Below are 144,179 nucleotides of genomic sequence, written 5' to 3' on the forward strand. Positions count from 1 at the left end.
GCTAGGAAAGGAACATGCTACTCAACTTTCTATGAATTCTAGTAACTCCATATTTACTACATATGTTTTACTTTCAAATTTAAATCATGCTGCTCCACATTCGGACTCTGGAACTCAACCCAGGGAGGAGGACCCCTCTCAACAACTTTAATTGTCACAATGTGTAAATTTTGTTGGTTATTAAGCCTCTTATGCTGATTTTATTAGTATAACAATGTTAAAATAGATAGCCTTTGTATAAGTCACATGCTCAATATTGAGATCGAGAAGATGGTGGATATTATTAACCTAATATTAGCAATTTTTTTCTTTTTTAATATAATATTGCATTTTTGAGTGCAATTTTTTAATACAAAATATTTCTTATTTTGATTATATATATATATATCTTTTTTAATATTCAATTGTTTCAAATTTAAATAATTTTACATTATTATTATTATTTTAAATAATAAAATATGTGGTAATATCTATATTATATTGAAATAATATTTAATTAATTCGAGTTTAAAATAAATTTATATTAATTATTTTAATTTTTTATCATTCATATATATATATATATATATATGAATGTAAAATAATATAGTAGAGATATCATAGAGAGAAATTGTAGCTATCCTTCCCCCCTCATGAGTTTTACTAGTGATTTAAAGATCAAGTTATTACTAACGTATTATGTTTTGATGGTGTATCTACATAAAACCCAAGGGTGGTAGGTGTGGGGGCGTGATTTATTGCCTAAGAGAAATAATATACACAACCTTCTCTTATATTCTCGGGCATGCCTCCAAAAACCAAACACAGGCCTATACTTTTCTCCCTTAAATCTCTATAAAAGTCTAACTTCATACAGGCAATTCAATTATAATAAGGGATGAAAAAAACACCATAAGGCAACTACATTATGGCATTTTTCCTCGCAACCCTCAACTGCAATCAATATTTTAACGTATAATATTATGATTGGAATCCCTCCTAGAGGAAAGTTATTTTCATGTTCTCTGCTCAACCAAATGAATTAATTGTCTAAGTACTAGGGTACCCCACCAAAACCTTGTGAATCAACTTTCCTTGATGACCAATTGGCAGTCCACCTAGCAACCACGACTCCAACTCCAGTGCACTAAGGATAGACTTGGTTTCCTTTAATGTGGTCAAATTTGCATGTACATCAAAATTTGCCTCATTTTCAGGATGTTTTACAAATGTATACAATATCATTTTATTGGTTTGATATAATTAAATATAGTTATAAAATAAATGGTTTGTATCTAAACCATGATGATTTTTTTGCCTAAAATTAATGTAACAACACTAAATTAATCTTTGTATAACTTTATTGTACTTCCATACATAAATTAAAATAATAATAATAATAATAATAATTTACCAGTTATTATATATATATATATATACTCCAAACATCGGCACCTCCCCTCCCTAACTCACTCACTCAAAAACCTGAGCGCTGAGGGTTTGCTGCGAGGGGTGCTACGATGAGGCTTCACCAGAGCCGAACGAGGGCTTCGAATCCGTGAGTTACAAAACACAGTTAGGCGATGAAAACCTTGTGTGAGCGAAGCGGGAGGAGCGTGAGCGCTGAGGGTTTGCTGCGAGGGGAGCTGCAGCGAGGGGTGCTATGGTGAGGCCTCACCAGAGCCGAACGAGGGCTTCTCCATAGGCGGCGAGGGCTTCACAAAAGTTTGGGTTTCTCCAGAGGCGAGCGGCGTGAGGCTTCACAAGAGGCGAGCGAGGGCTTCTCCACAGGCAATGAGGGCTTCACCAGAGGCGAGCGGCGAACGGCGTGAGGTGCGGGCTCTCTTGAGTCGAGCGGTGAGAGGCAAGCAGAGAGGGTTTCGTCTTGCAGGCTCGTTTCATCTTCTGGTCTTTTAGTTTTCTCTGAGCGGGGGCGAGGTGGCTTCCCTTGCCGCCTCTGCCCCCGGTGACGCCTCTGCTCCGGTGGGTCTTCTCCTTCTCGGCGGCAGTTTGGATTGTTCTGGCCGCGGCATATCCTTTGGAGCGTTGAGGGAACTGCGGCGCTCTGCTCTGTTTCGTGCCGCTTCTATGGATGTTTCCGCTGGTCTTTTTCTGCAGGCAGATGTGGATGATTGAGGCAGTGTTTCTTCCTCTGTTTCTCGTCTGATTCGGGTGGAGAGTTTGAGGGGGTGGGGAAGGAGTGGCTACTTTTGCTGCTCTCTTCCTCTTTTCGTGCCTCTCCTTTCGTATTGGGCGGACAGATCTAGCGCTGGTTGCTCTCATTTTCTATCCACAGATGCTTGTCTGCTTGGTGCATTGGTGCCACTTCTGCACCTTATTGATGGGTTGCCTTGTTTTTTCTGGGGCGCTATTGGCCTTTTGGGGCTTTATTTGGGATCTGTTAAGCAGATTTTCTGGGGTTTATTCCTTTATCTGCTGCCCTGTCTGAGGGCTTTTCTGGATACTTCTTTTGGAGTATTTTTGTAAGTGGCTCGGTCCACGTTTCTACATATGCTTCTTGCATTTGCAATATGTAATCTTCTTTTATGAATATATCATGCTTTTTCTTCCTGAATATATATATATATATATATATATATATATATATATATATATATATATATATAACCAATTTAAATATTCATCGAGAGAATCTTTCCAGTAAATCACATCACAATTATTTTTGAGGACATGTTTCGAAAGACATCCACATAAATAATTACAATGTGATTTAAGATACTCTCTATAAACATTATGAATCACAAAAATTTACATTTTGAAATTAATTTAAATAGTTTTATAAATTAAAAATTAAAAACCTCAAAAATTAATAACTTAAAGATTTCAATTCCTTGTTATAAAAGCTTTCATTAAATTTTAACCGGTTATATATTTACATATAAAAAAAAATGATTATTAATAATTAATAATTAATAATTGATAACTTAAAGATAACAATTATGTATTGTAAAAATATTAGTTATTAGTGATTTTGAATTTAATTCATTTTAAAATATTTGAATTTATTTCCAACAACAAAGGTAACGATGAAACCATGTGATTTGTTTAGTTACTAGCAATTGCCCCAAAATGTGCAAAGATAGGCTGATAAGATTGTTAAATTGGAATTGTTGAATTGGAAAAGTTGTACTTTGTTTTGAAATAATAATTTTTGTATTAGATTTAGGTTGTTTAGTGTATTTGTGTTAAGTTGGTAATACACAATTAAAATAATAATTAAAATATTGAGATGATGAAAGTTGACTGAGATATAATTTATCACTTATTTTACCAATGAAAGATTTAAAACCATTATGAAGAAATATTGATTTTTTAGAATGGACAATTTCTACTAAGAGGAAACCATAGGTACATATTACTTTTGCCTCATTTTAAGTTATTAAATTTTTTTTGGTGGTGTCTGATATGGTGGCATTCAAAATGTATGTTTTATTCTTATTCTCATTTGTATTCCCTATTATTGATGATTATCTCATTTAGGAAATTATCTATAATTGTTGTAAATCAAGACAATGTATTATTACTCTGCATCAAGTTGAACTCGGCCCAAAGGATGACAAATTAGAAGAATCTTACTATTGTTGTATATTGGTTGCTTCAATAGTAGGTTTTGGATGGCATTGTTTGATTAAAGAGATCTATGCTTAATGTACCATAACCAATTTCCATAAGTTATATCATAGTGCATAGTAATCTACACATGCAATTGTGGAGTAACTCAGAAATAATAAAGTGCCCCATCTCCATGGGGTCCCATAGTTTTTCTATACATATCAAACAATGGTTGTGCCATATGCCCACTTTTCTTAGCAATGAGAAATGATATCTTCTTGTCACCTACAATATAAGATGTGGCAATTATTCAAAGGATGGTTCTTATATTACCAGCAATGGAAACTTTTATAATTCTATATCATCTAATGGACCCGCATATGCATGGAGCTTTAGTATGAACTCTCTAGTATGGTATTCACTGAATGTTTTACATTACCAACAAAATAATTTTCCACTTAAAAGGTAAGTTGAACAAATTTCCACTCATAAACATAGACAACCTTATTGTTTACAATTATAAATAGGCAACACCGATGGACATCATTTGGAAATCATCTACCTAGGTTTGATCTTTTCATCATTTTTTAATAGTAAACAAAAAAGCATAACCTATGACTCAAAAAATATAAATCAAATTAAATATTTTTATGATTCAACCAAAATAATCTAGCCCATAACCCATTTATTTTTAATCCAAATTAAATACTTTTGAAAGATCCTTACCACAAATCAAAGAGTGTTTTTTATTGGAGTTGGGATTTGAAAAACATTTGATTTATTAGAAATATAATAATATTTTTTACCATTTGTAAAAACAGAGTATCTCATTACAAACATTTTTCCTTCCAATTTTTAGGCAATAAAATAAAATATTAAGCGATAGAAAAAAATTATATTCTACCATAAAAACATGTGAGTAAACCCGTGTTGCTCCATGTGAATTGCAAGATTTCACCAATGTTAGTGCCCCCCATTAAACGAACAATACGAGTACCCTCATCATCCTTCATGTTCACTTACCCACTCTCACATCATAAGCCATGGATGGCTTGGTCCTCTTGTGGCTTGTCCTTCACCTTCGCTTCCCCACTCTTACATCCCTCTATAGATCTTGCCCTCTTATGGCTTGTCCTTCCCCACTCTGACATCCCTCTACAGAGCTCGCAGGTCTAGTAGTGTGCCGACTATCCATGGACAGAAAGCTTTTGATTTTCCCCCCTTTTTCAATCTGATTCTGAAATTGCATAATGAGGTTACTTAACTCGAGAACGCATATCTTGAATTTACACTATTTTATATTGTTGGCTTATGAACCTTTAGGTGCATATCAGATACGGGTTTAAATTGGATATGTGTTAGGTTAGGATATAACTTTGGGATCACAAAAACCCCAAGTATAATAAAAAAGGATTAAGAGAAAACGCTCGTAAAAACTGAAAATTGCACAAATTGGGGATCTGAACCTAAAACAAGGTTATTGAAATTGTAAACTAATCATTACATAATACTTACCGGCATAGAAAGGCGCATGTGATTTGCATCCTGTATCCACAACTCTAAAGGGCCTTCCAGCTGAAAGGGAGCTAAAACTGGTCTAATTTGCCGACGACGTTCAACAACAGTGATCTCAGACCCCTTTGTTTCTTGTTGATCCTCATTAACAAAAATGTCTTCCATAAAATGCCAAGAAGTCACGTCCTCAAAGAGTCTGAGAGGAAGAATGGAATTACGAATTTGAAGATCGAATTCATAAAGTGTCGCATGGCCAACCATGGGGTCAATCAAATTAATATTCGAAACCTTGACTTCCTCAGGTTTCCATCCCATCTTTTGGACAATGGAGTCTTTCAAATCCTAGAGAAAAGAAACAATGAATCTTCCATTACAAACGCTAATATAGAGATAATTGAAGACATATCCGTCCAATCAGAAAAATAAAACACTTACAGAGATAACTTTGATGGTGTTCGGTTCTGTTGAAACACCTAATCCACCGATAACCATGAAAAGAAACACCATAAATCGAAACAACCAGAATCTCCATAGTTGTGGCAACACCATAGATCATTCCATGTGCTTTCAAGGCAATACCCAAAGTTGTCACAAAGATACACATGCCAAGTTTGAAGGACAATGCGAAATTTTTTATAATACATGCATTATGAATCAAACATTAACAATTAGCAAACTAACATTAATGATTAGCAAACTAATACTAGCATTACTCCATTGGGGAATAGTGTAAATTAAATACGTGTGTAAACCCTTAAGTCTTAAGGAATATGTCAAAAATAGAGACGAATGCCTCAAGAAGAGGCCAAATGAGACAATCAAATTTTCTATTGGTTAAAATAATGGTTGTAACTCTATGATAGGTTCAGAAAAAATACCTTTTGAAACAACAAATAAAAACTTTACATAAAAGGATTTACGAACTAATGTAAAGTAAGGGACTAATAAGTAATGCAAAGCATTATTTAATTATTTTTATTTTTGGAGTTTTTAATTAGAATTTGGTAAAATATTTTTGATAAAATATTATAATTTATTTACTTAAAATGAGTTATTAAATATATAAATAAATTTCATATCATGAAAAAACTGAAGCCCTTGAATTTTTTTGAAGTTATTAGATTAAATTTAGTTTGTGATTCTAACAATAGGATTTTATTATTTTTTTGAAAAATCTTGTAACAACCACACTATGGCAAGCAAGGTCTAATTTATGAAAGACATGTAATTCGCTAGAAATATGTATTTATATTGAATATGTTAAATTTATTTAACTAGCTAAATCATATTTTTATTTATTTATATTTTATATTTTATTTTTAAATATATAAATAAATTTAACTTTGAATTAGACAAAATTCACAGATGTGGGTTCAACCATCCCCTCATCCCAAGTAAACTCTCTAAGCAAAACCTTTCTATATTGTGGAATTATGAGAAGCCATCGAAATTAATGCATGCACAAATCATTATTATCTTCATAGAAGGTAGGTCATGTTTGCCACATGTATTGCCTATAATGTGATGCTCCACCACCTCTATATCTTCATTAAACACCCCATCGGGATACTAAATAATAACATTAAACACTACAGAAGAGAAACCATAAATACATATTTTAATGCTATTTCTTCATTAAACACTTCATCGGGATACTAAATAATAACAATAAACATTATAAAAGAGATGCAATAAATACATATTTTAATTTAAGTGTTATTAAATTATATAAAAAAAATAAAAATCTAATTAATCCCAACTTTATACACCAATTATGCCGTTAAACTGCTTCTGCTTGGCTAAGAGCTCGTCTTCCTCGGACGTAAGGAAACAGGTTAACGGCCCAAGACCCAGAGGCATCTGGCAGGAGTGAAAGCCTGCTCCCTTACGGACCACCAGCGGGTTATTACAGGTGGCGTGGTTTTCCTTGATAACAGTGATGAGTCAAATCGACATTCGCGGATAGCAGCCAGAGATGGCTGTCCTCACTGTTGGTTTGACACCTGAGTTTGATAAGTTTTGCCACCTTCGGAAAAAAAACTTTATACACCAATTCTTTTAATTTAAGTGTTATTGAAATAAATAAATAAAATAATCTAATTTAACCCCAACTTTATACACCAATTATAATTGTAATTATTGTTGAATAATTAATTCAAAATTGAAAATGGTTTTTTTAAGAGATTATGAGTTAAAGTTTTGTATATATAAATATCGCACTGATCACACTGACACGGAAGGTAACATTATTATATCACTAAATTCATCAATGGCGGTGGTTAGTTTAAGGAGAACTTGCTATTTTTGGTGAAAAGCAACAAGTTGCTATTTTTTGTAAAAAGGTAAGGAGAACTTGCTATTTTTTGTAAAAAGCTACAAACGTACGGCGGAAATAGGATTGGAATAAATGGCATTGTATTGGACCGACCAGATGAACTTGTATACAAAAGCAAAAAGCACAAACTGACGGTAGATATTTGGCAGAAATATCGTTTTTATCAATATCAAAATTGGCTTGCGTTCGTGGCACAGACAGGAAGCAAGTCGGTCGTCGAGGTCTGCATTAACGGTTCAGAATCTTGATGAATATTTATCTAAACAAAAATGATTCAATTTCATTTCAGACATGGAGCTGGCTTTGGAGTATTACTGTAGCAGTTGTGCCAACTCTGGAATGTTGAAACTTAATGCAGCTAACATTACAATTGGTTCACAGGATGATGAGTTGAGGACAGAGGGGATTACAGAGGACGAGGAGACTGCAAAAGAGGGCACGAACTAACATGGGCTCTGATTCCACTTCTGAAGGCTCTACAGCTGGAGCATGTGTAATCAACATCTATGCTTATTTAGGGTATAAATTAATTAGCAATTTCCTTTCCACAATCCTTTGCTACGAAGCCAATGTCATGTTTTCTTTCCATAACATCTGGATTTTCTATTTTGTGTCCTGGCACTTGTCAAGAAGGCAAACATTGCAGAGGCAATTTTCACAGAATGAAAACAATATTGAAGAGGTTATAAATTGCACTATGAGGCAATTCATGTAGGATATTAAAAAAAGATATAGACCCAGAGGGACATCGTCAGGTCTATTACCATTTCAACATATTCTCTATCCACATTGGCGTTGGACGCATTCATGACTTTTAACACCGGGAATATTTGATCTGTCAAAGGTGCAGAAAATGTGGTTACAATCGCTTTGTTCCTACGGGGTAGACCTACTGGCTAAAACTTTCTCCAGGTCTCGCAACAGGGTAAACGATTCTGCTCAACCGTCTCTGTTACACATGTCATTGCTCTGTATTTCTTTCCTGTTATGTTAAAATATTATAGCTATTATTTCTCTTTATTTCGTACTCTATTCAAGATGAGACTCAAATAATCTTTAGTTTGTTGAAACAATTATTATCGGTAAATGATGATTTCCCTTATGTTGATCAGGTAAATAATTGGTTTCCTGGAAGTGCTAGTCGTAGCAGGGAGGGTTTGTTCAACTGAGGAAGATAATTGGTTTGAAATACACATGCTAATAAATGGGTAAGTATGCTAATACCATCCCCATTCCCTTTCTATCCATAGTTGCAGAGTGTAGAGAGTCTGAACAGTTATAAACAGAAAACAGAGTATATACACATAAAAACAGAAAACAGAGTATACAAATAGAAAAGGTCTTCGGTCTCTGAAAATTTTTAGACAACATGGGATATAAATGGGAAAAATATTTCAGCATTTGGTATTTATTAGATTTTCTTAGTATTTCCATGTTTTTGATTGAAATTTTGAAAGCTCCTTACCCGAGGAAATGAGAAATTTAGAAATAGATAAGTAGGTAGTATTATTCACGGCCTTGGAACTAGCGTTGCAGAACTGGCTGATCTTCTCTGACCAACGACTTTCCTGATTATTGTCCTTATCCTCGTCCACCTCTTGGGATTCTATCCCAGGTTGCAAGAGAGCTTGAAAATATTACTAATTAAGAATATTATGCTGAACAGGTACACTTACTGAGATAATATAAATCAGAAAAAGGTCTTAAACATTTTTGTATTGATTATATATCTTTTTCTTCTATTCTTGTTAGTGAATTAAAATTCAATAAGTGTTAGGCTATTTCTATGTTTTGATTAAATTATAGCATTCTGCTCATTTCAGGAAACAAAAATCCCCATATTCTTGTTTATTTTAGGAAATGAAAATCCCCAAACTCAAAGGAGAGATGGGAGAGATGTGTTGGAGTGGTTGTAATATCTATTGAGAGCCTTTTAATAAAGGAAGTAACATTCCAGAACTGCCTAACCTAGACCCCAACAAATTTCACGAGAAGCCTCTTCCCATCTCCCAGGCCACGAAAGAACTTCCTCATCAGAGGGCACAAAATTATCCTCTTCCAAGACGATTTGATGGTGATTATAGATTGAATCTCTCTCCTTCCAATCTCCTTTTTCAATTTTCCATAATTGGTAGTGTTCAGATGTGGCTCCACCCCTTCATCATGTTCTTCGAGGATAGCAGGATATTCTCTTTGCTTCCTTAGTCCAAACTACATATATATTGTCTAATACTCTTCCAAGGAATATGGCATCAGGTTGGTGCCAAAATTGACCTGGCAAAAGTTGCCATTACATTAACATATTAATTTTGCATTACATTAACACATTAATTGCACAAATATGAATGATTGCAAATGTTACTAATGTTATATGTTTTAATAGCAACGTTTTGTTTACGGCAATGAGCATCTTTGAGATATAATGCTATCTAATGAAGCATTTATTTAATCATATATTTGAGGGGATGAGGAACACAAAACTTTCATTTGACAATGCTGTAATCTTTTTAAGTTATTTAAAATTGTGTTTAGTTTTGTTTGTTGGCCTCTACTAGAGCCTAGAAGTGAGAGAGTGAGAGTTATAAACTTTTTAAGTTATTTAAAATTGTGTTTAGTTTTGTTTGTTGACCATCTTATTTCTACTAGAGCCTAGAAGTGAGAGAGTGAGAGATACGCCATCCCACTACTTTAACCCTTCCAATAGAGAAAGGCCTCAGACTTTCTAAATGCCTAGAAGATAGTTATGTGACATGGCATTACATTAATAGGGTAAGAAATGACCTGGTTTATCGTGGTAGGTTGTTTCGACTCTTCTTTTCATCTAGAGATTAATACATAATATTGCTTTTCATGAGGAGCATACATCTGTTGTCTACTTTCATAGCATTTATGACTTAAAAGTTAATTTCAATTAATAGCATATATGACTTATTTGGGATAAATGAAGAAGATTTGGGTACTTTTAAATTTCAATCAATAGCATATGTTATTTGGCATAAATGAAGAAGATTTTGGGTACTTAATATCTGTATCGGTTTGGTACTTTGATACATTGAAATTTCAATTAGAGGTGACCACCCTTCAATTCACAATGAGACATTTGGCCATTGTAATAAGGCTACAAGAGTCGTCTCATCATTGTGATAAGGCTAAAGGGTAGACGATGCCCACCTGAGTGGGAGCCCCTCATTGTGATAAGGCCAAAGGGTAGATGATGCCCACCCGAGTGGGATCCCCTCATTGTGATAAGGCTAAAGGGTAGATGATGCCCACCCGAGTGGGAGCCCCTCATTTGGGCATCTCAACCCTAGTTAAGTCAAATATTATTGGTGTATTTGGCTTGTCATAAGTTAGTGGTATATTTGGCTTGTGGGTTGTTGGATATACTCTTGGGTTATATAGGCAGCTAGTTGCTAAAGGGTAGATGATGCCCACCCGAGTGGGAGCCCCTCACTCAGGCATCTCAACCCCAATTAAGTCATAAGTTATTGGTATATTTGGCTTGTGGGCTGCTGGATATACTCTTAGGCAGCGAGTTGGTTTGATCTTGGGCCGAGACCCTCTGACAAAGTAATTTCAATAAAAGGACTTATATAGGTCTTTCCAAAATTTCAATAAGAGGACTTATATAGGTCTTTCCAACGTGAAGTTTGACTAGCATACTTGTTTATTGGAAGCTTTGAGATCATTTCAAAGCAACCGATATCAATTTCCCATAGAATTTAAAGACAAAAATGCCTTCAAAATTATCATCCTACCACAATCACTTTATCATCATTCTCATCAAAACACTTTTCATTCTCTTTCGAAATACCATCTTCTAATAGACTAACTATTCACTACTTTCAAAAGACCAAGTTGGAGTATGCTACCATTATTACTTGTATTCTTTCTTTGGATCCTTCTATACTTCTATAGCTCTCCGTTATTTCTTCTTAAATTTTTCTAAACAATTTTTAGGTTCTCTCTCTTTCTATGCTATGGGAATTGTTAAGATTATACTTGTATATAGATTTGTCAAGTATCCTACCTTGAAATTCTTGTTCTAGGATTGGTCTTCCTTACTTGAAAAGGCATTCACTATAGAGAATGCTAGTGTGCAAAATCAACCCCTAATGTAGATTTTGGAGTATGATCCATCAAATGACATGCCTACAAAATAATCCATGTAGGGAAAGAGTTACAACCTTCTTAAATATTTAATCATGGTTAACATTCTTTATATTCATTGTTATTGCATAATTTTCAGTGCTAAAATGTGGCTCCACCCCACTATTACTAGACTCGGCTCGAGGAAAAACTCGCCAAAGAAGAAGAGTTGAGATTTTGACTTGGCTCAAGAAAATCTTGGCGAAGTACAAAAATATAAGCGTGCACAATAGTTTCTAGGAATTTATATGAAAATTTGTGGTTGTTTATAGTCAGGTGGACAAGTCTCATGTTGATTGGGTTTAACTCACAATTTAAAGGAAGTTCATTTACTTAGAGAAAAGAAAGAAAGTGACCACCGTTTTTGAATTCATTATCAATGGCTCCCTTCCTGCCCTTATTCTTTAAAATGAAATCGTTGAACTCTAGAAATTCCCATTTTGTTTTGTTCTCTTATGTAGTCTTTTAATCCCCACTTTTATATGTGCATTCACTTCGGTGGAAGACGATTGCTGACTCTTCCCTTTATTTCATGAGAACTACACAGCCAAGATTGATAATGTATTAACTTGTATCATTTCTTTAGATGATTGGGAGATGTTATAGCTAGCCAAGAGTGGGTGGATGGGCTTGGCAATAGTGAAGTTGCCTGACCTATCATAGTTGCATAAACCAAGCAGATTATGGAAATATTACCTTTCGACCCCCTACGTACTTTCCATCCTTAAATGTAGTGAAGCTACCTAACCTATCATAGTTGCATAAACCAAGCAAATTATGAAAATATTATCTTTTGATGCCTACCTACTTTCCATCCTTAGATGTAGGGCCTCGGTGCAACGTAGCATTGCATTTGGGTGCGGATTATCCTTAACCAATTGTAAGGATTGGTTGGCCTCATAAGGAATTGTGTGAAAGATATGCCCAATCTATCTCTTTTCTTGATCCTTCCTATATCAATTGAGAAAACCCTAGCACAGTGCACAAAGAGTCAATATTGGCATCCCTCCACCCTCCTATCATTGGAAGGAGTTCCCAAGGAAAGAAAGACACAGGCATGACAAAAAATGTGGGATAGAGAGAAATTCTACTTATACAAGTACCTTAGAGGCTAGGGTTCAATACCCAAGAAATAATTTGCAGTATGACTAAGCCAAGTGCCTACTTGGTTCTATTCATATCATTGATATATTTCCATCAACTTGGTTCTGTTCATATCATTGATATATTTCCGTCCCCTTGATTAGTCCCAAGCTTGAAGGTGATAGTGAAGGATGTCTAACCATCACGAAATCTCACTTAATCTTGGACAGAGGTATGCCCATACCTCTATTAATGGTTGTTGTAAGGATTAATGCAAAGGAAGTGGGACAATACGAAGTGAGATCATCAAATATTCTATTGTTGAATGCTCACTAATCCTTGGTAAGGCCCAAGGAAGGTTCTAAACGAGCAAACCTCTTTTATGGGAATATATTAGAGGGCAGGTCATGCAATGCCAGCACCATCCATCCATAATAAGGAATGCTGTAAGGACTAATGCAAAGGAAGTGGGACAATACGAAGTGAGATCGTCAAATATTCTATTGTTGAATGCTCACTAATCCTTGGTAAGGCCCAAGGAAGGTTCTAAACAAGCAAACCTCTTTTATGGGCATATATTAGAGGGTAGGTCATGGAATGCCAGCACCATCCATCCATAATAAGGAACAACTCTTGGTAACTAAATTAAATTTTGATGGGGTAGGTTAGCTACTAGTTATGGACCAAAAGGTAGGCTTAATCATAACTTACCCTACTTGCCAAAGCTGAGAGTTAGGTTGCATTTCTTCCCCTCCGTATCCTTGTCATCCTCGACTATTGGTCATTTCCCCTAGCAAGCAAGGCTTCAACCTCCTAGCATTAGTGTATTGTAAAGAAGTGTTTTGATTCCTTTACACAGTTGTATTTCCTTATCAAATTGATGTTGCTAGTGTGGTTGGGACAAAAGGAACATTGAAATAAATTTTGGCTTCCTTCCTAATAAGGTGTGGCTAACTCACTAGCTAGTTGGTATAATTTCCATTATTGATTGGAGGATCCTATGGGGTTTGATTTCATGGGATTGTGAAACCATGAAGGAAGGAAAGCAAGGTCAAGAAGCCTTATTGATTTGATTGGGGATTCGTTAAGCTTAGGTTTGGTTTGAGTCTTTCCATCTACTGGATTTGTTGGGCACTCGCTTTACCCAATGTCTTGTTGGTGAGAAACACACTTCGCTTCTCTCTTTATGTCATGTCAACTCGCTCTCTCACTAAATATAGGTATTGCACTGATACATATGCCATCATCAACCAACCGTGGAAAATAAAGGTTGCCAATCCAAATAAGGATTCCATGTAGGGGGGACCTTACTATTGTTTAAGGTACTACTAGAAGTAATTCGGGAAGGATATGCCCACTATGCTCTATGTTACACAAATATGGCATTCTTCTCCCTCCCTCCATTATCTCCTCCTATTATAGCATTTTATCTTCTTTCCCTAAAGAATAAAGAGAAGCATCTCTTATGCATGTTGTTCTAATCAATTAGTATTAGAGATTTTCTTTCTCATTCATTCCAATATTGGAGAAATAGAGTGTTAGTGAGCCCTAATTAATATAATGAGGAAGTCATCCATCCATGTATACAAGGAAGGTGCATGCCAACAATACCTTAATTTGTGGCTACCATCTTTCCCATCATTCATAATAGTATTGTTATGCGAGATGTGGAGAGGGAGGGCATAGTGGCAACTATATATACCTTTATGAATAATAATACCAATAAAGAAGCTAAGGGTGGAATAATTGTATCCTCAATTGTCTTCATTGAGTCCATATATATCAAGGCAACATGCAATCCATCTACCCCTCCATTAATAAGGCATTTGTGACATGACTTCATTCTATTGATGGAGATGGGCTGGTTTTACTTTTGAATGTGATTGATTAAGGAGGAAAGGTGGAGTACCTTATTGGAATAATAGAGGGATGATTAGTTGATTACCACTCCCTACTCCCATGTATAAGGTTATGCATGAATGAAAAAGAAAGTAATTGTTGAAAAGCATGACTCTAATTGGAAAACTTAGTAATCAAAAAACTTTTCTTCCTTAAGGAAGGCCCCATGAGCAAGATAAAGGAAGCAACTTAGTGGCTTGGGCTATCATGAATTAAGGGAAAGTAAAGAGTGAGTTATATAGGGAGTAGGAACTCCTATAGAGTAGGACTTCCATATGATCAATGGAAAATGACTTTAGTTTATCTACTTAAAAGGAAGGCCGGGAATAGGACTTCCATATGATCAATGGAAAATGACTCTAGTTTGTCTACCTAAAAGGAAGGTTGGGAGCAGGGTAGCTAATAAAGGAGATAGATATTATACTTCACTTCTCCCCAAATAAGGAAGTCCATGAGCAGGGTAGCTAATAAACGGGATAGATATTATACTTCACTTCTCCCCAAATAAGGAAGTCCATGGTCTACCTAGACCATGGAGCAGGGAGGGCACTTGATGCTAATAGGTAAAGGGTGCTCTACTAGGAAGATATAGTGAGTGGGTATCATTAGTAAGACAAGGGGTTTGAAAGTAAGTAGTTGAAATGTCGTCTTGGGCTGGAAGAATGATTGACATCATGAATGACAATGAAAGGGAAGAATGATTGACATCATGAGAGCCAATGAAAGGGAAGAATGATTGACATCATGAGAGCCCATGAAAGGGAAGAATGATTGCAAGCAATATATCAGAACCAAACTGGTTGACCCCTTGAACAAAGAATTGGTCTAGAAAAGGAAAAAAATCCGTAACATATTCAAATTTTAAAGAAAAACATATATATTGATGTGTAACTATATGAATCCAAACCATTTACACACAAATATGCAAAAGTTCTCATTTATATCGCAAGTAAGAGTGCATATAACCAAAATAACACTAAGTGCAATACGTCTCTAAACCAAAAATACATCAACGAAGAGGCTCTGGTGTCCAAGAAAAACCAACATTATCATCAAGATAGTTGCCTATATTGGGATCCTCATCATCAATATTGCCCCCTAAGCATTCAAATAAGATAGAAAAATCTCAACACGTCAAATCCAGATTTTGTTTGAGTGATGGGTACATTTTTACTAAGGTCATGATAGAGGAGTTCAAAAATCAATGTCATTGACATCAAGGTATGCAGAGGGTCAGTCATAATGCTAGCTTCACCTCAAGAGTATCTAATAGGGTCCCAGAACACATCCAAACCATGCAAAGCCCTTGGATGCTGCAAACTAGGCAAATTTGGCAATTTCTGACAACAAAACAAAGTCTATAACAGCAACCATAATCAGCCACTCAAAGTGTGTCAAAATTATATACAATGAAATCTAATTTAATGAGCAATCTAGGGACCAAAACTCAACAATTTTCCACAGTCAGATTAGCATATAATATCAAAGTAAAGGTGACGTCAGCCCTAAAATATGGATGGATGAAGAACCATCATAATGCCTCTCTAATGCACTTTTAATTGTTTTCAATCCTAAGGGTATACATGAACAAGCTTAAATATGCTAACTAAACCAGACTATATTGAATTTTATCCCCAATACCTCATGTAATAATAAATTTTACAAGGTTTTATAATTCAAAGGAAAAAGGGAATTGGATGGCACTCTTGACAAGGACTAACTCCTTCGTAATCTAGGGTATAGGGGGTCTAGGATACAAACCCCTTATGGGTTCTTTTAGGTTTATTCCTAGCTTAAACAAAACTAGCACATGTAATCTAACAAAATGATTTCTACAATCCTATATATGAGAAAGCCCCTACAATCTTATTTTTGAGAAAGCCCAAACTAACGTTTTTTTCTTTCATTAGTTCTTGTTATTTCTTTTGATTCTACCAATATCTCTATCATTTTTTTAGATTAATTGTATATTTAATATCAATGATGGGAGACATACATAATCTATGGTGTAGGAACATGCATATCAGGCATTTGTGGCCACCCACCATATCAAATTGCTTCATTTCCACTTCTTTATATCTTGGCCTAGAGTGACCAAGCAGAAGGTGCTGTCCTTAGTAGTGCCACTGGAAACTACCACCCTTTCAATAGGTGCCTCTCCCCTTTCAATGGTGCCTCTTTGAGCATTAGTGAAATTAAAAGAAGTGGGTTCCACACAAAATAAAGATAGAAAAAGTGGACTTTGGGCAGGTAGAGTGGTACTAAAGAGGATTGTTCCAGCAAAATCATGCACCTTAGCACAACGCCTCTCTAGGCAAGAAAAATGCACAAGCCACAAGAGTGTTACCTTTGTCACCTCAACAACAACTCCTCTTCTATTTTAGTGATGGATACCCTCCACCTCAAGGGAGGCTTCTGCGTAGGGCTAGGGGATCCAATAACCCTAGAGACTAAAGCTATATCCCCCCCAAATGATACAATCAACGCCCACCAAGCCTAGGCTTGTAAAGGCTAGGGTTTAAGATGGAGAAGGGGTAAAACACAAGCAAGTGGTTCATGGTAGATATGGGACAATTCTATTTCTAGGTTCACTTCAATAGTCTCTAGTAAGGTCTCATAACACACCCAAACCATGCAAATCCCTTGGCTACTACAAACTAGGGCAAGTTCTTCAATTTAAGACAGCAAAACAAAGTTTATAACAACATCAATAATCAGCCACACAAAGTGTGCAAAAAGTTACATACAATGGAAGACAATGCAATGTGCAACTTAGGGACTAAAAATGGATGATTTCCCATGGTCATATTAGCATTAAATACCAAATTGAAGGTGGATGCAACCCTAGAATATGGCTATAAATTGCATGAAGAACCACCCCCTAGGTGGAAGACAATGTTTGACCCTTCCCTTTATTTCATGAGAACTAGACACCCAAGGTCTATAATGTATGAACTTGTATAATTTCCTTAGATGATTGTCAGTTGCTATGACTAGCCAAGAGTGGGTGGAGGGGCTTGGGAAGAAGTGGCATGACCTATCATAGTTGCACAAGCCAAGTAGATTATAAGAAGATTACCTTTGGACCCCCTCAATGCCACTAATATCAAGCTGCATATGGAGTCTAGGATACAAACCCCCTAGGTGGAAGACAATGTTTGACCCTTCCCTTTATTTCATGAGAACTAGACACCCAAGTTCTATAATGTATTGACTTGTATCATTTCTTTAGATGATTGGGAGATGTTGTGGCTAGCCAAGAGTGGGTTGAGGGGCTTGGGAATAGTGAAGTTGCCTAAACTATCATAGTCGCATAAACTAAGCAGATTATTAAAAGATTACCTTTGGACCTCCTCAATGCCACTAACATCATTGTACACAAAGGGATTGTGCTTTTGATTAAATGCTAGTTTCATACCCTCATATAGAAAAAAAATCCAATGGAAACGCTGCAATCTACCAAATCCTAAAATCCTTAAAAATGCTAAGTTTGGTGGATTTTGAGTTAGATAAAAAATTATGTTTTCTCCCTATGAAATCCACTAAGGTTGGAACTTTGAACCACTTTAAAAACCTTGAAAAATTAATGATAGTGTTAAAAATTTAAATAAAAGAATGAGAATTTAACCGATTCGCATTTAATTTTATCACTAAAAATGAGAATTTAATTTCATAATTCTATTTTTATCACCGAGGGCTTTCCATGCTTTGGCTGTGTTCTGGGATCCTATTAGAGAATCTTGAGGTGAACCTAGCCTTAGTATTGACCGATAGCAACCATGAACCCCTTTCTTTGTTTTACCCCTTCTCCACCTTAAACCCTAGCCTTTACAAGCCTAGGTCTTGGTGGTTGTTGATTGTATGTCACTTTGGGGGGCATTTAGCTTTAGCCTCTAGGGTTACTTGATCCCGATGCCCTAACAAGACGCCTCCCTTGTGGTGGAGGGTATCCATCACTAATATAGAAGAGGAGTTGTTCCCAATTTTATAATGGTAACACTCGTGTGTTGTGCATTTGTCTTGCCTCGTGAGGCTTTGCACTAAGGTGCAAGATTTTGTTGGAACAATCCTCTTTAGTATCACTCTACCTACGTATTTACAGAAAAATCTTGCAGCTTAGTGCAAAGGCTCACTAGGCAAGACAAATGCACAACACAAAAGTGCGTTACCATTGTCACCTCAACAACAAATATTCTATTTTGGTGATGAATACCCTGCACAACAAGGGAGGATTCTTGTTAGGGCTTGGGGATCAAGTAACCCGAAATACTAAAGCTAAATGCCTGCCAAGTGACATACAATCAACACCCACCAAGGCCCTAGCTTTTAAAGGATAAGGTTTAAGGTGGAGAATGGGTAAAACAAAGTAAAGGGTTCATGGTAGCTATGGGTCAATCTTAAAGTTAGGTTCACCTCAAGAGTCTCTAATAAGGTGCTAGAGCACATCCAAACCATGCAAAGCCCTATTTTGCAGTGAACTAGGGCAAATTTTGCAATTTATGACAGCAAAACAAAGTTTATAGCAGCAGCAATAATCAACACTCAAAGTGTGCAAAAGTTACATACAATGATAGTTAATTTAATGACCAACTTAGGACTCAAAATCAATAATTTCTCATAGTCAGATTAGCACATAATAGCTAATTAAAGGTGACATCAGCCCTAGAATATGGCTGTAAAATGCATGAAAAACCATCAAAATGCTTCTCTAATGCACTTTAAATTGTTTCCAAGAATCCAATCCTTAGCACATATGTCAACAAGCTAAAATATGCTAACAAAACAATATTTTGTTGAATTTTATCCCCAATATTGCATGCAATATTTAAAGAAAATGTTTTATTTTTTTAGGATTTAATAATTCAATGAAGAAAGGGAATTTGATGTCACACTTGACAAGGATTAGTTCCTTCTCAATCTAGGGCATATTGATTCTAGGTTACAAACCCCTTACAGTTTCTTATAGGGGTAATGGTAGCTCAAACAAAGCTAGGGAAAATAGACAAAGCGTAAGGAAAATAGACTAACTTACCCTTTGGTTTGTGACGTTTCTTAATTTTCAAAGCAATTCAAAACAATTCCAGGGAGGGAATAAACTAATTCCACTCCTATAATATTTGGAGGATGGGTTTATCTCAACAAGAGAAGATGAAACACTATGTCCAAATAAGCCAACTTAACAATGAGAACATAATCCTATGAACATAATCCAAGCAAAGGGAATAACATTTAGGAGAAAGCCCAAACTAAAGATCTTTTCTTTCATTAGTTCTTGTAATTTCTTTTGATTCTACCACGATTTATATTGGTGTCTTTTAGATTAATTGGATATTTAATATTAATGATGATAGACATACATAATTGTTGTTGTAGGAATATCTATAATGGACATTTGCCCCATCCCCATACAATATCAAATTTCTTTATTTCCACTTATTTATATCTTATCTAGAGTGAACAAGGAGAAGGTGCTCTCCTAAATAGTCCCACTGACAGTTACCTGCCACCATTTCAATAGGTGCCTCTGTGAGTGTTAGCAAAATTGAAATAATTGGGTTACACACAAAATAAAGATAGAAACAATGGACTATTGGGCAGGTAGAGTGGTGCTAGAGAGGATTGTTGTAGTGAAATATGGCATCTTATTGCAAATCCTCACTAGGCAAGAGTCCAAGACAAAGTACCACTGTCATCCCAGCAACAACTCCTCTTTTATTTTAGTGATGGATACCCTCCACCACAAGGGAGGCTTCCTAGTAGAGCTTAGGGATCAAGTAACCTCAGAGGCTAAAGCTAAATGCCCTGCAAGTGGCATACAATCCACAACCACCAAGCCTAGGCTTGTAAAGGTTAGGGTTAAGGTGGAGAAAGGGTAAAATACAAGTAAAAATTTCACGGTAACTATGGGTCAATCATAAGGCTAGGTTCACCTCAAGTGTATCTAATAGGGTCCCAAAACACATCCAACATACAAGAGTAACCATGGAGGAGGTGCTCCCCTTAGTGGAATTTCTTAATTTCCACTTGTTTATATCTTGTATAGAGTGACCAAGGAGAAGGTGTTCTCCTAAATAGTGCCACTAGAAGTTACCTGCCACCATTTCAATAGGTGCCTCTGTGAGCATTAGCAAAATTGAAAGAATTGGGTTCCACACAAAATAGAGATAGAAACAATGGACTATTGGGCAGGTAGAGTGGTACTAGAGAGGATTGTTGCAGCGAAATCTTCCATCTTAGTGTAAAGCCTCACTAAGCAAGGAAAAACACCACTATCACCTCAACAACAACTCCTCTTCTATTTTAGTGTTGTTCCTCTTCTATTTTAGTGAACTAGAGAGGATTGTTGCAGCAGAATCTTGCATCGTAGTGCAAAGCCTCACTAGGCAAGGAAAAACACCACTGTCACCTCAGCAATAACTCCTCTTCTATTTTAGTGATGGATACGCTCCACCGCAAGGGAGGCTTCCTAGTAGAGATTAGGGGTTAAGTAACCATACGGGTTAAAGCTAAATGCCCCCAAGTGGCATACAATCAACACCCACCAAAGCCTAGCCTTGTAAAGGCTAGGGTTTAAGGTGGAGAAAGGGTAAAATACAAGTAAGAGGTTCATGGTAACTATAGGTCAATCATAAGGATAGGTTCACCTCAAAAGTATCTAATAGGGTCCCAAAAACATCCAAACCATGCAAAGCCCTTGGATGTTGCAAACTAGTGAAATTCGGCAATTTCTGACAGCAAAACAAAGTTTATAACAACAACAATGATCAATCACTCAAAGTGTGCCAAAATGACATACATTGATAGCTAATTTAATGAACAATCTAGTGACTAAAACTCAACAATTTTCCATGGTTAAATAAGGTTATAATAACAAATAAAAGGTGATGTCAGCCCTAGAATATGACTGTAAAATACATGGAAAACCCAAAAAATGCCTCTCTATTCCACTTTAAATTGTTTCCAATCCTAAATATATACATGAAGAGGCTAAAATATGCTAACTAAACAAGACTCTACTGAATTTTATCCCCAATATTTCATGCAATAATATGAAAAATGTTTATTTTTTTAGGATTTTATAATTGAAAGAAAAAAGAGAATTTGATGCCACTCTTGAAAAGGACCCTCCTAAATCTAGGGTAGACTCTAGGGTATATGAAGTCTATCTAGGGTATATGAAGTCTAGGATACAAACCCCTTGGGCTTCTTTTAGGGTTATCCTAGCTTAAACAAAACTAGCACACATAAACTAAGAAATGATTTATGAACACGTGATCTTATTTATAAGAAAGCCCAAACTAGAGGGAGAGGGCATCACCCATAAATAATGTTGACACCTAATCATCAGGATTGGGTGAATAAGTGTAACTGATGTAAATAAATAATGAAAAATATGAAGAGTCACCGGGAGATGAAATGAACAGTCTCTCCCTCATGTATATAATAAAGACCAACTTGAATGAATAGAACGAATTGATTTGAGGAGTTACTGCCTGGTCTGACATGGTATCAAAGCCAGCTCCCAAAATTAGCTTTTGTGTAACTCTTGGTGTCAGTTTCCTGCCTATTTTATAGAACTCACACCTCTGCCATGCTCCTGAGGCCTGCACCCACATTCCTGAACCATTGTCATATGCGTTTTTATGTTCTAGTGTCAGAAGTGGGGTATGAACACACACATCGACCTCGACCTCCTGGCTGGAAATGTAGTGGTATTCTTGGTGCTCAACAGTTCCACATTTTGAATTGTGCATCATTGGATATTCTTGTCATACTAGTCAGGTTGTAACATTCTTTGTAGCCCGCCATTGCTTGTGTAAAGAACCTGGTATACATTGTGGTTTTACATTGTTTTGAATCCGCATACCTCCACTTCGCCAATTCCACCTTGCACGTTGTAGCCAACACGCATACCATTTTCTAAATCAATTCCATACTGCTCGACAGTCATATGAATGCGCACTATGCTCTTCTATACATGTTACTCACGCCTTCCCCAAGATTTCGTGGTTTGTGGCTTTTGTTGTTGTAAGCCTGCTCCGGTTTCCGCTGTCTCTCCAGGAAGAGATTCCCATTCTCTTGTTTCCGCTCTCGTGAGCTCCGCTTCTTGGAGAGTTAAAGCTCCTGCAGAGAGATTCTGATGAATCTTTTGTTTTTAGTGAGCACGGCCAAACGTTGCCAGGTCTACGTTGGAAGACCGTAATGTGATGGATGGTATTGGCCAGAAGGATTCGTGGTGAAAGGGCCTAAGCTTCCGTTCTCTGAAATATGTGCGCCATTTAAGATCACCATTTTTTGATATATAATTGCCTCCTATGTACTTATTAGACTGCTACTTTGAATATGTATTGATTTGTTATGTGAGTTATGCAACTCTGATTTCTGGTTGCAGTACATTCTAAATGAACCAGCATATTGTGTATTTCCTTGGTGATGAAACTTCATATGGTGGATTTAAGACTGCTGGTTTTAATACACTGCTGTTTTAATTATCCCTCATTATTCTTTTTTCAAAGTTAAACAGAGTTTGCCACCAGAAGTACAATTTTTTTTTAACAGTATATTGCCAGAAGTATTTTTTTACAGCACACAGATTTTACAATGCATTCAATCATATCTATTGTGGGAATAGTTCTCACTAGCAAGGAGAACTATCCTGAGTGGTCCCAGATGATAAAACACACCCTCATTTTCAATGATTTGTGGAAAGGAGTGTGTTGGAGACGGAGAAAAAGAGTCAGAACAACCTACCTCAGACAAAGAGTTCGCCATTTGGGAAAATAAGAATAGCAAAGCCTATGCATTAATTGCAACATCTGTAAGTGAAGAGGTGAGTCGCCATATTTCGCCATTTTCAAATGCTTTCGAAGCCTTACAAACGCTGAAAGAACTCTATGTCTCACACTCTGCACTTGAAGTTGTTCAACTCATGATTAAACTCTTCACTCTTGAATTACAAAATAATGATCCTCTTGCTCTTGCATCCGAAGTAAAATCTATAATGTATGATATCAAAGCCACTAAGGTTGAATTGGATATTCCTCTTATCGCTTTTCTCAAGGCACTTTATCCTACTTACTCCAATTATCTTGAGTCATTGCAAGCAAATGGAAATCTCAAAGATATTACCTTTGACTCTCTTGTGAAAAAATTTGCTGAAAGAGAGAGCTTTTGGAAAGAAGACAACCCCTGAATCTTCTGAAGAGGTTGTGTGCCTTGCTCATAAAGAAAAGAATCTTGCCCAAGATTCTTCCAGAGGAAGAGGTGGTCGAAGAGGAAGAGGAAGATATTTCAGAGGCAGGGGGGCAGACACTCTCAAGGAGAAAAGTCAGATTTGCACTGCATATGCTGTAAAAGAAATGGATCACATGATGCCTCTACATGCAGGTTACCTTGGGACAAAATTGAGCAGCAAAGAAACCAACAGAAAGGTAAAACTAATGACACAGAAAAAGGTAAGGCACCTGAATCCGCTCATTATGTTGTGGCACAATGTAATATCGGAGTAAATGAAGATTTATTTAATGCAAATGATTGGTTGCTTGATTCAGGAGCAACTTGCCACATGACTCATAGATTTTTTTTTTTTGAAGAATTTACTGACAATGTTGATGGAGCAGTATACTTTGCAAACCAATCAAAAATCAAGCCATCAGGGCTTGGCACAATCAGGCTTAAATTGCCTGGTCTTCCAGACTTCCTTCTACATCATGTTCTATATCTCCCACAACTGAAGAGAAACTTGTTATCCTTGGTCCACATCCGCCAGCAAGGTCATTCCATTCATATGTTTGATGGCAAGCTTGATGTGAGAAAAGCATTTGACTACTCACTTGTCATGAGGGGGATAGAAGAAGGAAGGCTTCTCAAGCTGCAGGGTATCTCTGCTCGTGCACAACATTTCTCATACAATTTTCATTATGAAGAAGGTACACTTCCATCAAATTTATTATGGCATGCTAGATTTGGACATTTGAACTATGACAGCCTCCGCTTGTTGAAGAAAAATGGTGTTACTGGTTTGCCTACAATTCCTTGGAAACTTAAGCAATGTGATGCTTGCATTCTAGGAAAGCATAGCAAACATTCAAGAGCACATAGAAAACTTGAACTCATTCATTCAAATTTATGTGGTCCAATGCCCTTTCCTTCTGCAAATGGAAATAAATATATGATGACATTTATTGATGATTACACCAGAATGTGTTGGGTTTATTTATTGAAGAACAAATCTGATGCTTTTCAAACATTCAAGAACTTTCATACATGGATTGAAAATGATGCACAATCTCATATTGGCTCTATTCGCACTGATAATGGAAAAGAATATACTTCAAATGAATTTGAAAACTATCTTCGCCAACATGGGATCAAACATCAAACAACTGTGCCTTATAATCCCCAATAGAACGGTGTAGCTGAAAGAATGAATAGGACAATCTTAAATATGGTGCGCTCCATGATGTTTTTCAAAAATGTAAAATTGATGTTTTGGGCTGATGCAGTTCTATGTGCTGTATATATAAAGAATAGATGTCCATATAATGCTATCAGAAACAAGACTCCCTATGAAATGTGGTATGGGCACGTTCCTTCGGTAAAGCATCTCAAGGTCTTTGGTTCCACCTGTTATGCCTTGATACCAAAGATACATAGAAACAAACTTGGTGCAAGAAGTTGTAAGTGTATCTTCCTAGGGTATTCAAACACCTCCAAAGCATACCGTCTCTATGATGAAGTCAATAAAAAGTTTGTTGTATCTAGAGATGTAATCTTTCTTGAATCATCCAAAACTGACAATGTTGTTGAGCGGCAACTTGATCACTTGGATAGATTCGCAAATGCAAAATCATTTCAAGAATTTGATAATCAGATTCCACATCTTGAAGGGGGGATTCCTATACTAGATCAACCTGTGGAATCTTTTTCTGAAGAACTCTCTCCCCCGCATGAAACTCCAACAACGGATGATACTTTAAGTGATGTGATTGATAGAATTGGGAGACTCAATCTTGATTCAGTCCCAACTCAATCAACAGAGCAGCCTCGACCATCTGAGAAAGGTCCCCCAAAATGGCTGACAAAGACACTTGAAAGTGTTCATCCTGATGAGATTGGAAAGATAGGAACTAGAAATTCAAACCGGAAAAATGGAGATGATGTAGATGACTGTGATTCACCTGTTGATATGGATGTTTCTTATGATTGTAAATTGAATTTGTCTACAGATTTCGAACCAACTTCCTTCAAAGAAGCTGCTTCTCATGATGAATGGAAAGAAGCGATGCAAAAGGAGTATGATGCCTTGATAAAGAATGGCACTTGGAAGCTGGTTGATCCTCCATTAGGAACCAAACCAATTGGCTGCAAGTGGGTCTACAAGAACAAGTATAAAGCAGATGGCTCACTTGACAAGCACAAAGCCAGGCTTGTGGCAAAAGGTTTTGCACAGAAGGAAGGGGTTGATTATGAGGAGAATTTTGCCCCCACAACAAAATGGGCTACCATTCGCACACTCTTTGCCCTAGCAGCTCAGAACAGTTGGAAAGTCCATCAAATGGATGTAAGAATTGCTTTCTTAAATGGAGATCTAAAAGAGAATGTTTTTATGTCCTAGCGTGAAGGATTTGCTGTGAAAGGACATGAACATAAAGTATGAAAACTTGTGAAATCCTTGTATGGCCTCAAACAAGCACCGCAAGCCTGGTATGAAAAACTAACTGAGCATCTTCTGAAACTCAATTTCAAACATTATGATCTTGATGATGCAACTTTATTTGTCAAGAAAGTTGGCAAAACAGTTGTATATCTTGTAGTATATGTAGATGATCTTTTGATGACAGGGAACAATGAAAGCTACATTGCATTCATAAAGAAGGAATTGAGGAAAGGTTTTGAAATGACTGATTTGGGCTATGTTCATTACTATCTTGATATTGAAGTAACTCAACATCCGAAGTCCATATTTCTTTCTCAAAAGAAGTACATTGGAGATCTGTTGAACAGGTTTCGCATGACAGAATGCAATCCTCTTACTACTCCAATGAAACAAAACTTAAAGCTCACATCCATTGAAAGAAAATAATTTGAGGATGCAACAAAGTATAGACAGCTTGTAGGAAGTCTCAACTACCTAACTACTACCAGACCAGACATTTCTTTTGCTGTTGGAATCCTCTTCAGGTTTATGCAAAAGCCTTGTGAGGGACATTAGTTTGCTGCAAAAAGAGTTCTAAGGTACTTGAAGGGAACTCAAGACTTTGGAATCAAGTATACACAGGTGGATGACTTCAGCTTGATTGGATAGTCTGATTCAGACTTCGATGGAGACAAAGAAACTGGGGTATCTACTTCAGGTTATGCTATGAGTCTTGGATCAGGAGCTATCTCCTGGAGATCACGCAAACAATCAGTGCTAGCAGATTCCACAACAGAAGCAGAATATGTGGTAGCAGCTGAGGCAACAAAAGAAATTGTGTGGCTCAGGAAAATTCTTGAAGATTTGCAGGTAAAACAAGTACAATCGTGTTATGAAATCAGCTCACAAAAAGATAGAAAAGATAGATCAACGCCTTAGAATTCAGCCTCTTCGAGGGAACCTCCTTTACATTACATAAATGAACAATTCTTGGATGATTCAAATGACAAAACCTCCTTTCTATATATAGGAGTCTAAGGAGTACAATATAACCCAACCGACCTAACAATAATAATATAAAGCCACAAAAATAACAATAGAGGAATTCTATGGGGCACAGTAATAACAATATGGGGACAATAGGGGCACAACAATATTAATAAGGGATACAACTACAATAGTAATGGGGTAATCACTAGTATTATAGGGACCCAACAAATCGACTCCACTCATGATTGCCAATACCTCAGCAATAAAGTTGGCCAAGAACCCAAAGTTCCATGATCGAACGAAGCACATCAATACTAAATATCATCTGATTCGACATCATGTTGAGGCCAAAACAATCCATCTCCGCCATTGTTCCACTAATGAGGAAATTGCAGACATCTTCACCAAAGTGCTTGGAAGAGAAAACCTTGAAAGATTCAGAACGATGCTTGGACTCACCAACATCCCTTCAGATTAGGGGGGGAATGTTGACACCTAATCATTAGGATTGGGTGAATAAGTGTAATTAATGTAATTAAATAATGGAAAATATGAAGAGTCACCAGGAGATGAAATGAACAGTCTCTCCCTCATGTATATAATAAAGACCAACCTGAATGAATAGAACGAATTGATTTGAGGAGTTACTGCCTGGTCTGACAAATAAGAAAGCCCAAACTAGGGGGAGGGGGCATCACCCAATTTATGAGAAAGCCCAAACTAATGAGTTTTTCTTTTATTAGTTTTTGTCATTTGTTTTGATTCTACCATTATATCTTTTTCTTTTAGATTAATTGTATATTTAATGTCAATGATGGTAGGCATACATAATCTATGGTGCATAAATATGTATAATGGGAATTTACACCCACCCACGATATTAAATTGCTTTATTTCCACTTCTTTATATTTGGTCTAGAGTGACTAAGGAGAAGGTGCTCTCCTTACGTTGCAATGCCATTGGTGGCTACAACCTTTTCAATAGGTGCCTCTTTGAGCAAATGAAATTGAAAGAAGTGGGTTCCAAACGAAATAAAGATACAAACAATAGACTATTGGTTAGGTTGAGTGGTACTAAAGAGGATTGTTGTAACAAAATCATACACCTTAGCTCAAAGCCTCTCTAGGAAAGACAAATGCACAACACACAGGAGAATTAACATTGTCACTTAACATCAACTTCTTTTCTATTTTAGTGATGAATACCCTCCACCTCAAGGGAGGCTTCCCGGTAGGGGTAGGGCATCAAGTAATCCTAGAGGCTAAAGCTAAATGCCGCCAAATAATACAATCAACACCCACCAAGCCTAAGTAACCCTAGATACTAAAGTTAAATCCCTGTCAAGTGACATACAATCAACACCCACCCAAGGCACCGACTAGTAAAGGCTAGGGTTTAAGGTGGAGAAGGGGTAAACCATAAAACAAAGTAAAAAGTTCATGGTAGCTATGGGTCAATGTTAAGGTTAGGTTCACCTCAAGAGTCTCTAATAGTGATCCAGGTGGATAGTGGTGGCCACCCACCAATTCCACTTGGAACCCCACTATTGTATCTTTCAATTTTTTAGTTTCCTTAATTGTAGCACAATTTACTATTTTTAGCAGTTTTTCGGGTCCTAAACTCTTGGAGCCATTTTGAGGCCCTAAACGACATTTTTTTGGCAATCTACCGCCAACGACTTTTGTTAAGTCATTTTTTCATCATAGTACTCGGAGAGATATTTCCAACGAGATATCATGCACATCAAACGGAGATAATAGGACCAAGTCACGACTCCGGGAAGTTGGCTGCCCAACTAACCCCAACGGGGCCCATAAACTCTTGGTGTTACATCACCTCAGGTTAGGGTTTTGGTTGTTTAGGGTTTGATCTTATTGTTCAATAACAAAAAGGCCCTTGAGCCTCATTGTAACGCAGTTCAGAAACATGTAGCCACCACATCTCTTCTCAGAGATAAGCTACCATCGCCGAGCTAGTCTCATTTCCATACTGTTTGTAAGCATATTTCATTATTTGATATTAATCAAAGGAAGTGTTATTTTTGCTGCATCTCTGTATTTATGGTTATATCTGTAATTTGTTGCATTCCTGTTTAAATTCAAATCAAATAGGGTGTTGAAGCACATCCAAACCATGCAAAGCCCTAAACTAGACAATTTTTTGCAATTTATGATAGCAAAACAAAGTTTATAGCACCAGCAATAATCAACCACTCAAAGTGTGCAAAAATTACATACAATGATTGTGAATTTAATGACCAACTTAGGACTCAAAATCAATAATTTCCCATAGTCAGATTAGCACATAATAGCTAACTAAAGGTAACGCCATCCCATGAATATGGCTGTAAAATGCATGAAAAACCATCTAAATGCTTCTCTAATGCACTTTAGATTGTTTCCAATCCTTAGCTCATATGTCAACAAACTAAATTATGCTAACAAAACAATATTTTGTTGAATTTAATCCCCAATACTGCATGCAATATTAAAAGAAAACGTTTTAGTCTTTTAGGATTTAATAATTCAATGCAGAAACGAAATTTGATGCCACACTTGACAAGGACTAGTTCCAGAATTTGATGCCACACTTGACTAGGACTAGTTCCTTCTCAATCTAGGGTATATGGAGTCTAGGAGTCTAGGGTACAAACCTCTTACAATTTATTCTAGGGTTAGGGTATATGGAGTCTAGGAGTCTAGGGTACAAATCCCTTACAGTTTCTTCTAGGGTTAATGGTAGCTCAAAAAAAGCTAGGGAAAATAGACTAAGGGTAAGGAAAATAGACTAACTTACCCTTTGGTTTGAAACTACACTTCTTAATTTTCAAAGCAATTCACAATTCAAGGGTTAATGGTAGCTCAAACAAAGCTAGGGCAAATAGACTAAGGGTAAAGAAAATAGACTAACTTACCCTTTTGTTTGAAACTACGTTTCTTAATTTTCAAAGCAATTCAAGGGAGGGAATAAACTAATTCCACTCCTAAAATATTTGGAGGATGGGTTTATCTCAAAAAGGGGAGTTGAGACACTATGGCCAAATAAGCCGACTTAACAATGATAACATAATCCTGTGAACATAATCCAAGCAAACAGAATAACATTTAGGAGAAAGCCCAAACTAAATATCTTTTCTTTTTGTTAAACTCACATGCAATGTAAACAGTCATAAATGATAAAACATTGAGTTGCATCTATTATTCACAATGATACATATATATAGTACATTGGTGTGACCCTTGGATTCATATTCCAAGTGGTCTCTTGGACTCCGATGGTTGTTTACATTCCACACCGACCCATAGAGGATTAGGTATCCAACATTCCCCCGCTTATTTTGAAGGGGTATGTATAAGAAGAGAGTTGTAATACAAAATGTGCAAAAAATGCATGGCAGCACTACGCTGAATGTGCTCTCTGAAATGTTGGTATAAGGGGGTGGTTTAAGGATGACCACCAACACTGGAACGCTTAGTGCAATTTCCGGAACTCTTCCAACTCTGGCAAGAAGCTGAGGTCTTCTGCTAGAGGAAGTGCTCCTCATGTTTTGAAGAGGGAGACCTTCAACCTTGAAAGGGAGGTCTCACCCTGCATAGAAAGGGAGAACCTCAACCTGAAAAGGGAGGTCTCAACTTGTGATGGTTTAAGGATGACCACCAACTCTGGAATGCTTAATGCAATTCCTGGAACTCTTCCAAAACTGGCAAGAAGTTGAAGTCTTCTGCTAGAGGAAGTGTCCCCAATTCTTTGAAGAGATGTCTCAACCCTGCATAGATGGTTTAAGGTTGATCACCAACCGAAGGCATGCTCAGGGGCATATTTATCTCTGGCTACAACTCTGAATCTGGTATGGCAGGTTGTGGCTCAGGCTCGCTTGATGTGGCTTTGAAGCTTGTAGATGACCATCACTCCCCCTGGTCAGATACAAGGTGATATGTTGGAGAAAACTCAATTGCAAGATTGTTCAATACTCTAGAACAAGTTCTGACATATGACTGAAATATCTTCTTGGTTGTTGATGTCCATTGCCAAGAAGCGATCCATCCAAGATGAATCTTTGTTCTTGCATGAGGCTTATTTTTGAAGCATATGTTTGAAGAATGAGTGGTTTTATGATAGTGCTCACATGGATCAAGATCAAAACAGTGATCTTTCATATGGCCAACTCGGTCACAGTGTTGGCATTTAACAACTTTTGGTTGCGAATGTGGAGGAGTAGAATCTAGAACAGGTGAAGGTGAACTGTCACGAAGGAATCCATCACTCTGAAACTGGATGGGCTTTGAGTAATCTAGAATGTGAAATGAAATCTCCTTATCATATCCAAGATCTGTTCTATGCTTGTTATGGACAAACTCTTCCCAAGGTCTGATAATCGGCTTGAGAAGTGAAGACTTAATTTCTGCATCTACATGCAAATGTGCTTCTGAAATGAGCACTTGATCCGAATCAACATTATTGACTTGATGACTTGCTGGCTGCTGATAGGATCATGTTTCAAAGTCAGATAGGGGATTGTTCTGAACAAAAGCAATTTCAGAATGATGCCTTTTTTGTTGTAACTTGTCTTGCTGAAGTTGAGATTCAAGCTGCAAAAAATCAATATTTTCTTGTGCATTTTGCAAGCAGGTTCAAACGTCTGTGAGAGTGATTTTGCCAATTTCAATTGTATCATGAACATTGGAGTGCATTAAAGTATTTAGCAACTCTAATAACTCAGTGATTTTGACCATTTTTCAAGCTCAACTAATAAGTGCAAGTAAAAATTCTAGCCTCAAAGATGGAAAATGATACCAACACAGAGTTCTTAGGTGTATAATTCAACTCAACAAAGATAGGAGAGGGAGATATCACTGCCTTGTACAGGTCATGTGATTAGATATTGTTGCTAAGGAGGATTTTAGAAATAATATTGATAATAAAACTCACAACTAGCACTTCAAATTCCACCCTCTTACACCAACAGAAACTCAACCAATGTGGTCAAATTCAAACATCTCAAAATGAGGCACCACTTCAAAGGTTTTGAGCTTTCGTTGGTTTCCTTGGAGCAATTTGAGTTTCAGCATCCTTCCTTTCGAAACAATATCAACTCAATAAAATCAATTTAGTAAACCTGCCAGAAACTCAGTTAACTGTACGCAGATGTTCGTTGTTGGCAGTGGCACATATAAATGGCTTGACTTCAAAACTCAACGCACATGGATGCTTTGGCATTCAATACATCAACGAACATATAATTCAACCCATCTTATTGTAATTCAACACATCGAATTGAGGCACATATAAATCAACACAGAAATGAATCAACGTTGGAGCTTTGGCAACAAATACGATATACAAATAATGTTGACTGCAACATATAACTAGCAATTGTCCCAAAAGGTACAAATAGAGGCCGATAGGATTATTAAATTGGAATTGTTGAATTTTTTTAGAAGAGATATTGGTTCAATCAGCCTGGTTTCCTACACTGCCACAACTCTTCCCGGTAAACCCTGACAACGATTCTGCTTTTGTGAAAAATTAAAATTTGCACCAGTAAACGTCACACATATACCTATACAGCTGGATTGTTGATTGATATCTTTGGACGTTGAATAATTTAAGGTAAATCTATTCGCTATTACGCATTTGTGAAAAAATGAAAATTTGCACCAGTGAGCATCACAAATATATACAGTTGGATTGTTGATTCATACCTTTGGACATGCTCGATTAATGAATAATTTAGGGTATAATCTATTACGTAAACAAAGGATCAAAGGGGGAAGGGGTGGGGTTTGTGTACTGGATCAAGCCTTTGAGATTCATGGGAGAAACGAAGGAAGAATCCCCGCCCAAAACCTCCTCTGCAATCATCCACTGTACCCTCTCAGTTGGATGAAATTTGTCCCAGTAAACATATTCCTTGGGATCCTTGCAGATTGAGCACCCTGGTTCCAACCCACAGCCTACATGGCCATTGTATGGACCATCTCCACAGAAAACCTGTTGACCCACCCCGTACCTCCTAGTCTTCGTCATCCAAAATGAGGTCTAGTCTGCAGCACCCTAGGCCGATGGCCTAGGCTGCCCTGGTTCGAGTCCTCCTGCCGACAGAGCCCTCATCGCTCTCTTTTTCACATCCCCCCTCAAGTGAGAAAGGATTCATAACCCTATATAATCTTATTAATGAATATTATTATATATAATATTATATTAATATTAAGGTTTAATCCTATTCATATTACCAAAAATAATTTAAGAGAGTCATAAACTAAGCAATATGGGGATTAACAAAAAAAATTAATTAATTAATCTATAAATAAATAAAAATAATTTTTTAGGAAGAAAGCGCAGGAATCTAGCATCTGTTGATACTCCAGCCATCATCTCTATTTAAATTAACAAGTCTTTTTTTTTCAATTTCTAAGGCCTCTCTAAATTTACGATAATGAAAATGGTCAATCCTCGCAATGACTTTAGCCTCTTCAATGGAGATGTGATGATTGGTTTTTTCTGCATGCTCTACCAAAGCGGAGGAGCGAGACCTTCCATGCCTGATGTCGGCAGCATGTTCACAAATCCTTTGGTTAATGGATTGGCCGGTCTCACCAATATAAGGAGCTCGACAAGAACAGGGAATGATATAAACACCCTTCTAATCCTTGGGGTTAATCGGGTCCTTAACAAAATGAAGAGAACTTTATATAGTGTTAAGAGGTCTAAAAGAAGAATGAATCTCATGCTTCCTCAAGATCCTAGCAATTTTATCCGTGGTCCCTTGAATAAAGGGAAGATGAACACCGGAAGACCAATCCTTGGGGTCAATCTTACTCTTAGGACCCTTTTCAGCATTTTGAAAAGCCTTAAGACCTTGAGACCTACTATAACCATTCTTATTAAAAACTTCCAGGAGGTAAGTTTTCTCATCTTCAAGGTGATTTTCGTCATAAACTTGCAACGCCCGCCGAAGTAGCTAAGGTGTTGAGAACGCCTATCTTTTGAGCAGGGAAATGATGGGAGCTAGCATGGAATTAAATTGAATTTAATTATTTTAGAGAGATGTTACAATGTTTAACATTTTGACTTAGTCAAATTAAAATTAAAATATAAAATATAAAATTTTCCAACCCATGGTTTTTCCTTATCATATTTTTAATCTATGGTTTTTTCCCATGGTATTTTTCTCTAATGTGAGTTATTTAAAGGTTAATATTTAAACTAATCTAAATTCATTTTAACTCTACATCTACCAAATGCCAAAAAAATCAAATCTCTTTTCACTCTTAAAAAATCAAAGTGTCAAAAAAAATCCCTCTTAACACATAATAAACTTACAACTAAAAATAAATCTAAACTAATTTTTAAATTTAAAATTTAAAATTTATATTTCAATTAAATTATAAAAATAAATTAATAATACATTGCATTTAAAAATTAAAAATCCTCAAAAATCTTTGCTTTTCTGAGCTTTTTTCTTTCGATCTTTGATTTTTATGATCTTTTTCGTGCTTTCTTGATTTTTTTTGCATAGAATCTTTTTTGAGCTTTTGTGCTTTCTTGACTTTCCGTGCTTTCTTGATTTTCCATTGTTTTGTTTTCTGGTTCAGATCAACGGTTGAAAGTGTTTCATCTGATCTAACGGATCAAAGTAAAAGTGTTGACGAAAAGTTGATGCATAGGAAAGGCCTATCGGCCTAATTAACTAACACGCATATGTATTGAATCTCGAACCACAATCATTCAAATAACTCGAACATAATACATAATCAGCCTCAACCAAGATATATGAATCACCTGTCAGCATCTGAATTGAACCCACAACGCACATATATATAAATGTTTGAAGACATTAATTAAACAACTTTTGAACACCATTGCAACGCGCACACATAACTTACTGTTCAAAGCATGTAGTCCATGCTCACCGCACCATTTCTACGCACAGAATTCAGGACTCCATTCCAATGTAGATAACTAAGCCCATATGTCACAATCCCTCGCATAGGCATGAGCGCAGGGAGCAATATATTCAACGCTCCAGCAATGCATTCAATGTTGTATTCAAACTATGATATCATGGAACAAGAATTCCACCAAGAATTCAATAATTCTGTAATGATTCTAAGAAGAGGCCAAACAACGCCTCGCCCCTCCTAAACAACCTTATGAATCCCAATGTCAACATCTTTACTCTCGAGCAACGTATTTAACATGGAATTTGTCTTAACCTCCTCGATGTTTTATGTCTTTACTATCTGCTGCCATTTTGCTTGTCAGGTTTTGTTGCCGCTATAGGGTCAGTTTACCACAATTACTGCTCACCAAACACATTTTCATGGAATTGAATTGAAATCTCTGCGTACCAGAGTAGCTAATGCAATGACATTGGCAGAATTCCCCTCAACGCACATATATAAATTGGCCACGGTCAGGTTTCCACATACAACACATGCAATGTCTGGTCCGGTCCTCTAACTACGCACATCATAACCTTAGCATTCTCAGCACACCATTCACGACATTCAACACAGAGGGTTCAACGCACTTAAATCAATAGTCGACCAATGCACCATAATTTTCAGAGCGGCTCAAATCAATGCACCACGGGCTCTGGACTCTTCTCTCAACATCGTCCATCATAGAGAATATACAACCATTTTGACCCAATGCACAGTCTTTAAAAAAAGGGATTAACACAGAGGAAGTTACCAACGCACACCAGCATATGGCATTCAAATTTATGTAAGCACTAATCCAATGCTCAAATCATCCATATCACCACTGCACCATCTCCTTTCAACGCTGCTTCAATGTTGCTTCTTTGAATAGGATCTATGCAGAGGGACAAAGCAAAGGAATAATGGAAAAGTTCTGCAGCCAAGAGTTAAACACACATTCTAAGCTTCAATCAACGATTTTCAGTGAATTTGACATACCAACACATACCAAGACGACCATCGAGACCTTTCGATATCCCACAAGGAGGTGGTTTACAAGAGAACGGGCGTTACTACGCCATCAGTATATTCAGAAAGTGAGAATTTTATGTACATTGGTTTCCCACAAGGAGGTGGTTTACAAGAGAACGGGCGTTACTACGCCATCAGTATATTCAGAAAGTGAGAATTTTATGTACATTGGTTTGGTGAGAAAAAGAAACGCTTCTGCAAGAGTAGATAACATCTGACATGTAGGGAACATTTTCTATGACTGCAACAGAATTGATGGGTGAAGCAATAGTCAGATAGAAGAGTTATAAGCAGCCATGTATAAACTTAGCTCTGACAAGTTCAGGATGGCGGAAAGTTCAAGATAGCAGAATGAGAAATCCATTTCTGCAAGGGCAGATCTCCTCACAACAGAGGAATGATAGAGCTGATAAAGGTAATGGCCTCTATTCTAACGAATGCTCAGAAAGGCATAGAATCCATAGGGAGAAGAACGTTGGTTTACAAAGGACACAGAAATAGATAGCTCACACTTGAGAAGGGCAGGAGATTGCCTGCAACTCTGATACCATGTTAAACTCACATGGAATGTAAACAGTCATAAATGATAAAACATTGAGTTGCATCTTATTATTCACAATGATACATATATAGTACATTGGTGTGATCCTTGGATTCATATTCCAAGTGGTCTCTTGGACTCCGATGGCTGTTCACATTCCACACTAGCCCATAGAGAATTAGGTGTCCAACACTTTCATTAGTTCTCATCATTTCTTTTGATTCTACCACTTGATGTCTTTTAGATTAATTGGACATTTAATATTAATGATGATAGACATACATAATTGATGTAGGAATATCTTTATATTGATGTCTTTTAGATTAATTGGATATTTAATATTAATGATGATAGACATACATAATTGATGTAGAAATATCTATAATGGACATTTGCCCCACCCCCGCACAATATCAAATTTCTTTATTTCCTCTTCTTTGTTTCTTGTCTAGAGTGACCAAGGAGAAGGTGCTCTCCTAAATAGTGCCACTGACAGTTCCTGCCACCATTTCAATAAGAGCCTCTGTGAGTGTTAGCGAAATTGAAATAATTGGGTTACACACAAAATAAAGATAGAAACAATGGACTATTGGGCACGTAGAGTGGTGCTAGAGAGGATTGTTGTAGTGAAATCTGGCATCTTAGTGCAAAGCCTCATTAGGCAAGACAAAGCACCACTGGCATCTCAGCAACAACTCCTTTTCTACTTTATTTTACTGTTGGATACCCTCCACCACAAGGGAGGCTTCCAGGGAGGCTTCCCGGTAGAGCTCAGGGATCTAGTAACCTTAGAGGCTTCATAACATCTGGATTGTTTTCTTAACATCTGGATTGTCTATTTTGTGTCCTGGCAGTTGTCAAGAAGGCAAACATTGCAGAGGCAATTGTCACACAATGAAAACAATATTGAAGAGGTTATAAATTGCATTATGAGAGAATTCATGTAGGATATTAAAGAAAGATAGAACCGAGGGACATCGGCAGGTCTGTTATAATTTCAACATATTCTCTATCTACACTGGCGTTGAATGCATACGTGACATTTAACACCAGGAATATTTGATCTGTCAAAGGTTCAGAAAATGTGGTTACAATCACTTTGTTGCCACCGGGTGGACCTACTAGCTGAAACGATTCTGCGCAGACATCTCTGTTAAACATGTCATTGCTCTGTCTTTCTTTCCTGTTATGTTAAAATATTATAGCTTTTATATCTCTTTATTTCGTATTATATTCAAGATGAGACTCAATTAATCTTTAGTTTGTTGAAACAATTGTTATCGGTAAATGATGTTTCCCCTAATGTTGATCAGGTAAATAATCGGTTTCCCTAATGTTATCTGGTAAATATTGGTTTCCTTGAAGTGCTGCCGTAGCAGGGAGGGATTGTGCAACAGAGGAAGATAATTGGTTTTGAATACACATGCTAATAAATGGGTAAGTATGCTAATACCATCACCAATCCCTTTCTATCCGTAGTTGCCGAGTGTAGCGAGTCTGAACAGCTATAAACAGAAAACAGAGGATATAAATAGACAAGGTCTTCAGGATGTGAATAATTTTTAAAAAGATGGGATATATATAGATAAATATTTCAGCATTTGATATTTATTAGATTTTCTTGGTATTCCAATGTTTTTTATTGAAATTTTAAAGCTCCTTACCTCAGGAAATGAGAAATTTAGAAATAGATAAGTAGGGAGTATTATTCACGGCCTTATTATTTTTTTTTCTCTGGAAAAAAAATAAGGATTATTCACGGCCTTGGAACTAGCTATCCAGAATTGGCTGAACTTCTCCGACTAACCATTCCCTCATATTAATATTAACCCCCAAAAGTTAATCATTCGTGTGTATAAAACAGCTAAATATAACGGAATGGTAGGGCTTGATGGCCTCGCTTAACTTGTAAGGTAGCATGCGTTGACACTCTTGTGTATGGAGTATTATGGCACTCTTGTGTTTGGAGTATGATGTTATACAACGAATCATTTAATTAATCATATAATTTGGAGCCAATGGGGTTTTAGCTCCGTGGGCCACTTGGAGGAATGTAACCTTACATACGTTGACACTCTTGTGTTTGGAGTATGGTGTTATACAATGAATCATTTAATTAATCATATAATTTGGAGCTAAAGAGGTTTTAGCTACGTGGGCCGCTTGGAGGAATGTAATTTTTTCATTGGAATATTTTAAAAAATCCTTTGATTATGGTCTCAATATTGTTTCTATTCTTACTTTGGATCATTTCTATTTTAATTTTTTATAGCTCTCTCTGATTTCTTAGTGCATTTCTCCAAAAATATTTTTCAGGATATCTTTTTCTTTCCATTCTCTGGAAATCAGACAAATCATATTCATATTTAGATTTTTCACGCCATCTTTTTCTTTCCATTCTCTAGAAATCAGAGGAATCATATTCTTATTTAGATTTTTCAGGTCTCCTAACTTGACGCTATTGTTTTAGGACTCGTCTTCCCGACTAAAATGTTCTCCTAACTTGACACTATTGTTTTAGGACTCGTCTTCCCGACTAGAATGTTGTTTTAGGACTGGTCTTACCATCTTAAATGACAATACAAAACAACATACATCATACAGAATGTTCACTGTGCAAAATCAATTCTTAATGCAAACCTAGAATTATGATCCATTACTAGCATGCCTACTAAATATTCGTTATACGGAAATAGTTATGATCATCCCATCCTTTATGGACAGTGCCACATAAATTTGTTGGCACTCCATAATTGGCAGTGTTCAGATGTGGCTCCACCCCTTTGTCATGTTCTTCGAGGATAGTAGAATATTCTCTTTGGACTTCCTTAGTCCAAACTACATATATATGGCATCAACTTGGTACCAAAATTGCCCTGGCAAAAGTTGCCATCCAGATTCCCCTTTAATTCATTATAGAGACCAAATGAAAACCTAGATTTTTCAGATTTTTCCGGACATCTTTTTCTTTCAGAGTTTCTTTCCATTTTCTGGAAATCAGAGGAATCATATTCATATTTAGATTTTTCAGGTCTTCCTACCTTGACACTATTGTTTTAGGACTAGTCTTCCCGGACTTAAATGTGTCCCTGGTCTTCCCAACTTAAATGACAATACAAAACAACATCCATTATAGAGAATGTTAAGTGTGCAAAATCAATCCTTAATGCAGACCTAGATTTATGATCCATTACTAGCATGCCTACTAAATATTTGTTATAACTCATACGGAAATAGTTATGATCATACCATCCTTCCATAAGTGATCCTTTATGGAAAGTGCCACATAAATTTGTTCTCACGCCATAATTGGTAGTGTTCAGATGTGGCTCCACCCTTTTATCATGTTCTTCGAGCATACTAGAATATTCTCTTTGCTTTCTTAGTCCAAACTACATATATATTGTCTAATACTCTTCCAAGGAATATGGCATCACCTTGATGCCAAAATTGACCTGGCAAAAGTTGCCATTACATTTAACACATTAATTGCACAAATATGAATAAGTGCAAATGTTATTAATGTTAAATGTTTAATTAGCAATGTTTTGTTTACGACAATGAGCATCTTTGAAATATAATGCTATCTAATGAAGCATTTATTTAATCATATATTTGAGAGAAAGAGGAACACAAAACTTTCATTTGACAATGCTAAAAACTTTTAGTTATTTAAGATTGTGTGTTCAGTTTTGTTTGTTGGCCATCTTAGTTCTACTAGAGCCGAGAAGTGAAAGAGTGAGAGTCATTTGATATGTCATCCCACTAGTTTAACCCTTCCAATAGAGAAAGGCCTCAGACTTTCTAAATGCCTAGATTCTAGAAGATAGTTATGTGACATGGCATTACATTAATAGGGTAAGAAATGAGGGTTTATAGAGTCATTTGATACGTCATCCCACTAGTTTAACCCTTCCAATAGAGAAAGGCCTCAGACTTTCTAAATGCCTAGAAGATAGTTATGTGACATGGCATTACATTAATAGGGTAAGAAATGAGGGTTTATAGAGTCATTTGATATGTCATCCCACTAGTTTAACCCTTCCAATAGAGAAAGGCCTCATACTTTCTAAATGCCTAGAAGATAGTTATGTGGCATGGCATTACATTAATAGGGTAAGAAATGAGGGTTTATAGAGTCATTTGATACGTCATCCCACTAGTTTAACCCTTCCAATAAAAAAAGGCCTCATACTTTCTAAATGTTGGGTGTGGAGCATGATTATCATCCTAATTTAGAGGTCTTTGTTTCAGCGGGATGTATACCTCAGGAAGATTGTACACCCCTCCATGCGGGGGGGTGTGGGGATCCCCCCGGGTTGGGGGGTTTCAGGGGCAGCACCCCCAAAGCTAAAAATAGATGTAAAATTGCCTTGTAAAAGTATAGTAATTTCTAGTCAATCTGGGCCGTTCATTAGGCGGATGATCTGACAGTAGAACTTATGTTTAGTTTAGGGTTTGTTGCCCTAGAAGGAAACCCCTCTCTTTGTATGAGGGCATTGTATTGAGGCTGTGTAGTAGATGTGTATTCTTCGAGCGAGAAACAGAGAGGTGAGACTGTGAGAGAAAACAGAGAATATTACAGCGGATCTGCGGTAGGTTGTGTCTCTTCATTTTGCTAGATAATAGAAAGGAAGGACTGGCTGTTCGGGGTGGACGTAGCCCAAACTGGGTGAACCACGTATATCTGTGTCTCTCTGGTTTTATGTGTTGGTGTTTTTCCGCATATTATATGTCTTGCATTTCTCTGTCATATATATAATTTTTCTAACAACAAATGCCTAGAAGATAGTTATGTGACATGGCATTACATTAATAGGGTAAGAATGAGAGTTTATAGTGGTAGGTTGTTTCAACTCTTCTTTTCATCTAGATATTAATACAGAATATTGCTTTTCATGAGGGGCATACATGTGTTGTTTGATTTCATAGCATTTATGACTTAATTTCAATTAATAACATATATGACTTATTTGGTATGACATAAATGAAGAAGATAATTTCTAAATGCCTAGAAGATAGTTATGTGACATGGCATTACATTAATAGGGTAAGAAATGAGAGTTTATAGTGGTAGGTTGTTTCAAATCTTCTTTTCATCTAGAGATTAATACACAATATTGCTTTTCATGAGGGGCATACATGTGTTGTCTGATTTCATAGCACTTATGACTTAATTTCAATTAATAACATATATGACTTATTTGGCATGAAATAAATGAAGAATATTTTGGGCACTTGATATCCATATTAGTTTGGTACTTTAAAATTTCAATTAGAGGTCACCACCCAAGTTCATTTCACAATGAAACATTTGGCCCTTTGTGATAAGGCTATAAGAGTCGTCATTGTGATAAGGCTAAAGGGTACAAGAGTCATCATTATAATAAGTCTAAAGGGTAGACGATGCCCACCTGAGTGGGAGCTCCCCCACTCGGGCATCTTGACCCTAGTTAAGTCATAAGTTATTGGTATATTTGGCTTATGGGCTTCTAGATATACTCTTGGGTTATAGAGGAAGCTAGTTGGTTTGGTATTGGGCCTAGCCCAAATCACTCAAGGAAATTTCAATAAGTCAATAAGAGGACTTATATAGGCCTTTCCAATGTGAGGTTTGACTAGAATACTTGTTTATTGGAGGCAGTTGAGATCATTTCAAAGAAACCGATATCAATTTCCCATAGAATTTAAAGACAAAGATTCCTTCAAAACTATCATCCTACCATAATCAATTTCTCATCATTCACATCAAAACTCTTTTCATTCTCTTTAATCATTAATTTTCATTCATTGTCCTAACTATAATCTTTTTCAACTTATGTACTACTTAATTACTTTACTGGTTTCTTATTTTTCATTTATGTTTGGAATATTCTAATATATCCCCCCCCCTCCCCATGGCATTTTGACCACCCTTATTGTGGTGAAATTCATCAACTACTAATTCATGTACTTCATCCTATTGAGATTCATTAGTTTCTTTCACTAATTTTTTGATTTCTTAACTATTCACATCATCCTAATTGAATCATGTGGATTAGAAAATTCAACACATATATCGAGGCAAGATGCTACCATATCTATATAATACTTTCTAACAACACTTATCATGTGCCTTTTCACCATGGAAAGTCTAGTTGTGCATCTTCTAATAGACTAACTATTCACCACTTTGGAAAGACCAAGTTGGAGTATGCGACCATTATTACTTGTATTCTCTCTTTGGATCCTTTTCTACTTCTATAGCTCTCCGCTATTTCTTCTTAAAATTTTCTAAACCATTTTTAGGTTCTTTCTCTTTCTATGCTACGGGAATTGATAAGATTATACTCATATATAGATTTGTCAAGTATCCTACCTTGAAAATCCATGTTCTAGGATTGGTCTTCCTTACTTGAAAAAGGCATTCATTATAGAGAATGCTAGTGTGCAAAATCAATCCCTAATTTAGATTTCGGAGTATGATCCATCACTAAAAACAATAGGAAGACAACTCGAATTTAGAATAAAACCTGCTCCTCTCAGGTGAGGAGCACCTGAGTTTGCCACAATGCTGCATTCATTGATTAGAGCAATCACACATACACAAATATAATGGTTACATTCTGTTCGAGAGATCACAACAATCTCCTAGAAAATAGGATCTAAATCTAAACTTAGAAAACAATCAAAACAACCTTTCTCCATTATTTCTAAGTTTCCCCCTTAATGGAGAAAGGATTAACCTCCACACCTAAGATCTCCCTAAACAATTCAAATTTCATCTTCCCAAGGGGCTTTGTGAAAATATCAACAACATTTTCACAAGTATTACAATATTCAAGAAAAAATTCCTTAGACTGTATCTTCTCTCTAATAAAATGAAACTGAGCATCAACATGCTTTGTCCTTGCATGAAAAATTGGATTATTTTCCAACTTGATCGAGCTCTGGTTGTCACATTTGATAATTGTAGCCTTCTTTTGTTCTTCTCCAACATCTTGAAGAATTCTCCTCAACCAAACAATTTCACAAGTTGCTGCACACAAAGCTTTATATTATGCCTTAGTAGATGAAAAAGATACAGTTGGCTACTTCTTGCTACTCCATGAAACAATCCCAGATCCAATACTGAATGCATAACTTGTAGTAGATCTTCTATCATCCAGATTACCAACCCAATCTGAATCTGAGTAACTTGTCAGCTCAACATCAAATGAATCAATATACTTAAGACCAAAATCAATTGTTCCTTTAAGATACCTGAGTACTTATTTTGCTGCTCTGCAATGGCTTTCGAGATGTCTTGCCATAATTTGACTTAACACATTAACAGAGTATGCTAAATCAGGTCTGGTTGTAGTAAGATAATTCAAACTTCCCACTAGTTATATATATAATGTACCATCTACCTCTTTTAAGCCATCATCAAAATGAAGTTTCACATTCTGTTGCATTAGGACAAAAGCAACGTGACACTGATCCATTTTAAACCTTTTAAGTACTTCTCTGACATACTTACCCTGAGTAACAAAATTATGGCATGCATCTCTCCATACTTCAAGACCTAGACAGTAATGTAACTCGCCAAGATCCTTCATCTCAAATACTTGTGACATCTGCTCCTTAATTGCATCAATCAGTTTGACAGAATTTGTTATAATAATTAGGTCATAAACATACAAAGAAATCAGTGTTGCACGCCCCTCTTCATCAAACTTGGTATACAAATTTGGTTTTCTTTGACTCCTTATTTTTCTTTTCTGCAACACCGTTTTGCTGTGGAGTGTAGGGTACTGTAAATTTTTGCACTATTCCATGATCCTTGCAGTACTTGACGAAGTTCCCCAATTTGTATTCTCCCCCTTAATCTGAACGGGAGATTTTTATAAACTTCCCTGATGAAGTTCCCCAATCTGTATTCTCCCCCTTGATCTGAACGGAGGATCTTTATAAACTTCCATGTCTACTTCTCTGCCATGTTTTTTAATTCTTTGAAATACTAAAAAACATCACTCTTTTTCCTGAGGAAGTACACCCAAGTGTACCTTGTGCAATCATCAATAAACAACAAAAAATAATAGGCACCTCCTAAATATCTGGTCTGCATGGGTCCACAAACATCAGAATGCACAAGTTCTAATACATCTCTTCTTCTCCTATCAGAATTAGAGGGGAATTCATCTTTGTGAATTTTTCCTAATGCACAACCTTCACAAGCAACATATTCATTCTTTAACATAGGGAGTCCTTCAACCATACTTTGTTTCTGCAACAATAATAAATCATGATAATTGATATGACCATACCTCTGGTGCCAAAGACTTTCTGTCGACATTGTTGTAGAAGTCAATGCTTGATGAATTTTGCTAGTGACATCAAGCTTGTACAAGCCTCCAACTCTGACTCCTGAAGCAACATGTTTGCAATGATCCAACAAATCTTTCACTATGCAATGTGTTTTGAAGAATTCAACCTTCAGATTCTGATCTGTAATTGTAGACACAGAGATCAATTTTTTCTTGATCTCGAGCACATACATAACATTATGGATGCACCTGACACTACCATTTGGTAAAGTCACTGGAATATCTCCATATCCCATGATCTGATGTGCACGATCATCTCCAAGATAGATGTTTCTGCCATTGCTTATTTCCTTGAAGTTTTTGTACCAATCCTTATTGCATGATTCCTGAAGCAACATGTTTGCAATGATCCAACAAATCTTTCACTATGCAATGTGTTTTGAAGAATTCAACCTTCAGATTCTGATTTGTAATTGTAGACACAGAGATCAATTTTTTCTTGATCTCGAGCACATACATAACATTATGGATGCGCCTGACTCTACATTTGGTAAAGTCACTGGAATATCTCCATATCCCATGATTTGATGTGCACGATCATCTCCAAGATAGATGTTTCTGCCATTGCTTATTTCCTTGAAGTTTTTGTACCAATCCTTATTGCATGTCATATGGATCGAAGCTCCAGAGTCCATAAACCAAGCATTAACATCATCCGTTTCAGCAGACAACACAACATTAGACATAAACAACTTAAGATTTTTGAGATCAGAATTTAGGCCTTCTCCTACAAAATGTCTTGAATGTCTTATATGTTTATTATGCCTAGATTCATCACTTTTCTTCTTATAACAGTCTCTCGCTAGATGCCCACTTCTACCATAGTAAAAACATTTCATTCCAGAGTCATTTTTAACAGATGACATACCTTGATTTGATTTCGGAAATGGCCTTTTCTGAGATGAGCTTCCATCTTTACTCACTCCTCCTTGTTTCCCTTTGAAGAATTTCTTCTTGCCACAAGTGCCAAATCTGGATTCTGAGGCTTCAAATTCTTGTGCCTCTCTTCTTCCTGCAATAGTATACCTGTCAATTCCTCAATTTTGGCGCTTTCTCCCTTGCTGCAAGACCTATAATAAACATCTGATAGTCCTCTAACATTCCATTTAAAGTGATTGTCACAAGATCAGTAGCAAGTATTGATTCTCCTATATCTCCCAACTTATCTTTCAAATCTTTAATTCTGGAAATAAAGGCACTAACAGATTCATTCTCTTCCATTTTAATATACAAGAGCTTACTCTTTAGAAACAAGACTCGATTTGTATTCTTAGTTTCATACAACTCCTTCAATGCATTCCAAGTTGCATTAGAGGTTTGACAATCACGAATATAAGGGATTACATTATCTTTAACAGACATCCTTAATAATACCTTTGCTTTGTTCTCCCGCTTCTCCCAGTCTTGAATCGATGCAGTTGTTGCGCCTGCAACAGGTTTTTCTTCTTCTCCCTTTGTGATGGTCCAAGCGCCATAACCTTCCAGCAGTGTTTGCAGCTTGAATTTCCAATTAACATAGTTGGATCCGTCCAATTTATTGGCCTCATTCAGGTATGTCTCTGCAAGGGGATTAGCCATCTTGACAAAAATTCCAATTTCCAACAGTGCCCAGCTTCTTACTCCACACTTCACGAGCACCACCAGTAGCTCCACGAATCCCTGATTGACAGATCCACGACTCCAACAACGACTAGGGTCAGCAGCTTCAAACAAAAAACAAATGAATCTCAACCAATTTATAAATTCCACAAAAAATGGATTTGTGCACTCTTACCACAAACACAGTGTAAAAAAGCAAAATTTTATAAGTTTTTCGTTATCTGCGCACTTTTCCTTCACAAAAGTTGCACAAATATGCTCACTTTTTCTTCATAAAAGCAGCTCAGATATGCACACATTTCCTTAATAAAACCTACACAAATACACTCACTTTTTCTTAAGAAAAACTACACAATCTGCCAATCTGTGCACTGTACAATTAACTGAAGGTGCACAAGTTAGCTCTGACCTTTCTTCACCTAACAAATACCAACTCCGCTTACCTCCATTGGTCGACACCAAGGTCCACTGTGCTCCACATACAACATGACAGTGACTCGATCCTCAAACGAACAATGCAATCACGCTGCTCCACGCATGAATATGGTAGATCTTGTCTCTGCCAACAAATCTGCACACCTGCACTCACAAATAGAGGAGGTTCGATGCTCACTAGTCTCTCTCAACCACAAAAGGCTCATCGTGTGAATCTCAGCCACAAGGGCTCAACTCAACCCTGACACTCTGATACCCACTAAAAACAATAGGAAGACAACTCGAATTTAGAATGAAACCCGTAGCTCTCAGGTGAGGAGCACCAGAGGCTGCCACAACACTGCATTTGTTGATTAGAGCAATCACACATACACAAATATAATGGCTACATTTTGTTCGGGAGATCACAACAATCTCCTAGAAAATAGGATCTAAATCTAAACTTAGAAAACAATAAAAACAACCTTTCTCCATTATTTCTAAGTCCATCGAATGAAATGCCTACTAAATAATCCATGTAGGGAAAGAGTTACGACCTTTGTAAATATTTAATCATGGCTAGCATTCTTTATATTCATTGTTATTGCATAATTTTCAATGCTCAAATGTCGATCCACCCACTATTACTAGACTCAGCTCAAGTAAAAAATCGCCAAGGAAGAAGAATTGATTTTTTGACTTGGATCAAGAAAATCTTGGTGAATTACAAAAATATTTAATACTCAGCTCAAGTAAAAATTTGCTAGGCAAGAAGATTTGATATTTTGACTTGCCTCAAGAAAATCTTAGCGAATTACAAAAATATTTAATATAAGCATGCACAATAGTTTTTAGGAATTTATAGGAAATTTTTTGGTGGTTTATAGTTAGGTGGACAAGTCTCATGTTGACTGAATTTAACTCACAATTAAAAGGAAGTTCATTTACTTAGAGAAAAGAAAGAAAGTGACCATTGTTTTTGAATTCGTGATCAATGGCTCCCTTCGTGCACTTATTCTTTAAAATGAAATCATTGAACTCTAGAAATGCCCATTTTGTTTTCTTCTCTTATGTAGTCTTTTCATCCACACTTATATATGTGCATTCACTTAGGTGGAAGACAATTTTTGACACTTCCCTTTATTTCATGAGAGAAAGACACCTAAGATCTATAATGTATTAACTTGTATCATTTAAGATGTTGTGCCCAGCCAAGAATGCGTGGAGGGGCTTGGGAATAATGAAGCTACCTGACCTATCATAGTCGCATAAACCAAGCAGATTAGGAAAAGATTACCTTTTGACCCCCCACCTTCTTTCCATCCTCAAATGTAGTGACGCTGCTTGACCTATCATAGTTGAATAAACCAAGCATATTATGAAAATATGGCCTTTGGACCCCTACCTACTTTCCATCCATCCTTAGATGTAGGGCCTCAGTGCGACATAGCATCACATTTGGGTGCGGATTATCCTTAATCGGATAAAGAATTGTGTGAAAGATACCTTTGGACCACCTACCTACTTTCCAGCCATCCTTAGATGTAGGACCTTGGTGCGGATTATCCTTAATCAAAAGTAAGGCTTCATTGGCCTCATAAGGAATTGTGTGAAAGATATGCCCAATCTATCTCTTTTCTTGATCCTTCCTATATCAATTGAGAAATCCCTAGCACAAAGAGTCAATATTGGTGTCCCTCCATCCTCTTATAATTGGAAGGAGTTCCCAAGGAAAGAAAGGCATAGGAATGAAAAAAAATGTGGGATAGAGAGCCATCCTTAGGTGTAGGACCTCGGTGCAACATAGCATTACATTTGGGTGCGGATTATCCTTAATCAAAAGTAAGGCTTGGTTGGCCTCATAAGGAATTGTGTGAAAGATATGCCCAATCTATCTCTTTTCTTGATCCTTCCTATATCAATTGAGAAATCCCTAGCAGAAAGAGTCAATATTGGTGTCCCTCCATCCTATCATTGGAAGGAGTTCCCAAGGAAAGAAAGGCATATGCATGAAAAAAATTGTGGGATAGAGAGAAATCCTACTTGTATAAGTGCCTTAGAGGCTAGGCTTCCATTCCTCAGAAACAATTTGCAGCGTGACTAAGCCAAGTGCCAACTTGGTTATATTCATATCAATGAAATATTTCTGTCAACTTGGTTCTATTCATATCGTTGATATATTTATGTTCCCTTGATCAGTCCCAAGCTTGAAGGTGATAGTGAAGGATGTCTAGCCATCACGAAATCTCACTTAATCTTGGCTAGAGGTATGCCCATACCTCTATTAATGGTTGTTGTAAGGACTAATGCAAAGGAAGTGGGACAATATGAAGTGAGGTCATCAAATATTCTATTGTTGAATGCTCACTAATCCTTGGGAAGGCCCAAGGAAGGTTCTAAACAAGAAAACCTCTTTTATGGGGCATATATTAGAGGGTAGGTCCTACAATGCTTGCACCATCCATCCATAATAAGGCACAACTCTTGGTCAATAAATACAATATTGATGGGATAAGTTAGCTACTAGTTATGGACCAGAAGGTAGGTTTAATCATAACTTACCCTACTTGCCAAAGTTGAGAGTTAGGTTGCATTTTTTCCCCTCCCTATCCTTGTCATCCTCGATTATTGGTCATTTCCCCTAGCAAGCAAGGCTTCAACCTCCAAGCATTAATATATTGTAAAGAAGTGTTTTGATTCCTTTACACTATTGTCTTTGCTTATCAATTTGATGTTGCTAGTGGGGATGGAAGGGAAGGAACATTGAAATAAATGTTGGCTTCCTTCATGATAAGGTATAGCTAACTCACTAGTTAGTTGGTATAATTTCCATTATTGATTGGAGGATCCTATGGGGATTGATTTCATGAGATTGGGCAACCATGAAGGAAGGAAAGCAAGGTCAAGAAGCCTAATTGATTTTCTTGGGATTCATTAAGCTTAGGTTTGGCTCGAGTCCTTCCATCTACTGGCCTTGTTCGACACTCACTTTACCCAATGTCTTGTTGAAGAGCAACACACTTTGCTTTTCTCTTTACGTCATATCAACTCTTTCTCTCACTAAATATAGGTATTGCATTGATACATATGCCATCATATGCCATCATCAACCAACTGTGGAAAATAAAGGTTGCCAATCCAATTAAGGATGCCATCTAGGGGGGCCTAACTATTGTTTAAGGTACTACTCGAAGTAATTAAGGAAGGGTATGTCCACTATGCTATATGCTACACAAATATTCCATCACTCTCCCTTCCTCCATTATCTCCTCCTATTATAGCATGTTGTCTTCCTTCCCTAAAGAATAAGGAGAAGCACCTTTTGTGCATGTTGTTCTGGTCAATTAGTACTAGAGATTTTCTTTGTCATGCATTCCAAGATTGGAGAAATTGAGTGTTAGAGAGCCCTAATTAATATAATAAGGAAGCCATCCATCCATGTATACAAAGAAGGTGCATGCCAACAATACCTTAATTTGTGGCTACCATCTTTCCCATCATTCGTAATAGTGTTGTTATGCGAGATGTGGAGAGGGAGGGCATAGTGGTAGCTATATATGCCTTTTTGAATAATAACACCAATAAAGAAGCTAAGGGTGGAATAATTGTTTCCTCAATTGTCTTCATTGCATCCATATATATCAAGGCAATAGGCAATCCAAGCTACCACTCCAAGCTACATGACTTTGTTATATAGTTGGAGATGGGCTGGTTTTACTTTTGAATGTGATTGATTAAGGAGGAAAGGTTGAGTTCCTTGTTGGAATAATAGAGGTATGATTAGTTGATTACCCCTCCCTACTCCCATATATAAGGCTATGCATATATGAAAAAGAATGTAGCTTGTGAAAAGCATGAAGTAATTGAAAAACTTAGTAATTGAAAAACTTACCTTCCTTAAGGAAGGCCCCACGAGCAAGATAAAGGAAGCAACTTAGTGGCTTGGGCCGTCATGAATTAAGGGAAAGGAAAGAGTGAGCTATATAGGGAGTAGGAACTCCTATAGAATAGGACGTCCATATGATCAATGAAAAATGACTCTAGTGTATCTACCTAAAAGGAAGGCAAGGAGCACGGTAACTAATAAAGGAGATAGATATTATACTCCACTTCTCCCCAAATAAGGAAGTAAGTGGTCTACCTAGTCCATGGAGAAGGGAGGGTACTTGATGCTAATAGGTAAACGATGTTCTGCTAAGAAGATATGGTGAGTGGGTATCATTAGTGAGACAAGGGGTTTGGAATTAAGTAGTTAAAATGTCGTCTTGGATTGGAAGAATGATTGACATCATGAAATGCCATGAAAGGGTAGAATGATTGACATCATGAAATCCCATGAAAGGGAATAATGATTGCAAACAATGTATCAAAACCGAATTGGTTGACCCCTTGAACACGGAAGTGGTCTAGAACAAGAAAGAACAAGAAAAAAATTGGTCAACCAAAAAATGCATAACATATTCAAAATTTAAAGAAAAACATATATATTGATGTGTATCCATATGAATCCAAACCATTTAGAGACAAATATGCAAAAGTTCCATTTATATCACAAGTAAGAGTGCATATAACCAAAATAGCACTAAGTGCAATACATCTGTAAACCAAAAATACATCAACAAATTGGCTCTAGATGGCCTCTAGTGTCCAAAAAAACCCAGCGTATCATCGAGATCAACAAAGAGGCTCTAGATGGCCTTTGGCATATATTGGGATCATCATCATCAATATTGCCCCCTAAGCATTCAAATAAGATAGAAAAAGCTTAACCTGTCAAATCAAGATTTTGTTTGAGTGATGGGTACATTTTTACTAGGGTCATGATAGAGGAGTTCAAAAATCGATGTCACTAACATCAAGGTACACATATGGCCAGTGATGAGTCTAGATTCACCTCAAGAGTATCTAATAGGGTCCCAGAACACATGCAATGCGCTTGCATGTTGCAAACTAGGCAAAGTTGGCCATTCCTGACAACAATTTTTTTTTTATAACAACGACAATAATCATCCACTCGTGTGCCAAAATTATATACAATGAAAGCTAATTTAATGAGCAATCTAGGACTAAAACTTAACAATTTTTCATGGTTAGATTAACATATAATATCAAAGTAAAGGTGATGTCAGCCCTAGAATATGGTTGTAAAATGGATGAAAAGCCATCAAAATGCCTCTCTATTGCACTTTAAATTGTTTTCAATCCGAAGTGTATACATGAACAAGCTTACAAGACTTTACTAAATTTTATCTTCAATACTTCATAAAATAATAAAAATGGTTTTATTTTTTTAGGGTTCTGTAATTCAAAGGAAAAATGGAATTTGATGGCACTCATGACAAGGACCAACTCCTTCTCAATATAGGGTATACGGTGCCTAGGATGCAAACCCCTTAGGGTTTCTTTTAGGGTTATTCCTAGCTTAAACAACACTAGCACATGTAATCTAACAAAATTATTTATACAATCCTATTTATGAGAAAGCCCCTACAATCCTATTTATGAGAAAGCCCAAACTAATGTTGTTTCTTTTAGGGTTATTCATAGCTTAAACAAAACTAGCACATGTAATCTAACAAAATGATTTATACAATCCTATTTATGAGGAAGCCCAAACTAACATTTTTTTGTTTCATTAGTTATTGTCATTTCTTTTGATTCTAATAATATCTATATCTTTTTTCTTTTAGATTAATTGTATATTTAATATCAATGATGGGAGACATACATAATCTATGGTGTAGAAACATGCATAATAGGCATTTGTGCCCACCCACCATATCAAATTGCTTCATTTCCACTTCTTTATATCTTGTCTAGAGTGACCAAGCAGAAGGTTCTCTCCTTACCTAGTAGTGCCATTGGCAATTACCACCCTTTCAATAGATGCCCCTCTGAGCATTAGCGAAATTAAAAGAAGTGGGTTTGTCTAGAGTGACCAAGCAGAAGGTTCTCTCCTTACCTAGTAGTGCCATTGGCAATTACCACCCTTTCAATAGATGCCCCTCTGAGCATTAGCGAAATTAAAAGAAGTGGGTTCCACACAAAATAAAGATAGGAAAAATGGACTTTGGGTAGGTAGATTGGTACTAAAGAGGATTGTTTTAGAAAAATCATGCATCTTAGCACAACGCCTCTCTAGGCAAGACAAATGCACAACACACATGATTGTTACCATTGTCACCTTAGCAACAACTCCTATAAAATTCTATTTTAGTGATGGATACCCTCCACCTCAAGGGAGGCTTCCTAGTAGGGCTAAGGGATCAAGTAACCCTAGAGACTAAAGCTAAATTCTTCCTAAATGATACAATCCATGCCCACCAAGCCTAGGCTTGTAAAGGCTAGGGTTTAAAGGTGGAGAAGGGGTAAAACACAAGTCAGTGGTTCATGATAGATATGGGTCAATTCTATTTCTAGGTTCACTTCAATAGTCTCCATTAATGTCCTATAATGCACCCAAACCATGCAAATCCCTTGGCTACTACAAACTAGGGAAATTTATGACAACAAGACAAAGTTTACAATGTGCAACATAGGGACTAAAAATGAATGATTTCCCATTGTCATATTAGCATTAAATAACACATTAAGGGTGACTACAACCCTAGAATATGGCTATAAATTGCATGAAGAACCACCCCTAGGTGGAAGACAATGTTTGACCCTTCCTTTATTTCATGATAACTACAGATCCAAGGCCTATAATGTATTGACTTCTATCATTTCCTTAGATTATTGTGAGATGATGTGCCTAGCCAAGAGTGTGTGGAAGGGCTTGGGAATAGTGAAGTGGCCTGACCTATCATAGTTGCATAAACCAAGTAGATTATGAAAAGATTACCTTTGGACCCCCTTAATGCCACTAATATCAAGTTGCATATGGAGTCTAGGATACAAACGCCCTAGGTGGAAGACAATGTTTGACCCATCCCTTTATTTCTATCCCCCTATCTGGAAGACAATGTTTGATCCTTCCCTGTATTTCATGAGAACTAGACACCCAAGTTCTATAATGTATTGACTTGTATCATTTCTCTAGATGATTGGGAGATATTGTGCCTACCCAAAAGTGGGTAGAGGGGCTTGGGAATAGTGAAATTGCCTAAACTATCATAGTTGCATAAACCAAGTAGATTATGAAAAGATTACCTTTAGACCCACTCAATGTCACTAACATCAAGGTACCATCAAGGTACATAGATACGTAGAGGGTTTGTGCTCTTGATTAAATGCTAGTTTCATACCCTCATACTGGACAAAATCCAATGGAAACATTGCAATCACCCTAATCCTAAAATCTTAAAAATTGTCAAGTTTGGTGGATTTTGAGTTAGATCTAAAATTCTATTTTCTCCATATGAAATCCATGCTTTGGTTATGTTCTAGGACCCTATTAGAGAATCTTGAGGTGAACCTAGCCTTAGTTTTGACCCATAGCAACCGTGAACCCCTTTCTTTGTTTTACCCCTTCTCCACCTTAAACCCTAGCATTTACAAACCTAGGTCTTGGTGGGTGTCGATTGTATGTCACTTGAGGGCATTTAGCTTTAGCCTCTAGGGTTACTTGATCCTCGAGCCCTAATGGGAAGCCTCGTTGTGGAGGGTAATCATCAGTAAAATAAAACAGGAGTTGTTCCTGAGGTGATAATAGCAACACTCGTGTGTTGTGCATTTGTCTTGCTTCGTGAGGCTTTGCACTAAGTGCAATATTTTGTCGGAACAATCCTCTTTAGTGTCGCTCTACCTGCCCATTTACAACAAAATCTTGCAGCTTAGTGCAAAGGCTCACTATGAAAGACAAATTCACAACACACAAGAGTGTTACCATTGTCATCTCAACAAAAACTCTTCTATTTTGGTGATAGCTACCCTACACAACAAGGGAGGCTTCTTGTTAGGGCTTGGGGATCAAGTAACCCTAGATACTAAAGCTAAATGCCTCCCAAGTGACATAAAATCAACACCCACCAAGGTCCAGGCTTGTAAAAGCTAGGGTTTAAGGTGGAGAAGGGGTAAAACAAAGTAAAGGCTTCACGGTACCTATGGGTCAATCCTAAGGTTAGGTTCACCTCAAGAGTCTCTAATAGGGCGATGGAGCACATCTAAACCATGCAAAGCCCTTGGCTACTGCAAACTAGGGAAAATTTTACAATTATGACAACAAAGCAAAGTTTATAGTAGCAGCAATAGTCAACCACTCAAAAGTGTGCAAAAGTTACATACAATGATGGTTAATTTAATGAGCAACTTAGGACTCAAAATCAATAATTTTCCATAGTCAGATTAGCATATAATAGCTAATTAAAGGTGATGTCAGCGCTAGAATATGGTTGTAAAATGCATGAAAAACCATCAAAATGCCTCTCTAATGCACTTTAAATTGTTTCCAATCCTTAGCACATATATCAACAAGCTGAAATATGCTAACGAAACAATATTTGGTTGAATTTTATCCCAGTACAACATGCAATATTAAAAGAAAACGTTTTATTGTTTAAGGATTTAATAATTCAATGAAGAAAGGGAATTAGATGCACATTTGACAAGAACTATTAAAGGAAAACATTTTATTCTTTTAGGATTTAATAATTCAATGAAGAAAGGGAATTTGATGCCACACTTGACAAGGACTAGTTCTCAATGTAGGACATATGGAGTCTAGGGTACAAACCCCTTACAATTTCTTCTAGGGTTAAAGGGAGTTCGTTTACTTAGAGAAAAGAAAGAAAGTGACCATTGTTTTTGAATTCATGATCAATGGCTCTTTTCCTGCCCTTATTCTTTAAAATGAAATCATTGAACTCTAGAAATTCCCATTTTGTTTTGTTCTCTTATGTAGTCTTTTCATCCACACTTATATATGTGCATTCACTTAGGTGGAAGACAATTTTTTACCCTTCCCTTTATTTCATGAGAGCTAGACGCCCAATATCTATAATGTATTAACTTGTATCATTTAAGATGTTGTGCCCAGCCAAGAGTGGGTGGAGGGGCTTAGGAATAGTGAAGCTACCTGACCTATCATAGTCGCATAAACCAAGCAGATTATGGAAAGATTACCTTTCGATCCCCCACCTTCTTTCCATCCTCAGATGTAGTGAAGTTTCCTGACCTATCATAGTTGAATAAACCATGCAGATTATGAAAATATGACCTTTGGACCCTTACCTACTTTCCATCCATCCTTAGATGTAGAGCCTTAGTGCAACATAGCATTAAATTTTGGTGCGGATTATCCTTAATCAGCAATAAGGCTTGGTTGGCCTCATAAAGAATTGTGTGAAAGATACTTTTGGACCACCTACCTACTTTCTAGCCATCCTTAGATGTAGGACCTCAGTGCAACATAGCATTACATTTGGGTGCGGATTATCCTTAATAAAAAATAAGGCTTGGTTGGCCTCATAATGAATTTTGTGAAAGATATGCTCAATCTATCTCTTTTCTTGATCCTTCCTATATCAATTGAGAAATCCCGAGCACAAAGAGTCAATATTGGTGTCCCTCCACCCTGCTATCATTGGAAGGAGTTCCCAAGGAATGGAAGGCATAGGCATGAAAAAAAATGTGGGATTGAGAGCCGTCCTTAGATGTAGGAACTTGGTGCAACATAACATTAAATTTGGGTGTGAATTATCCTTAATAAAAAGTAAGGCTTGGTTGGCCTCATAAGGAATTGCGTGAAAGATATGCCCAATTTATCTCTTTTCTTGATCCTTCCAATATCAATTGAGAAATCCCTAGCACAAAGAGTGAATATTGGTGTCCCTCCTCCCTCCTATCATTGGAAGGTGATCCCAAGGAAAGAAAGGCATAGGCATGAAAAAAATGTGGGATAGAGAGAAATCCTACTTGTACAAGTGCCTTAGCGGCTAGACTTCCATTCCTAAGAAATAATTTGCAACGTGACTAAGCCAAGTGCCAGCGTGGTTCTATTCATATCATTGATATATTTATGTTCCCTTGATCAGTCCCAAGCTTGAAGGTTATAGTGAAGGATGTCTAGCCATCACGAAATCTCACTTAATCTTGGCTAGAGGTATGCCCATACCTCTATTAATGGTTGTTGTAAGGACTAATGCAAAGGAAGCGGGACAATACGAAGTGAGATCATCAAATATTCTATTTTTGAATGCTCACTAATGCTTGGGAAGGCCCAAGGAAGGTTCTAAACAAGCAAACCTCTTTTATGGGGCATATATTAGAGGGCAGGTCCTACAATGCTAGCACCATCCATCCATAATAAGGCACAACTCGTGGTAACTAAATACAATATTGATGGCGTAAGCTAGCTACCATCTATGGACCAAAAAGTAGGATTGATCATAGCTTACCCTACTTTCCAAAGTTGAGAGTTAGGTTGCATTTGTTCCCCTCCCTATCCTTGTCATCCTCGACTATTGGTCATTTCCCCTAGCAAGCAAGGCTTCAACCTCCAAGCACTAGTATATTGTAAAGAAGTGTTTTGATTCCTTTACACTGTTGTCTTTCCTTATCAATTTAATGTTGCTAGTGGGGATGGGAGAGAAGGAACATTGAAATAAATGTTGGCTTCCTTCACGATAAGGTGTAGCTAACTCACTAGTTAATTGGTATAATTTCCATTATTGATTGGAGGATCCTATGGGGATTGATTTCATGGGATTGTGCAACCATGAAGGAAGGAAAGTAAGGTCAAGAAGCCTTATTTCTTTGCTTGGAATTCATTAAGCTTAGGTTTGGCTTGGATCTTTCTATCTACTAGTCTTGTTGGGCACTCACTTTACCCAATGTCTTGTTGGCAAGCAACACACTTTTCTTTTCTCTCTACGTCATATCATCTCTCTCTCACACTAAATATAGGTATTTCACTAATACATATGCCATCATCAACCAACTGTGGAAAATAAAGGTTGTCAATTCAATTAAGGATGCCATCTAGGGGGGCCTAACTATTATTTAAGGTACTACTTGAAGTAATTCAGGAAGGATATGCCCACTATGCTATATGCTACACAAATATGCCATTACTCACCCTTCCTCCATTATCTCCCCCTATTATAGCACATTGTCTTCCTTCCCTAAAGAATAAAGAGAAGCACCTTTTGTGCATGTTGTTCTGATCAATTAGTACTAGAGATTTTCTTTGTCATGCATTCCAATATTGGAGAGATTGAGTGTTAGAGAACCCTAATTAATATAATAAGGAAGTCATCCATCCATGTATACAAGGAAGGTGCATGCCAACAATACCTTAATTTATGGTTACCATCTTTCCCATCATTCATAATAGTGTTGTTATGCAAGATGTGGAGAGGGAGGGTGTCACGCCCCTACACCTGCGGTAGTCTTTCAACCGCTTATAGTGAGGTGCGGCACTACCAATCGTTTTCTTTTCACCAATACTTACAATTGTAGACTACGCCTAACATTCCATACTTAGTTTTATTTTTGTTACCAAGTATTATTTTTATCCTTTATACAAGTGAAAGCCCATAACATTCACATAAACAACATTATACAAGAGAAATTCACAACATTATAAAGGGAGGGGCAACTCCCTGCAATATTAGTTTGCCCGAATCAATATATTATAAGTTTACAATGCTTTACAAGTATACTTGGAAACACCAAGTTTCATACTTAGCTAATTTTACAACCTTCGACAAACTCGGTTGCCCAGCTCGTCGGCGCCTCTGCATGGTCGCCACACGACTCACCAACCCTTCGTTCACCTCGTTGCACAATCGTGTTGTTTGCCCAAATTGGGCACGCCTTGTCGTAACCAAGTCGCAACACACGGGCGCCTCCGCACGAATCACACCTCTGTTCACAATCTCAACACTTTACTGCTTCCATCGTTTCATCGTGCCTAGCACGCCCTCACCCGGCCGCCCGTCCGCACGCCCTCATCGTGTCAACTGATTCACCTCCTTGCACGGCACGCCCTACCCGGGTCGCCCGTTCAGCACTTTGGTTGGTCGTTCAGCGGACGCCCTACTTGGGCCGCCCGTCGTGCACGCCTGCACGGACGCCCTCACCGGTCGCCCGTCGTGCACGCCTACCTGGACACCCTCACCGGTCACCCGCACACCCTCGTTCAACCGGCGCCCACGCCTTCACTCGTGCATGCCTTTCTTCGACCAGCGGGCGCTCCTCGCCCTACGTCTGTTCACCCAATACCTCCGTGCGATAACTCGTGCGGCCTCGCCCAAGACTTGGGCGCATCCGGCCACACTCCAACCTGCACCTTGTATCTACGAACTGCGCCTTATCCTTCAAGATCGAAGGTTGAACTTGCGATGATGCAAATGAACCTCCACGCATACAATATATACGTTCCTTGTGTAGTTGAGCCACTCCCTTGGCCGACCTGTATTTATGTCCAATCGATGCCCTTTGCTTACCTATGTGGTTGGTCAGCCCATCGACCAATGCCCAACTCGCAACCTTTCCATCGTCGGCTTCACATATGGATTGCCCACGCTCATCCATCGTATAAACATGACTCACTCTCCTCCTCGTGTGCGCATTATAACTTGCTGTCCACGCACCTTAAGCCTGAGCTCGCACATCCTTTGTTTTCCTTCGCTCGTTTCATCAACAAGCTTGCACTTCATGCCCGTGGGCATGCCAAGGATCGTAGGTCCTTACATCCTCCCCCACTTAAAATCATTGTTGTCCTCGATAATATCTCGTCCCAGCAACCATCTATCACCAAGATCACCATACCAAGGTACACACCCCATCGGTATGTCATACATTGGAAATCATCTCAATCCATGACCATCAACCACCCTGTCACAATCTCCACATGTTGTTCCCCATCGTGGAAGGCTGGTCCCTCCATCTCAAGCTACATGCTTCCTGCAACATATCGTGTCGACCTCATCATGTATCGTCCTCATGTGAACTGTTGCCATGATACTCCAACAAATGCTAACACATCTCTGTACACTGTCGACCCTCACATTTGAACTAGTCGGGTGATTAGTCCAACTGTCCGCTCAAACCATGAGAATGCACATCCTTGTGCCACCATCAGTCATTTCTCAGAACATCCTGTCACATCATCAACTCAATCAAGAATCCATCTCCATATAAGTGAGCCATGCCCAGGTCCATGAAGTAGTCTCCATCTCATCTGCAACATGTTGTCCATGATGTTTTCTATCCAACATCATCATCCATCTCCTCAAAGTGAAGAAATCATCTCATCAAATTCCAACTCTCGATGTGCCACATCTAGGTCCATGAAGCAACCTCCATCATATCTGTAATGTGCCATCCCTCAAGTCTATCATAGAAACAAGTATACACCTGTCTCATCTCCATGTGCTACCTATGATCATAGATCAATCAGTTCCCATGTGTCAAAGGTGGTTGAGTCTCGGCTCAACCCATGCCCGAGTGTTGCCACCAAGGCATCATCATCGTTGTAACTCCATCACTCCAAAGTGTCTCATATCGATCCTCCACATCAAGTCACTCTTCCAAGCCACACCCATACATGTACTTGAAATTATGCATCCCATTCTGCATCAAAGTCTATGACCTCAGCTCCTCAATGCATCAGATCCTCTAAGTCCACCATATATGAAGTCCTCAAAAGTCACAACCCCATGTCATCATGAGCTCCATGAGTCATCTCCAACCAACGCTCTAGCAAGCATACAAGTCTCGGCCCAAAGGTCTCTGCAAGATGCCTCCGCTCTCCATGTAGTAGGAATGCTCCGTAGCCTGCTCACAACTCCATCCAAGTCCACGGCCTTGTTGTACAAGAGTGCACAACCTCTCCATCGGCTCATAAGTAAAACATCTCCATGTCACATCGGCAAATCCACCTGCACAACATCCTTAACTTGGCACTCCTCATTGGATGCCCATAAGTGACACCTCTACAAGTGCTCCTGCATCATGTCCCTACATAAGACTGCCGTGCTCCATGTCTCCAACCTGATGTCCATGACTAAGTTGCTCATGTAGTCCAACCAAGTAGACCCATCACAACAATCGGTCATCCTCATCCAAGTCTGCAATCTTCAGTCTAGTGAACTCGGTCACCCAACCATATCATCATCACGAGTCCCTTCCATCATAGTTGCCCCACTAAAGGTTCCACCAAGACTATCTCTTGGTCTCGACCATGAGAAGTCCACCCAAGCAACTCAAGTGTGTGCCCTCCTCAATCTGTCCATGAGTCATGCCGGGCACTTAGCCAATTCTCCATGTGGATAAAGCATGACCCAATCTTCCACAATGATCATCATGTTCCTCCCTTGTCACGGGCCTTTGTACCATCTACCATAAGGTCACAAACAACCCCAACAAGTCCTGCAACAGTAAAAAATCCTTGCTTCTCCATACAAGGTCTCATCGTAGACATCCATGGTAAGATCCTCCCTAGCATTGACAAACTGACTTTGCCCTTCCCTGCATACGGTTCATCTACCAAATGCTCAAGTGAAACACAAGTATCAATAGTACTTACATCATCATCATGATCATGAGGCTCCTCCATGTGAGTATCCCCATCCATCCATGTCTGCAAACCGCACGATCCTGGTCCAACTTGATCAACCTCAAGTTCATCCTCCATCGTTGTCACATCTGCAACATCCTCAAACATCACGACTTCCTCTTCCTTGTCGGCACAATCTGCAACTTCATCCTGCTCCATTGTCCAACCAAGTTGAAGAAGTTCGTCTTCAACATTCTTTTCCAAGACTTCAAGCTTATCTCGAATCCGGGGATTCTCTTCTTTCATCCGCTTCAACCTGTATAAGGTAAGCAAGAGCCTCCCTTCGCATTCTTCCAAACCTGCCATGCCTTGTCGTTCAGCTTGGCCCAAGCACTAAGCTTCACCTCTGCTAAACTTGTTTCACCATTCACCAGCTTCACTAATTTCCCTGCAACCATGAACCGGCCCTTGTTCCACTTGTATGTGAAACCAGCTTCCTTCACCTACAAGTACCTGCTTCCACTGTCATCAACTGTCAAGCTTCTTCAACCCTGAATCAACTTCAATGCCATCTGTACTTCGTCACGAGCAACCCTGCTCTGATATCACCTGTCACGCCCCTACACTTGCGGTAGTCTTTCAACCGCTTATAGCGAGGTGCGGCGCTACCAATCGTTTTCTTTTCACCAATACTTACGATTGTAGACTATGCCTAACATTCCATACTTAGTTTTCTTTTTTTACCAAGTATTATTTTTATCCTTTATACAAGTGAAAGCCCATAAAATTCACATAAACAACATTATACAAGAGAAATGCACAACAGTATAAAGGGAGGGGCAACTCCCTGCAATATGAGTCTGTGTGAATCAATATATTATAAGTTTACAATGCTTTACAAGTATACTTGAAAACACCAAGTTTCATACTTAGCCAATTTTACAACCTTCGGCAAACTCGATTGCCCAGCTCGTCGGCGCCTCTGCACGGTCACCGCACGACTCACCAACCCTTCGTTCACCTCGTCACACGATCGTGTTGTTTTCCCAACTTGGGCGCGCCTTGTCGTAACCAAGTCACCACACACGGGCGCCTCCGCACGAATCACACCTCCGTTCACAATCTCAACACTTCAGTGCTTCCATCGTTTCGTCGTGCCTGGCACGCCCTCACCCGGCTGCCCATCCGCACGCCCTCACCGTGTCAACTGACTCACCTCCGTGCATGGCGCACCCTACCCGGGTCGCCCGTTCAGCACTTTGGTTGGTCGTTCAGCGGACACCCTACTTGGGCCACTTGTCGTGCACGCCTGAACGGACGCCCTCACCGGTCGCCCGTCATGCACGCCTACCCGGACGCCCTCACCGGTCACCCGCACACCCTCATTCAACCGGCGCCCACGCCTTCACTCGTGCATGCCTTTCTTCGACCAGTGGGCGCTCCTCGCCCTACGTCTGTTCACCCGATACCTCCGTGCGATAACTCGTGCGGCCTCGCCCAAGACTTGGGCGTATCCGACCACACTCCATTTTGCACCTTGTATCTACGAACTGCGACTTATCCTTCAAGATCGAAGGTCGAATTTTCGATGATGCAAATGAACCTCCACGCATACAATATATACGTTCCTTGTGTAGTCGAGCCACTCCCTTGGCCGACCTGTATTTCTGTCCAACTGATGCCCTTTGCTTGCCTATGTGGTTGGTCGGCCCATTAACCTATGCCCAACTCGCAACCTTTCCATCATCGGCTTCACATATGGATTGCCCACGCTCATCCATCGTATAAACATGACTCACTCTCCTCCTCGTGTGCGCATTATAACTTGCTGTCCATGCACCTTAAGTCTGAGCTCGCACATCCTTTGTTTTCCTTCGCTCGTTTCATCAACAAGCTCACACTTCATGCCCGTGGGCGTGCCAAGGACCGTAGGTCCTTACAGAGGGCATAGTGGCAGCAATATATGCCTTTTTGAATAATAACACCATTAAAGAAGCTAAGGGTGGAATAATTGTTTCCTCAATTGTCTTCATTGCATCCATATATATCAAGGCAATAGGCAATCCAAGTTATCGCTCCAAGCTACATGACTTCGTTATAAGCTAGAGATCCACTGGTGTTACTATTGAATGTGATTGATTAAGGAGGAAAGGTCGAGTTCCTTGTTGGAATAATAGAGGGATGATTAGTTGATTACCACTCCCTACTCCCATATATAAGGTTATGCATATATGAAAAAGAATGTAGCTTGTGAAAAACACGAAGTAATTGGAAAACTTAGTAATTGAAAAATTTACCTTCTTTAAGGAAAGCCCCACGAGCAAGATAAAGGAAGCAACTTAGTGGCTTGGGCCATCATGAATTAAGGGAAAGTAAAGAGTGAATTATAAGGGAGTAGGAACTCCTATAGAATAGGACTTCTGTATGATCAATGAAAAATGACTCTAGTCTATCTACCTAAAAGGAAGGTAGGGAGCACAGTAGCTAATAAAGGAGATAGATATTACACTCCAATTCTCCCCAAATAAGGAAGTAAGTGGTCTACTTAGACCATGGATAAGGGAGGGTACTTGATGCTAATAGGTAAACAATGCTCTGTTCGGATCAACCTTGATCCCAGTCTTGGCAATGCTATGTCCAAGCAGGTTGCCCTCAGACATTGCGGATATGCTCTTCTTGGGATTCAAGGATACCCTGTATTTTCCACATTGCTCAAAGATTTTCTTAAGATGGCGCAGATGGTCTGATCGCTGCCTTGAGAAGACTGTCACGTCATCGAGGTAGTCCACTACGGTCTGTTTGATGAGCCCATGGAAGGCGATGTCCATTGCGCGCTGAAAAGTTGTGACTGTGTTCACCAGCCCTAACGAATACTTCGGAAAGTGAATTTACCCCACTTGGTACGAAAGGTAGTTTTAAGTCTGTCAAGCTCTGTTACCAGAAACTTATTGTATCCCAAAAAGTCGTCAAGAAAAGAAAACATCTTTGCTCCAGATACTCTTTGTAGTATATGCTCCATGGACGACACTGGGTAGTTGTCTTTGTTTGAGGCGCAGTTGAGGTTACAAAAATCTACGCATAGGCGGATCTCCCCAGACTTCTTTCTAACAGGGACTAGATTGGAAACCCACGTGGAATGCCAAACTTTGTAAATGATCTGAGCATCCAACAACTTAGTCAATTCTTTCTGTATGAGGGTCTCAAGCGAAGGATGAACTTTCCTTAGCTTCTATTGAAAAGGCTTGGTCCCTTCTTTGATTGGTATAATGTGTTGGATTATTCGTGTGTCGTATGTCTTGAGGTAGTCGTACATCCACACAAATACATCTCGGTATTGCTTGAAGAGGCAGATGAAAGCTTATCGCTCTTGAGGTGTGCAACACGTACCGAGATTCACAAACTTTAGATCCTTATCCGATCCTAGATTAATCTATTCGTACAACAATGTAGAGTTGTGGGTTTTGACATTGATAGGTCAATGAAAGCGGTTTCGCAAGTCATACAGCTTCTCGAGTGATACCACTCCCTTGGGGATGAGGTTGCCTTTGCTTACATCTGTTGTGTCCTGCAGAGACTGCTCCTGGCCGTCCTCGTCTATTGTTGCATCCTTGAAGACGTCAATGTTGGCCATGAAGTGCAGTATCTCTTGTTGATAACTTTTAAGACGGGGTGACACACAGTGTATGGTGTTACATACCTGACACACCACGATCTTTGAATTACCTACCACTTTTAGCACAACAACGTTGAGGCTAATGGCTTTCTATAAGCCTAAGATGGGTGCTTGTGCTTCATAATCGACGGTGTGGTTCATGCACTTGAACTCCAAGCGGATAAAGATTAAGTGTTTCCTCTACAACGGCTATGTTAGGACACAACCGGCTCGAGAGCCCTCCTACGTCTTAGAACCATCAAAGTACATGGTCCACATATCATTTGTACAAGGACTACTTGCCGCACTAGTATTACTGTCACTACTACTACTATTGTTACAATGTATTGTACACGTTCCATTTTTGTTAGTTGGGCATGGAAGGAGACCCAACTGTGTGTCTGGTGGGGTCGGGGATGGTTGTGCAAAATAACACCCCAACTATGTCTCTAGAAAGCAATTGTCATACATAAGTTCTGCGAAAGCCAACAATTCATTTTCTCCATTCAAGGGGGTCACATTGTGCTTCATGTATCTCTTTGAAAACACCCAAATCTGGTTGTTTCTTCCCTAGTACGGAAGCCATAAGTGTGACCAGTCAGTGGCAAAGTATCCTTGCAGCTTGCTTGACCAGTCTCTGCTGAGAAATACGCCATATGCTTCCGGGATGTCCACAATTACAATGTTGATGCATTGATGAACTTGTACATCGAACGATAATAGGATGATCACATCCCAGAGTTCACCAATTGCTGACACACATGTTCTGTCAAGTTGGATGATCTGCGCAATTGTCTTGCTCCATTGGGCATTGATCTTCTTCACGATGGAGAGTGGCATGACATTGACTGATGCGCCAGAATCAACCAAACAATTGTGGACATTGAAATTGAATATTTCAAATGATAACAAGAAAGGTGGGCAGAGTGAGTTCGCCTCCTCCATACAAAGCGTGTTGAGCATGGATGCGAGTGTGTCAGGAGATTTACTTTATTCCCTCGCTGGAAGAGGTAGCATCACCTGTAGAGGTCTGCCCAAGTGCGCGCATAAGGAGGTCCCGTTGACTCCTGATCTTGGTTAACTCATACAAAAATATGTTTGCACGAGTCTTCTTTATGTCTTATATGATGTTATAATCCAAAGTGGGGAGACTCACCGAGTCGTCCGTGGGTAGACTTGTGTTCGTGGTGAGATGCTCTTGTCTTTGCTGCTCACGGACGTACTCTTTGTTGTAGTTGCCTTATCAGAGTTTCTCTGAGTTTTCTATGGTGAGTTGACTAGTGTATTTACTGTCCTTAGTATGTCTTTTCTTATTTTGTCTCTCGGTATCTCAATCACAGTGGAGACCCCTTGACTTCTCAAGTTGTACCAATTGTTCTGCCTCGGAGGCTCCTTCTTAGTGGTGGTCTTCTAGGTTGTGCGCGAACAATGATACATGTTTACTGTATGCCCAATACTTGGGGCTTCATCAGATGCAACATCTTCTTCATCTTCAATGTTGGGCTCAGCCTATTCATTGACCACGACACCTTCAGACAATCGTGTGGCCATTCTGCTCATCATATGGTTCCAATCCGAGCACGTTCTTTCGAAATGGCGTTCATTGTGGAACAAGCAGTACGAGTTTGTCGCAAGCTTTTCAAGGTTCAACACCAGGTTGGAGCTTTGGATAGATTTGGCTGGCTGGCTGCTGCGGTTGCTTGAAGTCGCATTCTTCTTCAGCAGGTACCTGGGAGGCCTGCTGCTCACAATTGTCTCGCTCATCCGTTGTTTGAGTTCAGCAACTTCGGTAGTCAGGGACTTGAGGAGACAAGTAAGGCTCTCAATGTCACTTGCTTCCTTTTCCTTAGCCTTACTCACAGAGGCCTGAGACCTCTTGCCCGTGTCCTTGGAGTCCTTAGTGGATTCGTCATCTGCAATGAATCCAATAGCACGCAGGTCTTTTTCCATGGCTATAGCCTCTTCATAATTTTCTGTTAGAGTTGATCTCGCAACTCACTTGACGAACTGTGCAATGCTGATCAATAGTGCATATGTGTAGTAGTTGATGGTGATGGAGTCATGAGGTTTAGTGTCTGCTGAGAACTTGTTTAGAATTCAGTTAAACCTCTGATTGAAATCTTTGACTTTCTCTTTTTGCTCCATCTTGACACTGCCCAACTCCTTTAGCAACATGGCAGGAGTCTTCTCTTCAACAAACTTCTCGAGGAACATTCTCTTGAACACCCCCCAGTTTTGGATGGTATTTGGTGGAAGGTTGTGGTACCATATAGCTACTCTACCATCCAAGGTACATGGAAACAATCTACATGTGACGTTGTCATAGTGTACCTCGAGTGTCTGCAGATGTAGGTAGAATGTGTCTAAGTGATCTTTTGCCTTCACTGTTCTGTCAGGGTCATATTTCGTTAAAAGCTTCTCGGCATGTCTCGGCATCTTGTGCAAGACACCCGAAAGTGCCAATGGGCCCTGAGTCATCCATTCCAGATTTTTCTCTGCCATGTTGTCCTCTTCTTCGTCCTCCTCCTCTTCTTCGGAATTTGATGGTTCTTCCTCTGAATCTGTTGGTTCGTCTTCAGCTTCCACCTCCTCCACTACCTTCCCCTCCGCCTCCTGCACCGGAACTTGAGCCCAAGAGTAAGAGGTTGTCTTCTTCTTCCTTTTGAAAGATTGGAGGTTCCTCTTCTTTTTCCACAACTTCTGCCAACTCTTCAAGAGTGGTGAATATTTATTCTTCCACATATGAGACTACCACTCCTATGGGAGTGGTATTTTTCTTCATTTGCGAATATGGAAGAGCGTACACTCCTGGAATCCAACAACTTTAATGAATTGATGGGTGATGGGATGAACAACGCGGATATGCTAATACAGAATTTCACGTTCTAGTATGGGAGGTGGAAAATGAACAACTTTAGAGTTGCGCGTAGGGGAGCGGGAGTGAGTGTTATTGCCTTGACCAGATGATGGATATGTTGGGTCGGTGGGAGAATCAACCATAAAATGTTGGCGACCCTCCTTCTAGCGCCAAAAATGTTGACGGTGTTTGACCCACTAACATTCAGGGGATCTCCCCGATATGAAGTTCTAATTAGACCTCACACCGTTTGGTGTAGGAGTCCCATCTGGTATGATGTCTCAGTTGCCATTTACTTAGAGATTTGTCTTAGCTCTTGTTGTTCAACACATGAGAGTGTTATGTTGGTGTCTTCAAAAAGTGAGGTGAGTATGCCTGGTGAGTGTGTAATGTAACTCGTGTCTCGGTTCTCTTACTGCAAAGGGAGAGAGTAAAGTGAGCCTCTAAATGAGAGGTAATAGTACCACCTAGGAAGAGACACATGCAAACCAGAAAGGTCTGTCCAGCATCCAGCGGAATAGTCCACAGTGGATGTGGCAGTCGTTAAAACCGAAGTGAAGGGGACAACACGTACACTTTCCATCAGAGTAGTCCACACGAATGTGACCGTCGTTGTAAGAAGAACACAAATATGGTCTGTCGAGTATCTCGTGGAGTAGTCCACAAGGATGTGACAACGATGATAACCAGTACACAAAGGTGGTTTGTCTAGTATCCTGTAGAGTAGTCCATAGGGATGAGACAACGGTGATAACTAGTACAACACATTCCCAACAATGTAAGTACTAAAACAACCAAAATAGTTCAACTATCTTAGTATAAGTGAAACAAACATGCATTACAAATGCTGAAAGAATAGTCTTACAAACATCTACAAAACATGCATGAAAACGTGTTGGCCTTAACAGGCTTTTGTATTAAGCAAAAGTCCTAAGACACATCTGTACACCATACATCACTAGTCCCAGTAGTGGGACGTTGAATCCACTCCTCGCTCCTCAAAGAACTGACTGTCTACTCTCAAGGCTATGTGGGAAGAGCCAAGGTGAAATATTCTTACTCATACAATGGGAACGGTATATATACCCTAAGGGTGATGCTTGACCCTTGTGACTCTTGGGCTACCCTCATGACCGTTGAACTTCCTATGACTTTTCAACTGACATGACTCTTCAACTTATTGTGTGCGTCCATTGGACTTCCACTTTATATTACATTCAATTACAATAGATATGGCCCATGGTGGTGATGTGGCCTTGAAAACTCATGACACAACTTGACACGACATTGCTGACATGTACTGGATAGTTGTGGTGTACATGTCAAGTTGTTGCGCTGTTAAGCGATGTATGTACTCTAGGGTGGACTTTGTCTTCTCCTCCGCATGGCTTGGTGTTGCAGGGTCTTCGATGGTCTTGGTATTGTAATATGGTTCAATGCATGTGTTCCTTTCACTTGCTGCTTGGTGTGCTTTGTTTATCCGTCCAACTGCAAGTAAGTATTCTAGCATGTGCGCTCCTTCTTCATTTTGTTCTCACCATGACCTATCAATGTACCTGTTCCTACAATTCACTCATGACGGGACGACATCAAATCCAAAACCTTCTAGTCTAGCATGATGCACTGTTTTCTTTGTTTTGGGCCTGGGGCAGATGACAGGCTAGAAGAGGGTCCAACAACTGCACAGTTCCAGATGACAAGGAGGGAGGACTGGTCATTGAGACTGTGTAGAGCGCAACTTAGGCTTGGACAAGGAACTATGGGGCACACTATTCACTGTTTGGGAAAACTGCGCAAAGGCCACTGGGAGGCAGAATTACACAGTCAAGGACACCAATGGCAGCGGCAAGGTGGGACCTTGAGGGACACCTTTGCGCAGTTTCCAGGAGGAATATAAGGCAGGACAGTGAAGGGACCAGAGGACAGGTCTGCGCATTTTTTGAGAGCAGTGAGTCCCGGCTGAGGGAGGTCACTAGGAGGACATTTCTGCGCAATTTTTGGGAGGCTCATGTCTCTACGCAATGTGGGGTTCCAGCAAGAAGGAGGGAGGCTTGATGATTGATCTTGTGAAGTGCGTAGTTCAGATAGGTAGTGAGGCAGTTTCTGCGTAGCTCTGGGAAGGGATATAGGTTGCTCACTTCTGGGACTACGCAGTGAAACTAACCCGGAGATCAACCTCAAGCGCTGTGCAGTTCCAGGAGACAAAGCAACATCACTGAGGGTTGATATTGCACAGTGCAGCTCAGTCAGGTCCGATGAAGTGGAGTTGGTTCGTTGAGAGGTTTTCAAGAAAATGGCTAAGTGTGAAAGGCAAGTGAACTTGTGATGACTCGACATTGTGATCACACACTTAGCATACTTCAACAACATGACAACACTAACCACCAGGACAACATAGCAAAGCATGACCCTTTGTGGGACTGTCTAGAGCTGAAAGTGACAAGTGCGACACTTGGGATAGACCTTTGGACGACTGTGATGACACTTGCGTGACAATGCTTACAACTTTGTGTGAGAGTGTGATGGGTGTTCACATAGCTAAGACAACCCAAACACACAAAGACAAACCTTCGAAATGACCAGAACAAGATCGCAAGCATGACAAAGAAATCAACATGCCAAAAGACGACAGTTGGTTAAGCAAGCAAAAAGGGTGGAAAAGACTCTGACAGAGCTCAAGGAATGAGCTTGAGTGTTTGCAACCATCAAAGGAAAAACCAAGGAAGGCTTTGAAATTTGAGTGCAAGCCAAAATTTTGGAGGGTGTTGCAGCCGCTACAACAGATGGTTACTTTGTTCAACTGCTTGTAATCAATGCACAACCTAAGAGTACCATCTTTCTTCTTCATAAACAATATCGGTGCACCCCATGGCGATACACTTGGCCTAATGTATCCCTTGTCAAGCATTTCCGTCAGCTGCAACTACAATTCTACTAGCTCTAGAGTGCTCATTCTATAAGGTGCTTTTGATGTTGGTGCTGGCCTTGGTACCAATTCAATAGAAAAGTCCACTTCTCTATGAGGCAACAATCCTAAAATATTTGCGAGGAATACATCCTAAAATTGTTGTAAAACCGGGTACCTATTTAAGCTTTGTGCATCCTCAACATCCTTTCCTTTATCACTGTAAATATTCACTGCAAATAACACACGCCTTTTTCATGCGACTGCACTTTGCTTGCATAGTTGTAACCATTCTAACCGATGTAGCCTTCTTCTTACCCTGCAAGATTCATTGTTATCCATTGTCAGCCAAGCACTCAATAGCCTTGTCATAGCAATCTACTTTGGTCCTGTGAAGGTACAACTAATCCATACCCAAAAGCATATTGTATGCAGGGAAAATTTTAAGAACCACCCTAAATTTATATGTATAATAAATGGGCAAATCCCCATGATACATAGGAAAAATGGGAGGCGATTTTATCAATAATATAATATGTATATATAATTTTTTTGGTGAATCTCTCACCAGATTATATTATCTTGTAAAGTCATGGCGAATCTTTCACTGAATTATAAAATCTTGTAAGATCTTGGCAAATCTTTCACTGAATAATAAAACATTGTGAAGTCTTGGCGAATGTTTTGTTAAAGTATGAAACCATATATGATAATAGGAAAACATATTCATTAAACTGTAATATACTAACATACATGTTTGGAAAAAAGAAACATAATTTTCTCTTCCTACAAACAATGTTGCAAGTTTCAGTGGCCATGTTTGTCAAGGTTCTTACTGTACACTCTTTCATATCCTTCTATTAGTTTTGATAATATTCCACAACAAAGTTCTTGTAGGTGTTGATCTTGACCACCAGTTCTGTTAAGGTAAGAGAGATTAATCTTTTCTCTACCACTTTTGTCAAGCTACCACTTTTGTCAAGCTATCAAATTTCTTTCTTATTCCATAGACTCCAACTGCGAGATAAAAAAAGCACATCAAGTTTGTTTACCCCAACACGCCAAGAAGTAGCAAGCTCCAATTATATAATATAAGAAAGTAGTAGGTATCCCAAAGGCCTGAAGGGGATCTAATGGAAAGAAATGACCGTTGTCAGAAGTCTTCCAATCAATATATAAATATATAAATATAGATTTATTATTATTTTAATTGGAAATCTTCAATTAAATAATAAAATTTAATTATATTTTTCCCAATCTAAATTGCTTATTAGCATAATTCACTACCTTCATAAGTCTTGCATTTTTTAAGAGCGTTGTAACATGTGGATTAATTTCTTTTTTGGTGCACAATATCTGCCTTTTAAGACAATATGGTACAGTGGCCCAACTCCTACAGATCATTACGACAAACTAAGAATAACAAAGAAGATGAAAGGTTGTACAGACCAACATATTTTTCAAACAACTAATCCAACATCAGTGCCTTAACTTTTTCATGAAGATATCATATTCAGAACGTTTGAAAAATGGTGGGAAATCTAGGCAGTGACTATGGTGATGTGGAAAGAGTGATAAGATTTCACTGTTTTGAATTTTTTTTTGTTAAATCAGAAAAACCAATATTAATGGAGATAGTGCTACTTTTTACTAAATTTTGTGAAGCGACTAAATGTAGCTTTAACCATTCACCTTAAGATGTTTTTTACAATATAATTTCTAAGTCTATTTAATATCTTCATTATCATAAAAACCAACCTATATCCATCTTAACTCCACATCTACCACTCTTAGAGGGATGAAATTTATTTATCCCTCATGAAATCTATTTATCGCTCTCACTTGGTAGACCCGGAATTAAGATGGATCTAAGCTGATAGAATTTCCCCTTTAAATAGTCTATGCTCACATGAATACCATGGTATTACCATGGGTCAATACCATGGGTTATCATATCATAAACCTGGAGCTTAAAAACTAGTATTAGTAATTTATAAAAATTAATAATTGATTTTTATTTTAACCCAAGTTAAAATGTTTAAATGACATTAAATTTCAAGATCCATTGTTACTTTTGATCTACCAAGCCCTGAGAGGGATCAAATATTTTTTCATTCTATGCTAGTTTGCATATATTTGATCCCTCTCGAGGCTTAGTAGATCCAGAGTAAAGATGGATCTATGCTGGTTTAATTCCCCCCTTTAAATATGTTACATGCCACGTGAATACCATGGGTCTGTACCATGTGTCATCTTTATTTTTATTAATACTAATATTAGGGTTAATAATGTTTACGCATTTTTTGAGTGTTCGTAAATATTAGGTGACTTTTGGAGTAAATATAAAAAAATGTTTTGTTTATTTACCATACCTCTCGTTTATTTATATTTTTATTAATTTACCATACCTCTTTTATAAATATGGTATTTGGCACATAGGATTCACTTAAATAAAACCTATTTTTTGAGCCTTTTTAAATAGAAAGAGGGTTATGGACTAAATATAAAAAGAGGTTTTATTTATTTATCATACTTCTAGTTTATTTATATTTTTATTTATTTACCATACATTTGGAGTAAGTATAAAAAGATGTTTTATTTATTTACCATACCTCCACTTTATTTATATTTTTATTTATTTACACATTTGCGGTAAATATAAGGTGACTTATAGAGTAAATATAAAAAAAATGTTTTATTTATTTATCATACTTCTAGTTTATTTATATTTTTATTAATTTACCATATTTCTTTTATAAATATGGTATTTGGATCATAGGATTCACTTAAATAAAACCTCTTTTTTGAGCCTTCTTAAATAGAAAGAGGGTTATGGACTAAACATAAAAAGAGGTTTCATTTATTTACCATACCTCTAGTTTATTTATATTTTTATTTATTTACCATACCTTTGGAGTAAGTATAAAAAGAGGTTTTATTTATTTACCACACCTCCATTTTATTTATATTTTTATTTATTGGGACCAAATACAAGCTCCCAAACCAGAAAATGGGCGATTGCAAACGAATTTAACATGGCAAAGCAAAAAATCGGGCAATTGTAATGGAATATAACCTCCCAAACCAGATGAATAAGGTCAAATAAGTCTTTTCATAGTTTATCCGCTCTTTTTTTTGGGCTAAAATGAAGAAAATAATTATTTTTTAAATAAAAGTTGGGCTAAATATATGAAATGGGTGTTTTATAAAAATTTCGCCCCTCTAAAATGAAAAACCCCTTAAATTTCGCCCTTGGACTAAAATTCGCCCCTAAAATTTACCATGATTGTATGATCCCAACGTAAGTACATTCAGATGTGCTAATGTAGGCATACCTTCAATTCACATGCACAAGCTCTTACCTAATGATGAACTCTTTTCTTAGTACCTGTAGTCAACTGCACCAACCTGTAACCTGTAAACAACCAAACCTGCAAACCTACAAACTTGTAAACAACCAAATCTGCAAACCTGTAAACAACCAAACCTGCAAACCTGAGGTCTTGTTCGCTTTGATGGCAATTCACCTTTAGTCTTGTCTTTTCCTTTCCAACTTTGCTAAGATTTTGTCGTATGCTTTGATTGCTCATAACAATGCTTCAACTTCCCAATGACTTCTTCAAATGACCAAGGCTCATCATACTCAATCTAATCTTTAAATGCTAATGGTAATCAACTGACAAATTTTTGAACTTTGACTTTCTCATCCTTAAGATATGACACATACCTTAACAACTCCAAGAATATGCTAGTATACTCCTCATCGGTCATAAACCCCATCTTTAACTCATAGAATTCCTTCGCCCTATCATCATAGTATCTCTCCGATAGATACTTCTTCGTGAAAAGTCTTTCAAACTCCCTCCATGTCAACTCCTCTTATCGGATGCCTCTGACATTCTTCTTGTCTTCCCACCAAATGTTTGCTTTGCCTTTAAGAATGAAGGTAGCTATCCTGGCTTTCATTTTCTCTGAATAATCATGCAATCTGAAGAACTTATTCATCCTAAGCAACTTAGCTTATGCATCCCGTGAACTCATCTGGAAAGTATCCCCTGTCACTCCTCCTATAAGGATGATAGGGATGATGACCATGATACCAGTGAGAACCAGAACTAGAGTAGAACTTGTGCCCATCACCTCTCTTATCTGGTGTATCCAAGAAGCTACCATCTCTGATCGTGTCATTCCTATCCGACCTGTGCCCACCATGAGACTTGTTACCATATTCCCCATTATTCATGTCCTCCTGTCCATGATTGATCCTAAGGGGTCCCTGTCTCTGCAATCATTAATCTTTGCTTGTTTCTCCTTTGCCTTGGCAAGTCTCTTTGAATGGTTTTGCCATTATCTGCTTTGCAACTTCTCATTTCTACCTTCAAACTTCTCAAAGTGTCTGTTATGTCAGGAGAGTACTCATCACCATGTTGCTCATTTGATCTATAGGGAAAATCTCGTCAACTATAATCCATCATTTTATTAGTCATCTCTGATCTTCTTCTTCCTGCAAATATAAAATGTTAGCTAAACCAAAATATAAACATAATCAACATACATCATTATCGTTTAGGGGAGGGCATCTCGTCTGCAAGATCAACTAGATTAGCACAATACATGTATAATCATAATCATAACAATATATATACATCATCTCAATCATTACCCAATTACCATGCATGATGCCACAAACTATAACACCAAATGGACATAATGCATGCATAACAACATGTAAAAACTGACATGCATAACAAATCCATATACAATCGACATGCATTCATGACAACACATCCCAACAACAACTTCATCAGTTTCAATATAACAACACAACTGTAACAATGACCACCACCATGCATACATAAAAAGCACATATACAACCTACATGCATGCACGGCACCCACATTCTGCCCATCCAATCCAAGGGGTGAACCATGCTCTGATACCATTCTGTAATACCTTCCTCCCTCACTTACCCAAGCTTACCAGTCCACCGAGGTAAATATGTGACAAAAAGTTACTATGATATGATTCAACTCCCTAAGTGCAGTTAAGGAAGTATAACTGACGAACCAAAACTTTACAAATCTCCCTCAGGTGCTATAGGACTCCCATGAGCTAACCAACCACCCCAGGTTCCCGATCCCTGAGTCAACTTAGCTTTTCACTGAACTAAACCCCTGGTTTCTCCCATGACAAGGCCTCCATGTGATTGAAACCCTCTAGTCATTCCCACATGCCTGCTTCCCAATAACTGCAGTCTTTTTCACCCAGTTCTGTGCTAGCAACCGTGATATCTAAGCCACTTTTTAGGGCTAAGACCCAGACCTCTTCCCATAACTTAATGAAACTCTTAGGAATGATAAATAACCAGAATACAAGGTCGCTAATGCAAAACTTGAGCAAGGACTTGACCTGACTCATCCTAACTATGACAGGCATTTCGTCAAACACATCATGAACATGTAATGTACATGTCATAAATACACATTTGAACATAGGGGTCTCATACGTATCTGAGATTCGTCAAGAAGGTTTGATACCTTCTTACCATAGTTGCATTATCATCTATGAGGTCATACATTCATTATTCATTCATTTACTAATCAAAACATGATGAAATCCATGACAAAGATCTGTCATAAAACCATGCTTATAATCAACATATAACAAAAATAATAACAATGATAGAACAACCATTAAAGCCACATAATAACAAGCACATTTACACAGAACACAAGAGGAAAAGAGTTTTTATTAACATATTCAAATCCAATCAAGTCATGGACTTCCACGTACCACTCGACCATAGATTGGGTTGAACCAAATCTCCCTTTCAGTCAATCAGCCTTGTGCCATATTCTAAGCATGAATGTAGGACTCGCAACAAAACCAACCAGGGCTTCCTCATGCTTTACCATGTATCCCTCCATTACCATTCAAGGGATTCCTAGGCCCAAAACCCTCATCTATACAACCAGGGTTTACCGTGTATCCTGCCATTACCAAACAAGGGATTCCTAGGCCCAAACAAAGAACACATGTTACAGGCTTTACCACAATCCTGCCATATACTGGTCAAGAGATCAGTAGGCCCTAAATAAGCATGGATCCATTCGAATCTCTCCATCTAAATCGTGAGGAATTTTCCCGTCTCCACCCTTAGGTTTTATTGTGCATCCCGCCATTTACCGATCAAGGGATTCCTAGGCCTTTGGGAATTTCTTTGAGCCTCTATCACAATTTGGTCCCTGACCTTGGCCACGAGAGCTGAAATGTCCTCTTTTAATGCTGCCAACTACTCCTCGGAGATTTTGTTGTTACCATTCCTGCTTGAGGAAGCCATCTTACAGACTGCTCAACCCTTAATTCGAATCATCAAATTTTAAATTTTTACCATGGTATGAATCAATTCCAAGGGTTATCTTTTCACATTGAATGCATGCATCCCATCCTTTCTCAGGCTTAACTTGAAATTCCATCCCTACAACTGTCATTCTGTTTGCAAACTCATACTAAATTAATTGCTTCAGCTCAGGTGTCGTACTAATGAGCCCATCTCTGATGTGGGGATTAAATGCAATGTCGATGACAATCCACTTGTGATTTGTCATGACATTGCCCACCTTGTGTTCCCATCTAGATATCTGATTAGAGGAATCCATCTTCCGATGTTGCCACTCATCGAGAGCCTTCATGGACTTGGGATTAATGATGGTCGATAATGGGGTTGTCAAACTTTAATTCCAATTTATTTGTTAAATCGAGAATCCTTATCCTTGGCACGTTGAGTATCATGGAATATGGGAGATGGATTGATGTAGGAGCATTCAACCCAAGAGAAAATCATTGTATTTTAGTAGACATAGGGGGTCATGTGTTTTAAGGAAGTTGGATTCCTAAGTGATGAATTAATGTAATATTTAGGCTTTTGAGTGAGTAGGATGAGAATTAATTAGATGTTGTGAGGATGTTGTAAATGCTCTCGAATTAAGGAGAACATGAGTGGTTAATAATGACAAGAGAGTTAGAAGTCAATTATAACTCTTAAGGCAGTTTCATGATTCGAGGAACTAGAGAGAGTTCTTAGGGATTAATTAGAGTTAGAAGTGGACTTAGAGGACATTTAGGAGTCAGTTCAGTAGATTAAGGGTTTGAACCAGAATTAGTTCAACAGAACCTTTCTAGTATAAATGTAAGCCTACGGGCAGAGTGAAAAGAGGAAGAGGCCACTGATATTGAAGATTAGGCCTGTGAGACAGAGGGTCTCGATATGTAATCAGTTGTTTATACTTGTTTATATAGAGGTTTATCCCAGAACTGTGTAAGTGTGTGAATCGAGTATTTAATGATTGATTTATGTGTGAATTTGTAGGTTCTGTAACAGAGGTTGCAGGCAGAGTTCTGAAGAAATACACAGAGGAGGAGAATGATTCAGAGGAATCATAGTGGGTCTTTGAATCCAATTGAATGATCAGAGTGAAGCTTTGAAGAGACTGCGATGTGAGAATTCGCAGAAGGCAAGCTCAGGAGAGAGTGCGCAGTAGAATGGTGGAAAGATGAGAACCTTTGAAGAAACCCGAACCATAGAGAAAACGCTAAAAATAGCGTGAAACATAAGCAAAAATAAGAGCGGAGAAGTACAGAGGTGATGCACAACAACCGTTGGATCTCATACATCAACGGTCTAGATCATGTCGCATGGAGTAGAGTGAAACATCGCAATGCAAACCTTAACGAAGAAAGGCGGGTTTATACACAAAAATGGTATTTTGCGTGAGGTAGAAACCATAAGCGGTATTTAGAGGAGTCTGCCCGATCCCACTAGCCGAGCGACACATAGCAGTGGAGGAGAGAGGAAAAACCGCTTTATCGGATGGCTAATCCCCGTGCTACTTGTTCACCCGAAGTCATCGTGGACCGTTGGATTCGTTGAGTGCAGATCCACGACGGAGGATTATCGGGCTAGTTTGGTGAACAGGAAAGGACATTAGCCGTTGATCTGATGGCAGAAGATCAACAATGGTGATTAAGTCGTATCGGAATGTTATATTGATATGCAAACTAACCTTGGGAACAAGCGATCATCGATGCGATCATCGAAGTGATCACATTGCAAACATGCAGGTATTGATCGGTGGAGGAGTATTGCGACAGGAGAAGGAGCAGACCCGAACCATTTGAGTTCCGGCGTTAAGCTTTGGAGCGGGGTTCCGTGTGTTTTCTGTGTAATGTGGAGATCGGAGGAAAATGCGATAAAGCATATGGAAAAGGCGGATCTGAGAGATTTATATATGCGGGTCTAATAATTTGAGTTTCGGAAGGTTATCGCACATTGGGGATGCAAGGAGTGTGTAGTGTGACCGCGGAGAGCCCTGATTGCGATCAGCGATAAAGGGAAACATTGGAAACTGTGCAAGGGCTTTAAAAAGGCGAAAAGGTAAGTTTATGCATGTTTATGTGTATTTCTATTTATAATAGAAATAAAGCGTCAATAGAGGGTTCTGTGGTAAAGTCCGATTTAACAAAGGAAAGTGGGGTTATATATATGTGGTCAAAGGGTTAGCGAAAGCTTAAACTAAGGTTTATTTATGAGGGTGAATGAGTCCCGATAGGAAGGACATGATGGGTTAAGGTTAAGACTTGGTTAGTCTATAATTTATTCTGCAGAGAGTAAGAAAGGGGCCTTAACCATATTCTAAATGAAGATTTGGCTCCTTAGAGAGTTAATTCCCTGGGACTAATATGATTTTGTATTGTATATGTATACTGTGGGTGTAAGCGGGGTAACCCTGCGTCATTAGTGGTATCAGAGCGGAATTGTAATCAGAGCGGGAAAAGATTTCCTATGAAAAGGAGTTGCACACAGAAGAAGGTAATGTGCATAAGTTAGGTAAATGAATGGTAGAGACTACAACAGAGGATTGTAAGGGGAACTTTTGAAGTTCCTGGGAGATTGTAGTAGTTCCAGCAGAGGCTTGGAGTAGACAGGAACAGAGGATTCCTTGAAGAAAAGATTGCTTAGTATAAATTCTAAAGGAAAGAGGACTTGGAGACCAAACAGAGGACAATCCATTCAAAGTGCAGAAGAATGGGAGAAAAAGATCATACATAGATCTTGGAGGTAAGATAGTGTGTTTTGTTTCAAATTGAAATTGAAGATTGTGGCTGCAGATGAAGCATCTCAGCAAAGGACACCAAGAGAAGTTGTGAGAGGAGAACCAGATGTGTTCTTGAAGGCAGAGTAAGGAAAACACTCTGAAGGAGAAGTGGCAGTGAACCTGAAGAATCCAACAAGAGGTTGGATAGAGAGAGGACAGCTGAAGTGTTCTCAAGAGAGAGTGAAAGATTGTAGAATCCTAGAAGGAGCAAAGGTGTTGCTCATGAGGAGGTTCCAAATAGAGGACCCGTGTTTACCAAAAGACTGAGTGAGGAGAGCTTAGTGAGGTAAGATTGCAGCGAGGAGGACTAGCTGTTGTAGAGGCTTGTTGTAGATGAGTGAGGAGCTCATGAAGAAAGAGGAGAAGAAGATGACTACTGGTAGTCATAGCAGAGGTTCAAAGAGAAGCCACAACAGAAGATATGAGAAGAAGAATGCCAAAGCAGATGGAAAGACACTGAGTCAATAGGAGATTGACAAGGAGTTGGTTGAGATAAGAAAAGAACTTGATGTGTTAACAATGCGGCTAGAAGAAAACTAGAGACAAGGTTGGGTATTAAGGAAGAATCCAGTGGAGTGGCATGAGATGCAGAGAAAGCTACAACGAAAGAAAGTAAAGTGGTTGAGGGAAAAACTCAAGGAAGTTGAGTTGGAAATGGAAGAGTCCATTTGTGAACCAGAACAGGGAGAAATTCTGGGAGAAAGTGAAGACTACACTGAAGTGAAAGAATGGAGTTCAAGTGAGGATCTCATGGACTATTGGGATAGTTTAAAACAACATGAGGAGATGTTGACTGAAGATGAAGAGCTGATGTATAAGGCCATCAAGCCTTGTGTTTTTGAACCTAATAGTTTTGGTGTGCTTGTAGGATGCATAGGAGAGGATAGACAGTCTTGTGAAGCTGTCGAAAGCATGGAGGAGTATCTTACAGAAGATGAATACTCTGAAGTGAAGCTAAATAGAGCTCTTGAACTGAAGTATGAGGAGCAATGTGTTTTAGGGGATAAAAGGTACTCTAGAGCAGAAGAGTATGATGAAGAAGACCTCTCAAAGGAGGAAAGTATTGAGTTGTTACAACAGAAAGAACTCATTGAAAAATTAATAGTTGGAGCTCTTACAAGACAAGAACCATTCCTTGTGAAGGAAGGAGATGAAGTTGACCCTGAGGAGCTGAATCACGTAGACGACTCAAAGCAACAAGGAAATGTGATGACTGAAGAGTCGAGTAAGATCGCCAGGTCTTATGATTTTAAAATTAATAATTTGTGGATGATTGCAGGTACATCACAGGAGGGTGAACAAACTTTAGAGTTTGTTAGAGAGAAGGATCAGAATCTGAAATCTGTTCAGATCAAGACTGAGACGGCAAGATCTCATAACCAAAAGGAGACAGAAGAGTCACTTGGGAGTAGGCAGCGGAATGTTAGAGCTGTCATACAGGAGAAATATGGCAGTATTATTCCAATGAAGACTGAAGAAATGTTGTCCCAAAGAAATGATCCAATGAATGTCATTGGGGAAGGACAGAGATTGTTTGAAGATGATATGGAGGTTCTTAAAGAACAAGAGGGTAAGGATGAAAGGGAGGCAGTAAGAATCAAACAATTTCAAAGAAGAGTTAACCAGCAGCAGGCTAAGGAAGAAGAAGTTCACTACTGTGAACAAAAGTAGAGAGATATCATTGAAGAAGATGGTATGGAGGAGAGACTAGTTGACAGTCTCATGAATTCTTTTGAGAATTCAAAACAACATACTGATGTGCTGACAGAGGAGAAAGAAACAGAGCAGCAAATTGAATTGTTGCCAAAGGAAAATAAGGCACAGAAGCCTTATGTTTTTTATTTTAACAAATGTTTTGTGAATGCAGGTTTAGTTGCAGATGTTGGAGAAAATTTGACACAGATGAGCAACCAAATAAAGATGAAAGAAGAAGATTCTGTGGAAGAATTTAATCCATGGAACAGAAATGTTCAATTGCTGGAGAGAATGCTGGAAAGTCAGATTCAATGCAGAAGTTAGATGTTGCAGAGGGAGATATCCTTAAAGATATTCGGGAAGTTTGGGTGGAAGCAATGTCTACAGTGGTACCTGGAGCAGTAACTACAACAATATCTAGGGCAGAAAAAGTTGGAGCAAGAGCAAAAGTAGAAGAAAAAGTAAACCAACAACTACAAAGTGAAAATAACCAACAACAATTTGAAGAGTTAGTGGACAGCAGCAACAACCTGAAGCAGAGAGAAAGAGATAACAGTGAATGGCAGAATATGGACCAGCCCAAAGATATGCTAGAGATGGAGATTCAAGAGTTATGGCAGTTAATGATGAAGCAGTCCATATGGAGGAAAATGATAGCAGCAGGAAGGATGATGAATTAGAACTTGAATCTAATTGACAAGGAAAGGAAGATGAAACAAAAGACATCAGAAATACAACAAAAGCAAAGGTGCAAGACATTTGGGCAACTACAAACTAAAGTTTGGGACCCTGGAGGTTTTTTATCAACACATGAAAACACATGATCAGGAGATCATGAATATTTTCTACTTTGGGAGTCTGATGCAAGAGCATTCAACCCAAGAGAAAATCATTGTATTTTAGTAGACATAGGGGGTCATGTGTTTTAAGGAAGTTGGATTCCTAAGTGATGAATTAATGTAATATTTAGGCTTTTGAGTGAGTAGGATGAGAATTAAGTAGATGTTGTGAGGATATTGTAAATGCTCTCGAATTAAGGAGAACATGAGTGGTTAATAATGACAAGAGAGTTAGAAGCTAATTATAACTCGTAAGGCAGTTTCATGATTCGAGGAGCTAGAGAGAGTTCTTAGGGATTAATTAGAGTTAGAAGTGGACTTAGAGGACATTTGGGAGTCAGTTCAATAGATTGAGGGGTTGAACCAGAATTAGTTCAACAGAACCTTTCTAGTATAAATGTAAGTCTACGAGAAGAGTGAAAAGAGGAAGAGGCCACTGATATTGAAGATCAGGCCTGTGAGACAGAGGGTCTCGATATGTAATCAATTGTTTATACTTGTTTATACAGAGGTTTATCCCGGAATTGTGCAAGTGTTTGAATCGAGTATTTAATGATTGATTTATGTGTGAATTCGTAGGTTCTGTAATAGAGGTTGCAGGCAAAGTTCTGAAGAAATACACAGAGGAGGAGAATGATTTAGAGGAATCATAGTGGGTCTTTGAATCCAATTGAATGATCAGAGTGAAGCTCTGAAGAGACCGCGATGTGAGAATTCAGAGAAGGCAAGCTCAAGAGAGAGTGCGCAGTAGAATGGTGGAAGGACGAGAACCTTTGAAGAAACCCGAACCATAGAAAAAACACTGAAAATAGAGTGAAACATAAGCAAAGAGAAGAGCAGAGAAGTACATAGGTGATGCACAACAGTCGTCGGATCTCATAGATCAATGGTCCAGATCATGTCGCATGGAGCAGAGTGAAACATCGCATTGGCAAACCTTAACGAAGAAAGGCAGGTTTATACACAAAAATGGTATTTCAAGCGAGGCAGAAACCATAAGCGGCATTTAGAGAAGTCCGCTCGATCCCACTAGCCGAGCGACACGTAGCAGCGGAGGAGAGAGGAAAAACCGCTTTATCGGGCGGTTAATCCCCATGCTACTTGTTCACCCGAAGTCATCATGGACCGTTGGATCTGTTGAGTGCAGATCCATGGCGGAGGATTGTCGGGCTAGTTTGGTGAACAGGAAAGGACATCAGCCGTCGATCTGATGGCGAAAGATCAACGGTGGTGATTAAGTCGCATCGGAATGTTATATTGATATGCAAACTAACCTTGGGAACAAGCGATCGTCGATGCAATCATCGGAGTGATCGCATCGCAAACATGCAGGTATTGATCGGTGGAGGAGTATTGCGACAGGAGGAGTGGACTTGAAAGTTTATAGAGGCGGATTCAATTCCATTTGAGTTTCGGCCTTAATCTTTGGAGCGGGGTTCCGTGTGTTTTCTGTGTAATGCGGAGATTGGAGGAAAATGCGATAAAGCATATGGAAAAGGTAGATCCGAGAGATTTATATATGTGGATCTAATAATTAGAGTTCCGGAAGGTTATCACACATCGGGGATGCAAGGAGTGTGTAGTGTGACTGCGGAGAGCCCCGATTGCGATCAACAATAAAGGGAAACATTGGAAACTGTGCAAGGGCTTTAAAAAGGTGAAAAGGTAAGTTTATGCATGTTTATGTGTATTTCTATTTATAATAGAAATAAAGCACCGATAGAGGGTTTTGTGGTAAAGTCCGATTTAACAAAGGAAAGTGGGGTTATATATATGTGGTTAAAGGGTTAGCGAAAGCTTAAACTAAGGTTTATGAGGGTGAATGAGTCCCGATAGGAAGGAAATGATGGGTTAAGGTTAAGACTTGGTTAGTCTATAATTTATTCTGCAAAGAGTAAGAAAGAGGCCTTAACCATATTCTAAATGAAGATTTGGCTCTTTAGAGAGTTAATTTCCTGGGACTAATATGATTTTGTATTGTATATGCATATTGTGGGTGTAAGCGGGGTAACCCTGCATCATGGATGGATCAGCATGATCCTTAATTAACACCCCTTATCAAGATTTACACCTTTATTATCTTGTCAATGGGTTGATTGATTGTTTTCCCTCTTGACATGGAAAAGGTCAATTTTATCAAATTTCTCCATGAGCAACCTTATTCTATGAAAAATTGATGGCATTTTTGTATAATTATGTCGTAAGGCTTTTCCCTTTGAGAAGAACTCCCTGAGTTGCCACTTTGCATTCCTTTTTATTGTTAGATTCATTGTTAGACGATTGAGAGTTCTTCCACCATTAGATCCCACTCTAACTGTTTTAACTGTCATAACTAGTTATTTGGTTATAATGTTCGGTTTTATATAGTTAGGTAATAGATAATTACATTGTTGTAACCTATATTTTCATGAATGTCGAGGGAGGCTAAGCATCAGTTTCATAATTTTTTTCATAGATATGCATATATGTGGTTGTAGCAATAATATGTGATTCCTTTATCTCTGTTTAACATGAGTATGGGTGTTGAATTTGAACAAAGATTTCATAGGATAAAAAAAGATTGTTTCATCTCTGCAAACTCTCATTAAAGATGGAGCAACCATCTGTTTGAAGTGAAGGAAGAGTAGTCACCAAAGCCGAATTCCAGAGATTAGCCTCCGCACAAGAAAGGCATGCATTGTGAGTGCGTCTATGACTTGTCTATGTGAGTGAATCTGACAACGTTGAGGTAATTTTTGTCATTTTAGCATTTTTGATTGAACTTAGATTGCATTCAACATTACCATTAACTCCAAACGTTGTTAAAAGAAGGTTATGCAAAGGGTCATAGAGTTAACCTTATGCAGGCCACACACACCCTGTCCACATATTTCTACATGCATTCAAGTGACAACAACATTATCATTGTACCAATTACTTTAATTACAAGACATACACTTCAAATATGAAATTATGACAACAAATTTAAAATGGTGGATAAAAAATTACAAGACATACACTTCAAATATGAAATTATGACAATAGATTTAAAACGGTGGATAAATGAGCTTAAACACAATTTTCTATTATTAATGTGGCACCGAGATGATCATTTCAAGCATATTGATCATAGAGAAAATGTTAACAAATCATTTCAAACAGAGAGAGGACATTCAAGATCTTCAAGATCAAGGATTTATAGGACTCACCAAGGTGAAAAAAATGCCAGCCATATGTTGGATAGTCAAATGAAATGAAAATAAGGAAAAACTTTGCTTAATTTCACAAAAGCGTAAGCTAGAAATTAAATTTGTAAGTCACAGGCAATCATACTAAAATATGTGCATCTTCTACAACATTAGTGCAATTCATGTATAGTAAAGATAGTGGTAAAAATTGCATAACAAACTGCAACTGAATAAATGCCATATACTAATTTCATTACTGTCTGTTAAGACTCTCAAGTAATGGTACTGATTCTTTCGAATTTATATTGCAGCGGCAACACGTGGTAACAAAGCATTTCAAAGAGAGAAAGGCCATTGAAGATCAAGAACTTATGGGTCTCACCAAGGTGAAAAAAAATGCCAGCCATATGGTGAATAGTCAAATTAAATATAAGGAAAAACTTTGTTCAATTTCACAAAACAATAAGCTGGAAATTAACTTTTTAAGTCACGTGCATTCATACTAAAATATGTACATCTTCAACAACATTACAATGACATGTATACGTGAGTGGATCCAACAACATTCAGGTAATCGTTTGGGTGAGTGAATCTATCAATATAAAATTAATTGTTTGCATGAATACAAAAAGTCCATACATTTATTTACAGTGGGAAAAAAATAGCATTTGCACTACAAAGAAAACGTTGTAAGGCGCTACAAAAAGAACTAGTAGCTTGAAGTGTCTTATAAAATAGATGCAATCTCTACACAACATTCTAATGTAATGTTTGAAAATTATATATTTACAATGTCAAAGATCATTCAATCAACATTTATTACCACGATAAAGAACAATATAAAGACTTGGAAAATAGGCTTCATGCTAGAGAGCTTATTCTTCCACCTGCCGTAACATGAAAAAGTATAAGAGGTAGGTGCAACCATACAACCGATGGATCCATCTTAGCTCTTTATTTACATAAACATATCTTCCTAAAAGAAGGAAATGTCAAACACCTCATAAATATACTGGAATCTTCAAGATATGAAAGCTACAACAATAAATTACAACATGGACATGGTAGTCAATACAAAATCATGTGTTACCTATATTCTAACAGCCATTCCACCTCTAAAGATGTGGTGTTGTATTCAACTCTTTCAACAAAAGCACCTGCTCCAGTACCATCTAATTAGGTCTTAAGAGCTTCTACTGCAACAATTCTGGTACCCTAAGCTTATTCATCTCCACACGAAAAATCTAATCAACATCCTTGTCCAGTGATCATGCACCATAATGCAAACAAAAGTAGGTCCTCCTTCGATTCATATGGCACTGCTATATAAGAAAATTTTATTGAGCAAAATGCTTCATTTTACAATAAGATGTGCAATTCCTTTAGATTCATGGGATTTGAGATTATTCCAATTGTAATAAGTTCATATTCTAATTAGATGGGGAAATTAATATATAAGCAAATTTTATTTAGCAAAATGGTCCATTTTACAATAAGATGAGTAATTCATTTTGCTTCTCAAATTAAAGTTGACCCATACTTTTTTTATACATAGTTGATCAAGCTAATATGTGGATTGATAAGGCATTCTTCATGTTGCAATAATTAATTTACTAAGGATTTGAGATTATTCCAATTCTAATATGTTCATATTATATTTAGATGGGGAAATTAATATATAAGCAAATTTTATTGAGCAAAATGGTTCATTTTACAATAAGATGTGTAATTCCTTTAGATTCATGATATTGTACTGGTAAATATATATTATTACATTAGTATCTAGGAATAAGAATGAGAAAAAGATAATTACAAAGTCTTTTTATTTCAATTTAAAAAAAAAAAAATACATAATTTACATTTAAAAAAACATAAAAGATATTTAATTAATATTTAAAATAAATAGATTTTAAAAAATAACTAATTATCTCAGGTTAATTAATCTAATTGATCTATCTCAAAATGAGAATAATAAATATAAGGATAGTATTAAAGATGATAAGGATAAAAATAAGTAAAACTATAACTAAATATTAGATTAATAAGAATAATTAAGATAAAATTAAGGAGATTAAGAATAAAAATAAAAATACAACTAAATCTTATATTAAAACATTGTAATAAAAAAATAAAAATTAAGAGAAAAATTCAATATTATAAAAATAATGAGAAAACACATAAAAATAACTTGAGCACCCTTACAAGATGGATTCATCTTACTCTCGCATCCTAAATCGAAGTTTGCATCTATAAATCTTTGCCAATTGCCAATATATTATTAAGGCCGGTAAATAAATGGCAGACTATCGCCAAATATTACAATATTGCATACATATGGAAAACCCTTGTTCACCGGTTGGTGATTTCATCTATTTACAACAATCATAACCCACAACTAAATAAAAACCATGTTCTACAACCATAGAACCTTATTTATTTTTTCTCAATATAAATCCAATTCAGTGCTCACCCATCAACATGTCTCGCGCAACCAACAACAACACATAACAGTGAGGCTGCAAATCCATAAACGAACAGAAATTAATAACCCAAAATAATAAGCCATATATACTCGCATGATAATAAAAATTTGCAATTGAATTCATACCATCCTTCAATAAATCCTTTCTCTCCTCTCTTTTGTGTTTTTACAACAATCATAACCCACAATTAAATAAAAACCATGTTCTACAACCATATAACCTTATTTATTTTTCTTAATATAAATCCAATCCAGTGCTCACCCATCAACAACATGTCTCGCACAACCAACAACAACACAGAGTCGCGAGGGTGCAAATCCATAAAACAACAGAAATCAATAACCCAAAATAATAGGCCATATATACTTGCATAATAACAAAAAATTGCAATTGAATTCATACCATCCTTCAATAAATCCTTTCTCTCCTCTCTGTTGCGCATCAACAACATGTCTCACAAATCCATAAAAGAACAAAAATCAATAATCCAAAATAATAAGCCATATATACTTGCATAATAACAAAAAATTGTAATTGAATTCATACCATCCTTCAATAAATCTTTTCTCTCCTCTCTGTTGCGCATCAACAACATGTCTCACACGACCAACAACAGCACAAAGCTGCGAGGCTACAAATCCATAAAAAAACAGAAATCAATAACCCAAAATAATAAGCCATATATACTTGCATAATAAAAAAATGCAATTGAATTCATACCATCCTTCAATAAATCATTTCTCTCCTCTCTTTTGCATTTTTACAACAATCATAACCCACAATTAAATAAAAACCATGTTCTACAACCATAGAACCTTATTTATTTTTTCTCAATATAAATTTGATCCAGTGTTCACCCATCAACAGCATGTCTCACACAACCAACAACAACACAGAGTCGTGACTGTGCAAATCCATAAAAGAATAGAAATCAATAACACAAATTAATAAACCATATATACTTGCATAATAACAAAAAATTGCAATTGAATTCATACCATCCTTCAATAAATCCTCTCTCCTCTCTGCTGCGTTTTTACAGGCGGGGAAGATTCAACGTACTGGAGAGGAGGAGCTTGGGTTGGATACCCTGATAACACCATCAAAATTATTTTAATGTAAATACAAATTATTTGTGATTGTCATTCAAGAAAATAATTGACGAGATAAAAGAAAGAGGAGCATAATTAAAATAATAATAATAATATATAAAATTAAATAAATCACTATAAATTCACATATTTATATTCCAAGCTTAAAAATAAACAATTAAAGTCACTTTAATGAAATGCCGTTTATTATACCTATCAAAAGTATTAAAAGAGAAATAATATTTATATATAATATGCGCAATGTGAGAATATACACAAGTGTGAAAATAAACCATAGGCAGGATTGAGAAGAGACCATCTGCGTTCACTTTACATTAAACTAACTACTCTTAAAAGAAAAGAGAACACAATGATAATCCCGCATATCTTCCATTACTAAATCATTATATCAAGATAGCCTTACATAATACACTCACAGAGAACTAAAACTTAATAATCTCACGTACTTTCCATAAACAAAATGGCTATATGGTGTACTCTTGAATAATTATAAACCCAAGCTTATACACCTACTCATGAATAATTTAAAAATCCAGAAAATACAAACTCATGTTTACACGAAGAAATGAGATAGTCGTGCATTTCTTCCATCGTTTATGGAAGAATCATGTTCTACCACAATACCCATCAGTAACATGTCTCGCACAACCAACAACAACATAAAGCCGTGAGAGCACAAGAGAGCCGAACCTGGCGGAGGAATTGGTTGAGGGTAACCTACGGGTGGTGATGAAAACTTGTTGTCAGTTATTGCTGCTTCAGATTCGATTTTAATTCAAGAAATGAAGGGAGAATGGGCAATAATAATGAAGCGAGGGTAGTCAAAACGCAACTGAAAACCTAACGAGCCAGTCAGTTGAGCGGTTATGAGGAGTCCATTATGAGATCAATGGAGGGCAACATTTCAATCGTATTGTCATTCAAGAAAATAATTGACGAGATGAAAACAAGAGAGAAGCACAATCAAAATAATAATAATAATAATATATAAAATTATACCTATCAAAAGTATTAGTAAACGAGAAATATACACAAGTTTATTATACCTATCAAAAGTATTAGTAAACGAGAAATATACACAAGTGTGAAAATAAACCATAGGCAGGATTGAGAAGAGACCATCTGCATTCATTTTACATTAAACTAACTACTTTAAAAGAAAAGAGAACACAATAATAATCTCGCATATCTTCCATTGCTAAATTGTTATATTGAGATGGCCTTACATAATATACACTCATCAAGAAAAAAAACTTAATAATCCTACGTACCTTTTATAAACAAAACCGCTATATGGCATACTGTTGAATAATTAAAAAAACATAGAATATAAACCCAAGCTTATACACCTACTCATGAATCATTTAAAAGCCCAGAAAATATAAACAAAACCGCTATATGGCATACTGTTGAATAATTAAAAAAACATAGAATATAAACCCAAGCTTATACACCTACTCATGAATCATTTAAAAACCCAGAAAATACAAACCCAATGTGCATGGAGAAATGAGATAGTCGTGCATATCTTCCATCGTTATGGAAGAACCATGTTCTACAACCATACCCATCAGCGACATGTCTCGCACAACCAACAACAGCACAGAGCTGCGAGAGCACAAGAGAGTTGAACTTGGCGCAATAATTGGTTGAGGATAACCTACCGGTGGTGATGAAAACTTGTTGCCAGTCATGGCTACTTCGGATTCAATTCGAACTCACAGAAATGAAGGGAGAATGAGCAATAATAATGAAGCGAGGGTAGTCATGGCTGCTTCGGATTCAATTCGAACTCACAGAAATGAAGGGAGAATGAGCAATAATAATGAAGCAAGGGTAGTCAAGACGCAACTGAAAACTTAATGAGTCAATGAGTTGAGCGGTTATGTGTTAGCAATATTTAATTTGCTATAACTGATAATAAGATTTCAGATAAGATTCTGAATGTAATATATATATATATATTTGATAAAAATTGAATGATGATTACAAGGCTGAGGCGGTGCTCCTTAAATAGGAGTTGACTGGCCACACCTAATCAGAGAGACATGTCCCTTGGGACTGATGTCTCTTCATTTAACTAATTATTTGCTAATTAACTGATTATAATTAATAATTTATTCATTTAAATAATACTTTTAATATTTTATTTAATTTGTTATGATTTTAAGTTCATAACATTGCCTTCCCCTTAAGATGTTTTGTCCTCAAAGCATAGGTAGGTCTGGGTGTTGATACATGAAACGTTCTGATTCCCAAGACGAATCTTCCTCTGGTAACCTCTTCCACTTGATGTGGTATTCCTTTACTGTCTTATATTGTAAAACTTTTTCTCGGGTAGCAAGTATACCCTCAGGTTGAAGGATTATTCTTCCTTCTTCATTGGTCTCTGGTATTTCCGTTTTTGCTATTTGATTTTGCCCTAATACTTTTTTGAGACTTGATACGTGAAAGGTATTATGGATTCGGTAATTGTTTGGTAACTTTAACCCATAAGCTACACTACTTATCTTTTTAATTATTTGGTATGGTCCATAATATTTAGGTGACAATTTATTCTTCCCTTGTTCTTTTAGTGATAGTTGCTTATAAGGTTGGAGTCTAACAAAGACCCAATCTCCCTCCTTGAACTCTCTTTCAAAACGGTGTTGGTTGACTTGCTATTTCATTCTATTATGGGCCATGGTTAGATTTTCTTTTAGTAAGTTGACGATTCTTTGACTTTCTCATAAGTGGTCTTTAACCACTGGTACCCTAGAATCAAGGAATGCAAAGTCTTTCCACCTGGGTGGTTCGTAACCATATAAGGCTTGGAAGGGTGTCATCTTAGCTGACGTGTGGTATGCGGTATTATACCACCATTCGGCCAAGTGTAGCCACTGTGTCCATCTGTTTTGTTTATCTGTAACAAAACAATTCACTACTCAAAATTATTCACTACTCAGAATTCCTGAATTAATTTAGAAATACAAAAAACATGAGTTCTACGTTTGTCCCTAAAATAACAAAACAAAGCCACTAATTCTATAAATCAAGCCTCTACTTAATTCAGACTCTAGGCATTACCAAGTGCACCAATAATTTTGCAAATCGATTCCACTTTACACGTCTTCCATGTGGACCATAGTGCATACTCAAACATAACTGTGAAAGGAAGAGATTGCGTATGGTTATTCTTTTGACTCCTACACTTTCGGACCTACACTTTTTGCTTTACACATTTGAAGCAGAATGCACAACAGTTGCATTTCATTGAATCTCATAAATGGCTTCTTGCATTCCTAGGAGGCACTCACAACATGGCTTACATTACTATAAGTAGACAGTCACACTCACTGCAGGGGTAGATGATGGGAGATTTTAGCCTTTGTCAGAGAGAAGATGCAGAGAAAACAACATTAGACAAGCACTCTATTAGTGTTACAAGCCCATTTCACATAATTGGATAGACTACTTTACCACTAAGCTGCATCATTGGATTGGATAGGAATGCCAGTCAATATTTTTTCTACTCTAGGAAGTGATGACCTGGATCAAAATTCCCTACAAGATTACATTTTGAATAAATTTCAATTATTTGTAGTTAGTTTCTATTGGTCTACATCCATACCAAATGGAAGTATTGGTCCTGATAAAATTCCCTAGGTAAAGTCTCTACAAGGCATGCATTCAATTGGACATCCTTCTTCTCTAGTACACTACCCGAGGTGATTCAATTCCTTCCTCGTTTCATTCCTATGCCTTGAGAAATTCTTGGAAAGAATACAGGAGCTTCCAATAGTGGATTGCATATTTATGAAGAACATCAAAAGTAGTGGATGCTTGTTATAGGCATTGGTAAACCGAAGATCTCGAGGTTGACAGGAGTCCAGATGTTCTAGAGTTCATGTGAATCACACATTTCCAATGGATTACTCAAACATGTACCAATCACATTAGTAATGTTTTCGTGCAATTGGATCAAAATCATGTTTAAAATCGAAGGGTTGTGAATGTTACATAGATGACGATACTCCTTGTCAACATAAAAAGAATTCACAAATTGCCGAAAAATGGAGAACTATTTGTCAGAAAGAAACAAATTTGTCGTAAAAAATGGCAGTGTTCTCATAAATTCAAAATCAATGAAAGGTGATCATCGAATCAGATGCTATCCAACAATAAAATAAAATAAATAAAACAAACCCTATGTTAAAATAAAAATTCTATGTCATTTTGCGATTCAAAATGTTTCTTTACCATTTTTGTAGATGATGTTCTCAGAGGAAACATTAGAGATATTGAACATCATCAACTACACTGCACTAGAGTTTCCCATCAAATTTGTAGATTTTACATCAAAAGTTATGAATATTTGGGCGCTGATGTTTGACTCATTTTCATCTAATACATGATGATGTTTGAAAGCTGTGAGGTTATGATACAAATGTATATTTGGAAGGATAGCTATCATATTGTTCATGAATTAAGATTATTTTATTTAGCTTATTTGATGTCATCTACTACTTGTAGTTTTCCAAAATCTATCAAATATTTCTATTGGAACTTGAAAGACCATATTTGAAGATTAAGAGGCAATCTATGTTGGAAAGGTTATAGAATATGTCAAATTGGCATAATGTAAATGATTTCTCTTTATCTTCTAACTTTGAGTGGAATTTTGTTTACTAATTTTTATCTTCAATGAATTTTTATATATCACGATTCTTCCCGAATTTATGCTTTACGACATTTTCTTTGCAACATCTTGTGAAATTGCTAGTTATTATTGAGTCACCAAACACACTTATTTGATGAAGTCCCTTTGATAATACAATATGTAATCCTTGACATAGAACCAAAGCTTCTGCTGATGCAATGCCTATTCCCCAAGAAAATTTCATCTCTATTTCTCCACTGGGGCGAAATATAACCCCTCCCGCTCATGTTTCCCCCAAAATTCCTAACGTATTGTTATCATTAATCTTATTTTTAATAATTCACTCTATTTAGTGCCTTCTTGCACTCTTTTCTTTCACAAATAGATTTATTTGTCGTTGATGAGGGGTGGAGTATTAATATGAAAGGTGGGTCGTTTCATAAATGGGATACACTCTCCCAAAAAAAACATTGAATACTCAAATTATTTTAATGTTTTACTAAAATAAAAGATCTTAGCTTTAGTGGTTTGGTGAACAATCTGACATTTTTCTTGCTCTTAAAAGAAAAAGAAAAGTTTTAATTTTAACATAGAGCTTTACAATATTAATAATTTTTATTTTCTTCTTTTCAAATTAATTAGTACCTTCAAAATCTAATAGCACCTCCAAGATTTGACATCATCATTCAATGGGTAAATATAACTTTCTAATTTATTTGTTTTTAGAGTGAGATTATAATTTAACTTCTTTCCAAATTTATTGATTTTTTCCGCAAGGAAAATTCATAATTTCCATTAATAAGAAATGAAAAATACATGCTTTTGATGCCCGAAAGCATTTCATATATGATTGTGATACATGCTATAGATTTGTGAAGGCATAATAATACAAGCCAAAATCCAAAAAAATTACAAAGGTCATCCATAGAAGGCTATAAACAAGCTAAACTGTGAAAAGAAACATATCACTTTCAGATTTATGTGTAAGATAACCAGTTAACCTACCCCATTCTTCCTTTCTTCTTGTCAACTTTATGCCAGACTCCTTGTGAGGGAGTGGCATTTACAATTGCTAATTGATTTTCATTTGCCTGCAAAGAAGCTATTTTTTCTAAATCTGAATTCTTTGAGGCATGGGATCGTTTCACTCCACCTGCCTCCATGTGAGGGAGTGCTTCTTTCGACTGTTGCACTGTTATCTGTGTTTTTCAGTGATTCTCTGACTTTGAGTCATTGATCCATCCCGCTCTTCCCCTTTGTTTTTTGGTGTGCCTTGGAGTTCTTGAACCTCCACACTCATTTGATTCACCACAACTTCCTTGTCCTCATCTTATGAAATTTGCGGATTTGGAACTTGCCATCCCTTTTGTTTTTTGGGCTACTTCTTTTCCTATTTGGAAACTTCTTTGACTGAAGACTTGAATTTTGTAAATGTCCAGTCTGAAAACAAATGCAACATCTGAATGTTGTGTTCTCAAAATCTAGAAACTGTGCGCAATCAAAACTATTATGAATCAAGTGGATACAATTAGGTAGTACTTTACTTAGATCTACCTCTACACATATTTGACATAAGTAAAAATTCCTTTGGCAACTCTTTCTAAATCTATCTTTATGTACTTGCCCAAAGTGTTTCCAATTCCCATTAATACCTGGTGGTGCCGAAAAGGAAGGGGAATATTATGCATTCTCACCCAAACTGGCATTTTTGAGACCACCAAAGTATTGGCATCAAGACCTGGGAACCATGGAGTGATAAAAATATCTCCACTCCCCCAAAACCATGGTCCCTCATTTAGAGTGTAATTCAGACCCTTCTCTGTGTCGAATTGTACAATAAAAAATCCTTTCAAACACGTGAATGTCACAATTGGGGGTCCAATTTGAGAACACCCATTACTGAATATCCTTTGATTTTGGCTAGAAACCATTAAACCCGTATACAATAGCTCGTGATTATAGAATGCCAAACAAATCTTTTACCTCCATGATATTTACCGCCATTTCTAGAGCATGTTCCAACAAATCAACGATATAAGGCCCTGGGATATTCTAAATTTGCCCAGATGGCGCGAGCTTCTTCCTTGTTGTTTGGAATGAGCTAAAAGGTTTTGCCAAATCAGGTTGATCTTGAGGCTCTCCCTTGCTTTTCACTGCATCTTGATATGAAACTGAACCCTTCGGGTTGCTGGACCCTGAAGAGCCTCCCCACAACCTCAAATTTAAAAAAATGGTGGAGCATTGAATAACGTGGTAATCTCTCATCCTCATATTATTGTGCAACGATTCCCCCCACCCCCCCCCCCACCAATTAGGATTTAAGAATTCATCGGGGTGCCCAATTTATTTTGGATATTCTACTTCAATTCTTTAACAAAATCAGAGGCCCGAACCTAAAATAGGACAAAGTTTCCACCATGGGTTTTAATAAATATCTGGAAAAAAAATCTATGCACCCATCTCTGTTTTCAAATCGTGAATACCATGTTGGTCCACATCCATATCTGCTAGAAAATACATATCTGAGGATCTTGGGTTCAGGGGAGCCTGTAATAAGTCAGGAAATTGCCAAAGTGAAAGCCAAGCCACCAGATCTACATTTAGGAACCACCGATCGATGAGAAACAACCATGGCAGCGCATATCTATAAATAAATATTCATATATGTTCATAAGGGTTGTCATAGATCTGTGAGTCTCCAGATCCAACCTCATTGGCCTGTGATTCACCAAATCCATCCATTTGGACAACAAATCTTCAACTGGAAGAGGCCCTATCAAGCAAGTTCTAAATGTTTGTGAGTTGCCATCTTTCGATCTGAACATCTCTCCTACTGCTGCACATTGAAACTAAGAAACCACACCCTTTGCAAAAACCGCTCGTGCAACAATTAGATCTTGGCTCTTCGCATGTCATAGATGCCACTCATGACCATTAGGGACTCCATACTCGTCACGAGGACGCTGAAACCCCGCACTTGAATCCAAGAATGAACTAAAAAAACCATTTTCTATTGTTCTCCAACCCCGTATGTATAAAATTATGTTATTCTCCAAATTTATTGATAGAGGCTAATGTATTTTTAAGAAGGAATTGAATTGGTTATCTATTAGTATATAGTCATCTTAATTTTAAATCTACAAGCTTGGAGATGGATCAAATCTTTCAAGATACATATTTTTTTTAGTGCAAAATTTGGAAAAATGTTGCACCTCTATAAATTAGAATTAAGATAAATTTATGTTGATTCTTAATAATATTATTTATGTTTATAATCCTTGCACCCCCCACCCTCTCTCTCACACACACATATATGAATTCTTATTTTTAATTTTATTATATATATTTTTGTAAATTTAATTATATTGATTTCAAAAAAGGATTTTGCATTAGGATACCAGAGTTTCAATAGAAAAACTCTTTACATTTATGGTATTGCATACCATATTGACTCATGGGTTTTTCCTTTATATCCTTTCTCTTTCTTACATCAATCCAACCTCCAGAGCTATTAGTCATAGCCGAAGGTGGAGTCATATCCTCGATATTTTGAAGGAGCTCTATAGTTGATGAGTTTGCTCTAACTATTATTTCTTTCTCACTATCTAATTGATCAGACCCATGGGTGTGCTTTTGCCCACTAATTGTTAGCACTATCATCATTGAATCCTTGTCATATACCTTTTTCATTAGGGATCCCTCTACAGAGCGATGTGGCGATGCCATTTGGTACTGAACCAAATCTAGAATTGCTAGGCTGTTAGGGTATGAATTTTGTTGTTGATCATTGTCCTTCTTATGATCTACATAATTCTTGAAGCCTGAAGCAACCTTCAGATCCCTCCATCCTCGGCCGAATTTCTTAGGCTCTTCGGTTCCATACACCGCTTTTGAGGAAGGACACAAACTTTGAAGGTGCCTAGGTTGTTGACAAGTTCTACAACTGAAAATGGTGTTTTCGTAGTCTAGAGGTTGGTGAAATTATCTACCCTCACACATGATGATAATTTGTTTGGTAAACCTTCATTGAGAGCCACTTCTACGTATATTCAAACAGAAGTGATGATCCCTTGAGCTAATCTATCACTATCTATCTTAATGAGGCGACCTATTGAATCTCTGATATCCGCTGGGATATCTAATTGAATCCAATGAAGAGGTAAGTTTCAGAGCCTTACCCAAACTAGAGTGGCTAGAGTTTTCATAGTATTTAGATTAAAGTTCAGAAACCATGGATGAACCGAAAGACTAGCTCGGCCCTAGAACCAGGGTCCTTGGTCAAAAACGTTATGCCATTCTTCTATATTTTTAAACGCAACCACGAAAAATCATTTTAAACAAAAAACAACTCAACATTCTGAGACCATTTCTAGTGAACCCAATCTCGGAGGGCAAATGACTAGGGCCAAAACCCATTAAAGTGACATACAATTTCCTTACGTTTGTAGTTTTCTACCTTGATCTTCAAGAGAATAACGCTTATTGAAAACTTTGGTGTGTCCTTAGATTGCTCCACCACAAAAACTTGACCAGAGAGTTCTTTTTTAATATGAGAACTAGACTTGGGGTTAAGGGCTTCCTCAAAGGATTTGGGCTTCGAATTTGAGGCGTCCCCCTGCCCCTGACACCGCCATTTAGATATGCAGTGAGAGATATGGAGACATCTCTCTTAATGCCATAATTTCCGAGATAATTCACCATTTTGAGTTGCCTTCCTTCAGAAAGGAGCCTCATCGCTCCCACAAGAATTCCTATCCGCTTTTCAATTTTGGCAACAATCATAAGAACGTAACCCTCTTCTTCAACCACTATGTAAAGGGACTCCCCTAACAGGGACTTGACAAAAATTGGGAATTTCTGAGAAGCCAAGTTCCAAAATCCTTTATTTACTTGGATTGAGCCTTGCATGACCTCCACAAGCAGAGGAGCAACCTCAACTCGCTGGAAGGTTTTGTCAACCATTTTACAAGTACTCTTATAACCCTGGTGAACTTCTCGGTTAGGAACATGGAAGCTTTTAGAAGGAATCCAAACAGATCTGGGGACCAAGTCTGGCTTGAACAATATGACAAACACTTTGTATGCCAACCCAATCCCGCTAAGAGAAGCTTGAATTGACATTTCAATCCCGCCAAGAGAAGCTTGAACTGGCATTTCATCAAACATTTTGCGGGTGACTCTCCACCCTTGACATCGTCATTGTCCAAGGAACAAATGAGCATGAAGGCCTCTAAAGCAGCTAGGAACCTGCCTCTCGACTTGATATATAGCCCTTCTACCAGGCCCCAGACAACCAACCTAGAGACATTAACCAGTTGCAATATCTCTTTCATGATATTTACTATGGTAATTCTTCAGAAACCATCCCTCAAGTGCAACCCCGATGGCTAATACACGAGGGGATCCATGGAGAGAGCCATTGGTCATTTGCATAAATTCAAGAGAGCCCCCATTCTCTACACTTCTTTTGGCATATGGTGACATATTTTGACACTTCTTTTGGCTTATTGCGACATATTTTGAGGTGCTCTAAAAACATAGAATGCTAACCCATTGAGCGTCTCCATTTTCACTCTCTTTTTAATTTTATTATAACCATAATTACATATGTGACATTTTTCTTTAACGTATTTTAATTAGTTTTTAATCTAATTTAATTTTTTTATTTTCTCCTCTCACACGTAAATTTTAGAAAAAAAAATACTCTGAGTTGATTGTTGGTGTTCATTTGTTCCCTCTCGATACAAACCAACTGTTAATATAAGGATGCAGTGTAGTGATTGTGATCTACGGTTATGCACGGTCCTAGTTATGATATATGCGGTACTAGTGATGGATTGAAGAGTTTGGTGCCCAAGACATTTAGATTTATGAGGACTTGCAATTAGTTGTCAACTATGTTAATGGCTCCTACACCAGAAACTACAAACTCTTTGCTTTGAAATGCCACCTTTGTTGCTTTTTTAAAGTCAAGTATTAAATTTTTATAAGTTTTATTAATTAAATTTAAATATTAACTTTAGAATATATTGTTTATATATATGGGGATCAAATCAACTTTAATTTATAGTTATTATTTATATTATATATATTTCACATTTTTTTTCTATAGGAAACTCTGGTTAGATCAACTCTGAAGGGAATCTTTTTAAGGCGTCGAGGAGGGGTTCGTGATCGGCGAGATACTTAACAACATTGACTCGACTAGTTGATCTAACCCTTGGGGCTCATATATTTCATGTTTTATTCATAAATTTATTAAGTTTTTATATGAAAAAAGCATTTATAATTGAATTGATTTAAATTTTATTAATTTTTTTAATTAAGATAATATCATTTATTATTATTATTTGATTTAATACTTAATTTTATCATTATTATTATTTAATTCAATATTTCATTTTGCAAATATTATAAAGCTTTCTTATTTTGAATGGACATTTAAATGTTTATGCTCTTTAAAAGAGGTAGTCTAACTTATAGACGAAATAACACTATAACCTTTTTCACTCGAATTCACTAAAATCAGACAATACAATTTCAAGACTTTTTGTTGTTTAAAATACATTTTTGAATGCATAAATGGATTCAACACCCTAAAAACTAGGGCACTAGAATGATGGAGATTAAACAATTTATACCAATTTCAAGACTTTTTGTTGTTTAAAATACATTTTTGAATGCATAAATGGATTCAACACCCTAAAAACTAGGGCACTAGAATGATGGAGATTAAACAATTTATACCTAAATTTTTAAAAATTTCTAACGGATTTTGATTAAAATTAACCAGAAAAATAGTCGTGCAAAAAGTCATTTCATCTATAAGTTTGACTACGCTCTTTAAAAAAGCTACTTTATCTATTCTCAGAGAAATTAACCAAAAAAATCATTCGAATATTTAACAACATTAATAACAATTTATTAACTTAAGGTTTTAACTTAATTATGTTATATTTTATACGCATTATAATTTGAGATTAACTTTGTTTTAGTTTCATATAAAATTTGAAATATATAAATATGTATTTTGGGTGTGTGGTTATAATTTACTTAAAAAATAGGGTCTAGAGTATGCCCTAAACCTGCTTTTGCTTGGATAAGAGCTCGTCTTCCTTGGAGTTAAGGAAACAGGTTAAACGCCCAAGACTTAGAGACATTTGGCAGGAGTGAAACACAGCGCCTTTAAGGACCACCAACTGGTTATTCCAAGTGGGGTGCCCCTTTAAGGACCACCAACTGGTTATTCCAAGTGGGGTGCCCCTTTAAGGACCACCAACTGGTTATTCCAGGTGGGGTGGTTTTCATTGAATAATGGTGATGAGTGAGTCTGCATTCACAATTAACAGCTAGACATGGATGTCCTCATTGCTATTAACAACTATAACAGCTAGACATGGATGTCCTCATTGCTATTAACAACTAGAGATGGATGTCCCCATTGCTGATTTGACAATTGAATTATGATAGGTTTTCCTACCCATTAAAAAAAAAAATTTAAAATATCTAGTTTGACAACTGAGTTATGATAAGTTTTCCCATTTACAAAAAAACTTACTTAAAAAACAAAATTTAAAAATATCAACTATAATAAATTTAACTAATATTTTAAATAAATTCTAATATATTTCATACAAATATTAAAGATATTAAATATTACAAAGTATGTTAACTTACAACGAGATCACATAATAATAATTGAAAAGGAGGTGGACTTAAAATTTAATTTGTTTGGTATTCATATTTTTTGAAACTAAAAAAAATAAGTGAATGATCCAAAATTTCAAAGTATGTCTTTTTAACAGATAATTAATAAATTATTTTAAGTCGTAAAGATTTTAATTTGTATTTACAAATATTTTGGGTTCAAATTTTCTGTTATTTTTTAATAGAGATGAGAAATTGGATATGATGAAAGAATAATCTTGTTAAATCAAAAAAAATATTATATTCATAATTTTATGCTTATGGAAAAATCTGTGAATAATTTATGAAACCAACCTTTCGGACTAGTTTGTTGAGTCTATCATCAGATCAATAATAATTATTTTATTTTTTTAATAAATAAATTTACTTGTATATAATATTAAAATAATAATAATAAATTTACTTGTATATAATATTAAAATAATAATAATAAATTTAAAATAATAATAATAATAAATTTACTTGTATATAATATTTTTTATAGGACATTTTTTATATACTATATAGATTTTATTATAGAAGACATTATGCCAATATTAATAAATTCCATACAGAAAAATTATAAGTTAATTGAAATCGTCAAGAGGCAGAATTTAATTTGTTACATCAACGCTGACAATTTTCTATATTCTTTCACTCAAAAAATATTTTTACTCTTAAATTATAATAAATATAACTTCTTATACAAATATCATTATTAAATTTTTAAATAACAATGAAATCATTAAAGACCCCGCCCGAAAAAGAAAGAAGATGAAAGATTTTCTTTTCGAGAAAATTTTATAAGTCATGTGGAAGACTGCGGGGAGGTTTTGAAAACGCTGAGAATCTTACCTAACTTATTCATGAGTGTTTGACGCGTGGAGAGCTGCTTCTGAAACGTGAATGTGATTATTATTCATGAGCGTTCGACGCGTGGAGAGTGGCCTCTGAAACGTGAATGTGATTATGGACGGGTGGAGAGCTGCTTCTGAAAAGTAGGCATGCCATCTGATACCACTGACAGCTATGAAACCCTAATTCCATTTCCTCCCTACCCTGCCTCTCCATTCCACATTCCTATTCTACATGCGGAGCAGTATGTTTTTAGTGCACTCCAGCTATGTAATCCCCAAACCACTCTGCTAGTTTATGTATTCCGCTTTTCTATTATATTTTATCCATTCCACTTTTCTATTGTGGATGTGAGAAGCAGCATTTTTAATGTTCTAAAAGCGTTCGGTATCGCCATGTCTGAAATCCATGGCGGTTTGTACCAGAGACTTTTGGGATCCAGGTAGAATGCCCCAATTTTTACTGGTAAAACGAGTTCGCACTGTTTTTGTTTTTATTTTTGAATATATTTGTCTGACAGTGATTTATTACTAGTATTTTTTGAATTATTATTGCGTGAGAGTTTTTTTATTATTAGTATTTTTTGAATTATTATTGTGAGAGAGATTATTTCTGTACAGACGCTGGAGGCAAAGATGCTGGAAAATTGTGTTGTGCCGAGCTGTATCCATGGAATGGGTAGAATTGAAAAGAAGAACTTGTAAGCATGTCTGCTTGCCAATCTTTTCATTTTTAAATTGATATGTTTAGAAGAAAACCAATGAATGGTGCCACGATTTTGATTTTGTTTTTTATTGTCTTCACTACTTTTGAGGTTGTATTTCTGACAAGAAAGTAGTTGTCCTTCGAAAACTATACCAACTCTTTTGTCAAATAACACGTTCTAGCAAAACCTAGCAGAATAAGGCATTAATTCTACAACTTCCGTTATTTTAGTATATATGAATCAGCCGCTGTATAAAATTTGGCATTGCAAGGAAATTTAAGCACCTTTCATCAACATCTTCTCTCGTGAAATTGTGTTGTCAACCAAAGAATAGTTGTCCTTTAAAAAGCAATAAGCATCTTCTCAAAGTTGTAGAATAATACTCATATATAGGGATGCCATTTTGTCACGGCTAAAATTGTTGTGCCCCTAAATAGCCCATTGCATGTCTGAGCTTTCATTAGCCTGCCACACTGATGGAGACAGTGTAATAAACTCAACCATAATTGGAAGCCCCCTGATGTTTTTCCAGAATCTGGGATTTTTTTAGCGTTCCATTCTTTTAAGCGCTTTTTACCATCTTTATGGGTCAGAGTGCCGCCCATATTTGGTTCAACCTAAGGCTCTGATCTTTGAACAAATTAGACTGCATTCTCATTGATTTTATTGTTTCCAATGGAATGGTTTAAAGAGAAACTGTTATACAGCACCATGTTTTTCTTTCACTACACGCTGCATGTTCTTTTTTCTCGCAGTTGTTCTAGGCGTTAAACGAAACAGGGAATAGGCGTAAATCATACAAATCTAGTTCCATGTTGAACTTAGCAGTTCAAGGAAATGATTAGTCAAAGCTCTCTGCCGTGCATTTGAATTTTAAAAAAATGTGATGTTCTGGGTACTGATAAGTTTCATTGTAAAATGCATAGTTCTTCAAAATGTTTTAATGATTTTAAGGCCTCTGTATTTTTAGTTGTTTCCAGTGGCAAGATTTTCCATGCATTTTGTTAAGAGAGAGGTGTGTATGCATATTCCTTCCCTTGAAAATATTTCTATGTTCAACTTCATAGATAGGGAACAGGTACACACTACTAACAGACTTCAAAGCATAAATAGCACAAAAGCAGTTCCCAAAGGAAATAATTAGTTCAAAGCATCCTCCAATTAAAATAAGATGTAATGATGCACTGTTTTTGAGCATTCTAGGGTCCTTATGGTCTCGTTTTATGTTTTCCAATTATAACATATTCGAGGGTCTTTAAGGTCTACCTTTTATGTTTTCCAATTACAACATACTCACTGCTTTATGCTTTCCAATTACAACATATACACTGCAACATTGCGAATGCATCTTGTCGACTGAGAGCATGCATTCTGCTTTATGTTTTCTAATTACAACATATACACTGCAACATTGTGAATGCATCTTGTCGAGTGACAGCATGCATTCTGCTTTATGTTTGCCAATTACAACATATACACTGCAACATTGTGAATGCATCTTGTCGAGTGAGAGCTGTGCATGCATTTTTCTTGTGAAAATATTTCATGCTATTATTATCTGTAAGGCTGAAACTCTGGATGTAAGCTTCCAATATGCTTCGTCTTCATCACTTGCTTTGCTAAGCTTAAAGCTTGCTTTTCACTTGTCTCTGGTTTTTGTAGCTTGCTTTTCACTTGTCTTTGGTTTTTGTTGTTTTTGGCATTTTCGAATGCAGATTGGTTCACTTTAATGTGCCTTCGTCCTATTTGAGGGATTTCATATATGAACTTATGCACTGGTTTTCACTTTAATGTGCCTTCCTCCTATTTGAGGGATTTCGTATATGAACTTATTCTTTATTCGAGTCTCGTGAGCTCCTAGATGAATGATTCCAGTCTTTGAAGCGTTCAAGCTTCAAATCTAAATGGCATGGCCTAGTTTCTTACACTTCTAATTAAGCAAATCCTGTTATGAAATGTTTGCTTTTCACTTGTCTTTGGTTTTTGTTGTTTTTGGCATTTTCAAATGCAGATTGGTTTTCACTTTAATGTGCCTTCCTTCTATTTGAGGGATTTCATATATGAACTTATTTTTTATTCGAGTCTCGTGATTTCATGCTCCTAGATGAATGATTCCAGTCTTTGAAGCATTCAAGCTTCAAATATAAATGGCATGGCCTAGTCTCTTATACTTTTAACTAAGCAGATCCTGTTATTAAATGTTTTGAGATTAATCTCAAAATCAATTAGAATAAAATATGCTGACATATTGTAGTCATATGTTTATGATATAAATATTAATTTTGGTCATATTTTTATGATATTAATATTAACTTCCTATCATCTATCAATCCATGGTTTAGTATATAACTTTTACAAAGTATGATTAAAATGTTAATTTTCTCAAAACTCTTCAACTACTTAGATGAATTACTGGAAACAAGGCAACTGAAAATTGAAATCAAATTTACTTTCACTAAGATACATAGTTTCTTATCAATTTATAAGCAACCAAATTTACTTTCACCAAGATACATAGTTTCTTTGTTGTGGTATTTTATTGATTGTTCTTGAGCAATTGGATCTATTAAAATTCACGTTGCTTACTGCAACCAACAATCTCTCTTTGAGAAAACACTTGTTCTCCTATTGAATAGCTTTGACTTGCCCTAAGAATCCTTGATTTTGTGCTCCACAATCCTTGCACACTTCTCCTAAATCCTTGCACACACTAGGCCTCCTATTCCTAGCGCACTTGAGCCCTATTTCTTAGCACACTCAAGGCTCCTATTTCTTAGCGTACTTGTGCTCCTCGATATTAGTGCACAAGCTCCTCAATTTTGCGCGCGCACACACAAAGAATGATCTCACAATAATGATTGATCATGTTCCTTTGTCCTTCTCTTGGTCTTCACTAGCTAAGGTACAAGCCAAAATACCTCCACTTGCTACATTTTTCAACCCTCCCTCTTATCGAGGAAGGGATGATGTACAACTCCAAACATATATCTGAAATAGATGAAACTGCCTCTAGTCAATGCCTTGGTCAAGATATTTGTTGTCTGCTCCTTTGTTGAAATGTATGGTAGCTTCACTATCCCTTTCTGTACATAGTCCCTGAGATGATGATACTTGATCTTGATATGCTTGGAACAATCATGAAACAATGGATTCTTAGAGAGCTTAATGCAACTCTAATTGTCACAGTGTATCACTTTCTGTACATAGTCCCTGAAATGATGATACCTGATCTTGAAATGCCTGGAACGATCATGAAACAATGGATTCTTAGAGAGCTTAATGCAACTCTAATTGTAAGAGTGTATCATTGTGTGCTCCATCCTTTGCCTAAAAAGTCCCACAATAACTTCCTCATCTAGATAGCTTCACATGTTGACAAACTAGCAGCTATGTATTTAGCCTTTGTTGAATTGAGTGCAACTGATCTCTGCTTCTTGTCGAACTAGGAAACAATTGGTGACCCAATGTTGGAGATGCAACCTGAAGTACTCTTCCGATCTGTGGAGCTCCCTACTCCATCTACATTTGTGAAGCCCCCAAGCCTCACTCCAAGAACCTGTTTGTACCATAATCCATAATATGTTGTGCCTCTGAGATATCTCAAAACATGCTTTGTAGCAACTCACTGAACTTTGGTAGGATCCATCATAAATTGGCTCCACTGGTTCACTACAAAATAAATATCAGGTGGTTCACTACAAAATAAATATCAGGTTGTGTGTTGACTAAGTACATCAACAACCCAATTAATTGCTTGTACAATGTAACATCTACTCTCTCTGCTTTGCTAGTGTCCACCTTCCTCTAGTTTGTGACTAGAGGTGTGATCATGGGCTTGCAATCTTGCATATGAAACCTCCTGAGGATTCCTGTATTGTACTTCCCTTGACCCATGAAGATTTCCTCATCACCCTACCATACCTCTAGCTTGAGGAAATTGTGCATAAGCCCTATATTCTTCATCTCAAACTCCCTTTGAAGGTCTTCCTTGCAATCTTGGATCAAGTTGTCTACTCCAATCAATATAAGATCGTCAACATAGAGCACTGGAATGAGTGGAAGCCCTCCAACCGTGATTTAGTATAGGTTGGCATTCGCGTCACTCTTAGTGAAGCCCAATCCTCGAAGGTAGCTATCAATGTGAATGTACCATGCTCTCAGTGCTTGCTTGAGCCCATAAAGAGATCTCTTCAATAAACATACATCAGTGTCTGTTGAAAGTCTCAAACCCATTTGGCTTCTCCATATAAACATCCTCCTCAACTACCCCGTTGAGGAATGTTATTATTTATGTCCATTTGGTGGATCTTCCACCCCATTTGAGTTGCAAGTGCCAAAATCGTCTCGATGGATGAATAACGTGCCACTAGAGTGAGCATCTCATTATAGTAGATGCCCTTAACCTACAAGGCCCTTGGCCACAAACTTTGCCTTGTACTTTTCCACACTCCCATTTGCTCCATGCTTCACCTTGTACACCCAACATGAACCTACTATTGATTTGCCCTCTTGCCGTGGCACAATCTCCCAAATGTTGTTCTTCATGGAGGAATATTCCTCCATGGCATCCTACCAAACTTGCTGAGAGGCTGCCTCATAACAAGAAGGCTCTGTGTACAACAACTCAGTCATTAATGCCATATATCTAATGTATCTATATGGTTGCTAGATCTGCCTGAACATAGACCTAGGAGTCTCAACTTGCTCTTGGGCCTCTTGAAATAACCTCTTTGTGGGCTCTTGATTTAACCTCTCTTCCTCCCTATGCTAGGAGACACTGAGCACAGGGAGACACGACTAAGTGGCTGCCTTCACTCATCCTGGTCTCTCCTCCTCATCTTATAATGACTCTTGGTCATCCTGTTGTGCAGTGTGCTTGCCTCATAGCTTAGAATCATTCTATGATACTTGTTGAGGCTCCTTCTTCCTCAGGTATTCCAACCTGAAACCTCACGTCTCGCTTCATAACTGTCTTCTTGAGTGATGGACCGATGGTATGTACACCCTGTATGCCTGAGCTATCTCATTGTAACACATGAAAATTCCCTTATCAACTGTGGGCTCGAGCTTCTTTGTACTCTCTTTGGACACATGGCAATTAACTTTTGTGCCTTAGACATGAAAGTGAGAAACATCATGCTTCTTGCCTGTGAAAGCCTCCTCCAGTGTAATGCATTCAAATACTCTATGTAGGCTCATGTTCTACAGAAATACTGCAGTGTTGCAAGCCTTTGCCTGGAAGGACACAGGCGGTTTTTGGTCATGCAACATGGCCTTGGCCGCTCCAACTATGTTGTGGTTCTTCGTTTCAGCCACCCCATTATGCTGAGGGTTATGGGGTGTTGTTAGCTCTCTCTTAATGCCTTCCTTGGCACACATGTCCTTGAAAGCATTAGAGATATATTCCCAGCCATTGTCATTCCTCAATGCCTTGATCTTCTTCCCAGTCTAGTTTTCTACCAATGCCTGAAACTCCATGAACTTGGAGAAGGCCTCCCCCTTATCCTTCATAAAGGAGATCCATGTTTTTCGAGAATAATCATCTATGAAAGCGACATAGTTTATGTGTCTCATGAGAGATGGAGAAGAGAAGGGCCCGCATATGTCTGAATGTACTAGCTCCAAAATCCATTTGGTTCTCTTGTGTCAGCCTTGCAAAGATGACTCGACATATTTTCCAAGTGTGTAGCCCTTGCACACATCATGTTGGTCAAATACGCCTTGTGATAGTTCTGTGGTATTTTGCTAAAGAATCTTCAGCCTCCCATGATGCAAGTGCCCCATGCGTTTGTGCCAAAGCTTCCCCGCATCTCTTCTCTGTGCACTTCCTACCTTATTGCTCAAGGTTGTGCTGAAGAATACTCAACGCCCCATGATGCAAGTGCCCCATGCTTTTGTGCCAAAGCTCCCCCATGTCTCTTCTATGTGCACTTCCTACCTTGTTGCTCAAGGTTGTGCATGTCTCAACCTACAACTTGTAGAGATTCTTCATCCTCACACCAATATGCTTCATTGGTCCAAAAGTTAAGTGCTTGAGGTAAGCCTTACCTTTGTTGAAGATGACATCATAACCCTAATCCTTTAGGGTAGCCACTGAAACAAGGTTTTCCTTAAGGCCTGGAACATAGAGGACATCTCTGAGGTGGAGAGAGCTCTCAAACTTCCTCCTAAAGCTGACAATACCAACTCCCCTAGTCAAGCACTTGCCATCATTTCCTAGCTCAATATGAAATCACATGTCCTTCTCCTTCAACTAGATGAACTCTTTGTTCTTGGTCATGTGGATGGATGCTCTAGAATCAATGTACCATACACTGCTGCCTACTAAGCTTGCCATGCAAGCTATCAATGAGAAGTCTTTCTCGAACTGAAAAGAAAACTCATCTACCTTAGTTGATGCAACCTTATGATCCTTACCGGACCCCTTCTTCTTATTAGGGCACTTAGTGGCATAATGCTTGAACTGATGGCAATGGAAGCTCTTGATATTGCTTAGATCTTTCTTCTTCTTCTCACCCTTTTGATTGGACTTGGCCTTTCCTTGGCTCTTTTTGCTCTTGGCTTTGCTGCCTTTGCATGCCATGCAAAGTTCTCGTTGTCCTTTGTCTTTGTTGATCTTCTTAACTCTTGTTCCTCTTCAGATTTCTTCTTGGATGCAGTCTGACCACAACCTTTACCAGCTTTTAATATTTTCTCTGCCATTGATTGCGTCTTGGAAATTATCCCAAGACTTATGAAGTCCCCAAAGTGCAAGACTTACAAGGTCATTGTCTACTAAAGTCTCGCCCCCTCCAGTGAGCTCACCCCGAACTTGGGTGAACTTGGAAAGATGTGTGATGATGAGCTCTCCTTTGCTGATTCTACTAAAGTCTCGCCCACTCCAGCGAGCTCACCCCGAACTTGGGTGAACTTGGAAAGATGCGTGATGATGAGCTCTCCTTTGCTGATTCGAATATTTCTTTAGTTTGTCTTTTAGAGCAAGCTTCTTTGCATCACTAGAACCTTGATACAAACCTAAGATGATTTTCCACATCTCATATGTTGTCTTCTTCCCATGGAGATGAGGGACAATATGGTCTTTGGCCCCCTCAAGAATGATTCTCATGGCTGGCCTTGATGTCATTTTCAAGGCTTTTTTTTTTTTTATCTTTCTCAAGACATTCTTGTTATGCTCGACAATTGTTGGGCATCTTTAGGTGGAACTATTTGATTCTTTGCAAATTCTAGCACCCGATTATCTTCCAACACCACTGAGATATGCTCCCTCCATGAGCATAAGTTCGAGGCTCTCTCTAAACAGTGATTTGCCCTTAGTCCTTGGAACACCATCCTATCCAAAAACTAATCTTCAAAACTCTAGCACAAGCCTTCAACTGATCGATTAATTTGGTGTTGGTGAGAACTCTGCCCTAGTACCATTTTAATATTCTTGGAACTCTGCAACTACTTTGATGATTTACTCAAAACAAGACACCTGAAAACTAAAACGAAATTTACTTCACCAAAATATAGAGTTCTTAACAATTTATAAACAATGAAAAATAATAGAGAGATAAAAATACATGCACACAAATTGACATGCTTGCTTACCTAGGAAACTGTGAGAGATAAAAAACACATGCACAGAAATTGACATGCTTGTTTACCTAGGAAACACAAAAGGGAAAACTTGGTTTCTTTGTTGTGGTATATTATTGATTGTTCTTGAGCAATTGGATCTATACATTGCTTACTGCAACTAGCAATCTCTTTGAGAACACAAAGCTCCTACTGAATAGCCTTGTGGTCTCCTACTGAATAGCCATGACTTGCCTTGAGAATCCTTGATCCTATGCTCCACAATTCTTGGGCACTTCTCCTAAATCCTTGCGCACTAGTCCTCCTATTTCCTATTTCCTAGCACACTTGAGCCCTATTTCCCTAATTCTTAGTGCACTAGAGGCCCCTATTTCTTAGTGCACTTGTGCTCCTAAATCTTAGCGCGCAAGCTCCTCCCTATTTCTTAGCGCACTTGTGCTCCTAAATCTTAGGGCGCAAGCTCCTCAATTTTGCGCGCACACACAAAGAATGATCTCACAATAATGATCGATCATATGTCTTTGTCCTCTTTATAGATCTAATTCGAGCATGCAAGGAGGCTGAGCTCAATTTAGAAGTTTGAGTTATGATTGCGAGTTAACTGAGGGTTCTACTCGTTCTCGATCCTATGTCTTTGTCCTCTTTATAAATCCAATTCGAGCATGCAAGGAGGTTGAGCTCAATTTGGAAGTTTGAGTTATGATTGCGAGTTAATTGAGGGTTCTACTTGTTCTCTCTCCAATCAACACTGGAGTCTTAACTCGTTCTTTCTCCAATCATCATTGAAGACTAAACTTGTTCTAATTGAACTTGTAATTGCCACCTTGTCTTGTAGTCAAATTGAAGAAGACTCCACGTCACTGAAGCTCCAACTTTACACATGGCTCCACGTAACTGAAGCTTCAACTATACACATGCAATCTTGATGATCATTCCATTCTCCAATCATCACTGAAGACTAAACTTGTTCTAACTGAACTTGTAATTGCCACCTCGTCTTGTAGTCAAATTGAAGAAGACTCCACGTAATTGAAGTTCCAACTCTACACATGGCTCCACGTAACTGAAGCTCCAACTCTACACATGCAATCTTGATGATCATTCCATTCTCCAATCATCACTGAAGACTAAACTTGTTCTAACTGAACTTGTAATTGCCACCTCGTCTTGTAGTCAAATTGAAGAAGACTCCATGTAACAAGCTCCAGCTCTACACATGCAATCTTGATGATCATTCTAGTAAATTGGAAATAAACTCATCGTAATTGAACTCTGTCTCATGAGCTCACACTCATGCTATAGAAAGACAAATCCGCGGTCTTCAGTGACTAAGGCACAAGCCAGAAGAACTTAACTTGCTACATTTTCAACATAAAATTGGAATTAGAATTAGAATACCCATTAGAATTAGACTTCATGAGTGGGAAATAGAATCAATCCATAGTTATCCATCATACACAATCATTTTCCCTAATTAGGTCATCTATTAGAGTAGTGGGAGGTGAAGTGGAATTATAAAATTAATGCTAGGCCTCATTTATATCATGCATTTATTAGGAGCGAAGTGGAATTATAAAATTACTGGTATATGCCTCTTTTATATGTCACACTTATTAAGCGACTTATTAGAGGGAAGTTATTAAGCGACTTATTAAATCTGCCTAAATTATTGCTACTCACATATATCACAACTTATTAGATATCAGAGTTAGTAGGAAGTGGAATCAACCTGTGCAACACCATGTGGTGTATGCTTACTGTGCAACATGTGGAGTATGCATACTGTGCAATATTGCAATATCTAACTGTTGTTGTAGGTGGAATGGGAACTTAGGGTAAGTGGAATGGGAGCTTTGGGTAATGGAGTATGACAACGGCAACGTTGTCCTATCTTGACTCTCAGTTTGAAATTGTAGTAAAAACACATTAAATACAATGATTTCCCTTTTAAACTATAGTAAAAGCATAAATAAAATACAAGGGCACTTGAATATGGATTTTATTGCAAATACACAAACCCATGAGTGCAAGTGAGAGGACCTTCACCAAGATAGCTAGGAATTTCAGAAGTATATAATTATGAAATTCTCTAAATTCATTCTCTAATTCTTTAATAGAAATCTAATAAAAGACAAGGGCACTTTGAATATGTATATAAGTGCAAATACACAAATCTGGGAGTGCAAGTGAGAGGACATTCACCAATAAAGCTAGGAAAGCTTTCCCCTCCCTGATGGTTGAAATGATCTTTTAAGCACCTCTGGATTATGCTGGATATGCTTTTTGCTATCTTCTATCTATCTAGGTTATTCTCTCTTCCTCTGAAACTTTTCGCTGTCTAGTTGCCTACTATGGGGTACTTATTGACCATCTGTCATATCTGGAACTGCTTCTGTTTCTGACTTTAGGCCGGAACTGCTTCTGTTTCTGACATTAGGCCAGATCGCTTTTTACAAGCTATATCATGATGTAATATGTATGTTTTTTATATATCTTATATAACACAATCAAGCTTTTTTCGCTCTGAAAAAAAAGAAGCTAGGAAAGCTGCATTTTTACGAGTATATAATTACGAAATTCCCTAAATTCATTCTCTAATTCTTTAATAGAAATCTAAATAGAAAATAGAAACCCAGTGTGCACTAGAAATCTGAAACATAATTAATAGAAATCTAATAAAATACTAGGGCACTTGAATATGTATATTATTGCAAATACACAAATCTATGAGTGCAAGTGAGAGGACATTCACCAATAAAGCTAGGAAAGCTGCATTTTTAAAAGTATATAATTATGAAATGCTCTAAATTCATTCTCTAATTCTTCTAATTCTTTAATAGAAATCTAAATAGAAAATAGAAACCCAGTGTGCACTAGAAATCTGAAACATATAAGCAATAAAGCTGAATTTTAAAAATATATAATTATGAAATTCTCTAAATTCATTCTCTAATTCTTAAATAGAAATCTAATAAAATAGAAGGGCACTTGAATATGAATGTTAGTGCAAATACACAAACCCATGAGTGCAAATGAGAGGACATTCACCAATAAAGCTAGGAAAGCTGCATTTTTATGATTATATAATTATGAAATTTTCTAAATTCATTCTCTAATTCTTTAATAGAAATTTAAATAGAAAATAGAAACCCGGTGTGCACTAGAAATCTGAAACATATAAGCAATAAATCTAACAAAATGCACATATAATTACCTAAATATGCACATAGAATTACTTAAATTTGTGACTAGTTGTGATTATGTGTTTATGTTGCATTTCCGTGAATGCTATGATCGCCGTGATTTTTGAAACCTAAATTTTAAAATAGATCTAAACTCAATTTTAGATTAATTTAAATGCATACTTTATTAGAACCCATACAGTTAGTTTAAAACCTATTTTAACCCATAGGTTTAAAGTTATCTAAACCCATAGCTTTAAAGTTATTTAAAGCCTACTTTAACCCATAGTCTTTAAAGTAATTTAAACTGAGATTTTAAAATAGTCGTAAACATAATTTTAAAATAGATTTAAACCCAATTTAAATTAGTTTAAATACATATTGAAACCCATAGAGCCATTTTAAAACCCACTTTCCACTTTAAAACTATGAACCATAGTTTAAAATCAGATTGTAAAATAGTCGTAACAATGTATGAGTTTGAAACCATAGTTTTAAATAATTTAAATCTAGATTATAATATAGATGTAAACCTACTTTTAAATTAGTTTAAACCCACATTTTATTGAAATCCATACAAACCCATACAATCATTTTAAAACCCACTTTCCACTTTAAACCATAGTTTTAAAATAGTTTCAAAATAATTTAAATCCAGATTCTAAAATAGTTTAAATCAGACTTAAATGAAACCCATAGTGCCATTTAAAAACCCAGTCTAAAAAACATGCTGCTGCATGTTTATTTTAAAACACGCTGACATGGACATGCAATAGTTTAATATGAATAGTTTAACCGACCATTTAATACAATGGTTTGAAACATGCGGCCATGGTTTTATTCTCAAAAAACATAAATTAGTTTGAAATGGCATATATTAGTTTGAAACCAAAAGATACAAATACTTTCAAACTAAAACTTGAAGATACAAATACATTCAAAAACAATAATAGATTGAAACTATAAAAAACCCTAAGAGGAAATAGTTGAAACAATAATACACGACACTAGTACATTTAAGACCTTTTTTAAAGACGGAATTAATATTTTGTCTCAAACACAAATTATTATTTTAGTTACCTTAAATTTTATAATTAAGACAATTTTAATTTTAAATGTCTTAACTTAAAAATAAATTATACAGTAATATCATGTGTGTCCTGTCATTTATTCAGAATAAAACTCTGCTTTGTGTTTCTCTAGACAAATTATTATTTTAGTTACCTTAAATTTTATAATTAAGACAATTTTAATTTTATGTCTTAACTTAAAAATAAATTATACAGTAATATCATGTGTGTTCTGTCATTTATTCAGAATAAAACTCGGCTTTGTGTTTCTCTTTTTCTGTTCACTATACTCCATTGCATTGTTCAAACCCTAATTGCCTCTTCTGATGAAATTTGAAGCATGTTCACTATACTGCATTGCATTGTTCAAACCCTAATTGTCTCTTCTGATGAAATTTGAAGCATATAAAAATGGCAAATCAGCTCTTCTGATGAAATTTGAAGCATATAAAAATGGCTGATTCTGATCACCCGGCAAAGAGAATGAAATTTGAAGCATATAAAAATGGCTGATTCTGATCACCCGGAAAAGAGAATAAAGGCAAATAAGAAGTCACAGGAATCTGGGAGGGAGAAGACAAAGGAGGACAATGCTGGTATGGTCAAAGAAAGATAATCTGAATATCATGGAAGCTTGTTTGGACTGTATGAAAAGGGGCTTAAACTTCCCCGCAAATGTTATTAAAATTATGGAAAGCATTAAAGATTTAATTCAACTTGAAGTATCTCAACAAGAAGTGTATGAGAAGATAAGACCATAGGGCATATGGAGCAACTTTGGAGAAAACGAAGCAAGTGTATGAGAAGATAAGACCATAGGGCATATGGAGCAACTTTGGAGAAAACGAGGCAAGTGTATGAAAGATAAGACGATAGGGCATATGGAGCAACTTTGGAGAAAACGAAGCAATATAGAGAAAATAAAACAATCTGATTTTCAATTCAAAGAGGTCAATAAGCAACAGCATGCTGTGGTCTGATCATGAGGTCAATAAGCAATAGCATGCTCTGGTCCGAAACGTGTATGGGGTGAGCACGAGGTCAATAAGCAACAGCATGCTCTGGTCCGAAACATGTATGAGGTGAGCACGAGGTCAATAAGCAACAACATGCTCTGGTCGGAAATGGATTGGTGGTCAAACACGAATTAGAGTCTCTCCTAGAAGACAAAAAAAAAAATTCTCTGCATGTGGATTCATTAATTGGCAACAGCTAGCTTTCCACTCACATTGACCTATATCTGCTGCCATCATCGGCCATCATCCACATGCATTTTCTAATGGGGCAGCAAGGATAAATGGTATGGAGGGAAGTGAATTTTTTGGCTTATATGCAGTTTGGATGTTCTGCAGCATACGCCCATGTTCTGCAGCATTCTGCAGCATACGCCCATTGTTCAACCAGCAGTGGTCTCATCATGCTGTTCCTGTACGTTTTTACAGTGGTCTCATCATGATTTACAAGGTCTGTTCCTGTACATTTTTACAGTCTGCAAGGCCAGTTCGACATCCTTCTTACTGTTTGCATACCTTGGACATTGTAGAGGACAGCATCAAAGAGGGGCATCAAAGAGGTGCATCACCCATCTCTGTTTTATTTTTATTTTATGGTTTCAAGCTATCAAATGTGCTTTAATAGAATATCATATACACACCATCTTTTCCTTTGTTTTATCATAATGCTCTAGTTTTCCCCATTTCAATTTCCCGCAGCTTTCTCAGAAAAGCCGCGAAGATTACAAGTTTACAGATTCCTGACTCCTCAAGTCTCCACACAGGCTGTATGCATGTCTTAATGCTTCACTGAGATCTTGTGAAATATTTGGATTAATTTGCTTATTATACACACGGGGTTGCAAAGCATACATGGCAAACTTTTCAAAATATTTAAGATAATCCCAGATCTGTCCAAACTCGAGAGATCCCTATCAGCTGATGCCCAGGGCATCATTATACAGTATTGATTCGTATTGATTCCCGTGAATCCTCAATTCCCGTGGACCCTCACCGAATTTTTAACAATTGCATCCATCCACTTAACTGCTATCAGCTTTAGGGTTAGTGGAGTTATTGACATTTTATTGCAATTAACACAAGAAAATAGCTAGGATTGTATTAATTTCATCATACATCTGATAAAAAATGCTAGTGATACAAATTGTTCATTTTTAACCAGGTTTTATTGCTGACAATGGTGCTATGAATACTAAAATATTGGAGTGCATCCAGTCAGAATGTGATAATATTTTTCCAAGAATCTTGGTTTCGGTTGCAAAAAATTGTCTATGTGACATCAACAGACTGATCTATTTTCAAGATTGTTTCAAGAATGCAAAGCTTAATACTGCAGTTGAATTATTCAAGAAGACTCGTGTTAGGCTGCTGTGTGAAGATGATTGGAACCTGAGCAAGAGCTTGATGATTTTCAGACGTTGGGGGTGTATTATACCGTTCAGAAGAAGATGGGAGAATGGAGAATATGCTGCATATATTTATGGGATGCTTACAATATGAACAGTAATTTAAGGATGAGAGGGCCATTATCTTCTCGAACCGTGATGAATATGTGTGGAAATGCATGATTGTTGGATTATATTGGTGGTGAAAATCTAGTTTTTTAATGCCTACCCTATAGTTTTGAATCATGAGATCTTCATTCTAGGTTATCATTCTCACACAAGAACTTCCGTAGTTGTACGATGGTTTATGGTACATGGATAGAATCTTTTATTTATAAGGCATTCATGATTGAGCCCTAGAAGGAACATTTCCTGTTGTGTTATTTCTGGTAGGATTTATGTTACTGGAGGTTCCCATGAAACAGAGACGTGCTAGCAGCGAGGCCACAAGTCTGTTTTATGGAAATCTATTCCAAAAATGCCCACAAATGAGATCCAGCTACTTGGTGTAATGCCAACTTCCTGATGTTGAATCGAGAATGATTGCTGGCATTAGTATGAAGGATGGAGTGTGATCTAAACTCATTGTGCTTCATCAATGCCACGATACCTTCCAGCTTCCCAATGAAGCCATGCTGACGGAAAATGGTCAGTTTTTTTGCCCATGATCTCTGTAGTAGAGTGATGCCATTTTCTCCAACGTATGGCCTGAATGTGAGGGTGATGGGCCATGTCTTCCATGTCCCAAAACTTCCAATAGCAAATATGTAGCTTCAGTGCATTCTCCTTATGAATAATATCCTCAGGTGCATAATTGTACTCGAAATTTCTACCAGGGAGTTTTATTATTATTTTTTGTTTCTCAACTTGAAATGATGAAGGTACTCTGTAACTTTAAATCCTCTTTCTTTTATGGTTTTCTTTATAGTATGGATACTATGGAATGTTATTGTAGTTCTAATGGTTGGGATTTGTGTTAAAGAATTTAGCCATATTGATATCATCTTCTCTAATCCCACCTTTGGGTGTGGGAATATTGCATTGGTAGTTTTAGGGTGGGTGGGTGGTTTCCCCTAATCTCTCGTGAGCAGGGAAACAATACATCTTGAGGGGGTGAATTCCTAATCCGTTCTTTGGGTGTGGGAATATTGCCGTTGGTAGTTTTAGGGTGGGTGGGTGGTTTTCCCGAATCACCCGCTGGTGAGCGGGGAAACCTATCTTGAGGGGCACCTTCCGTAGTAATTGCATTTTCTCTCCATTAGAGAGAAAACCAAACCAAATCAAGCTTCCTAAATACACTTCAAATTCGTATGCTTTAGATTATAAATCACAATTGCTTTCTTTTTATTTCATCAGGAAATTTTGTAAAACAGACTTTACCAAGTAATTATGGGCTAACCATTCAAATATTTCTGGATATTTTTATTTCATTTAAAACTTGTACGAGGATTCCAAAAACGTGGTTCATGTTTTCTACTCTAAACTTGTGTGCTTCATGTTTCAAATTAAGCTTTTCAACAAAACAAATCATGCATTGCCGAAGATAAATAAGCTCATTACTACTCTACTAGTGTTGATTTTGTTGCTAAAGGGCTATAAACACAAAAAGTAGTAGTGATGGAAGAGCTAAATCTCTTGGATGGAAAAATATTGTTGCTGCTGTTTGATAGAGAATATTTTCCTGATATAAACTCCCCATAGCTTGAAAGTATAGGAAACGACCTCCATCAACATTATAGGGTGAATGAAGTAAATTTACTGGCAAGAATATTATGCCGGGGTTAAATCAAATATTAGTTTCATGTGTTTGCAATTATTTATTTAATAACTTTTATCCATTCTAAATCAATGGGCATGCTCCACTGTAAGATTCCCATTCAATTGACTTTTATGAGTCGAGGTATGGAAAATAATTTAAATCAATCGAGATGCGGGCAGATTAGAATTCCCTTTCAACTAAAATTCCGACTCAAATCACAATTGCTTTCTTTTGATTTCATGAGGAATTCCGACTCAAATCACAATTGCTTTCTTTTTATTTCATGAGAAAATTTCGCAATTCAGACTTTACCAAGTAGGTATGGGCTAGCTATTCAAGTATTTCTGCATATTTTTACTTCATTTAAACCTTGTACGAGGATTCCAAGGCGTGGTTCATGTTTTCTGGTAGTGATAATGAGGAGATAATGAAGAGTGAATTAGGTGATTTTGACATACAACATTAGCTCTCCATGAGAAACTGGGCATGTGTATCCATCAAATGTTGAGAGGTTACTCCAGCATACGAAGGTTATTCCAGATTTATTATGAAGGTTGTTAGATAGTATCGAGTTAGTGGTCTTAGGGGTTCCCTCAAAAGTGCAGGTTAGGTTAATATGGTCGAAATGTCTTAGCCCTCTATGCTCTTGATGGGACAAGTTCTCTATATACAATACTCTTCGGGATGGGATGTCCATCTAGAATGCTGACATAAAATTGCAAAGAAATCTTGATAGATATCTCTTACGGTGTTGTATAGATAAAAGTTGTTAGCGAGGTGAGCATAGTATTGCTACCAGAATTGCTTGATTATTTGACATCATAGGTTGAATACATAGGTTAAATGATATTCTTACATTGTTTATGAATGTAGTAGCAGACATTGTTATTCGAGTTTTGTGATTTAATGCTCGTAGATGAATGATTCGAGTCTTTGAAGCTTTCAAGCTTGCCTCGTCTCTTACACTAATAATTAAACACATCTCCTTATTAAATGTTCGTCTCTGTAGTAGCAGACATTGTTATTCGAGTTTTGTGATTTAATGCTCGTAGATGAATGAATCGAGTCTTTGAAGCTTTCAAGTTTGCCTCGTCTCTTACACTTCTAATTAAACACATCTCCTATGTTCAGAGATTACTCTCTCTTTAGAGATTAATCTCTCTATCAAACACGTCCTTATTAATCTCTTCAATTAGAATAAAAGGTGTTGATATAATTATAATTAATCGCTATTCTAGTTAAACACATCTCCTTATTAAATGTTCAGAGATTACTCTCTCTTTAGAGATTAATCTCTCTATCAAACACGTCCTTATTAATCTCTTCAATTAGAATAAAAGGTGTTGATATAATTAGAATTAATCGCTATTCTAGTTGTTGAAAAATGTTGAGATATTCTAGTCGTATTTTTATTCAATTAGAATAATTTTTATTCAATTAGAATAAAAGATGTTGACATATTCTAGTCGTATTTTTATGATATTTATATTAATATTAATTTTATATTTTATAATATTAATAATAACTTCATAGCATCTATTAATCCATAATTTATGCTTTCGTTTAATCCATAATTTTTTACAAAGCATGCCATCGCTCAAGCTATCCGGAAGAACCATCGGTAACCCCCTCACCTGAGGTATTACAAGTGTTGTTCAAGATGTGGATACTACATAGCCACATGGGACGCTGCAAAGAATGCTCTCACCAAAAGATGTTGACATAATTAGAATTAATCTCTATCAAATAGAATAAAAGATGTTGACATATTCTAGTCGTATTTTTATAATATTAATATTAATTTTATATTTTTATAATATTAATATTAACTTCCTATCATCTATTAATCCATGTTTAATCCATAACTTATGCTTGGGTTTAATCCATGATTTTTTACAAAGCATGATTTAAAAATAAATGGCTCAACTTTTACAAAGCAGGATTAAAAAATAGAGGTGGTGCAGTGGGAAATAGAATCGATTAATCCATAACTTTTACAAAGCATTATTAAAGCTTAGAAAATATATGGCCATAGTAGATGACCCACTTAATATGAGGTGGTGCAGTGGGACATAGAATCGATTAAGACATAACTTTTACAAAGCATGATTTAAAAATAAATGGCTCAACTTTTACAAAGCAGGATTAAAAAATAAAAAGCAGGATTAAAAAATAAATGGCCATAAATGACCCATTAATATGAGGTGGGAGGTGGTGCAGTGGGAAATAGAATCGATTAATCCATAACTTTTACAAAGCATTATTAAAGCTTAGAAAATATATGGCCATAGTCCACCCACTTAATATGAGGTGGTGCAGTGGGACATAGAATCGATTAAGACATAACTTTTACAAAGCATGATTAAAGCTTAGAAAATATATGGCCATAGATGACCCACTTAATATGAGGTGCATTTCTTCCCCATCTTTGTAAAATTCGGGGACTTGAAATAATAAAATACGACCCATATTTTTGGATATTTTTGGCTATAATAAGTGATGGTAATATAATATTTTTTCTAATATTTGATTGAGCCATTAGTAATAAACCTCTGAAATAGTGCAATTCTGGCCACCTAAAACATAAGGACTCAGCAATTGTTTGTTGGGATAATGGATCTTCGACTCTCTGGATTTTTTCCCTAACTTCTTTCTCGATTTGTTCCTTATCCACTCTACTAGAATCGGACGTGTCATAATAATCTTTAGGATAAGTGGGTGTTTCTTTTCTTTTCAAAAAGAAAAGGGAATGTCCATTCGGTTGTATCCTCTTCCATATCATAATTTTCCGTCTTTTAGCACATATGGATCCTTGGATTAAGTTCCGACGATAATCTGCCTCGGCAGAATAACGATTTGAAACTACTCCTATTCGTCTTTGCCCAATATCAAAGGTCATTGTATCTTTGACCTTTCTTGAAAGAATCCTATTCGATGATAATAGAACTGGGTCTACGTCATCATATTCACCTATCATCAAACCAGATGACCATCGAGGCACATGTTTCCGAATTTCTCTAATTTGGAGAGGTTCATTTAATAGTATTTCCTTGTAAAGGGCAATAAAATCTTTCTTTTCTATTGAATAACGCTTATCCCGAGGTATACCCGCGCGAGACATTCATAGTATTGTCCACTCATATTGCGCCAAACACTCGAAAAGGAAACACAAATTCTCGTAAACGAAAAGATATTCCTTCTTAAACAGACAAAGAATCGAATCCATTCTTATGATACCTGCGGACGAAGGTTTTATAAGATGGTCAAATCGGCCGTAAACATAAACTAAAAAGTTTGTGTAGATCGGTCCATTACATCTAGCTACTTGCAGTGGGACATATATAATGGATGATCTCAAGCCTAATGCCAACCAATATGGTGGATTGATTTCTGGGATCTCGATCAGATAAGAGAAAATTTTCAATTTAAATCTATTTAATGCATATTTGGGTTGAGGAGTTCCGGGATTTGAGGATATAGTGACCGGGACAAGCGAACGAACAATATATGTAGGTAAGGGCTCCCAAGGTAGTTGGTAATTCCTATTTCATTATGGAAAGGTTTGGAGCCTTGGGTTACAAATTGGTGGAATACGGTTAAATCTCAGAAATTTTTTGATTATCTCCAGGAACAAAATGCTCTGGGAAGATTTGAGAAAATAGAAGAACTATTCTTGTTAGAAAGAATGCTGGAAGATTCTTTGGGAACACATTCACAATCTCTTTGTATAGAGATTCACAAAGAAACGATCCAATTGGTCGAAATGTACAATGAAGATTGTATCCAGATAATATCACATTTATTAACAAATCTAATAGGTTTTGCTTTTATAAGTGCTTATATCATTCTGGGTAAGAATAAACTCGCTATTATCAATTCTTGGATCCAAGAATTCTTCTATAGTTTGAGCGATACAATGAAAGCTTTTCTAATTCTTTTAGCAACCGATCTATGTATTGGGTTTCATTCACCCCATGGTTGGGAACTGATGATCGATTCGATCTCCGTAAGTTATGGATTTGCCCATAATGAACGAATCATATCTGGTCTTGTTTCAACTTTTCCAGTCATCTTAGATACGATTCTTAAATATTGGATATAAGAATATACAATGCACTAGAACGCCCTTGTTGACGATCTTTTACTTCGGCAGCATCTAGGGTTCCTCGAACAATGTGATATCTCACACCGGGTAAATCTTTAACCCTTCCTCCTCTTACTAATACTACAGAATGTTCTTGTAAATTATGGTCAATACCAGGTATATAAGCAGTGATTTCAAATCCAGAGGTTAATCGTACCCTGGCAACTTTACGTAAGGCAGAGTTTGGTTTTTTGGGGGTGATAGTGGAAAAGTTGATAGATAAGTTTTCTTCACTGTCACTCTACAAAACCGTACATGAGATTTGCACCTCATACGGCTTCTCGTTCAATTTTTTTTTTTGTTTCGAAGTAAGATAAATTGGATTATTCTCGTTGTTCGAGAATATTAATATTCCCTTCCTTTATACATTATGTCTCAAAGAGTAATTGGAACCAATTAAGTCAAACACATTTTCGTATTCTAACCAAACACTAATGAATCCTATTTGTCCTTTTCGGTCAAAAATATTATGCAAAATATTCGGGATTCCCTCTTCCTTCTCTATTCCCATCCTATAAGTACAGTGCCTGAAGAAATACTCTTTTTGTATGAATCGACATTATTACATGCTAATTCCTTCTTGATATCTCGATATATCATTCCTCCAAATCACAAATTGGATTCGAAATTGACGGGTTAATGTGAGCTTATCCATGTGGTTATACACTGTTCGAATTTGAACAGGAATCAATTTAATGAAAGATCCTGGCTTTCGTGCTTTTGTTGGGGTTGTCCAAGATCATTTCGATGACCTATGTTGAGGGAGATATATATCCATATCTATCTGAGATATGATCTGATCGACTGCGTAAGTCCACACGAATAGCAACCGATACCAGGGAGAGTATACGGAAAAGAAAGTTATTTTTGATCTGATATGATGAACGGCATCAGTCCTATATCTTGTTTCTGTGGGCTGGTGGAAAAGTGAGGGCTCATCGGGAAGAGGATTGTACCACGAGAGAGCGAAGGGGTCAACCTGTTCCGAATAGACAACATGGATTTTGGAAATGTAGTTGTACTCTTACATCGATCCAGATCAAGAAGTATTTCCATCCACGGGGGTAAATATTTGCTCGCTAGACGAGAGGATAGCAGTGCTAGTTACAAATTCTGTTCCGGTAGGATTTCACTTTATTTCTATAAAGTAGTTAACGATTGCATAGGGTCTTCTCCTTGGTGCAAGAAGAACAATTTGATCCGTATCATCTCTGTATAATCTTGACTCGATCTTGTTCTCCTTGTCCTTCCAAACAATATTGAGTTCTTTCCATACGCACTAGTGCTAGATCGGATCAAACATGCTGATTCAAGTTCATGTATAACTTGCTTGATCAAGATAGGTAAAATATTACTGATTTTACGGGACCATATGTTATGATTCGAATCAGTAGGAAATACTACTTTCGACAGGATTCACTCAGAATAGGCTCCAAATTTTTTTTTTTCGTAGTAGTGTGAAAAGAAGGAAGGTCTGGCTTCAAGTTGTTCGAGATAAAATAGTGGGATAGTTGTGTTGAGTCTCTCGACCCTTTTGTAAGTTATTATTCATAAGTCAGTTCTCCTTCTAGATGAGAGTAGGGAAGGGATATAACTCAGCGGTAGAGTGTCACCTTGACATGGTGGAAGTCATCAGTTCGAGCCTGATTATCCCTAAACCTAATGTAAGCCCTTCCAAACCTCAAGATGTGATTACTATAAGAGATCAACAAAGATTGAGAGCTAAGAATATGGAGCCATTCTAGTTTATGGCTCTTTTTCTTCCTGGAAGAGGAAGATCTTTCTAAAATGAATTAGAAAGAATTCAATTAGAAGATTAGAGGAGTTGAGCAAAAAAATTCCTTGATAAAGAGAAAGAACAACCTAGAATTTCTAAAACTAGAATGGATAGAATCCTTTCTTCTCTCTCGGAAATAGAAGAGAGAGAATTAAGGAATTCCGGAATTTGGATTCAAATGTGGAAGGAAAGAAGTGACAGAATATCCGTCAATGGGATTGTGGCGTGTATAGTTTAGTGATACAAGTGGGTTTTATTCATTACATTATCAACTTAAATAGTTAAAGGATATTTGGATGGATCTCTGATCCATCCAAAGCTCTATCTATCTATAACTAAAGGGCCCGATACAACCATCAGAGTCAGAACAGTGAGCTGCGCAATAACTTCTAGATCCATTTGGTTTTCTTTCACCCTCCATCGACTGAATGTATGAATAAAATGTTGTCGGGATCAATCACTTTTTTTCTATTTTGTCTTCTTCGGACTCCTACCCCATTGGTGTAGTTTCGATCAGGAACCTATGGCCTTGAGCAACTGATATCTTTACAATAATACATAAAATAGATAGAGAACCCTTCAATATCTAGATAATAAAATTTGATACTGGAGAGAAATAAATGGACTAATCCATGTAACGCATTTAATCAAACTGATTGGGGAGGGAATGAAGATATGGAAGAGCTAAAAATTTTGATAGCTTGTTTTCTTGCTTTTACAGCAGGTCTTCTTCTAGCTATCAAATTAGGTCAAGCACTGTATGACTGATTTTTTCTGCTTTTCTTGGCCTAGCCATCGGCTAGGCCAAGAAAAGCAGAAAAAATCAGTCATACAGAACTACAAACCTAAAGCCAGGCCAAGAAAAGCAGAAAAAATCAGTCATACAGAACTACAAACCTAAACAACGTTTTCCCGTACGTTCATTGCAGAATATGTCCAAATCCCAATATACCCAATGCCAGATAACTGCCAAAAAGCACAGGCCAGAAAACATGATATGTGCCCGGCCACACCTTCATAATCCAAATACCGGGATTAATTACAGTTTCTCCGGTGATGTTCCATCCACTCCATGAATCCTTTATTCCCAAACGAGTCATAAAAGGTATAACGAACATACCTTGTCTCCACATTGGATCAAGAACAGGATCGGATGGATCAAAAATTGCTAATTCGTACAAAGTCATTGAACTAGCCAAACCAGCAACTAGAGCTGTATGCATTATATGTACAGAAATTAATCGTCCAGGATCATTCAATACGACGGTATGAACGCGATACCAAGGCAAACCCATGCGAACACCCCTTTGTCGGAAAAAGTAGACAATATGTAACTTTCTCACATTGGATTGGAGAGATCATGTTATCGAGCTAGACCCGGATCATCTCGAAAGTGAACATCTATTCACTTGGACATTGCTAATGATGGAACAGGTTTGAAACAATTTTGTTCATACTTAATAGCAGGGAGAGGCAAAGATATTTTATCGTTTGTATGTACCAATACACAATGTAGGGATTGGTCCCATTTATATTGATAAAAAAAGAGGAAAGACATAACTTTTACAAAGCATGATTAAAGCTTAGAAAATATATGGCCATAGATGACCCACTTAATATGAGGTACAGCTGGAAATTGAATGCTCAAAATTAGAATTAGAGTGTCACGGGTACAAAAGCTGGAAATTGAATGCTCGAAATTAGAATTAGAATGTCACTGGTACAAACATTTTCCCTAATTCAGTCATCTTGGTCATCTAATTCGGTCATCTTGGTCATCTCTCATCTATGAGAGTTTTTCACTAATTAAGCCATCTAATTAGGTCATCTCTCATTTATGAGAGTTTTTCGCTAATTAGGTCATTGGTCATCTATGAGAGTTTTTCCCTAATTAGGTCATTGGTTGCTAATTAGGTTATTGGTCATCTATGAGAGTTTTTCCCTAATTAGGTGATTGGTTGCTCATCTATGAGATTTTTTCCCTAATTAGGTGATTGGTTGCTCATCTATGAGATTGGTAAGAAAGTGGTAAAAAGTGAAGTGGAATTATAAAATTATTTCATAACTATACATTACACAAACATTGCCCAAAATTAGAAATGTCAAGTGAGGAGTAGAATCAATCCATAACTATATATTATATAAACAATTTCCCTAATTAGGTCGTCTCTTATCTGTGAGAGTGGTAAAAAGTGAATTATGGAATTATAAAATTATTCCATAATTATACATTACACAAACATTTACCCTAATTAGCTCAGCTAAACATTGCCCAAAATTAGAAATGTCAAGTGAGGAGTAGAATCAATCCATAACTATACATTATATAAACAATTTCCCTAATTAGGTCGTCGTCTCTTATCTGTGAGAGAGTGGTAAAAAGTGAAGTGGAATTATAAAATTATTCCATAATTATACATTACACAAACATTTACCCTAATTAGCTCAGCTATGAGAGCGGTAGAAAGTGGAGTTTTCCTAATTAGGTCATCTCTCCTATAACTATACATTATACAAACAATTTCCCTAATTAGGTAATTAGCTCATCTCTTATCTGTGAGAGTGGTAAAAAGTGAAGTGGAATTATAAAATTATTCCATAATTATACATTACACAAACATTTACCCTAATTAGCTCAGCTATGAGAGTGGTAGAAAGTGAATTTTTCCTAATTAGGTCATCTAGAAAGTGAATTTTTCCTAATTAGGTCATCTCTCGTATGTGAGAGTACATTACACAAACATTGCCCAAAATTAGAATGTCTAGTGAGGAGTAGAATCAATCCATAGCTATACATTATACAAACAATTTCCCTAATTACGTCATCTCTTATCTGTGAGAGTGGTAAAAAGTGAAGTGAAATTATAAAATTATTCCATAATTATACATTACACAAATATTTACCTTATTTAGCTTAGCTTTTCCCTAATTAGCTAAGCTAGTGTAAACATTTACCCTATTTAGCTCAGCTTTTCCCTAATTAGCTCAGCTATGAGAGTGGTAGAAAGTGAATTTTTCCTAATTAAGTCATCTCTCCTATGTGAGAGTGGTAGTGGTAGGAAGTGAAATGGAATTATAAAATTATTGCTAAGCCTTTATTTACAATACACACTTATTAAGCTAAATAATTGCTGCTGCTCACATATGTCACACTTATTAAGCTAAATTATTGCTACTGCTCACATATGTCACACTTATTAGACCACCTATCCAAGTTAATAGGAAGCGGAGAGTGGAATCAACGAGTGCACCATGTGGACTATCCAAGTTAATAGAAAGGAAAGTGGAGAGTGGAATCATGCAACACCATGTGGAGTATGCATATCGTGCAATATTTAATTGTTGTTGGAAGTGGAAATTTATTAGACCATCTATCAAAGTTACTACACCATGTGGAGTATGCAAGTTAATAGAAAGTGGAGAGTGGAATCATGCAACACCATGTGGAGTATGCATATCATGTGGAGTATGCATATCGTGCAATATTTAATTGTTGTTGGAAGTGGAAATTTATTAGACCATCTATCAAAGTTACTAGCAAGTGGAGAGTGGAATCAACTAGTGCAACACCTGGAAGTGGAGAGTGGAATCAACTAGTGCAACACCATGTAGAGCATGCATATCCTGCAATATTCAATCGTTGGAAGTAGAATGGGAGCTTAGGGTAATGCATTATAGAGGTTGTATAGCATTTATCCTAGTTTTGACTTTCAATTTGAAACTTTAATAAAAGCACATATAATAAAATATTATGAGTGCCTTATTAATCAATAACTTTTAGAAAGCATAATCATATAAAATATTATGAGTGCCATAACTTTGATTAATAACTTTTACAAAGCATAAGCATGATTAAAAAATAAATAGACATAAATGACTCACTTAATATGAGGTGCAGTGGGAAATAGAATGCCCAGAATTAGAATTAAAAAGCATAAGCATGATTAAAAAATAAATGGACATAAATTACCCACTTAATATGAGGTGCAGTGGGAAACAGAATGCCCCGAATTAGAATTAAAAGGTTAAGAATGAATGCCCAGAATTAGAATTAAAATGTTTAAAATGTTAGGAATGAGAAGTAGAATCGATCTATAACTATATAACTATACATTACACAAACATTTTCCCTAATTAGATCATCTATGATCTATAACTATATAATTATACATTACACAAACATTTTCCCTAATTAGATCATCTATGAAAATGGTACGAGAATGGTAAAAGGTGAGAGTGAAATGGAATTATAAAATTATTGCTGAGCCTCATTTACATGACACTTATTAAGCTACTTATTATTAGAATTATTATTAGAATTATTGGGAAGTAGAACCAATCTAAATTTTTGCTAGTACTCACCTATGTCACATTGTTGCTACTGCTCACCTCTGTCACACACTTATTAGACCACATATCAAAGTTAATAAGAAGTGGAGAGCTACTTATTAGAATTAGTGCGAAGTGGAACCAACTAAAATTCTTGCTATTGCTCACATATGTCACACACTTATTAGACCACGTATCAAAGTTAGTAGGAAGTGGAAAGTGGAACCACAATGTGGAGTATGCATATTGTGCAATATTTAAATGTGGTTGAAAGTGGAATGGGAGCTTAGGTAATGTATTATGGAGGTTGTATAGCAACATTATCCTAGCTTTGACTCTCAATTTGAAACTCTAATAAAAACACAAAAATTATTATGACTGCCCTTTTAAAACACAAAAATTATTATGACTGCCCTTTTAAGTTGTAGTATAAGCAAATAAAATACAATTTTATTAATAAACGCACGAACATGAATGTCACAATAAATCAAACAAAACGCAGAGTTCTAAAATATTTAACGAAATGCACATGGAGTTGTAGTGCTTTAGTTTTCTAAAATTTGTAACTACTTGTGATTATACTTGTGATTATGATTTTTATGAAAGTTGTGATTATGATTTTTATGAAAGTTATGATGATTGTGATCTTTAAAAATCATAGTTTTAAAATAATTTAAACTTAAATTTTTAAAATAGTTGCTAACCCAATTTTAGATTAATTTATTGAAAATGCAGATTTTATTTAAAACATACTTTAACTCAGTTTTAAAATAATTTAAACTAAGATTTAAAAATAGTTTTAAACTTATTTTTAAAATAGTTTCATTTTGATGTTGACACCACAATTTGAAATAGTTTAAATTTAAATATAATTTAAACTTAAATTTTTAAAATAGTTGCTAACCCAATTTTAGATTAATTTATTGAAAATGCAGATTTTATTTAAAACATACTTTAACTCAGTTTTAAAATAATTTAAACTAAGATTTAAAAATAGTTTTAAACTTATTTTTAAAATAGTTTCATTTTGATGTTGACACCACAATTTGAAATAGTTTAAATTTAAATATTAAAATAGGTAAATTTAATTTTAAATTAGTTCAAAGTCACACTTTATTGAAAGCTATATAATTATTTTAAAATCTGCTTTCCACTTTAAATCCACATTTTTGTTTGGGTAAAGTGGTTTGAGTTTATCAAAGATTACGTCAGGGTTGACTTGTGACTTGAGAAATTGTTAAACTCACACTTTTTGTTGTTGTTGGTAAACTGGTTTGAGTTTATCAAAGATTACATTAGGGTTGACACACTTTTTTTTTTGGGTAAAGTGGTTTGAGTTTATCAAAGATTACATGAGGGTTGACTTGTGACTCGAGAGGACTTGGGGCATCTAAGCTTCAAATCACTTGGGGATTGTACTCGGCTTGGGCTGCACTAGCGTTTAATCTGATTGTTTTTTTGCCCACGGAGTTTTGAACTCTGTTTTTTTGCCCACGGAGTTTTGAACTCGTGACTTTCACATCATGTAGTGATTTAACAGTACAACCTATACACCCCATCACTGTCTATCGGGACAATTTAAACTCACGCTTTATTGAAACCCATACAACCATTTTAAAACTCATATTTCACTTTAAACTTAAAAATACAATACAACCAGAACACCCCATCACTCTCTATTCTACACCAAGTGGACAATTTAAACTCACACTTTATTGAAACCCATACAACCATTTTAAAACTCACGTTCCACTTTAAACTTAAAAATATAGTACAACCAATACACCCTATCACTGTGTATTTACACCGAGTGGGCAATTTAAACTCACACTTTATTGAAACCCATACAACTATACTATACAGTACAACCAATACACCCCATCACTGTGTATTGGGACAATTTAAACTCACGCTTTATTGAAACTCATACAACCATTTTAAAACTCATATTCCACTTTAAACTTAAAAATACAATACAAACTCATACAACCATTTTACAACTCATATTCCACTTTAAACTTAAAAATACAATACAACCAGAATACCCCATGACTCTCTATTCTACACCCCGTGGACAATTTAAAATCACACTTTATTGAAACCCATACAACCATTTTAAAACTCACGTTCCACTTTAAACTTAAAAATACAGTACAACCAGTACACCCCATCATTCTTTATTCTACACCCCGTGGGCAATTTAAACTCACACTTTATTGAAACCCATACAACCATTTTAAAACTCTCGTTCCACTTTAAACTTAAAAACTTTATTGAAACCCATACAACCATTTTAAAGCTCACGTTCCACTTTAAACTTAAAAATATAGTACAACCAGTACACCCCATCATTCTTTATTCTACAACCCGTGGGCAATTTAAACTCACACTTTATTAAAACCCATACAACCATTTTAAAACTCACATTCCACTTTAAACTTAAAAATATAGTACAATCAATACACCCCATAAGTGTCTATTCTATACCCCTGGGCAATTTAAACTCACACTTTATTGAAACCCATACAACCATTTTAAAACTCATGTTCTACTTTAAACTTAAAAATATAGTACAACCAATACACCCCATAAGTGTCTATTCTACACTTTATTGAAACCCATACAACCATTTTAAAACTCACGTTCCACTTTAAACTTAATAATACAGATTTTAAAATAATTGTAATTGTACACATGGGCAATTTAAACTCACACTTTATTGAAACCCATACAACCATTTTAAATCTCACGTTTCACTTTAAATTTAAAATACAGATTTTAAAATAATTGTAAATCTATTATTAAAATATTTTTTCTGTAATATTGAAACCATGATTTTAAATAATTTAACCTGAATTTTAAAATATACATAAACTTAATTTTAAATTAATTTAAACCTACATTATATTAAAATAAAAAAACCCAATTTCCAATTTAATTTTAAAATTATTTAAACCTTATATTTTAAAATTGTTATAAACCTCTTTTTAAAATATAGCTTAAGCAAATTCAGAATCCCACTTTAAACCCTAGTTTTAAAATTATTTTAAAATCGTTATAAACCCCTTTTTAAGAAATAAGTTAAACAAGAATTCAGAAACCCACTTACCACTTTAAACCTTAGTTTTAAAATTATTTAAACCTAGATTTTAAAATGGTTATAAACCAGTATAGCTTAAATAAGAATGCAGAAACCCACTTTCCACTTTAAACTTTAGTTTTAAAACTATTTAAACCTTAGATTTTAAAATAGTTATAAACCCCTTTCTAAAAACCAGAATTCAATGAAACCCATATTGCTGTTTAAAAACGAAAACATCGAGCTGTGGGTTTATTTTAAAACATGTCGACATGTGATTATTAAGATGTAATAATTTAATATGGATATAGTTAAATACGGGTGGGATTTTTTGTAAATTGATTTTAAATTCTAAAATTTCAAAGGTTGGAGTTGTTGATGGAACTTGTTTTTTTATTACTGGTATCTTTTTACATTACGAGTGTATGGGTTCTAGAGATTTGAACGTGAATGAAATTCTTTGCAAATTGGTTCTAAGCACCAAAATTCCAGAAACCAAAATTAATAATAAAACTTGCTTTTTTATTATTCAATCCAATAATTGGAAACATGTACTAAATTCAGATAATTTAAAACTATAAAAATACATTCAAACTAAAAATTGGAAAATAATTCAGAACCGACCCTATTTTGAAATTAAAAAAATTAAAATCTAAGTGTAGAGAGTTGAAACCACAATGGAATATAAAAATACATTCAAACTAAAAATTGGAAAATAATTCAGAACCGACCCTATTTTGAAATTAAAAAAATTAAAATCTAAGTGTAGAGAGTTGAAACCACAATGGAAGATAATGATTAGATGGTAGTTTGAAACTATAATAGGTGAAACAATAATAGCCAGCTAATAGGTTAAACCATAATAATTATATAATATTTTGAAATGATCCAAAAGAGTTAGTTAATAGTTCGGAAGGATATTTGTAAACCAAAAAAATGTAAATATATTTAAACGGAAAAGTGACAAATACAAATAGATTCAAGAAAATTGGAAAACAAATCAACCACTAATAAAACGAGAGAAATCAGTATAGAAGAGAATTAGATCCAATATAGAAGAGATTTATTTTGATTCAGTCAAATTACCCAAAAAAAAAAACGTGATGTAATAATATATTCAAGTTTAAATAATAAATTATTAAGTTTAACTAGTAATACATTAAATTTAAATATATAAATTAAATTTAAAAATAATTTTAGTTAATATGTATATTACTTATGATTTAATGTTTCAGTTAATACAATTATTAATAGCTTTTACATTATAGTATAATATTATAAACATTTCATTAAATTGATATTTGGTTTGCATTTATGGTTATATATAAATTAATATTTCTTTATTTTGTTTTTTTATTTTAATTTGTATTTTATTTTTTAATATATTAGGTTATGTGAATTTTTATTTTATTTTAATATATTAGGTTATGTGAATGTTTGCTATAGATTCTATGGTTATATTAGTCATGATTCTATATAATGTTATATGAGCTTTGATTGAAAAATGATTTTATTAATTTTGCACTAATGTTTTAGATGTTAGGAAATTTCTTCATATATCATGGATCTAACTAATTGGAGATGTTTGCCATTTTAAATTTTGGAGTTCAATTTTCTTCGCCTTTCATTATTAGTTGTAATAAAATTTAGAATTGTTTCCAAAGAATGGAAGAATGTTTTGGAGAACCGTTCTTTCTTGTCAAAATCCAATCAAATTTCCATAAACGAATTTGGATATATAGTTCCTCTCTTCCATAAGGAAGACAATAGGTTTGTTGGTGAATACATTAATCAAAATGGCCACATATCTCATTTTGTTGTGTCATTCATAGATTCAAGATACAAAGCAGAGTCTACAATGGTTTCCATGGTTATGTTATCCTTAACAAGAGAATGTTCCTATTCACACAACTATTTTGTCACAAATCCATCTACAAATACCTTTAAATACATCTAGCCTATATGGGTTGAAGATTGGGTTTTTTTTGTCATTGTTGGAAAAAGTAAGTATGAGTGAACATGATTTGGTTGAAACATATTTATAAAAGAATATAGTCAATGTTCTACACTTACAGTAACCTTGATAGAGTTGGAGAAGAACAAATCTTCCTTTTGATGACACTTCACCCTCAAAGGAGGCCATGTTCTATAAAACTAAAATGTTTTGTTTGTATTTAAACAAAGAATATTAATATTACCATCGATATGGGTACACAATCTATTGGTTTAATGTTCTAAAAGATGAAATCTTTTAATAAGTACTAGTTATTTACAAACAATGTATGTCATTAGCATTATACAATGATTCACCAATATGTCTCATGATTGAAGGCTCCGCCTTTATTTGGTCAATTGAAGAAGTAGAAAATCTCTAATTTGGTCAACCTTAGCTTGAACAAAGAATTGAAGGATGACCTAGGCTTCAAAAAGAATTTGTTCCAAGAAATTTTTGTAAAAAATATAAATAACAAGAAATTTCTATAGATAATAACAAATGCCCTGTATGTCATGAGCATTTTATAATCATTCACCAATATGTCCCATGGTTGATGTTTCCACCTTGCTTTGGTCAATTGAAGAAGTAAAAAATCTCCAATTTGGTCAATCTTAGCTTGAACAAAGAATTGAATATTTTGAGGATGACCGGGGCTTCAAAAGGAATTTGTTCCAAGAAATTTCTATAGATATAAATAACAAATGTCTTGGTTATCTACAGTTTCAAATAATACATTGCATAGTAAGTATGGGGGATTTACGCAGTGCATTATATTAGATATCATTTTTGGGATTCAACTGCGTTAAGTAAGTCATTCAAACGTATGACCATTTCCATGAGAGGTAGTCGTAACTGACTAATTTCTCATGATTTTTGAATAGTTCACTTAGCACTCATTGCATCGGGTGATGCTCACAAGGGTCTCATGATTTTTGAATAGTTCACTTAGCACTCATTGCATCGGGTGATGCTCACAAGGGTGAAGAAGTGGGATTGAAACTAGTGAAATGTGGAGAACGAATCACATAGCATCAATCATCACTTCCGGGGCTTGCACCCGGTAACCAGGACTTCCCAGGAGGTCACCCATCCCAGAACTCCTCTGGCTCAAGCGCGCTTAACTGTGGAGTTTTTCCCCACAATCAAGCCCACTTAGCTTGCTACCCCATTTGCAAAACCTTAGCAAGTATTGTGCCTCATGAACCATTCAAGTAGAGATCCCTTGACTCTTTTTGAATTTAAGTATGGGGGATTTACGCAGTGCATTATATATCATTTTTGGGATTCAACTGCGTTAAGTAAGTCATTCAAACGTATGACCATTTCCATGAGAGGTAGTCGTAACTGACTAATTTCTCATGATTTTTGAATAGTTCACTTAGCACTCATTGCATCGGGTGATGCTCACAGGGGTGAAGAAGTGGGATTGAAACTAGTGAAATGTGGAGAACGAATCACATAGCATCAATCATCACTTCCGGGGCTTGCACCCGGTAACCAGGACTTCCCAGGAGGTCACCCATCCCAGAACTCCTCTGGCTCAAGCGCGCTTAACTGTGGAGTTTTTCCCCACAATCAAGCCCACTTAGCTTGCTACCCCATTTGCAAAACCTTAGCAAGTATTGTGCCTCATGAACCATTCAAGTAGAGATCCCTTGACTCTTTTTGAATTTAAGTATGGGGGATTTACGCAGTGCATTATATATCATTTTTGGGATTCAACTGCGTTAAGTAAGTCATTCAAACGTATGACCATTTCCATGAGAGGTAGTCGTAACTGACTAATTTCTCATGATTTTTGAATAGTTCACTTAGCACTCATTGCATCGGGTGATGCTCACAGGGGTGAAGAAGTGGGATTGAAACTAGTGAAATGTGGAGAACGAATCACATAGCATCAATCATCACTTCCGGGGCTTGCACCCGGTAACCAGGACTTCCCAGGAGGTCACCCATCCCAGAACTCCTCTGGCTCAAGCGCGCTTAACTGTGGAGTTTTTCCCCACAATCAAGCCCACTTAGCTTGCTACCCCATTTGCAAAACCTTAGCAAGTATTGTGCCTCATGAACCATTCAAGTAGAGATCCCTTGACTCTTTTTGAATTTAAGTATGGGGGATTTACGCAGTGCATTATATATCATTTTTGGGATTCAACTGCGTTAAGTAAGTCATTCAAACGTATGACCATTTCCATGAGAGGTAGTCGTAACTGACTAATTTCTCATGATTTTTTGAATAGTTCACTTAGCACTCATTGCATCGGGTGATGCTCACAGGGGTGAAGAAGTGGGATTGAAACTAGTGAAATGTGGAGAACGAATCACATAGCATCAATCATCACTTCCGGGGCTTGCACCCGGTAACCAGGACTTCCCAGGAGGTCACCCATCCCAGAACTCCTCTGGCTCAAGCGCGCTTAACTGTGGAGTTTTTCCCCACAATCAATCCCACTTAGCTTGCTACCCCATTTGCAAAACCTTAGCAAGTATTGTGCCTCATGAACCATTCAAGTAGAGATCCCTTGACTCTTTTTGAATTTAAGTATGGGGGATTTACTCAGTGCATTATATATCATTTTTGGGATTCAACTGCGTTAAGTAAGTCATTCAAACGTATGACCATTTCCATGAGAGGTAGTCGTAACTGACTAATTTCTCATGATTTTTGAATAGTTCACTTAGCACTCATTGCATCGGGTGATGCTCACAGGGGTGAAGAAGTGGGATTGAAACTAGTGAAATGTGGAGAACGAATCACATAGCATCAATCATCACTTCCGGGGCTTGCACCCGGTAACCAGGACTTCCCAGGAGGTCACCCATCCCAGAACTCCTCTGGCTCAAGCGCGCTTAACTGTGGAGTTTTTCCCCACAATCAAGCCCACTTAGCTTGCTACCCCATTTGCAAAACCTTAGCAAGTATTGTGCCTCATGAACCATTCAAGTAGAGATCCCTTGACTCTTTTTGAATTTAAGTATGGGGGATTTACGCAGTGCATTATATATCATTTTTGGGATTCAACTGCGTTAAGTAAGTCATTCAAACGTATGACCATTTCCATGAGAGGTAGTCTTAACTGACTAATTTCTCATGATTTTTGAATAGTTCACTTAGCACTCATTGCATCGGGTGATGCTCACAGGGGTGAAGAAGTGGGATTGAAACTAGTGAAATGTGGAGAACGAATCACATAGCATCAATCATCACTTCCGGGGCTTGCACCCGGTAACCAGGACTTCCCAGGAGGTCACCCATCCCAGAACTCCTCTGGCTCAAGCGCGCTTAACTGTGGAGTTTTTCCCCACAATCAAGCCCACTTAGCTTGCTACCCCATTTGCAAAACCTTAGCAAGTATTGTGCCTCATGAACCATTCAAGTAGAGATCCCTTGACTCTTTTTGAATTTAAGTATGGGGGATTTACGCAGTGCATTATATATCATTTTTGGGATTCAACTGCATTAAGTAAGTCATTCAAACGTATGACCATTTCCATGAGAGGTAGTCGTAACTGACTAATTTCTCATGATTTTTGAATAGTTCACTTAGCACTCATTGCATCGGGTGATGCTCACAGGGGTGAAGAAGTGGGATTGAAACTAGTGAAATGTGGAGAACGAATCACATAGCATCAATCATCACTTCCGGGGCTTGCACCCGGTAACCAGGACTTCCCAGGAGGTCACCCATCCCAGAACTCCTCTGGCTCAAGCGCGCTTAACTGTGGAGTTTTTCCCCACAATCAAGCCCACTTAGCTTGCTACCCCATTTGCAAAACCTTAGCAAGTATTGTGCCTCATGAACCATTCAAGTAGAGATCCCTTGACTCTTTTTGAATTTAAGTATGGGGGATTTACGCAGTGCATTATATATCATTTTTGGGATTCAACTGCGTTAAGTAAGTCATTCAAACGTATGACCATTTCCATGAGAGGTAGTCGTAACTGACTAATTTCTCATGACCATTTGCATAGTATTTATGTGCAATTGTAGTGATGTTTCATTCCTATTATATGATTTGATGACTAGCCTATGTATCACATCAACTATTGATAATGTAATGAACTAATGGATATCTAGGTTCTTGTTTGCAATGCTCTATAATTGGAATGATTTGATTGAAAGTGGAAGTGTTTTTCCACTTGTTCCTAGTATGGATTCTATTAATGAAATTCCAACATTGGGTATAGATATAATGTCACACTATTAAGCCTATTGAAATTTGTCAAAAAATATTGACACTATATGCTTTTAATACTTTTGGGTCTTTATGCAATGTGTTTAAATTGCAATCTTACATATCGTTTCTAATAAAATTTCATCACTAGATAAAAGTATGATGTCTTAGTCTATTAAATTTATTGAAATTTGTTAGAATTTTTTTTTGATACTATATGCTTTTGAGAGTTATATGCCTAATGTATATTTATTGTAAATAATTTATTTTATCTTGTGAAAAAAATCTTTGTTCCAAAAAAAATATACATGTGGCTACCCATATGCTTACAATACAAAATATCCCAAAACTATCTTTGGGCGTTACTGTACTATCATACTATATGTTTGGTTAGAGACTTACATTACAAAATGTCCCATAAATATCTTTGGGCACTTATTGGTCACTTTATCATACTGATCTTTCATCTTCAGAAATGTTATGTCATTCTAACTACTTTCTCCCCATTCATAAATTAATGTAACAAAATGTACCTGGGCTCATTTTTATTGTCTCTTAGACAATTCATTAGCTTGTTTGTTTAGCTCTCTGTAAACATGAGTTAACATTGCTATTTGGAAACTATTTAAGATGGCATGTACCTCCTACGGAAGATGATGAAGGCACTCATTTTCAACCCTGATCTTTTTATTTTCCTAACTAATCACTACTTTGAAATCTCCCATCACTCAAATTCTATCCACATGTTTCATCTGGCAAGGTGCATGAGGGACCATAATGTTAAGAATTCTACCTTCGTGTTTATCCCACATCCATATGCATATATGATAAACATCTGATAAACAAATATTGATCTGAAGAAAGAAATAACACTACTTGAATTCTTGTAGCTAGCGATATTTCTTAGCTTGTGCCATCGAAAAACCCCAAGGCATGTTGTTATCAATGGGAGGCATCTCAAGGTTCTAGATCTTTTCCGGTTTGGGTTCAACATTGCATTCCTTCAGCCAGCATAGGATCATAGAGGCCGAGAGGTTTGCAGGAACATAGTTTTCTTGAAAAATGGCCTAATTTCAAGCCCACCAAATTTCAGATATTTGGGTGAAGGGGACCCAAATACATTTCATTATTAATAGTGGGAGCCAAAAGAATCCAATGCTACCATTGTGATCACATAGATCCAACTAGAAGAGTCATATTAGCTTGAGGAGTCAAAGTGCCTATTTCATTCACAAATGTAGGTGAAAGGGACCCTATTACATTTCATTATTGATAGTGGGAACCAAAAGTACCTAATCTCAACCGATTTTATCAAGAGATTGAATCTGCTAACAATGCCATGACCTTAACCATACACCTTTGGTTGTTTGAGCCAGGATGAGACATTTGTGCTAGCCAACAATGTCACTTGTCCTACAATATCAAGCCCTTCAAACATGATGCACTATGTGATGTTTCCCTACTCAAGGTTTGTGATGTTACTTTATGACAACCTTATATGTGGAAATGCCATGTTGTTTATGAGTCTCATCTATGTAGTTTTATTGTTACTCTATGAGGTTAGTTCTACAGGGTACCAAAAGTAGTTCCAATTGCTACAATTTCATTGATCTCAAAAAAATATTGCTAAAAGGTAGTCTCTCAAATTGAAAAGTTTTTCCTCTTCATGGTTTGGTGAGAAGGTGAAAGGAAGGTCAGTACAACCACCACAACCTCAACATCGAGCCTCTCTACAAAAAAAAAGTATGTGGGAAAGATTGTAGATGCAGAAAGAGATATCTTCACTTCACCTATGTGGATGCACCTAACTGGCAGGTCAACCACTAAAATAACTTGATATATGGTGCTCCTTTACTTGATGGTCAATATATAAATGCTATCTCTTGGAGAATTAGAAAATAAAATGTCATATTCATGAGCTCATCCAAAAGGGCCACATTTGAATGAGCTCCTCACCTTATGAGAGCCCAATTGTGTTGGTGCAAAAGATGGATGGGACATGAAGACTTGTATTGATTATAGAGCCCTAAACAAAATTACTTTCAAGAACAAATACTCAATATCCCAGATTAATGACCTTCTTAACTAGCTTAAGGGTTCCAAGCTATTTAGTAAGATTGATCTAAATTCAAGCTACCATTAGGTTCCAATTGAACAAATCGATGTATGAAATACAACCTTAAAATCTAAAGAATTCCTTTTTGGTGCTTGGCCACACCCTTTGGCTTGCCTAATATTCCAACAACATTTATGGGGATGATGGATGGTATCCTGCAACTATTCACAAACTCTTTTGTGTTTGTATATTTGGATGACATCATCATCTTTAATAGAACCTCGGAAGGACATTTGTAGCACATTCAACAGGTCATGAGAACCTTGTGACAACACAAGTTGTATGTCAATCTAGGGAAATTATCATGTGGCATGCAAATAATTTAGTATTTGGGATACATCATAAATGAACATGAGGTGCATGTGGATCCAGCCAATATCCAAATTATTTAGGATTAGCTAGCCTCAATGACTCTAATAGAGCTCTACATCTACTTAGGCCTTGCTAGAAACACTACCCCTACTCCCCACCTTGCCAAACCTGTAACAACCATTAGAGATTGAGACAAATTCCTCTACTATTCTATTGTTGTAGTCCTCACTCACAAAGGAAATCTAGTGGTTTATCAAAGGGAAACACTCTCTAGATTGTCTGAAGATGTGCCACCTATGATAAGCATATGTACTCCATCATGCAGGCATGCTGATAGTGGAAGCATTATATTCCGGGGAAGGAGAGGATCATCCACAATCATGGGTTGTTGCATTCATGTAGACATAGGAAAGTTACATAGTGATCACCATTGAAAATTTTCCATATGCTTGCCACAATTTAACTTGAACATCAAGTATAAGAAATGTAGAACCAACCATGTTGTAGACTGCCTCAGTCAGCCCCCGATTGTGGCACTAACCACAATTATTAACTTTTGTTGGTATGATACCTCTAGGTGTCCACACTTATACAAAAATGAATATGACTTCATTGCTACAAATTATATGTTGATCATAGGAAAAAAAGTTCGAAACTTCCACCTCCATGATGTGCTCTTGTGCTACCTAGGCCACATTTTTGTTCCTTCAGGTGAGCATGCCAAGATGATTTGGGATGAGCATTTTGGTGGCAGGGCTATATGTTGTGGAGAAGATAGTATAATTAAGTTAGAAGTGTTTCTATTAGCCAAAGCTTCTAGAAGACATCCATAGGTATATTAGATTGTGTAGTGCTTGTTTCATTGCTAAACTAGCCATCAAGAAGTATGGGTTGTACCCTCCTCTACCTACCCTAGACAAGCCCTGGGAGTCAATCTCCATGGATTACATGTCAGGTTTTCTTTCCACCAAGTATGGTAATGGTTGTGTGTTTATTTTTGTTGATCTATTCTCTAAGATGACCATTTTGGCACCATGCAAGAAAAGTATCATGGTCAAAGCCACTGCTAAATTGTTCTTTGAGTCTGTTTGGGTTCATTTTGGGCTACCTCAGATCATTATTTTAGATAGGGATAGTAGGTTACCTAATACTTTTTGGTCGAGCATGTGGTCTCTAATGGATATCAGGTTGACCAAATCAACTACCTTTCATCCCCAAACAAATGGACAAACATAAGTGGTCAATAGGATGATTATAGTGCATGTACAACTCTAAGCATTCATGTACATGGGACAAAATCCTTCCATACGTTCAACATGGCTATAACAAAGCTCTCCATAGCTTAATTGGCCACATTCCTTTTTAGGTGTGCTCAAGGTTCCAACCATTGGTCCCAAATTGATGTAATTGCCAGGAAATTTATTTGCATAAATTGTGTAACACTTATTATCAATCCAAAGCTAGTAAAATTGTGAAATGCAAACACTATATGTCCATAATTAGATTGTTTGCTGTAATATCTATCTAAAATACTGAATGCTTATCCTACTTCACGAAATCAATTGTATAAAATGAAACACGCTACGCTTCATCAATCAAAAGAAATCTAAAACATAAATGAACTAGTCTTACCAATCTACACTAATTTAGCTTACAACAAAAAAAATATCAGGTTGTGAGGAGTATAACTTTCAAGGTGAAAGCGGAAGGCCAACACAAAATTTATTCGTTCACTAACATAGGTTATTGGTTGGATAAGAAATTCTAGCACACTTTTTGAAAGTAAAAACAAGGCACACAACTTACTTAATATCTATTGGAAGATCAAACATGCACTAGCGTTTCACAAGTTGTAGTTCCTTTGCATTCAAAGGCCTACCATGGTTGACTCTTGAGTCTTGTACTTATCTATCATGGTTGATTTCAAGTATTAAAATAAAAAAGACATTCAGAAATGGAAATAATTTTCGAGTAAGTCTAGTTTGGTGGATTTTGCATGCATTACAAACTTTTTCAAATAGATGGACACTCCCAATATTTTACCCAAACCATCGATAAGCTTGTTTCTCAAGACATTTACTAATCTATGGAAATAAAACTTAATTTGCTCATGAACACTACAACATTTAGACTATGATAAAGCAATAACAAGGCTATAACTTAAATAAATAGTTTATGAACAAAGGAAAATACAACAATTAGTGTATGACCAAAGTGATTTATAACAAATAAGAATAGAAGTTAAAGAAAATAGAGAAAAAAACTTTACAAAGAAATAATGTAACATAAACAAGAGTTCATGAAATAAATAAGAGAATATAAAATGTGTTGTGTGTGGAGCATGATTGTTCAGAGGTCTTTGTTTCAGCTGGATGTATACCCCAGGAAGTTTTGTACACCCCTCCATGCAGGGGGGTGCGGGGCCCAGCGGTCCCCCTGCGGGGGCTCGGGGGTAGCGCCCCTGAAGCCAAAAATAAATGTAAAATTGCCTTGTAAAAGTATAGTAATTTCTAGTCAATCTGGGCCGTTCATTAGGCGGATGATCTGACGGTAGAACTTATGTTTAGTTTAGGGTTTTTTGCCCTAGAAGGCAACCCCTCTCTTTGTATGAGGGCATTGTATTTGAGGCTGTGTGATAGATGTGTATTCTGTGAGCAAGAAACAGAGAGTTGAGACTGTGAGAGAAAACAGAGGATATTACAGCGGATTTGCTGTAGGTTGTATCTCTTCATTTTGCTGGATAATAGAAAGGAAGGACTGGCTGTTCGGGGTGGACGTAGCCCAAACTGGGTGAACCACTTATATCTGTGTCTCTCTTGTTTTGTGCATTTTCTGTGTTTATATTTCTGCAATATTTTATGTGTTCCATTGCTCCGTAATATATAATTTTCTAACAAATGGTATTAGAGCCGAAGGTCTATTTGGCTGATAAACTCGCAAGAAAGAAGGGTTCCTGGTTCGAGTGGGAGCAATGGCGGAAGATGGTAAGTTTAGGGTCGAGAAATTTAACGGCCAAAACTTCTCGCTGTGGAAGATGCAGATGGAAGA

General features: G+C 36.8%; 1 protein-coding gene across 17 annotated transcripts; it reads left to right on the plus strand.

Moving 5' to 3' along the window:
* The first annotated feature begins 7,492 nt into the window (after window positions 1-7,492).
* Window positions 7,493-118,309, plus strand: LOC149166447 (uncharacterized). Of its 17 annotated transcripts, none has more exons than XM_089432595.1 (7): window positions 7,493-7,623; window positions 7,784-8,327; window positions 8,515-8,610; window positions 37,974-38,097; window positions 103,130-103,209; window positions 115,448-116,618; window positions 117,221-118,275. In XM_089432595.1, exons 6-7 carry the CDS (start codon window positions 116,348-116,350, stop codon window positions 117,556-117,558), a joined length of 609 nt encoding a protein of 202 aa, XP_089288721.1. In that variant the 5' UTR covers window positions 7,493-7,623; window positions 7,784-8,327; window positions 8,515-8,610; window positions 37,974-38,097; window positions 103,130-103,209; window positions 115,448-116,347; the 3' UTR covers window positions 117,559-118,275. The 17 variants fall into 17 exon arrangements, 15 of the variants coding, with proteins under 15 accessions (XP_089288721.1, XP_089288723.1, XP_089288722.1 ...); XM_089432597.1 differs by lacking the exon at window positions 7,493-7,623 and having other exon boundaries at window positions 7,650-7,921; window positions 8,033-8,327; XM_089432596.1 differs by lacking the exon at window positions 7,493-7,623 and having other exon boundaries at window positions 7,650-7,921; window positions 8,036-8,327.
* The last annotated feature ends 25,870 nt before the right edge of the window (window positions 118,310-144,179 follow it).

This window comes from Pinus tabuliformis, chromosome 5_1 (genome assembly GCF_031772625.1).
Source record: "Pinus tabuliformis cultivar Carrire ecotype Pingquan chromosome 5_1, CPIR1, whole genome shotgun sequence".
NCBI lineage: Eukaryota > Viridiplantae > Streptophyta > Pinopsida > Pinales > Pinaceae > Pinus > Pinus tabuliformis.

Excerpts from the sequence above, each read along its gene's own strand:
- LOC149166447 (XM_089432595.1), top strand. The coding sequence starts at position 116,348 with ATGGAGGGAAGTGAATTTTTTGGCTTATATGCAGTTTGGATGTTCTGC. Across the intron at positions 116,619-117,220 it reads CAAAGAGGGGCATCAAAGAG|GTTTTATTGCTGACAATGGT; the intron begins GTGCATCACCCA and ends ATTTTTAACCAG.